The 144,179-nt window shown below is 33.1% G+C and overlaps 2 protein-coding genes across 2 annotated transcripts; one reads left to right on the top strand and one right to left on the bottom strand.

Annotated features, from left to right (window-relative positions):
- Positions 1-36,588: 36,588 nt before the first annotated feature.
- On the bottom strand, positions 36,589-38,306 carry LOC106111767 (mid1-interacting protein 1A). Its single transcript, XM_013293914.1, has 2 exons — positions 37,907-38,306; positions 36,589-37,209 (listed from the first exon to the last, which is right to left on the bottom strand). The coding sequence occupies exons 1-2, from the start codon at positions 37,948-37,950 to the stop codon at positions 36,750-36,752; spliced, it is 504 nt and encodes a 167-aa protein (XP_013149368.1). The 5' UTR covers positions 37,951-38,306; the 3' UTR covers positions 36,589-36,749.
- Positions 38,307-65,430: 27,124 nt separating this feature from the next.
- Positions 65,431-133,885, top strand: LOC106111921. The gene is made up of 6 exons (XM_013294125.1): positions 65,431-65,650; positions 99,508-99,724; positions 124,998-125,186; positions 125,928-126,157; positions 130,111-130,929; positions 131,127-133,885. The coding sequence occupies exons 1-6, from the start codon at positions 65,561-65,563 to the stop codon at positions 131,784-131,786; spliced, it is 2,205 nt and encodes a 734-aa protein (XP_013149579.1). The 5' UTR covers positions 65,431-65,560; the 3' UTR covers positions 131,787-133,885.
- Positions 133,886-144,179: the final 10,294 nt, after the last annotated feature.

The following is a 144,179-nucleotide window of genomic DNA, read 5'->3' as shown; positions in this document are numbered from 1 at the left end:
TCTAAACTTTCGCATTTATAATATTAGTATAAGTACATATATAATATTAGTATATTACATCATTTATTAAGATGATCGTCAGATAATTCTCTAGTAAGAAACTCACAGCCAATCGTGGCACATACACTAAATAAAAATGAATACTTTACACTGTGATTATCTCAATGTCGGTATAAAGAATTTTATATATTACTTGTCGATTACAAGGAGCAAATGTTATTTATTTAGTTAGACACTGGATACATTTTATATGCAGGATTCAAGCATGAATATAAACAAATCAGTTAAATAATGTTCTGCCTTTACTTTTACGTCCCTACTGTAATTTTTTTTCTTTCATAAAAAAATATTCAAAAGTATACATTTTTGGTATATGACTGCTCAAGTTTTGTTTTAAAAAAAATTAAATTCAATGGTAATTATAGAAAAAAAAATTCAACCATTTTTGACCTTACAATACTAATTGTTTTATTTATTTATTCGTTGTTGAAAGCCAATATTAATAATCGCTAATTAATTTATTTGATAACGACCTTTTTGGTAATGTATTCGGAAGTTCCAAATAATGTCAACATGTTTTGTGCGTGTCAAAATTGTATTTAACGAGGATATTTGTTCGTCTCCACTTCTGATATTAGACTCATAATTGTAATAACTACTACGATTCAAAGAAGATTCGATGGGTAAACCAATATTTAATGTTGAAATTTAAAACTTCAAATCACATCTATTGAAGGCAAAGAAGTAAATAAAGATGATTTTTTTTAGAACCATGACTTGTAGAAAACACGAACAACTGTTGGGTCTGCTATGAATTATCTGTACAAAAACTATATACAGGGTGATTCTTAACGGATGAATCAACAGTTTTGTGGAGATAAAGGACCTCAATAGCTATCATATAAACGCAAAGTTTGTTACCCGATTTTCTATAGTTTTAAAGTTATGTAATTTTCAATATTTTTTTTATTTCTGGTGGATCCGTCCGTTAAGAATCACCCTGTACACAAAAGTTTCCATCAACGCAAAGGTTGCATTGGTTTTTTTGTATTGAATATAATAAATAAACCAATAGCTTTCAGTTTATACCATTGTGTTGATTTTATACAGATTTTGGACTGCCCAACCTCGCATCCCGTTACAACTCGTTATGTAAGAGGACAGGCTAGTGACGTAACACGCGACATCGTACGATACAAGTCTGGAACATTCGACTGCACCGAGCGACAATTTAGTGTTGCCATTGTTGGGACACTTCATTGGTTAATAGGGATGTGGGATGTTCTTCCTTTCGTGTGATGTGTCGGCTACGCTCGCTGTTACATTTGACATATTTAAAAGCTGGCATATTTAGATTCTGGATAAGTTACAAATAAGTAATTTAAAGCTTTAAGAGCTGATTATAATATTAGTAACATTTCATTGTCTTCGTTATCATTTCTCTAACTTTGAAAAGGAAAATACTCTTAAGAAAGGCTTTGTTTTTTGTGTATTTTTGTTTAATTCCATTTCGACTGCAGCAAAATGAAAAAGGATTGTCTATATACGTAAAATGAGTTCGTTTATGTCCTTCATTTCAATGCATAAAATTAAAAGAAAAGATAAATTCACAATTTATGATTGTTTTATATTAAGTTAGGTATGATTGTGATTTACAACTCATCATTGAAAATTCATATTAGCCTTGTAAAAACGTGCATTGCAGATGTATTTATGATTGTAGTTTTTACGTATACTATTTATTTTTTCCACGTTCAAATACTCAGTTTATCTTTTTCTTTTATTTATACGTTGTATATTGTTTGTTTAGGCATTTACAAGCCACAAAAAGGTATGAAAAAGACCTTAACTGTAACTAAGGCATTGTGGAAAATCTCACTTTACTCATCAAATTGGTCTTTTTTTGCAATTTGTAATTACATGTTACATGTAAATGTTCATTTACGTTCCTACTTACGTATAACTTCTGACTTTTAATTACAAAAAACAATAATTTGCCAAATTGTAATATTCTATTCAAACGATTTTTTTATCATACGCAACCGGAGGATTCGTGTTTTGGGAACATAATCAGAGTTTGATAATGGGCAAGTAAAAAATTACTGCGTGTTCGGGAATTCCAAACATTGTTATGGTCAATGAATATCGTTGATTAAAACTTATAATTACGGTTTTTTTCACTAGGCGTACATAGGCGAGTTTTTTTTTTTCATTTTTTTGTTACTTTTTATTTGGTGTAAGCATTTTTAATGCGTTCAGTTTCTTCCGTTGGTAGCTCGATTGTTGTTAATTACCGTAACAATAAACTATAACGTATATAATTTTTAATATATGACGCTTCTAAACATCAGTTTGGTGTGGTATTTTAATATTTTTTCTCGCAGTTTAATGTTCAACCAATGTTTTTATGTAGCTAAATGTTTATATTAATTTGAATAGATTTTTTATTAAAGCAGACAGTTTTAATTACTTTTTGCCTAATTCTTAATTCAAAAACCAAACCTTCAAGATAAAACTCAAGCAGTTACACCATATGAAATAATATAAAAATATGAATTTTTGAAATTTAATCAAAAATTTTGTTAAATGCGTAGGTACACGAATGTAGTTTTAATAACAAAAGAATAATTATAAAGTTGCTAAATTGAATACATTTTAAAAGTTAGATGTACTAGGTGTATATTTCTGCGATGTGTTTGTAATTTATTTTTAGTAATAATCAGCTGTAAAGTTAATTTATTTCTAGTAAAAATAAGCGTATTTATGACTAAGTTACAGATTTATTTATTTATTTTTTTATTTATTTACAATAGGAAGCCAACGTATCACATGAAATAAGTTCTGTTTGATGAAGGAAAGTAATTATAACTAAAACACAATATCATGGATACACTTACAGGCTAACACAAAATTATAATAAAAAAAAAAGTTTTACATGACAAAGAATTAAAAACTAAAAACAGATATTTTTACAATACCATAGTGGTCAAAAAATGTAATAAAAATCATGTCAATGACGTCACGAATTCTTACTCGAAAATTTAGTAAGTACATATCTTGAAACAATCATCAACTAGAGACTTAGGAAGTGATTTCGATGTAATTAATCGTAGTGCAATATTTCTAAAATAATCTAACTTGCATAGCAGAATTTTTAACGATATCGATAGTGTATCAAAACGCAATAAGTCTGCGAGTCGATGTTCGCAAGGCTGGGTTACACAACATCCAGTAGCGACAGATTCGCAACAATGGAATCCAATTGTGCGATGAATCAACGACGCCATCTTGTATCTGCATCGAAGTATCTCGAACCGGAAATGGCGGATATAACCAAATTAGATACAATAAAATCCAACAGCCGATAATTCGACCGTGAATCGAATTTTGTCGTTTCTTATAAAATCTATGTACCAATAGATTTTTTGTCCATCATAATAATCTTTATCAAGGCAATGTATAAAATGGGAATTAATGACGTGTTGTTTTTTTTATGAGTTGATATTAAAGCTGTCCTTAAGAATATTGGCATTAACTTATGTGGCCTCAATGATTGTTAAAAATTTACTTAGTCAATATAGATAACATATAAAAATAATAATGTTTAAGGCTTTTTGAGTGTAAATAGTACCATAAGTTTTTTTTTTTCGATAATTCTAAGATTTCGTTTCGTTGATGAATGAAAATATTTTGTAGGAATTAAATTCAATTGCCTGTATTTAACTTTACCTTAAAGGTTTTAATTTCTTTACATATTGAAGGGGACAACGAAACAGCGGAAGGTTTAATTATGTGATCCGACGCCCATTGACATCCGCAAAGTAAGAGGAACTGCAGATGTGCTGCCAGCCTTTAAAATAAATAAACGATCAGTACTCAAAAATATTAAAAACTACGTATATTACTATGACAGTATGAAATATCTGGGTGAAATTCCATGTTACGAACGAGTAAGAGCACTTATGAACCTTGTTCAATACTAATTTATTGTTCGATAAGTTATTAAGTGTTGATAATTATTGATGTTATGTAAACATGATGAACATTATAAGAGTTTCCTCGGGTAATATTCCTATTGTATACAATGAAGTGTGGATAGTGACGTGTTTACTAAGTCTCCATGGATTTTCCTTTTGGTGGGGTTTCTTAACCACTGAATAATTAATAAACTATCTCACAGCAACTTGAAATATACTTGAAGAGTTTATGGCGACGGGAAATCACTAAGTAAACGCGATGATGTTTTCCATATTTTACTTAAATCTTTTTCAAAACTTAATGTTAAAGTGACATAGTCGATGCGCCAGTTTAGTAATAACCTAGTCAACCTAGAGTTGGTCCCTTTTGCATACTTGTATAGCTTTGTGTTGCTAGACCAAGATTCATATTCATCTCGGCTGTGCCCGTGTTACATTATGTTAGTTACACTAGTGCAAGTGATCCAGAGCAGTAGACATTATAGTACTACTATTATTTGAATGCATAGTTACTGGAAACTCGGTATTCTTACTGCGTTGTCCATTCGAATAGTGCTGTTCCGCCTCGTGTGAAAAAGTATTAGTGTGGAAGTTAACTGCGTACACGCCTCCCACTTTGCGGATGGTTTTCTCGTCGGCCTTCGCGTGAGGACGCGCGTACGTCGTTGCGCCAGCACCGACCCTCGCTGCGCATACACCGATACATACAACGTGTCTTTCACAACGAAATTAAATGTTTCGTCTACATACAGTTATTAAAAAAAATCTAGAACTAATATCTTAAAAATTCCTGATAGAAACGAATTAAATGACACTTTACCCTTCAAAATAAGTTTAGGTTACAGGTTATGAAACTGACATACATTTTACAAACATACTATTCTTTAGTCAGGCAATAAAATTACTTTATATAAGTATGTATGTACTTAATAGTAATTAGTAATACTTAATCAGGCTATTCAGGTTTTATGTACGGTATATTACTATAGTCTCTGATGTTTTATTATACATAATTGCAACTTTGTTACAATTTCATAGATTACATGAACAAAACAAACATTGTTTCTTTCTATACAAAGGTATACAGTCAAATCTGTAGTAGAACTTGGAACTTTTGGGTATTATTAATAAGTAATAGACATTACTCTACAAGAACATTGCTCCTTTATCACTTGAAACACAATTCTCACTACAACCATTGAGGTGTCGGCGTACAAATTCGCAGATTCCGTCAGTTGGCAAATAACAATCACTTCTTGTAAAAGGTACTCGCATTAACGGTTCACAAGACTAGAATTTTCCAAATATACTTAGTATAGAATTAAGTAAAGATAGTTTAAATGCCATTTCGATTTTATTCTGTAAAATCGTTGTGCTTTAATCATTTGTTTCATTTTACATGACTGGTTAAACAATAATTAATATCATGCTGGCCGGCAAGAAAGCATTAGAAGAAATTTGTATTTAAAAAGAAAAAGAACTAAATCTTAATGTAGCAGAGAAAAATGTGACGCGAGAGATGTAACGTTTTATTTAAAAAAAATGCAATTTTATTATTTTCTGTATATAGTATGATTTTATCAGTAAATAAAGAAGAATTTAGCAATGGTACTAGTTTTACAATTTATTCACGACTGTTTGTAGCGGAGTTTTTTCTACGGCGACTAATTTGGATTCATCTTGATAATTCGCACGGTAAAGAGAATATCAGAATGTGTGCGTATGTGTGTGTAGATTACATCAAACGAGATCTGGAAAATTCTTGATATTTGTTTCCATTGTCGTATACTATTTCATAGTACGTAGCTATAGCTTATGTAAACTTTTAAGTTTGAGCTAGAACTAAGTTGTGCTACTTAAATCAAGATACCAAATATAACGGAATTTAATATACCGTTAAAATATTAATCCGTTAACTTACTAGGTGCCTATTATTAAATCCTATAAATTACTTTTCATACAAAAAAATTGTCTATCAAATCATTAGAGGAAAGTAAAAAATAAATTACACTATTTATTGTAATGTTTTTTTTTGCCTATCTCAAGACATTGAAATACAACTAAATTATGTATTTATTCAAATAGTTTATTTTCGTTGATAGATATATAAAAATTTCAAATATATTGTAGGGCGTACTTCCGTTTTGCGTAACTAATTAAAACACGGAATTACATCATCAAGATAATTATAAATATATTTAGACTTAATAAAACATTTTATTTGTTTCCTGATCGTAAATGACTCGAGTAAGGACATTCTGTTGTATGTGTAAAATAAATATGTACAATATTTATTTTAAGGTTATTCCAATTAAGTCAATAATTCAAAATATGTAGGCTCTTGGACTCCGTTTGATGAAAAATCTTTCTGTTAGGTATTTCTTGTCCTATTCGTGCCACAAATACTAGAAAAACACAAACAAACGCTTAGACACGATGTAGTTTATTTGACTTGATACAAACGATATATACTACATAACAATATATAACATATTAAAAAAAAACAAAAGTGAGTAGTCTATATGTTCTTCCAGACTAACCACATCTTTACCACATTTCATAAAAATCCGATCAGCCGTTTAGACTTCAAACTCTGACAAACATCCATCCATCTAAACTTTCGCACTTATAATATTAGTAAGTAGTAAGAATAGTAAGATTAGTAAGATATGAGCTAAAACATCTTGATATTTAATGTATTATTAATGATATTGTCTAATCGGGGTTTTACAATAAGTTGACCATTTAAAGTATATACGTCAAAGGAAATGTAATATGTAGACGCCATTTTGGGTTGGGTTTCCACGTAGGTGTGGATAAAGGTTAAATTCGTGTGTTTGTTTGTTTTAATCTTTTTGCATACTACAAGATAAAAAAATTCAAGTGCCTAAAATATTTATACTGATTAATTAAGTCTATCAATGTATTTATTTATTAAGATACAATGGCTGTGCGGTTGTCGATTGTTTCGATTGCCGTTTGTCGCAGGAAATTTAACTGTTTAGTTGCACAACTGAAAATCTAGTAGTGTGTGCACCTCCATATAAGCTTACAAGAATCGAAGTGCGACTAAACCGTTGTGCGATAGTTTAGTCTAAGGTATGCGCGCGCTTTTGAAGTTGCTGTAAAGTTGAATTACAGCTGTCCTATTGGAAATCATTTAGCGGTCGCTAAGATCCCCTTAGTGTAAATAAGTACCCTTAGTGTATAATTGTGTCATATTTTTATTTAATAACATTATTTAATTCGTATACAAGCCACATGCCATAATACTGGTAGATATTTGGTGTGAATACTATGAAAAATAACCTCTGAAGAGATAATCTTTACAGTTTTTGTTCTATTAATGTCATGATGATTTTCTCACAACTGCGTCGTACAATTCGCAACTAGTTAAGATGGCACGTGAATGTAAATTATCTTTAATACTTCCTAGTAGGTTCCCACTGTCTAAGCACTTGTATAAAAAGTATTGTCTCTCTCATTCTCTTTAAAAAAACAGAGATAGCAATGTTAATACATTTGGATTTTACGATTAAAAATTTGCAACATTTATTGTATGTGTGTGTCTGTACACACAGATAGTGGTATTATGCGTATTACATTTGAATGATATTATGGTAAAATATGTTTAAGAGTGGATTTTTTATGTTTTGCACGTGTTTCAAATTGAATAATGCCGTAATATTCACAAAAGATTCGCAGACGTGGGAACGAAAATCTAACAGTAACAAAAGAACGCAAATGTAATCTTTTTGTCATTGATTTAGGTTATTTATTTTTATCAACTATTTAAAATACGTCTTGGCGAGATCGTTAACTTCCTTAGATTTTATATAAGTAATTTTTTTTTATTACATAAGGTGGCAAACGAGCAAGCGGCCACCTGAAACCGCCAAAATGGCGAAGCGACCGCTGCCCATAGACATCCGCAATTGCAGATGCGTTGCCTACCCTTATACGACGGGGGAGGAGACGCACATAAAGAGGATATTTCCCCTTCCTATGCATCTCCTCCACCGTCAAATCCACTTCCTCTTCCCAACCTCTCCTTATAAGAAAAACGTGGTAAAGAGAAAGGGACTTAAATTAGGCCTCCGGCATCACACTCATCAGACGAAACACGGAATTGCTTCCATTTCACGCCTGTCTTCTATGTGGTCGTGGTATTACTCCGGGCGTGCCGGCCCATTCGTGCTAAGATGTTAAAGCGGGCACTACCACTGTTAGTATTCAATATTTAGTTCTATGTTCCTACCTTTTCCTATTGCAATAGTAAATTTTCGTTATGTTTGTACCCGTTTAATGTATTTTTTATCATTGTTGCAAGAACTCTAAAGAGCCCGTCATTTTTATACTTTAAGTTTAATCTACAATTTATATATTGTAAATAAAACTTAACTTCTATTAAATATGTCGTAACAGTTTTTTTTACCTTAATTAAATCTAAAAAGATAAAAAAATATAAATTAACAAATAAATTTTTCAATTACCATAATGTACATCAGAGTACTGTAAAAACTTTACATTAAAAAAAATACAAGCAAAAACCTCATTGTTAACAAAAAATAGGAAAAAGAACTTTATTGTTTTGAATGAAAGCCGAGTGTTGATCTGTCAGGTGAAGGCGGTCATTCACACTGAATGTGGTAGAAAAATCTTTGTTAATTAAAATGTTAAAAACTCAGAAAGAGTTCTCTCAAATATGGATTACATCTAGATAATGACCTAATTTATTTGAAGTTTAGTTAAAGTGACCTCGAATTTTCCGCAGTAAATCGATAAATCCAAAACGAATTTTTCAAATCCTATTCGTAAATTAAATTAGTTATTAGGTGAAATAAATGGTCAATTTATTTTTTATAATGTAATTAATTAGCTAATTTTGAAATCATGTAAATTAATATTCAGTTCTGCTAATAATTTAATTGACAAATGAAATTTATTTCAATGTAATTATCCGCATCTAACGTAAGAACTGGTATTGCGTTGTGACGTAGATGCGTAGTAGAGCAGGAATGGTGATTGCCAAAACCTGCCGCTTGCTTGACCGGCACATGTATATGTATTGTACCATTCAAACATAATCGCAGCTCGTGTTAACTGCGAGCACATGTTGGCGGAGATAGCCTCGCTGTAGACGTCTCATATATCATCATGCATTTTTCGCAGTATCTAGCGGGAAATTACGAGCTTCCATAACATTTGTATAGCACTATACTTAGCATATTTATAGTTATTTATGAGATACACACTGATTTTTTATTCTAATCACGTGTTAAGGTAAACCATTCTTAAATTGCGAACAGTATATAAAAACTATGACGTTCTTTAATAACTAGTTTTAATGACGTCTATACTAAATTAATGACTTGTAAAATAACACGCAATAGAATGTAAAAAAAAATGTTAATTACACCAATGTTTTTAGAAAATTAAAAAGATAACTTCTCTTCAACATTACTGACCTTTGATACAACCACCGCTTCGGTATTACTTGGGTTGCATTGTGAAAACTTGCAAACGATTCGAAGTACTTCCATGAATAATAGTAGGGATATTTTGTTTGAAGTTTTCGGTTACTAAGGAACACTACTCATATAGATGATTTTGCAAAGAATCTTTGTCACGAACATAAGTTTAGGTAAAAATTAGACGTAATATGTCTATTTGCCTCGGCTGTGAGTGTAGCTAACTTTGCGTCACTTACAATTACGTTACTCGAAGCATGATTCAGCATAAATTCATATTGATGTAATGACTGGTATTCGAAAATTTTATGTCCATCATGAGAAATGATTTTATGATCATCGCGTCGTATTGTTTGCATTCGGGTTTATCGGATTAGCATTATCCAACCGTAGTTTTGTTGACATTACGAAATTGTCATAGAAGAATTGTAATATTGGTGAAGAAACAAAAGGAAATAAAAAATTATGAGATAAGAATAATTCTATGATCCTTCTCGCATAATTACGGTTTATAAAGATACTAGCTATTCCCGTGCGGCTTCCGTGTTGGCAGCTTGTAGTTTATGGTCTCTTTCCCACATAAAGGTTATTTTTCAATTTATTTACCCTCTAAGCTTAATAGCGTGAAAATTAAAAAAAAGGGGAAATTGATTTTAAAAATTACTAAACTTCACTATTTTTATATACTTGAATTTAATGTAAAACGTATATCAACAAAAAATCCAAGTTTTTTGCTGGTTTCACCTTCATTGGTTTGGTATAAATATTAGTCTTTGTTGGATAAAAAATACATTTCTCGATCGTTCTAAACAATGCTTTGGAATTCAAACATTTAAGTGTATTTTTAATGTTAATTGATCATTCTATATGTTTTGTATAATGTTACAGATTTGCATAATTTATGTATTTTACATACACGTTCGAGCGTTTAGTACGTCATCCATTTAAGTTCAAAGTCTATAAAAATATACTTGTCACAGTTCGGAGTATACAAATTTGTACTTTGAACTGAACGTTATCAAAATAATGAATTGAAAAGGATAAAAGAACATACTGTAGCACTGACAAAGCTATAAAATCGTCACAAATAATATGATAGAAATTATTTTACAATAATAAACTGGAATAAACGAAGACAATCAGCAGTAAAGGAAACAATAGAAGTTGAAATACACATTTTCATGTCGCTTCCAGAATTATGGACATGATAGTCTTTGTATAAGAGCATAGAATTTCGACAAAACCTTATCGAGACACAAAGGGGGTTAAATAATTCAACAACGCAATAAAATAGTGGGATGAACTCGTTTCGTAAAAATTATGTAAGAATGTGCTGTTATTTGTCAAGTCTAAGCAAGATTGAAGTTATAGCAGCCGGGTAACTGAGGTCAAGTTAATGTTTTCGTCGTTTTGCAATGTTTTTCCAAACTAGTTTTTGATATAAATAGAACAGTTGTACTCGTAATTTGGTGGAAAACTTTAAAGTAGTTTAGTAGGTTATAACTTATAACACTTTGCATTAAAATACTCATGGGTTATAAAAACTAAATCACAAGCTTAGTTCCAGTTAAGTGATTGATCTGGCAGCATGTTTCAAACATTTAAATTAACATATCCTAACGGAAATGTGTCTAAATTGGCTTCCCACATTTCATTTTAGATTGTATGGAAATACATTTCTAATAACAATTTACTATTATTAAGCCATCTACAAACATGCAATTAGAACTGTACGTTTGTAGTGAGCTTAATATTGTGCATTTAGTACAATTATAATTAAAAACATTTTAAAACCCGTCTTTTATAAGTATAGCATTATAATTTGCATGATCACCTGATGCTTGTTTCGTGACGTCAGACACAACTGTTTCATTCATTTTATGTCGGAAAATGATAAAAGTACGATATTTCGCGTAGGAAAGTAAATATTCAGGTAAATCCTTAGCATTCGAGCGGTGTGCATTTCGAGGTCGCTTACACAAGTTTCTATTGCTCAACGTGTGAGTGCCGCGGTCAATATTAATTATATAAGCGACCGGATCGTCAATTCGCATACAAACTTATCAAAAACTAACAATAACCAGCCGCAACTTCGCCCTGGACTTTGGGCAAAAACACTAAAGGTGGGCTTTCATTATAACCCGTCTTGTATAAAACATATCTCCATTCTTTTCTTTCTATTTGAGAAAAAATCAAACAGAAAGACGGGACCCACCTGCTAACACTACATTTTAGGGAAGAAAAGGATTATCAAAATCGGTCCACTAGCGGCGGATTTATGCCGTAACACACATAAAAATACATACAGATGACTTGAATATCTCCTTTTTGGAAATTGGTCAAAAACAGAAATAATAGATTTTTTTTTTAAAAAAGAGTGAGTACTATGATATTTTGTGAAATAACACCATTACGGAACCTTAGTTTTCTGTAAATTGGTCATGTAGGTAAATAATAATACGTAAAAATTTTAAAATATCGTTTTAGTACAATTTTCACTAGTTTTTCATTAATTATTGACCGCCTTAATAAATCTATTTGGCAAACAAACCAACAACGACGTACAAAAAAATTACCCTATTGTTCTTAAGTTTATATAAAGTCTTCAATTGTGTCCAAAGTCACATGTAACTCACTTTGATAATTTGTTTTTAGCTTTTTATATGTGATTTTTTTCAGACACTACGTTGGCGACTTTAAATAATAGGATAATAAGGACTGGTTTTACGATTTAAAGATCCCTGGGCGAGATCTCTACGACGCCTCTGAACAGCTTACATACCTAAATGAAAAAAGGCACGCGTGGCGCCCCTTTATATCACCTATGGCGCCCATTTGAGTCCAGCTCCCTGTATCCCTGTATAGTCGCACCACCTTGCCCTACCCTAACGCCGATACTGAGATTAAATCAAAGTATCTTCAACAAAACTACTCATTCAAGGACAAGCATTACAAAGGAGGTGTGCCAAATGGTACAGACAAGGTAATTATTTTGATTTAGATGAGTCGTGAACAACGGTAAATAAAATATTCATTAGTGAAAAATATATTCACATTTCGACAGGTCCGTTGCTTGCTGGTTCTTGACTGGTAAATAATGTTGCTATGTTTCAGTTATCTTCAAGGTCAGTTTTGCATCGTATGTTAGTTGTGACAGGACGACTAAAAATAAGCTTGTTATCGCACAAAGATAAGCCATTAGCAGACAGACAATCGTCTAGGCAAATGCCGCGAAATATTTCGATGTTCGTTTGTTTTTTGCTAAAAAAAAGTTTAGGAGATGTGAAAGTAAGTAATCCGGTTAAAATATTAGAAGTTCTGTCCTGTATATGTATCATTATATTTACATACGATTACTAAGTAGAAGGATTATGAATCGAATTACGTTATTATTTCCAACAGTTAAATGTTTAACAATATATTCGTCACAATGCTTGTTGAACAGAACTCGATTATTAAGTCAACAGTCACTACTAATTATGAAATTGGGCAGGTTTGTGTGACTAGAATGTTCTAAACATAATCACAGTTCGATGTCTATAATAGTCAGTTCAGAATAAATTCATTTTGAATTTCACATTTAAATATTTGATTCCTTAAAAACTTCCTAGTTTGATTTAACTTCCTTAAAATAACAAAATGTAACATCTATTTATGCCTATATAGTTTATTGTTTATTAATTTGTCCAAGCTGATCGAACACAGAACATTGAACGAACATTTGATGAACATAGCTGTTGAATAACTAATACCTTCGAGAAAATACATTACAAGTGATTGAAACAAATTAAAGTAGTTCTGTAAAGGTGGCAAGAGACAGAAAAACCAGAATTCACAAGCAGTGTCAAGAACCTCATTTTGTATTTGACCTTAGACATAAGCAATCCGTCCCAAAAACCTATCAACGCAGATGGTTCGAGTCGGACATAACCAGTTCGTTGACAAGATTGTATATGTAATTTGTTATACATCACATGTCCATTAACATGTTTCGATACAAAGTTGTTAATAATCTATACATATAATAAAATTGGAGTGTATGTTTGTAATATCGAATGAAAAATTTCCAGATTTCGGGAAGATGATTTTGCGTTGCTGATAACGAAAATCGCATTTAATTTTTTTTTGTCTGTCTGTCGTTTGTTCCGGGTAATGTCCGAAACGGCTGGGCTGGTTTCGACTGGCCTTTCACTAAAAGGTAGCTAACATAGACGGGCATATTATAGGCTACTTTTTTTTTAATTCCGCACCTTCAAAATGGCATAACGTGTGGTCCAAATTTGCGCTAACGAAGCGCGAAAATAATAACACTAATTACATGTATTATGGGATTGATGATAATATATCAGTGACGTGTGTCGGCCAATTCGGCAGTCGGCGTGGCCGTGCGTATAACATGCAACACTCTCATGATTCTTATCAACACTTACAAAGTTCAATTCAGCTATCACTCCCGGTATTGTTTGAATTATCGATTCTTGCATTTGTGGTACATACGACCAACATCAAACATTGGACAAATATGCACCCAATCGGGAATATGGAAATTTTTTACGCGTGTCTTTTATACTAATGTAATAAATAGTAAACACATGCTACTCTGTGGCGTAGGATATCAGAAATTACAGAATATTTTGAATATTTCTTCCTTTTATAAAAAAAAACCCTACACTTACGACGCGCTTTAGGCTATATATTTTCACACTATTAAACTTTGCGGGTAAAAAAAGAAAAAAAACCTACACGTGGGAAACGGACTATAAACTACAAGTTTTATAGTAAAGGTAATTTTGACATTTGCAATTGAGAATTTGACAAATATTCACAACAAAATAAAGTTTTATTATAATTTCATGTGAATGAAGCCGCGCGGGAAAAGCTACTTTAAAAATGAAGCAACTTCGTTGTTGGAAAAAATCTATCTTTTTTACCATTTTTGACCTTAACGCATTCAATTGTGTGCTAACATAGTATTATAATGAATGTAAAAAAGTATTTACATAAAATATAACATAATATATACAATGTGTATACTCGTACATATCATGTTCGGATTTTAAATGTTTTTCCCAGTGGTAAATATAGTAAACGAAGTAAAGTGGTAAATATGGTAATCATAGTATACTATTTGTATATTTACCAAAATCATATAGAATACTTAATAACAGTTAATACGACTTACGAGTTAAGTACGACTAGTAGAGGATATGGTTCTAATCTTCCCTACCTTATCCTTAGGAAAACCCGGTGGTTTTCGTACTCCAAATAACTATCATCCGTCATCTCAGTCATTGATCCTTCTTGATCATGTTACTTTCACGCAATCCATCCATTTCTTTCCATGTCCGGGTCTACCTCTACCGGTGTACCTCCACACTCATAATTAACGTCCTTTTTCTTTTCAGTAGAGGATATGGATAAATATCAAAAACTATTCGGGTGTACTAATCTTTATACCGGGATACTAATCTTTTAATTCTCAACTCAATTTTTTTAAACACTTATTATAGTAACTCCGCTCATGATTGTCAGATTTCATAATTCCTTTTTTAACATATACGGCTTATAACTGAACTACTGAACTAAAAATGAATGAATTTTAATCGGTTTCATATTATATTTACTTGATAATGTACTTCTATGAAAATAAAAGAAATTATCGATTTCCGAATAATCTGTAACTAAGGATGTTATCTTTGATAAAGGAATAGTGAATCATCACATTGCAGCGATACGTGAATCAGCAAAACAAACAAATCATCGACAAAATATTTGTTAATTGTCGTTTTAAACTATTATATTATCCTGTTAACATATTTAGTACGGGTTTGTAAAGCAGAAAAATCTACCGCGATTCGAGGAAATTATAACAGATTTGAAAAATATTCAATTTAATATTTAGTTTGTGACAGACATGCAAAAAATAAATAATGGATTAAAAAGTGGAATAATAACTGTGTAAGGATAAAAGCTTTGAAATAAATGCCAAAACTGTTCATTAAATATATTTGGTGCATAAATACTTAATTACTAAAGTCACTTAAGTTCTAAAAAATCAATCTAGTAAAATCACTTAAGTATAATTAAGTGCTCTGTAGCACTTAATTATACTTAAGTGATTGTAAATTTTAAGGAAGCTTTTCCTTACCAAACTGTCACTTAAATTTAAAAAATCTAATCATAATTTACGTTAGTATATCCTATAACTGTGAACAAGTTTTTACACTCATTAATCACGCGCATAGTAACCGTCAATAGTATAGTTCCTGATTTGATAACTGTAATTATATGGCATAAGGTATCCGACCTCGATCCATCACTGGCGGTGCAAAAAGCCGTTACAGAAGGCGTAATTCGCAAACTCGGAGGCTGTATCGAGGCCGTCAGTGGCCTGACTCGATCACACCATATCGTACTATCGAACGCGCCTTTCTTTTGATAGTGTGTAGTTGTACTTTTGATAACATTTAGTTATATTGCTTTATGCTGTTACCGTTAAAGCTACACACTCAATTAAAAGTAATGTGTACAATGAAACAGTATTTGTGTGTGTTTTTACATGCATATTTTACAAAATCGTGTAAAATTTATAAAATGGCTAGCTTTTGCCCGCGGCGCCGTCCGCGTAGAAATAAAAAAACTCAATAGTGCCTATATTTTCCAGGCTATCCTCTACGTCTGTCCCAAATTTCTTCGAGATCTGTTCAGCCGTTTAGGCTATAAAATCTAACAAACAAACATCCATCCATCTAAACTTTCACATTTATAATATTAGTAAGAAGTAAGATAAGATTAGTAAAATTAATATCAGCGACTAGCTAAGTCTTAAAACCTTAAGGTTACTGCCTTATACTTAGTTGAAGCGATTTATTTCATAGTGTAGGGTAGCAAACAAGGGGCCAGCTGAAATCGCTATAACAGCGAAGTAAATCGCTAGAATCAAAAGTCAAAATAGTTTAAATCCAGATATAATTAAAGATTCTTTTTGTTTGGGCTATAAACGATCATCTCAAGACTGAGGTAACGTTTCGAAGGAATTCGTGATATTTTTTATTGTTAAGTTTTTTTTTAGATAAACAACTTGTTTAAAAAATGTTGTAACTCGTTTTCCACAAATAAATACACTTATTATGTAAGAATTGTTTATCTAAAAAACTACTCACATAATACATTCGTATAAAAGACGCTAATGATTAGGTAACAAAGATAAAAAAACCTTATCTTATTTCCATTAATATTCTATTGTACTCAGAAGTAAAAACTATTGAACTATGAAAACATTGTACAGTCGTAAACAACTACAACTAAACAAAACCTTAGGTACTGATTTTAATTTAAATTACTCGTATGTATTTTTGTTGCTTACACATGCTTATCGAATCTTCCAGATGTTTTCTAAAAAAACAACAAGAAATCGCTATCGCTGAATGTACTATGAGGTACATACGTGTAGTAGGTAGTGTGGATATACTGAAAACAGGCATTTTTTCTGTTATGTAAAAATTTAACTTATTAAAATACAAAGGGATCAATCGTAAGCATAGAACACATTAACAATGCCAATAAACTTTAGCAGTTTGGCGAATTTTATGTTTTTTTTTTCTAATAAATTTGTTATTTATTATTTAAAAAAGACATCTCAAGTAGTGCGAACTTCGCGGGAATTACAAATGAACACATCGGGATAGTAAGGCTTATGTCTAATAATGGATTGATATTTGTACATCCTGATAGTATATCGAATCTATCAAAGATCGTTCTTGAAAAAAATAATTTATGAATGTTGGTAATAAATCAGATATATTCAAGGACATGCGACAGGTGGGAATAGCAAATATACATTTACATAAATGTTACGAACAACTTTGATACTCTTTTGAGCCTTTTTAAAATAATTTTACTGAGTACACTTGTAAAGAACATACAATATCTTTTTAATATTAAACTATTTAAGGTCATTTTGATAATAAATTAAAAGTCAATCTATATGTTTATTGCTTTTAAAAACACCTTAGTTTTCTTGAAGGCCATATATAATATGATTGAGTAATCTTAAATGTAACAAATGATTAGGAAGCATCTTCTTAAAGTGCCATCTTCTTTCGAAGGTCGACGATTATTAAGGCTCTCCGTACTATGAAACTGCAGCTCGGAATAGCGAACGGTGGCTTTTTCCGGCTGGTGTATTAGGAACTATAAATAAGTTTATTACAATGGTCAAACTATGTGAAATTGGATATACAGTATGTAAGCAATGGCTAAACTAATGATGGTATGCATGCAATTGAGATTATACGGTTTAATGTCTAAGGGTTTTAAGTCATTTTTCTACTATATTTGCAAATAAAAATTGAAAAATCAAAAAATGTATTAAAGAAAATGAGGTTTGATGCTATTTTGTGCTTAAGCCATGAACATTCAGCAGTCTCTTTACAGTTTTCCATTGGTATATATATTCCTAGATCGAACGATCAAAATTTTTACTAATTATTAATTTTTATTATATTAAAGTGGGTGGGTGGCTCAGTGGTTTAAGCACTTGACTTGTAATCTACAGGTCTTGGGTTCGAATCCCGCCATGTAACAATGTGGTGTTCCGATTTTTCTAACTTTCATATGTACATAAAAAGAACATCAGGGTTCTTACGGTGAAGGAAAACATCGTGATGGCATCATACCGGCGAAGAAATTTAAAGATATGTGTGAAATCAACTAACACCCCTGGGCCAGCGTGGTTGACTATTGCCTAATCACACACTTAGGGTAGGCTCCGAGCCCCTCGATGGGACGTCTAGTGAGCTGGTGATGATGATGGTGATTCATTTTATTAAAATAGATTTTCAACGACTGTTGGAAAAAGCAATGTTGTAAATATTGGACGTAATTAATTAAAATGATATGAAGTCCGTCTCGTGCGAGGTCTTGACACGTAATTACATGGAGCAATGCCGCGAACTGATCGTACTACGACCTTATCTTAATCGTATTTGAAACAATGTCTTAGACTTTAAACCTTAACTAACACTACACTTATAGCAAACATAAATTTCCGCATTTGTCACTACACATTTTCGAATAGGTCTTTGAAAACCGATTAAAAAAAGTGCAAAATTCAAACGAATGAAATATGGTAATGGCCGCCATGTATGGAATTTGACGTTCTTTTGTTTACATAATTTTGACGTTGGATATACTGGTGCAATCATTATCTTCCTCTTACTAATATTATAAATGTGAAAGTTTAGATGGATGGATGTTTGTTAGAGTTTGTAGCCTAAACGACTGAACAGATTTAGATGAAATTTGGCATAGATGTAGAGTATACCTAATCTGGAAGAATACATTCATTCGCGCGAATGAAGTCGTGGACGAAAGCTAGTTAGCGAGATAAAAAAAAAACAGCCTATGTATTCTTCTAGATTAGGTATCCTCTACATCTATGCCAAATTTCATCTAAATCTGTTCAGTCGTTTAGGCTACAAACTCTAACAAACATCCATCCATCTAAACTTTCACATTTATAATATTAGTAAGAGGAAGATAATGATTGCACGAGTATATCCAACGTCAAAATTATGTAAACAAAAGGACGTCAAATTCCATACATGGCGGCCATTACCATATTTCATTCGTTTGAATTTTGCACTTTTTTTTAATTGTGGTATGAAGAACGACATGTGTACTTCATTACATTACACACTCTGGTATACATACAATAATCAATTGAAACCCTTTAAGGGTCGGCCATTGAACGGTTTTTCTTGTCTCGATAGGTATTGGTTCTGTTTGTCTCTAATGGTAGACATTTTACACTATTTCTATAAAATAAAGATAACAAATACAAACAGACAATGTTATTTCAATTCATGTCATCAAAGAAAATGTGTTTAGTTGCTTCTTTAACACGGGATCAACGATGGATGGGAGATGTAAGATACATTGGTTTTAATACTACGTCATAAGTCATAACAAAAGTGACTCATTTATATTCATATCCGGCTTTTGATATATATTTAGTATCATAGTATTTCTAATCTCTGATAACATGACATAAAATTATAACAGTATCAGTAAATTATAAACACTTAATCAAAGTTGATGACGTCACTAAGGCTATAACCAGTTTTTAATACAAGTTTTTGGCCGTTTAACAAAAGGAGGATAGCTAATAATTATTCAAGAGGTCCTTTAGATCACTACTTAGTTGATCAACGGTTGAACAGACATATAAAAACCGGATATTATGATGACATCGTAGCTTGAATTTACTGCATATCATTATTAAAATATCGAAACACACGTTCTCAACACGTGCCTCAATCATACAAAAGATAAATGAACAGAGAATTCATTTAATTACTTTTATTTCTATAACAAATAATAAAAATTTGTCGTGATGTTGAGATGATTCGGAAGTGACAGATAACCTTTTTGCGCTCGATCACCCGATGTTTTCTATATTTACTCGTAACATGTATACTAGTCATGGTTCACTGATTACATTTTTTACCGTTATGAATAAACATCAAATGACCGCCAGAAAATATTCTTACGTTAAAAAAGCTAGGCATTACCGGAACAAGTTAAGTATAATTTTGGCATATTAACTTCACCGGCTTGCCGTCGACCGACGACAAGGCCGGGGTCTTTCATCAACTCGGACGTTTAAGGCGACACCGTAAATAGACATGTAAAAACCAATCCATCGCAAGTTGTAAAACAATCCACAGATGTTTAATCAACACGTCAATTGACCTCAACTGGGAGTGTAAAATGTAAATAAAGCGGAACTAAAATCAGAAATATTTTGAGGGCAACGTGCGTTTTTCTTATAATAAACCTGTATATGATTATTGATAGATGAGGATATTAGGATGACGAATTATCTTCAATCAAGTAGATATTTGGAGGACAAAATAAGCCGAAAGAAATTTCTAGAATCATAACCTTTTGCGTTCCAAATATGAAATTTAAAAATGACGTATTCGCAAATTTCTAGTGTATGCATTACTATCTATCCAATCTATATACTAATATTATAGGAAAGATTTGTATTTTTGTATGTATTCTATTCACGTAAAAACTAATTGGCCGATTTCAAAAATTCTTTCACCATCAGAAAGGTAATTTATCTGTGAGTAACATAGGCTATATTTTTAATTTCACGCGGGCGAAGTCGCGAGCAACAGCTAGTCTGATTTAAATACATTAGCTTTTACAATTCATTTTTGAGCTTCATCCGTTGGACGTTGGTAGTTAGTAAACATCTTCGATGACATTTTGTGGTATTGGCGTTTGATGTTTGAATACTATGTATTTGACCTGATCGCCTTTTAATTGGAAAATCTTGTGTTTAGAAATGATGTATTCGTTTATAAGTGGTAGTAATATCCTCTATCATTATTCCTGTGTTTTTATACGACGATCACGCGACAAACATCGTGATGGTTTTTATTCCATGGTAGATATAAATATATGCAAAATTATGACAGTAGCTGTACATGAAAGTATAAATATAAATTTCCCCTAAATGTAGTCACGTTAAATCGTGATACTGAAGTGTTTTATTGATTTTCACTGTTTTAATCTTTTGAATATAAAAGATTACATAACCTTTGTATGTTAGACGCAGGTTAAAAAACATTTTTTTGTAATGGATATATTGTTTTTTTTTTCGTTTTTTTTCTAGCAAATAAACTTTAGTGTTCATTAAAAGATTTTTTATTCCCGAAGTAGAAAGTTTATTACAGCACTAATGAGTACTGGACGGGTCCACATCTGTGTCAAATTTCAGCACTATTTGGAAATAGTAACGGTCATCCATCCATCCAAACTTTTTCATTCATAAATTTCATTTACGATATTGCAAAGTATCGTATTAGGAGAGGGAAATCTCAAAAGCAAATAAGACAATCGGAAGTGTTATTTTATTGTTTATGGTTTATCGTTGTTTAATTAAATAATAATCTATCATAAGGATTTTTTATTTACGATAAGTCACGTTACCAAATCTGCTGCAATAAAACTTTAAAAAACAAATGTGCATACTTGACAGTACTACTCTAAGGGCCTGTCCCACAGAGGCTCAGATAGCTTAAAAGTGACGTCACTATCAGATAGAGTACCAAAATTCGATATTTCCTCCAATCCGGTAATAATAACAAAGTAACGGCTCATGCCGAGGCTCCCCGAGGGAGCCCTCGAGCTTAGTTACTCATAAACGAGGTTTAGGCTAAGCGCCATCTGCGCTCGGCCACCTCAAGCCTGGTGAATCCCAAAAAAAAAACGATATTTCCATCACATGTTTTACAAGATGGATTGTTAACAGACAATTTACAATTTGGTGGGACAGGCATCTTAGAAAAGAACTAAGAAGAAAACAAACCTAGCATACGTTGGAATGTCAAGTGAAATAAAAAATCCTTCATAAAGAGACAAAACAAGACATAAATAGCCATATTGAACATACTAACGTAATTGTACATTCTTTTTTGGAATAAACTATTACGACCATGTGGAATGTTCTTTATTACAGAATTAATAATTGTTTTTGTCGATAACATGGGATTTTACCTTATATGTAACATTTTTAAAATTCATACGTCTGTTTTATTTGTTTATGACAACGAACTGACAAAAGTATTCTCCCATTCATAGTTTCGAAGAGATAAAAAGAGAACCTTATCACTCTGGTTGATACTACGAAAAAGACTTTATTCGAAAGCTTTAAGGTTGATATTTGAATGCATTCATCTCGCGGGATCGGGTCCAGTGCCAGTATATATATAGTACAAATGCGGTATGTGGGGATCGCGTGATGTCGTCATTACGTCATACAGAGTTGTAGCAGACACGCGGGTGACGCGTGCGCCGGCGTCTGACCACCTCACACGAGCACGCATATCATCTCCAAGTGCCAATAAGAACAATGTATTTATCACAATTATGACTAATCATTCAATTCATTGTTATTTAATAAATAATACAATAACTTAGATAACTACACCTGCAGTTTCTCAGAACTATACTAAATGCGTATTAAAATTGGAAAGAAAACCAAAGACTTTTTCATAAATTATTATTAAAACCATAAAGGAATAAATAATACACTTGAAAATATTGTCGAATTACTCAACTCATTGGCAACATTTAAATATACAAAACCTTTTATTTACCTATATATTAAATCTTGAATTTGTAAAAAGAGAAGAATTATTCCATGGCTAGTAAAAACAATCCTTAGTATATAAAACAGTGATATTATTATTGTAGTTTCCAATACGTCTCATCGTGCGTGCGTCACATTGTTTTGAGCAATTTTAGATTTTCCGCGTCTTCCTCATATTGCCATATGCTGCTAATACATTTGACTTTATGTATTTTCCAAGAGAATTTGATATCCCGTTGGATGAAAGTGCTTAGAGTAATTTTGATATCAGTTCGTACTTTTCATCGGTTCAAGTCTATCCAGTCTGGGGTAACTAGGCCTTCGAACTTTATATAGCAGAGTTGATGATCAAAAATACTTGTATAACCTACTAGCTTTCGCCCGCGTGTAACGCCGTCCCTGTGGAATGTAAAGAAAAAACAAATGCAAGTAGCCTATGTGTTCTTCCAGACTATGCTCTACATCTATGGCTAATTTCAGCGAGATCCGTTCAACAGTTTAGGCTACAAGCTCTAACAAACAAACATCCATCCATCCATCTAAACTTTCGCATTTATAATATTAGTAAGAGTAAGATTTGTAAGAAGTAAGATTGAAAAAATCTTTATAATTAAAACTATCTATCATAAAAAAGCATTGAAGACAATTAATGAATTCATATATTATTTATACGGTATTGTTATGTGCACGCGTGTGTTGCTAGGGTTGTCAACTTGCAATAAACGTAATTCCAAATAATGGCAGCGAAAGGAAAACAACAGTGACTTAAATTCTCGACTCCATGGCAGATGAAACAATACGATGTCTTAAATTTTTTTTAATATGTTAATACGATTTCGTCGATATCAAACTCGTAGCTTGAAAATGCAGTTTAAAGAATTCGTATCAAAGCGGTTTAGTGGCAACCCTTTTTAATGCCTGATATAATTCAGTTTCACTTTTATCCCTAAAGGCCATTTGGTGTTACTGAACGACCGTGAATACAATTTCGACATAATCACTTGAGCGACATACACAAATAATTAAACTGACCACATACGAGAATAGGTTGAGTATAAAATTAATATTCCTGGTTATACCATTTTTACATAAAGTAATTGCTATTTAAGGAAAAAGTAAAATGTCAGTTTTAACAGATTTTTTAAATGTTTTTTCTATAATTAAATTATTAATTTTGATCAGGATAATGCTAGTTGACATAGACTGTGATCAATATTCAATAGAGACGCAAAAAATATATTTTGAATCCGGTTTATATGAAGCATTTATTACTTACTATCAGTTCTCGGATATTAGGTGAATATTTTATTATCTGCACTTTTATTTCTGGTGGTTAAAAATACTTGAAGTAATTTCTTTGCTACATTTAGTCACAGCGAAAGTCATTAGAACGCATTCCTTGACACTTTCTATTTGGCCCTGCACCAAATGCCAAGTTGTTCTATTATTGATTTTTTTCGAGATACAGTTACCGTTAACTGCAGTAAATGTTAGTAATCTTACTAATATTATAAATGCAAAAAAATTGATAGATGGATGTTTGTTAGAGTTTGTAGCCTAAACAGCTGAACGGACGTCGATGAAATTTGGTTTAGATGTAGAGGATAGTCTGGAAGAACATATAGGCTACTTACTTTTTTTGTTAATTCCAGGCAAACGGATTCAAGGGCCAAAGCTCTTGTTATCATAAGTTTAGTTTTAAGATAATTTGAAAGTTTATTTTTTTTTATAACATTAGGTGGCAAACGAGCAAGCTAAAACCTGAAACCGCCAAAATGGCGAAGCGACCGCTGCCCATAGACATCCGCAATTGCAGATGCGTTGCCTACTCTTATACGACGGAGGAGGAGACGCACATAAAGAGGATATTTCCCCTTCCTATGCATCTCCTCCACCGTCAAATCCACTTCCTCTTCCCAACCTCTCATTATAAGAAAAGGGTGGTAAAAAGAAAGGGACCTAAATTAGGCCTCCGGCACCACACTCATCAGACGAAACACGGAATTGTTTCCATTTCACATCTGTCTTCTGTGTGGTCGTGGTATTACACCGGGCGTGCCGACCCATTCGTGCTAAGATGTTAAAGCGAGCACTACCACTGTTAAAAATTATTAATTATTAAAACGGTTCAATAATTTTAGAATTTACACCAACATTACATTTACAATATCATTGTTTGTGTATTTCAACACGTGTACGGAAATTGTTTATATGATATGTTTAAAAGATTAATCTCTGATTAAAACTAATCTATGGACAAAATAAAAATAGATCAACGCCCTATGGTTACGTAAATAACAGTATTTATAGTAATGATGGTATGCTAACAGGCTAGTTAAAAATAAACATACACAAAATTGGATTCACGATTAATTTGTAGTTTCCTGAAATAATATAACGTATTTAGTGAATATATTAACTTTAAAGACCATTAAACAATTAAGTGATCAGTGGGGACGCACATAAAGTAGATATTTCCCCTTTCTATTCGTTACTTACACTGTTAAAACCACTTTCCATCCTTTCCTTACAAGAAGGTGGGAAGGGAAAAGGAACTAAAATTGGACCTGGTAAGTGTACTCATCAGACGAAACGGAATTGCTTCCCCTTCACGCTAAATTCTATACATCAGTTTGTACTCGTAACGAAAATTCTATGTAATAAGAAGGTTGTTGCAAAAAATTTCCATAGCGTCGGTTGGTCAGTCATTTTTAAAATAAATATTAATTAAAATTAGCGTGAAGGTTAAACCCACGTTAAATAAATAACCATAACAATAGAAAATAGTGATAATCATGTGAATTAAATTAAAATGTCTGACTCCTTTATTCTTGTCTCCGTCGATTTCATTACTAACCTCCATATTTGTGATCACAAATGTATTTTATTTGTCAATACGTTTGCAGTGTCTGTGTCTGTTTGAGGTTCGTTGAACATTTTGGATTAAGGGATTAGAGGCCATAGAGATAAATTCAATACCTAACTTAAAAGTACACGTAGAGGAGACTGTCTGATATTGTCAAAAGCTAAGTCTCAGATACTCTTTACCAATTCACATGGTTCTTTAATAAAGTACTCAAAGCTGTTCCCTCGTTTTTATTCTTTTTTTTATATAAATCAAATGACTTTGATACAGACTATAAATTAAATGCGACTATCAAAGAGTTAAATTATATTTTCATAGCGCAGTAATTGAGTTACCATGTTGACATATATCAACATGAAACGTGTAGATTTGCATTTGTAGTATTGATCCGGCTACACGTGGTAATACCCACGCTTACTGACAAGGCATGGTTACATTATTCATACCACTTAAAGCATATTCGATGTGCATGTGTTTTTGCATATAACGTTTCTAACGTTGGAGACCAATTGGATCCTCGGTCATATCATTTTCAGAATATAACCGCAAATTTCCACTACTGAAACAGTTTTATTGTACATATATGGTTTCTTTGTTTCTTTTTTTTTAAATGTGGGTTCAAGGCCATGTGTTGCAAACGAAATATTACACAGTTTATTGAAAAAACTTTTTTTTTGCAGTCTGAGATAAGACAAAGTAAAACCTTTTATTTGACTTTTTTGCTTTATCATTATTGTATTTTATAAAGTGGTTTCTTGGAATGTTGAATATTTTTTCGAATTCGACTCGTATATGAAAAATATATGTAATTCTGTTCATAAACCGAAATAAACAGTAGATGTCATTATGGAACACTTATAATTTAAAGCTTGTTAAAAGTAATATTAACATTTTACTACTTATTAATAACATCATTAAAATAAATGAACGGTTACGACCAACAATAACTAGTAACAAGGTATTAAGCATGAAAACCAGAGACAATATTTCTTTTTTTATTTTTCTAGTAAAATGTTCTGTCGTTACAGGTTTATTCATTTTAATATTATGGTTTGTTCATATTTAATTCAAGTCGCATGGAAGTTTTAGTCGGCTAGGAAAATTACCGACTGCTTAAGATTATGGCTACGTTTAGAATTTGAGTTACGGTAAACATTATGGTTGGAACTTGTTTGTATGTATATTGCGTTTTTTTCTTACAGCAAATCATATAAGACAAAGTCGAGTGTTGTACAAACTCGTTTGTGTTCAAATCATATTTTAAAATAGAATTAGTGATATTTACTGAAGGTTTTTTTCGCTTTTTATGTAAAGTTTATTGAACTATTAATTCGAATATGTATATAATCTTCCTTTATATTACTCCAAGGCCTGTAACTTAATGTTTTCTGGAAGTGTTAGTAGAAATTATACTTATTTCAATATAGGTTAATTAAAGAATGTTTTTTTTCTATAGCACTTAAATTAGTATAGTAAAGAACTTAATTGTTTATGTCACATACAGTGAAGGAAACATTAAAAGTAATTTCTTAAGAACAGGATATCTCTTCCATTTAATTGCAGTTTTATTTTATTTATCCTGGATGTGAATGTCTCATAAAAAAACACATGCTAAATCTTTAATGAGGTATAGACATCATTAATTTATTATGTTACCAAATTGTAGATATAAAGTTTAACAAAACTTTGAGTAAGCTATCTTCTATAGAATCTAATAATTTACACTCAAATTAAAAAAAAATGTAACATTATTACATTAACATGGTAACAATTTATGACCCGTTTTCCGTTCACAAAGTAATATCATCATTATTATGAAAAGTAGCTTTTAATATTTTTTTAATTAGCAACCATTAATAAAGAGCTATCGTCAACATAATATTCTAGCCGCAAGTACCGCAAAAATTCCATAAACATTTTATCTCTTTGACAGTAATAAGTTTCTTTCATCGAATGATAAATGAGATATATTTTTTTATTTTTTTTTGGTAGTTTAGTTCATAACAAAATACTAGTATATTGTTAAAACAGTAACATACAAAACGGAATGTCACAAAACTATAACTGACAATATTTCATTTTATTACTCAACCAAGAGGAAAATCTGGCAACCCATTTTAGTGCTATTATTTTCCCTTTCAAAGATAATGAGATCGTGTAAGGGCTACCAAATTTCACGCATCGCAAGCTAATTATACCAGGTCGTTGAACTTCGTGGCAAACTAAACATCGACTTATATAACTGTGGCAATTTAATTTGTTCTTACATCGATGTTAGACCAACTTACTATTAAACATAAAAAGTGAATGAAGCAGTTCCATTGTGATCTACAAACTGGCCATCTTATTGTCGTCACCATTTGAGTCCCTTTATCTTTTCTCCACAACTCAGGTCAGCTTTGTCTGTTAGTCTCTTCCACTTCGATCTGTCCTCGAAATCGTTTGACTTGCGTCCGTCTTTCAACGCCTTTCTACCTAGCTTTAAGTTCGCTCTAAGATCTCAAGTCCTATTTTCCTGATTTGTTATAAATGGTGTTCATATAACATTTAGAAAGGTAGTCTGTGAGCCAGATGAGTCGTTTTTTTATTCGTCTAAAAATGCTTATCTTATCTAGTAATATTTCAATAGTGTTAAAAATAAATTGTCTATATAGAAGTGAAATAACTTAAGCGATATAAAAAGTAAATGTATGTACTTTACATAACTTTGTTATCAAATATTTAGCATAAAACGTGAAAAAGAAATAGAACCGAAATAGAATGAAGCAGATAAATTTAACTCCTTTAAAAATAGACATTAGTAGACATAGTCAGATAGCTTGTTTTTAATATGCGTGTAAATTTCGTATTTCACAGCAATACTTTGTACATTCTATGAGAAGAGAATCTTTCTTTCTGTGTCCATTAATATAATCATATTATTCAGCATTTTGTTTTTTATTTACCCCAGAAATATTTACTCATAGTTGGTATCAGTATAGTTTAAAGATTTAAACGTTTAATTCTTAATAACATACATAAAAACATGTTCTTCGAATAGATTAAATCGTCCGAACGCTTCACGAACGATATCATTCCCCGAAATAAAGTATTTTAGTTGACTAAATTTCATTTCCCGCATTCTGTCTCAACGCAGAGATGTTTTTTTATTATTATAAATCAATAATTATGATTAAAAAGCAAAAATTTGTATAGCCAAATATACATGTTATTTTTAAAAGATTATCTCATTGGATAATATTGATTATATCAATTAATAACCCTTTTTTGTATAAAAAATGCATAACAACTTGTAAGAAACATATAGACATAAGCAATTAGATGTTATAAAAAAAAAACATGTATAATTATCTCGTAATAAAGATGTTATAACTAAGAAGGTGAAACGGGAGTTAGTTATGTGCAGTAATATTATATATTTCCTTCAATCCTGCTATGAGCTCATCGACTTTTTGTTTCAGGGCTTCCAAATGACGAACCTCGGTGACCAAAGAGCAAATACATTTTGTCATACTACTCAAGCGAGTGCTGAGAAAATACCTCGAGTGTACGATTTTTAATTTAAATAGTCTTAATCCTAGCATTTATAATGCTTTATCTTTCAATAGAATCTTCCATATTAAGTTGTGAAAAGATCATAAGAGTCAGTCAGATTAACATGTAATAAAATGTGCGACAAGAACAAGAATATATTTAAATAAGTTGCTCGGCATACAGTAGAATAAAGGTCAATAGCAGCTAGCAGCGGCCGAGTTACCTTTGTTGTATCAATCGAGCCGGATCGCGTTGCGCAGTGGAACCGCGCATGCGCCCTGCTACTGCGTCCGCCCGAGATATGTGCTTCTAGAATTTTCGTGAAACCTGACGTCAGATTACGTCACCGTCTGATTGCCCCGGCGATGGAATCCAACGGCATTAACACAACTCTAATCATATTAAGTCAGAGGCCAATAACTGATATACTAACATCGTGTTTACGATTACTTTGCACCATTTACCGCATAATCAACTGAACAGTTTATACCAGTTTTTCGCAGAATCGACCGTGACCTTTTTGAACTTAAAGGTCCAGGCTTTATTAAATCTAGTTCAAAAAGTTATAAAAACAAGTCATTACTTGTTTTTATAATATTTATTACTATATTTACATAGTTATAATTCTATTGTATTATGCGTTAACAAAGAGTGGTGGGCCGCCTACTTTGATTTTAATTACAACTTCGTAATGTTGGACTTGGTCCTTCGAGACGTAACATCCGACGCCTCGTAGTTCAATATCACCTTCAGGTGAAGGCATACATTGATAATAGTATCACGAAAGAACAATACGTTAAACACAAGTGATAATGTACATATGAAGGTTGAAGACTATTGTACATATACACATTAGAGTAACGACTTATGAATGGCGGAAGAAATACAAATCAAGATGGTCCGATATTACTGTTTGCAGCAACGATAACCTGCGCCTCGGCCTTTCTCTCAATGCAGCCCGACCGAGTTTCACTTTCAGTTTTTGTTGTGCATTACAATCTCGGTGGAGATGAAAAGCTTTGTTGGTTTACGACTTGTATCTCACAGATCCATTCAAGCAAAATACCGCTCACGTATTATTTTACATATGTATTCTTACTGAGAAGAAAATGGTTACAGCAAACACAGTATTTTCAACAATATAAATGAATCTTCGATTTTAAGTCGAAGTCCGAATTTTGTCTTGCAGTCTGCATTTGTCTCGTACTTTCTTGTCCTTTAACAACCCAGTGATGAACTATCAAAGAAAATTGTCATCGACCGTAAGAGAAATGTGTTCCTCTTAAATTATATTAAATAAATACTTGTGCGTTTGTTAATAATAGAAATATAATCCCAACCCTTCCTTTACGTATGCTGGCGTCTGTTGTGCAAACACGACTGCAACTGGACGAAGGTCGCGATACGCGGAAATTTTATATGCGCCACCAATTGCTGCTAATTTTTAAAACTCGCAAACGTCTTTCGCTCAGTCACGTGGCCAATTCTTACCAATGTAGTTTATTGTAAACATAGTCAATGTTTTCTTAATATTTTATAGGATAAATGGATATTAATATTAATTACCCTATAATTTGGTTTAAAATATAACCTAAGTGCAATTAACACTGATCCCAAGTGTTAAGGAAGAAGTTACTAATTACAAAAAATTGCTATTGTTTGTGAATTAAATACATATTATAAAATAATACTTTTGAAATGTGCCGCAAGTCTGAATGTTTATAAATATATGTCTCTTGTATTATTTATCAATCAACCTCACTTCTGGATTGCTTCCTCGTGCAAGTAGATGCACTAATGACCGGTGATTTACTTGTATAACGATAATGGTACAATATAAATCAAATGTATGGATCTCAGTTTTCCTTGTACATGTGTGACATGACATTGGGACGTTAGCCTTGTGACCTATTTTGTTAACAGAAATCTCAATAGAATTGAATAGAATTTATTAGTCTACTGATAATTGTTAGCAACTCTGTTGTAGCTGTTACGTCGTTTGCACTTGACTAGGTTAATCAGAGATTTAATACTTCCTAATGGCATTTATTATTTGTGGGTAGTTTGCGAAAAATGTCACATTACAGATTCATAATTACAACGTGTTTCTCAAATAGGTGTGATTTCCGTGACGTTAGAACACGCACCAAAGAAGCCGTAGACAAGGTCATGGAGATTCCGAAACTTAAATGCTGTTACCTATTGTCTAAAATATAATATAATATCAGAAATATGCTCTAAATCTAGTATAGTTAAAACAATTTCAAATTATATCAATATAAAACGTGTTAATCGTATGAAGTGGCTATCGATGTCATATATGTTGACATTTCTTACGCGAATGTATGTGCGCCATTTTGTTTACATTTCCCCCACTGTTGACGCAAAGCACCGGTTCGCGTTAGTCGTTCGAACCTATAACCACTATTAAGTTAGGATACTAGACATATTTCAACATTTTGTTATAATTCAATCGTTTTAAGAAAATATTTGTAGTTATAGAAAATTAATTATTGACAGTTATAGAACTTTTTATTGTACTCTTAAGATGGCGGATCTTACTCGTTACGTTTGGAAAGCTGATGAGTTCATATCTTCCTCGATTACTGAAATACTTAAAAAATATACAGATTGATTCATATTAATCCTACTCCTGTGAATAGGAAGTCAGATTAGAACATCCTGATGCATTCACTACACTGTTATTACAAAGAATAATTGCTGTTAGAAGCTTGCTTATGCGAATTCTTCGATAAAATATTACAGTATAAATAAAATAGCATGTTGATGACTTTATATGTATTATAAGTGAACATAAACGTAACATCGAGAGCGTTATCAATAAGCTAGGCCTCCGGTTATGGATCGCGATCAAGTTCATGATCTCTCGGACCCCCAGCGGCCTGAAAAACATTGCGTCATGTTATCTAACGCAATTAGTGTTTATATTGAACTAAATATATGTAAGGTTTATTTATTGACGTGTAATAAACAAGACCTTATCAAGAAAGTGTTATTAATAATACTTTAATCCGCGCAAATCGCCTTTCAATCGATGATGTTATTATCGGTCACAAGATTGTTACAATAACATCATTTATAATTGTCGTTATGATAAATTATTATTGTCGCTATGACAATAATAATGAATGACATTGAAAAAAATTATGAACCAATTGAGCAGCGCATTTCTTATCTTCTTTTCAATAGCAACATGGAACACGGAGCATCATCCTTTGGAGGTAGGTCAAACACGAAACTTGACTGTCGTCAATTTTAAGTTATTGTTCATCACAAACCAACAAATTCTCACCATTTTGTTACACCTTGTTGCTATGATTGTTATCACATTTTAGTGCTTGGTAAAGGTATACAGGTTGGATTTCAAATACATTCCATCAAAACCATCCCTACAAATAGTAATTAAGCTGAAGAGAACTTCCAAATAACGACCATATTGTGTTGTTTTGTAACTACTCACTATTCTTAATGAAGACTAATTATATTGGACTAATAATAATGCTGCCATCTTAGTATTTGATACGTTTTCCATTGAATTACAGTAAATGTTATTATGTTTCCCACTCCCACTGACGACACCATTATCTTAGGGTGAGTCACTACTGCCCATAATACGGTAACACAATATTATGTGAGGTTAGTTCACTAGCTTTTATAGGTCTTCAGCTATGACATAACTGTTTTAACGAGGCCTTTATGTATATGTAATACTGTGGAATTTAGAAGACGTTACATATATTTTAATACCCAAGTGGATAAGCATATATGCTTCCTAGTTATATAAAAAATAGGTTAATATACTACTTAAATAGCTTGTCAACAGTTTAAAAAGTGATTATCATTCTTCGTTCATGATTCAGTTGTCCAGAGCTAAATACAACCTCTTTGGCTGACAAGTATGAATGTAACCAAAGAGGTTGCATACTGGCCACCAAGACTTTTGCGTGTTTTGTTATTAAAAAAAAAGAAGCATATAACGGGCAAGATGTAATTTATACAGTTTTGCTGAGTAGTAATGTAAATAAGTTAAAATAAAAGTTTTGTATTTTTGGCTGCCGCGCAGTCGGTAACAAGTTCAACAGTTAATTTGAGTTTATCCATCCATATTACATTATCTGAATACCAAATAATCCAATACTTCGGAGTATTCATTAAAATAAATCAATCTGCTTGCTTTTACAACTAATTGTTCTACTTTAAAACATATTTCGGAACGGCTCCCCTAAACCAAGTTAACTGTTTACTTAATCCATCCATTATCAAGTTCCCGTAAGCACCGCGCGGTTGCTTCAAAAATACTGTTTCTTATTTGAAGAGAAACAAAAGAATCGAAGCGTGGAACTCGATTATTAACGAAATGTGTTTTTATGCGATTTCAAAACCCTACACCGATGAAGTTACAGTTGTTGGTGGATCCTTTCGTTACTTAAATATGAATCAAAAATATGCCGAAATAAAATTAGATATCTCTTCTTGTTTTAAAGTATTTTTAACTATTCATCACATTCATCAAATGTTCTATTAACAACAATGTAAGGTTATAAAGTGTTAAATTATAAAACAGCTATCGCCAGCGACTCTACCGTGGACTTAAAAAAAACATAAGTAAGTCTATGTTTCCAGACCATGCTCATTTACCAAATTTCATCGAGATGGATTCAATCGTTTAGTCGATAAACTCTAACAAACATTGAACCATCTAAACTTTCGCATTTATATTCTAAGATTATTTCTTATCATATAGGTACTAGTGTACATTCCATATTACATTAATTAATTAGTAATTGGCGCAATTAATAACCTGTTACTTTGAATAATTAAATTACAAGGTTAATAGATACACTAGAATAAAAAAATAAACGAAATCTTATTACGTTTTTTATTAAAATAATCCACGTGGTATGGATTGATTATGATGGATGGATTATTAGTCACTAGCTGTTCCCGTGCGACGTCATCCGCATGAAATTATGAAAACTTTTTTTGTTGTATTTGTCAAATTATCAATTACAAATGTCAAAATGACATGACATGATGACAACCTTGCTTCCTTGATATTGGCAGCAACTTATGGTCTCTTTCCCACATTAGGGTTTTTATCCAAAATATTTACCCTCTAAGTTTAATGGCGTTAAAATATACAGCCATAAGCGAGACGCAAGTGTAGGGCTTTTTGTTAAAAAGAGAATTATTCAAAAATATCATTTTATCGCTGACATATTAGGCAACAAAAATGTGTGTTTTCACGCTTTATTATAATAATATAGATAGTATAGAAGTATAGATTACAAAATATGTCTTAAAAGATGTGACTAAGTTAAAAAAAACAATAGGTCTCTTTAACTGTGAATGGGCGTCAATACGAGTAAAAGATAACGCTTCCGAGCGAAAGACAAAGATTGTATCAAAATCGATGACCATTTTCGTGACTAGTATTAAACCGGTTTAGGATCTTCAACACAATGTAGATGTCTACTGGCTGAATTAACATCAGGTGCTATAAAGGCTTATAATTCTGGGGTAAACGTAAACTCTTTTCTACAAAATGTAATACCGCATGTTATCCAATCCAACTAGGTAATAAGTAAAGGTAAAGACAGTTGCTTGCAGATTTAAAAATCGATTCCCTCGAGGCCGAACATATCGACGCGGTTACGCAAACATGAGACACTTTATACGAGGCCTTTGGCATTGACTACGAGACAATATTAAAAGTTAAGGCACTAAAGCTTGATACTGGGGGATACTAAATATACAAACAAACCAAATATGCTTACAATATGTCGGCTAACACATCGATAGATAATTTACAATGGCATTTTAGACGAAGTTATCAAATAATGTTATGTATTTTTATTAAAGTCCATATAATCGAAATCAACCACAATGTCTAGGTTATTTTTATTAAAAGAAAAAAACCTCTGCCTATATCAAGTTTTTTTTTACTCATACCGCATCATAAGACGTTAGTATGCACACTGACTATTTTAAACATTCTCTATAAAGTGAAGATTTGTTTGTATAAATATTACTTTTAATTAAAAGTCGATGTTATTTAGAACCTGTATTACTACGGAATTTAAATTGAGAAAGAACTTAAGAACAGTGCTCGGGGAAGCCATTTATATCGCATTATTGAAGAATGACAGTCAATTTATAAAACCTAGTGAAGATTGTTATCAATATTATTAGAAAAGGGCAATCGTCGATAAGGCACGCTGTGCGTTAACTGATATCTTTTACTGTACTATATAGGATGTAGATAGGCCGATAATTCCGTCGCGACTGCGAGTTGCATTTTATTATATTCATATGTAAGTCCCTTTAGAAAGACACTAAAAATAATAATCTCCTGGTCACTTATATCAGACATTTTACAGAATAAAATTTTTGGTTTCCTTCTGCGACTCTTACAACGGACACAATGTTTTATAGTGCTAGTAACAATCAGTTTAGCCAGAAAAATTATTCTATATCAGAATAAATATCTATTACAAAGCATTAGTAGTTTTACTACATTGTTTCTCTTACCAAATAAGAGGTCTGTTTCCTTGATGTACACACACATTCAATCTTGTAGAACACAACTTATTTTTAAAAATATTGTTCTGTGGATTACACAAAAGTTGTACTGCAGTCTTATTAACAGCAATAAACATAAAAAGTAACAAAACAGGATATTATAAAACTTTTATTATTTAATTCATAAAATGTCAATTGACAGTCGGTCTAAAACAACCATTTTGGATAAGTGAACAGCAATATGCTAAACCTTGGACATAAAATCACCAACTTCAGTGTTTTATCAATAAAACAATATAAACATTTGAATTATCATAAAAGATTTTTATCCCACATTCATTTACAACTAACCTACAAATTGTTTTTTTTTAATTACCACAAAACAGTTCAATATGATTGTGTACTTTTAACTTGAATGTTAAAAGGACAGTTCATTGACTAAATTTTAATTTAAGTATAATGCTTTATAATCAGACTATTTTGTCAACAATAGAAGCAATAAGTCATTTACTGGGTTTAAGGTTATATAGGGCAATAAACTCATAAAGCTTTATTTTTTGTAAAATAAATTTTTATATTGCATCATTGTATAAAAGATTAGACAGTTTTAGTAGACATTTTTTACTTATTATGTATATCAAGACTATGGAAAAGAGGTTAAATCGCAAAAGTAAATATTCCATCAAGCACTCAGATTAGATCAATCTTTTTTACAATCTCAACCTGAATTAATTGTCGCAATATATAACTAATAAAATTGGATCATTATTAAATGTCTATACTTTTAAACCTAACAAAGTTAAAAAAAATTAAAGATATCTTAATCATAGCAGACAAGCAGATTGATATAAAAACTGCTTTAAGCAGCAAATGCTACTTTAGATTGAATTTGAATAGTCATTGTGTCAATTGTTAAGTAAAATATTTAAAAATTATGCCAAAACAAAGGTCTTTATTATGTACAAAGTGCTATCTTGTGTTATACTCTGTGTCAACTCGGTGATTGTAGAAATTAAATGAAACGAAGAGTTAATATTGAAAATTAAGTTTATTAAATAACCTCATAACTTACTGAGATTCCCATACACGCCGGGAGCCCTTTAAAGCTATATGTACAATGTGGGCCGCTTAAACTATATATACAAAACGTGCGGGACAGGCTTCAATCACAGGCAGTTGGAATATTTGCTCTAAACTGGTGCGCCCACCTCTTCTTGATAAGTTCGTGTAAGATGTGCAGCAGCAGCTGTGAGCTGACGAAGGGAATGACGGAGTCCTCGTAGATGCCTGCGGCAGGCAGCTGCAGCGCGAACAGCTGACTCCCTCTCGTCTTCTCCTTCTATGCCAGAATCTCCAGCAGCACTAGAAGTGTCACTTTCGTTGTCACTTAAGTCGGACACTCGCCTTGCCCTGTCACCCTGCTCCTCAACATCACCAGCCCACAACAATTCAGTCTTCAAGTCATTCAACATGGCGAACATGCTGAAAGGGTCATCATCACCTTCCTGTGGCAGATTCATCAAGCGGCTGGGTACCAGCACGGTCTCATCCATGGTGTTAACCATTTTCACAAACTTTTCCATATCATTCAAAATGCTCTGCTTGGAGAATTCGGTATTATCATTGCGGGCAATTTTCCGCAAGGTATTTCTGTAACAACAAGAGAAAACATTATGCTCTTGATACTGCATTAGGAAATATTGCAAATGTTTCTCATTCTCGGTTTAAGATTTGAACATAGAAACTTACATTCATATACCATGACCCCGCTTTTTAAGGTTATAGTTTTATATTGCTTTTAAAACATTTTCAGTCTTTTAACTATTAGTCACAGCATACAATTTACGGAAACGATATCTTCAAAGTAAGAAACGTTTCGGTAAAAAAAATCAATACTCGTCCACACCTAGTTTTTAAACTGTGTATGTGGGTCATCTATGTCAGTTTAAAGGCAATTTGGTGAACAATTTAGTTATTTAAACGGATAGAATACTGAAAGGTCACAATGCTTCGAAATATACAGGTTACCCTCAATTCGGGATTTGATTAACCCAATTATGTAATACAGTTACGGCCGATTATAATTATGGCTCCTGGTGTTAAAACTTTATAGACGGTATTGAGATACTCTACGACATGCAAACGTATTGCATCATTGGAAATAAAACCGACGCTACCATGTCAATGTGAAAGGAATGTCGAATTTTGTCAAAATGGCCAAAATAGATTTTTTCTACTAATCGTTACATTCAAGCTTATTTTAAAATCAATATGAATTCACAGTAAAAAAATGTTAGGACAGGATCCGTGGCATTAAGGTTATTGAGTAAATCAACACTTTCCGTACCTGCTGCTTTCCAATTTAGAAGAAATGTCGGTGTTGAAAGACATCTTGTGTAATTTAATGATTTTAATATCACTGAACACACACGCTTTAAGTTTCACAAATAATTTTCGTTATTATATTGGAATGGAGAAGACGCGAACTGAATTTAAACGAATTCACCAAGCACGAACAACTGCACACGACGGAGTGATTTGACGTTTTGCTGGAAGTGGGGGCGTCCTCGCGTTTTATATGACTCGATCGTACGATGCGGGGGAAGCGTACAATGAATAAGTATTATCGCTATATCGTGGAATGTTTATGTATTTAAATAGCTTTATTGATTGCTCGTAAACTATATCATTATTCTAACTTATATCACAAATTTTATGCAAAAACACCACTAATTTAAACGAATAAACGATGAAAGTAGCTTACATTCGAATATTAGGGCGACGGCTAGGCGCGTCCCACCGAAGTCACACCATATATAGACGCTGTGATTGGCTTATTTAAATCTGCACTTTTTTTTCATTGGATGTTTGGTAAAACCAGATGCGCGCGCTATTTGAAATAAATGTTGCCAAGTTTGTAGAAGATTCTAAAGTAGAAATTACTTACAATTATTGAAACGAATTGAAACGTTACGGACACGTAAAAATTAATAAAAATAACGAAGCAAATTATGATACACACGGTGATCCGGCAGCATCACGAATTACTTTTTTTGCGTTTTTAATCTTTCATACATCTAAATATGTTGTTTTTAATATTAAAGATAGATAAGCCTGATATGTATGTGATAACGTTTTTAAATTACTTTCTTCATTTCAAAGGCCAAAGGCCAACCGAATAAGTTTATTGTATTCAAATGCTTACCTACTTGTCCATATTATTCTTTTAGTATAAATACATATAATTAATTAATAATGCAAGACTATGATAAATAAAAGCGAATTTATAACACAATAGGTGAAATGTGTTCACCCACATTTTTGTTACGATGAAGGTAGTAACGTTTGAATCCACTATGGTAACACTGTAGCCAGAAATATTCAACAACAGATGAGATCCCAATCCAGATTCCCGATGGAAGGATCCTCCAAGTCCAAAACTAAGACATACTTTCGTTGTGTGAAGTATAAGTTACTAATTATTTAGGATTTCAATAAGAAATTATACATTTTTAATTTAATTTATTTCAAAGAGGGATGTTGTTTGGGGATCATAATTACTGCAAAGTTTACGTAGTATCTTTATCGGATTTATTTGGAAATTTCATATTAACGCTTACGACGTCGCATGTCGACTAGTAATCTTCTTTAGATCAATTATTTTTAACTCACTATGACTCTTAATAAATTGAATTAAAAACCCAAAAACTGACGTGCATGTGTGCGTATGTAATGAAGACGCAAATGGATTCCTTGGCCCATGTAGTTGATGGATGAAAGTAGGAAGTGCAAAGGTAATCAGTTAAAAAAGTTTTTACTATGTATTACTAAACTTATCTGACGTCATTAAACGTAAAGCTTGTCGTACGAGCATGTTTCCAAAACATTCTCATGATTGACGCAACATCAATATAGCAAATAGAAAACATGTCGTAGGAAATTTTTAAGCGTTCTCTCTAGTGCAACCTTCTGTACTATTACATTATTGCAATTAGAAATAGAACAATACATAATTTTATATACAATGTAAACTACATGTTTTTTTACGCGCGAGTTAAAAACGAGGCGTAAAACCATGCGCTACAATTATTATTAGTTTGATTTTGAAGTAATCCGAACACTTTAGGTGTATGATTTACCTTCCTAAGCCTGTACCACACCTCATTATTATAATATTATACCTACAATTGGCTGCAATATCAAATAACTTGAATTTGTTTTTATCACATTTCCGTTCATAGGTATAGTGGTTTGCAAATATGTTGGTGCCTTGGAACATCGTATATTTTCACAGATAACAATTTAAGGTGAATCTGGGGCTACAATGATTAATACGGCCATTGAAAACCCACTGTACTATAGTTGTATGATATAACGCCGCAATAATATTTTTTTTAACTTAACTGTAACGTCGTTCTAACAAATCGTACAACTATAGTACAGTGGGTTTTCAATGGCCGAATTAATCCCTGTAGCCCCAGATACGCCTTAAATTGTGATCTGTGGAGATACACGATGTTCTAAATCTTAGGGCCATTTCTATTTTAAAGGTCATTCAAAGTCAACAAAATGTTTGTTGTTTTTAAATAAATCATAACATTATTAAGACATGCGGTTTCGGTATGAAACATTACTGACACTTACGAGAAATAGTTTAATTATGAACATTAAATTCAATAATGAATTACCTAATAAATATGATGGATGAGGTTTATCCTGGCGGGAAACAAACCACACGACTGACGTGTGCCCGCGAATCCTAAACGTCGAAAAACTAACAGAGGAAAATACGCGTACATCATTTATTGTTTGCTAAAGATATTTTTACAATTAGTGGATCGAATAAGATGTTATTTTCCACTTCTGTGCAAATTGGATTGTGAAAAAAGCTGCCTAAATCGTATTGTATTAAATGCCGATTTTTAATAATTTGGAGGAGGCATATTAATCGCTATGATATGTTTTATTAGTGTCCAGTACCCATCTTCGACCATTACCTAGTGCATGGTTAACTTAATTCATACCAGTATATCGACAATGGCTGCATTAGTTTAGATTTCGATATGTTAGACTCTGCCTTAGGATATCTACAGAATTATATTCAAAAGAAAAAAAATATTTCATTACAGTTTTTCTCTCAAAGAAATATATTTTGCAAGCAAATAAAGCAACCAAATCGAATAAGCAGAGCTTTATAGAAATGTGTTTTATTGGTTATGTTTTCCGCACGTCATACATGTTCACATTTGTATATTAATTGCCTGATATGACGTAGATCGACGCATCAAGCGCGTAAACATTAAGAAATAGAAAACTCTGTTTGCATACTATTTTGCCTATATCTACTATATAAGAAATAGCTATTTTGGTGTCATAAATACTATAAATATTATGATTACGTTTATGGTCCGATAGGAGATAATCGATATTCAAGAACATCTGAAATACATAGGTAATTACGGATATGTCACTGGGAGACCAACATTTGATCATTTAAAATTGCGGGGAAAAGGCAAGAAGGTGAAATCCTAATTTAATTGGATCGTAATTAACGATAACTAGCTTTGTGTAAGTTTTTTTTTTATCTTGTCAGAATTTATTTTCTATGTTTTGTTCCATATAGTGACATCTATGGGAGATTTAAGATTTAATTTATTAAATTTTATTTGCCGCCACCTAGTATCGTAAAACGAAAACACCATAAACGTGAAGGGACAAATTATATCATTCTTGTGCCAGATGGCGTTGTTGTCCTATTGTTGGATATTTGAATTCCGTAACTTTTGCGTTGTGATAGATGGCGCTTTCATTGTATTAGATAATATTTGTAGCAATCGAGCTTTTATCGAACGTTGTCTTTTTTGACCGACTTCCCAAAAGAAGGAGGTACTCAATTTGTCTGTATGTTTTTTTTTATATAAAAGTTTGCTTGTGCGTACATTTCTATTACAATTAGATGTATTAATATTAAGAATTACTTTAAACTATTGAAAATGAAGATAGGCACTATTTATGTAGAAATTTCATTTAATAACTATGGTACCGTATCTTTTTTTAATTTTCAGTACGATTTAATTTTTAATAGACAGGTATGGTTTGTTGTTTTTCGACGTAGACTTTTGGGTGATATATTTGTAATTACAAGCAGACTTTTAGTTGGGATAGTTCGTAGGTAGATCCCTACCTGTTTATATATACTCTTATTGCAACATTTCATTAAATATCAGATTAATGTTTTCCATGAAAAAGTAACCGTCAGACTTCCTCTTCAACTTTTAATAACATTAGTAGGATTTTCAAATTGTATATGAGCAAATTTATTTAATTAGAAGCGTGTTTAACATCAAATGGCTTTGGTCTGTGGCGGTGGCCGAGTGAGTTGCTAAGCTGTCGGCAATTAAAATGATTGGGATTATATCGGCATTACTAGTGGCCGTCGCCGTCAAAGTTTGCCGTCCGCGTCGAGTGTGCACTCTACGGCTTGCGGCCGCTAATCAAATTAAGCCTGGGATACCACAGACAAAATAGTATGGAAACAGCTGTTGTCGACAATCAATATTTTATATCATCTTGCTATCAAAAATTGCAAATACATTTGTTTGTATGTGGTTCTCTAAATAATTTTGTATTTTCATTTAATGTTATTTGTTCTTGGCATCACTAATAGGTCCAGCCCTCTATGAAACTTTAATTGATTTCAAAAAGGAAGAGGTACTTAATAAGTTTGTATGTTTTTTTTAATTACACTATCATCGTTTTAATAAAATTCTCAGCTGAACCAGTCTTTCTGACTTGGTGTGAGATATTTGTGAAAAAGAAACGCTTCTGTTTTATTTATTCAACAATGTTTAACAATAATAAAATTAAAATCTTACTCCATGTTATGATAGCGCTAGGATATTCAAGCGATTTCAGTACGGCGGGATATGAACGAGTGCGCAAACAAAAGCGGTCCGTTTGCGCGCTTTGATTCGCACAAGTGCCACTCGCAAAAATATATTTCAGTTTAATTAGTCTGCGCAAATATCATTACTGATACGTGGACGCTGATATGCTTAGTTCGCTACATTCGCATGTATAACAGATGCCGGCAAAAACAAGGGCTAAATTTTTATTTTCATTGACAGACTTTTTCGATTCTGCGGAAGGAAAAATTGATTTTATTCCGTGATAGAACATTTTAATGTTTTATTGTGTATTTTAACTAAATTATGGATTTAAAACCAAAAAATAAGTACTTGGGTCAATTGAGTTTAGGAAAACCAATTTAATACTGAAAGTAACTTAAGATAGCAACTTGCTTAAAAAAGTATCTTGATTGCACAAATGATACATAATCGTTTTTGTGTTAATAAGAATGGAATTAGTACGAAAAAATGTTTTCTCCCAGATATCGTAATGGTTCATCAAAATCAAAATCAAATTAAAGCCAAGTATTAAAATATTATTATAAAGGTCTTATCTTATGTTTTCGATTATTATCAAAACGAATTAAAACGAACAATAATAGAGTAAATTAATTATTCGAGGCCGCGCAAACGACGGCCGTCGAGGGCACTTATATAACGTGGTTCTGTAAGACGGGGCGTTAAATTTCGTAAAACCAGCTAAAATGGAATCGCCTCTCCGAGAAAAAGGGGTTTGCGTTTTAATGCTCGGAGACAATAATGTGGGATTCATTGCTTGATATAAATTGAGAATAAAAATAAGACGGGTTCGAGGACTGAGCCTTTTGAATTTAGAATTCTGTTTTATTATACTACAATAATAAAATTGGTTTTGCGAACCTGGATCCCCGATCAATGTTAACTTTTATTTTTATTTAATTATTTACAAATTGATGAAAGCAAAATGTCTATGTTCGTTTACAAAACAAATGAAAGAAGCTTTTAGTTTCAAGTGGTTTTTAATAAAGTTTGAACTACCAGAGTGGGGTCAGGAAAATGACAGTTAAATCGGACTTGATTGAACAATTAAAGTTATGTAGGTAACTATTCAGATAAGATAATATTAAGAAGTGATGACTATGTTTTGAATTTAAATAAAAAAGAAAAGAGAGCACAAGCGTAGCCGCCCCAGCCAGCGTCTGTTGACACAGCTAAGTACCCGCGCGACACTCCGCTTCATTTGCATTTCTCGTAATCTTCGTTATGAATAAAGAAAAATTCTCGTTGATGTTTTAAAGCGTTCCTCGGGGCTTAAACGGCGGTCCGTCTAATGAAGACAGTCGGTGGGATTAGGCGCCGCCCGCGCCCGCGCCCGCCGCCTATACTTTCGCGACATTACACTTTTAATTTGAACGAATCTTATTATTTTCTTTTGTTGATTTAAGCCCCGGCGCCGGGAGACGGGTCGAGACGTGACCTGCAGTGGAAAAATGCGATTGCCATCTAAAGCCAACCGTTTAAATGAACGAGATTGGAGCTTAAAAAGTATAATGGACGAGGGGGCTGCGGGGCGCGGGTGGGAGCGGGCGCGGGGGCGCAAGATGGCCGATTTGCGATTGAGATGAGACACCCCCCCTGCCCCCCATTCCCCGCACCCGGCCCACTAGCGCCACCCAACCACCCGCCAAGATCAACCAATATAATTAAGTCGTGTTCTATATATACTATTTGCTAAGTACATATTACTCGTCGAGTTTTCTTTTTAAAGGTAGATTATTAGATGTTTCTTTCTTAAGTTGATTCCAAATTAACTGACATATCCAATGAAACGACTATGGAAAAATACAAATGTTCTCTGTCTATTTCTGCAACAGAAGCAACGTAAAGCAAACCCATAACGATTTCTTGCAAATGAAGGGACCAACTTTGTTGGAAACATGAATATGTTTCTGGAAAGTTTCTCAGCGATAATCCAAAACGAAACTCGATTATTTATCTATTAAAGTTGGTGCAAAACCTGAAAATAATTTGATATTGTGCATAAATTGCATGGGGTTACCTATCACGACATAACTATTATCTTCTAGTACAATAGAAAACAAAATGACTGCGAAAGTCATGTTACCAACCAAATTTTAGCATTAGGTATTATTTTAATCACATACCTATGTATGTATAAATTTTCTTTACTTACAAAGCGTTCTTACTTGCATGTAAAGCTTGCTTTGAATAAATAATTATCGGATGAAAATCGCCTTACTGTTCCATTGAAACAAAGTTGAAATTACCTTGTGTGCAGTGAACACGACGTAAGTGTAAGGCTTAGTCCAGGGAGATCGCCGACGCCCCCGATGACAAAGTTGATCTGGTCACGTAATGAAAAATGACAAAACTCCTCCTTGTCGCAATGCAGCTATACTAAGTGCATGATTTGTCATATCTGAATTTAAACTACTCTATGACTCAACTATTTTTACATGAGGTATGCTTTAACTTTAACTATATTAAGATACTAGCTTACGGAGGCACCGTCGACGCGAAAGTAAAAAAAAATAGTAAGTAGCCTATGTGTTCTTCCAGACTGTTGTTCAACATGTGTGCCAAATTTCATCGAGTTCCGTTCAGAAGTTGAGACTACAATCTGTAACAAACAGCCATCCATACAAACTTTCGTATTTATAGTTTTAGTAAGACACATATGCCTTTCAGATTTTATGAATGAGTATTCGAGGTTAATAGTTTATTCTATGTGGTTTACAGAGTTAAATTCCGACAAATCTCAAAAAACTAAACAATAAAATCGTTTTACTTTTATCCCTCATCTAAGAATCCGCGGTTTAGCCTCTTATTGAAAACAAAACAAAATGATAGCCATAAAGCCTTCCTTTGAAGAGCTCTAGAATAAGGAAAAGTTGAGAGGTATTGACTAGGGGGCGCGACCGCAACCCCACCGGGGGTCCAAAAAATATCGCATAAATGAGCCCAAGGGCCGTCTTCTCAGCCGCGAAATTTCGGCATACTTTCAAACCTATAATCCCTCATAATCACCTTTACAAAGCAAAGATTAAAAACGATTCGCGCCCCTGCGCCCGCGCCCCGTCCGCGCCCCGCACACGCCCCGCCCGCGTCTTCTCCACGCTTTTATATGCGCGATAGAAGAAAGTAAGATTAAATCATTATTTTTCTTAAGCTCCTCTCGTTTTTTCTCCACTCTAGTGGAAGTTTTTTTACGCTTGGACTTTTGATGCGGACGATCAAAGAGCCGTGTTCAGATTTACATAACATTCTTAAATAAATTGCGGCAAGATTGGGGTGCGCTAATTTAAAGGGACTCTCCTACTGTACAAACTTACAAAAATAAAGACACTTAATGTATTACTAATTTATTCTGTGATATCTAAATACGTGTTTGTTACCACAAGTTGGAATCGATTTTAATATGGAAATGTTTTTTTCTCTAACTTTGTTTTTAAGGTTTGATCTTATAAATTCTGAAGATTATGAATAATTTTGTCAAATTCTTTTAGATCTTTATATGTTCATATAGTGTTAATTAAATGTTTCAAAATGTTGAGAATATTATAAAGACTTTGTAAATACCTAGATAACGATGTACCGTGTTAATTAACTTATTCTACTTTGACATATTTTGCTAAGAAAAAATGTTTTGTTTATTCCACTTCAAAACGTAGGTAAAATGTTTTTATAATGATTACACAAAAATGTTTAAAAGACACTCGTATTAGTACTTACTTGCTCATCAACTTTTGCATACTAATGTACAAGGAAAACATATTATTATGATTATATGTTCTAATTGTTACTTACCAAACATGTGAGTGGTTATATTTAATAAAAAGTATACCAGCATCACCTGTTTAACTTAGGTAACGCAACATCAATGTTTGTCGAGGCGTACAACTTATCTTACTTAAGCCGAACTTGGTATTTAGTTAAATCTAAGGCGAGGCGGCGCTAAGTTGTAGTTGTTTGCACGCGCTCCATAAGTGGCTGTTTGATTGTTTTAGGCGAAGGTGGCTCTGAGCCCGTATGAAATATGTCGCTACTTACTGCGGGTGAGCCAAGTTTACACGGCCGCGAGCTTAAGTTTTACAACTTAGGTATGCGTCGCCGAGCTTTTCACCTGTTATAGTTTACTTCCGAAACATGCATGCTTTCGGATCGAGCTTTTATTAATACTATGCTAATATGCTTTAAAATATTCAATACGCAATTCGGTGTTCACATTTTGTTTAACTATTTGATATTTTTGTATGATTGGTAAACACTTTTATATAAAATTTCCTTTCATGATTCTAGGTTATACAGAAATCAGAAATATTTAAGTGATACTATGAGCATTCTGTAGAAATTTTAGCACGATACGCAAAAATACAAAACGAATCTTATGGTTGCTTTCGAACGCAACTAGAGTTTGTGCATTTTAATTTATAAGGTTAGAGGCCGCCGCTCGGTCGACAATAAGCAAACAGGAGACAAAGTCGGGGCTCGGGATGTTTAACTCAATTTTTGTGCCTCGATCGAGCTAATTGGGAGAGACGCAGCGGAATGTCGTCACAAAAGAAGCACTTAAACGAACAACGCCACTCGGCCGGCTCAAAATAAACTTATCTCCGTCGGGCAAGGGTTGAAATCATTTGGAAGGAAGGCTGCGTAATTGCCAGGTGGGCGCCGTCGCCACGAGGGTTGACGGTTGATTCAATCAAGCGCCAATGCTCCGCTAATAATGTTACTTATTGAGTTTTTGAACGCGGCCGGATGCTCGCGACGGCGCCTACGTCTGCTACTCCGGCACACTAGGTTTGCCTCGCGGTGTTTCCGTGCCTACGGGACATGCTAACCACGCTTAGTTACATATAATCTTTAGACATTACTTTAACAAAAATCTAAAATTTTGTTACAAATAAATGAAAGTGTATAAAATTGTGATCATTTACTTATGTTATTTATGATGGGTTTCATTACCTTGCGAAACATTAGACTTAGTTTGATTTATGTTTCAACGGAGTCAAACTCAATTTACAGATGCATTTCATGAGTTTATTCAACCAAAAACACTAGCGAATGGATAAACGTAGGGTGGAAACCGGCCATTAAAATGTTTTTAAATATGTTAAACTTGGTGGGCAGTATACTTTTTATAATATTGCTCTCCTTAGTAATCATAATGTAAACGCAATAATTTCATTTCTAAACGGAACTAAACACCTTTTGTATGAAAATCCTGAGTTGCACAAAGAGCTAGCCTGTCACGAAGTCGGCGAGGACAGTCGATAGCCGCTGGACTTCAGATGACAGCTTTTGTTCGAGTTGCAACAAACTCAATACTATGCTGATATGTATTTATGTACTAGACTCGTACTCTATTGTAAGTAAATAGTTTATACTATCGGGTTTATGTTGACTATAAGTGGAACTGAGCGTCTTAACCTGCAGAGAATGTTGATGTTTAAAAATACGTAATGTAACGTAACGACATAATCTATTAGACATTTTGATGTGGTGCACAAAATAATTAAAAGAAAGTACAATAAGCGGCAACATTTTTCAGTGTAGTAATTACCATTGTCGCGGCCCTTGAAGGGAAAGTCCAGATGAAAGTGAGGGCTTAGGAAGCCCTTTGAAAGAAGTCATCCGCGCTTGATTGATGGCACCGCACTGATTTAATATGTTAATTCTACTTCAGTTATAACGACTCTTAATGAATGCGAAAAATAACCTTAAAAGTAAGAAGATTAACTGTATTGATTTATGGCACTTTCTTTGTAACTTTTTAAATGTTTACATCATTAACATGAAAAGCAAACTTAATTTTTATAAATATAAAAACAACGAAATGATTAAAATGAACACTTGAAGAAAATCATAGTATGATTTTAAGTAAGTTACAATACAGTTTCTAAAAGACAATACAACTTGAAATTATTTCCTTGGAATTTAATCCGTAATATTAAAGTCGAAGGAAAATACTAGCAGAGTAAATACCATTTAAGCTTTAAAATTTTCCATTAAGAGTGATGTCGGCCGTTCATTTATGTAGTTTTAATTCCGCCATTCCTTAGCTCGCAGTCGGGATCTTATTTCATTAGCCGGCCGCGAGCCGCGCTGCCGCAGCCCGCGCCCGCACCCGCTAGCGCCCTCTCACGACCGACTGCCATTTAGCTTCAAAGCTACGGAATCGTATATGGTGTGCTTACACTGATAAGATACAGCGTTTTAATATCTTCTAAATCACACTACAATATATCGCGGAGACAATAATGTTAGGAATGTATATTACTTTTTATCAGGTCTATCAAAGTTTAGTCTACTAGAAATACTAAGTCTAGGTTTATACATTGGCATTAAAACTCGATTTCTATTAAAGAAAATCTTAATTTTATGTATTTATTGAGCATAATCAAGCATTTGTTGATTAAATAAATATATCATGACTTTGATATGTTTATTTTCAATGTGTCTTCATGTCGTCTAGTTTACTATGATCGCAATGCAATAACAGCAACATCGTAAATACGATAGAAATGTACAGTTCATACTAGATACTTAGTCTGTTTTACTTTGTCGTTCAAGAAAATATAATTTGTACACAAAATTTAATTCCTTGTCAATTCAATAAAGATACAAACGAATACTTTGACTGTTGTATTTTCATATAAAAAAAAATCGACATTTTACTTGTACAAATCTGAAATGTTCATGTTATTAGATAAACGAAAGTTTTAAAAAGCCTAAGTTATATTATCATGTTTGAAATGAGAAACAATTTGTAGTGAATATAAATGGTCGTTTTAAAATCAGTTCCTTTGGACGCAATCCTGCGATTCAAAGATTTCGTTGTGGAAATTTACGATGGCCTGAGACGGGGGCATTTCGTTTTGTTTACTTATGGGCGAGTAATTCGTTGAATCCGTATAATTACCAGCATTAAGATGATTCCGCTTCCCTCCAACGAGAGAACTTAAATATTTTAAGTACGTAATGTTAAAACATTCAAATGTCCGCTGCGGGCTGCGGAGGACGACCGACTTTTAAACTCGGCATAAATTTTACGTTGGGAAATAATTATAGCGGAGATTGTAGCGAGGTTCGATTCTATTTGCAGATTTGAGATTTTTATCAATTTAGATATTATTACTATTTATTTCTACCCAACTACCGAAACTCTTGTAGAAAAAAAAAATTGCTATCGCTGTTTTTTGTAAAGATGTGAAGACTATATTTTTAGGTATTATAAACAACACGGTAAAGTTTTTTAAAATTTAAATCTCACGAGAAACTGAATACAAACAATATTTTAGGTTAGTTCGGAGAAATCATCCATATACCGAAACATTTTCTTAACATATGATGATATCTAAACAAATCGTTTGTTGTTAATTCAGAAACAAGAACAGTTTCTGTTTAGTACATAAATGTTATTAATAGTTAAATATAGAAAAAAATCTTAATATAGGCAATACTGAGCAAACGCAAAGAGCATGGAATGATCTGGAATTGCTGCCATCAAAGGAAATAATCTGTTCTCGGGATGCATTAAAAAATAAATATCGTCGTTAGCAAATCATTAGCCGGTACATTTTTCCTCAGAAAGATCGCTCGGTTTCCTATCAATCGAGTGCAAACAGCCGCCCCACTGCCAGTATCCCCTTCTACTTAATGTACACTTTCAAAGATATTGCAAAGTAATGAATCACATTGAAAAACGTTGGAAAATCTAATCATTACTAGATCACTACACAAACATCAAGTTAGCTTCAATATTTTTATTTCCAAATTAAAATTTAATATCGAAACAGAAAAGAAATAGTATTCTTTGTATAAAAATTAATCGATTACTTCACTATTTTTAAATCTAACAACACGTCTAAGTATAATAATATAATGCTATTTGTGTTCCTACTTTATAAAAAAGCAAATCATTACTTACACTCTGAATCGGTACAAAAATATCCAAGCGAAACGATGCCAACATAAGCCCTCAATTTATACAAGTAAATGTTAAGTAAAACACGAAGTACTCCGCGTGTATACTTCGTTTCATATCCACAAATTATTGAAAGCTCGCATCTGCGTCCCTCGCCGCTTTCAAAAATAATAAAGTTCCGTTTAAACGCCATTCGTATGTGAGATACAACAAATGAGCCGTAATAAAATGTATTAGACTGAATGTATTGCAAATAGAAAGCGTTCCTTGAATACCGCACGCGTGGAAAATATCTGCAATTTCTCCGTGCTAAAGATAATGCCTTAGTGCGTTGTTAAATTTGTTTTTCCTTTCATTTCTTTCAGATGACATGAAAAACTGTACACTAATGTACAGAATATCTATAATTATATTTTAATTTAAATAACGACTGTTTACTTTTTTTTTAAATCGAAAAATAATGAAATAAATTTACGCTATCGCGTTCTAGTTACCAATTTTTTCTATATTGATATTTAAGTAAATGTTATCTTAATGAATTACAAGATAAAAGAAAATAGACTATGCTCCACGTCTATGCCAAATTTCATTGCGATCCGTTCCATCGTTTAGGATGCAAAATCACACACATCCGTTCATGTAAACTTTCGCATTTATAATATTAGTAAGGTTGTCTTTAACATATATTCAAGTTTTAATATATTCCAAAGTGGTAGACGCCACTTAACGTTTTTTACAAACCGTGCTCATGTATCTGGAGATTTGGAGGTAAACAGCCGTTGAACCACTACAGTTACTTAGATAAGTAGTCAGCTTAAATCGTTTTAAACGATCGGAATTATGTCGGAGACATACTTAACATATATTAATTTAAAAATTACATGCTGATAACCTATATTAAATTAGCATATTAATACCACATCTGTATTAGTAAGTGCCACATGCCGTGAAAATATCTTTCAATTAATTAACGTGGTCTCATTAGCCCTATCGTTGCCTTAATTATTTTGATATTGGGCACGATGTTGAGAGAAATTCCCGTTCAAATCCCCTCACTACACGTGGTAATAAATTAACATACTGGATAAGTAAAGTGGATTTGTCTGCCCAATGCCCATGTTTCTTTTAGTTGATAAATTCATGGGAGACGTAACAAATCTTGTTATAGATATATATAAGACTAGCTTTCGCCCGTGACTCCGTTCGCGTGAAATTAAAACCCATAAGTGAAGCCTACATGTTCTTCCAGACTATGCTCTACATCTACGCTAAATTTCATCAAGACCTGTTTAGCTATTTAGGCTACAAACCATAACAAATATCAATAAATATTGATTGTAAGATGTTTAAAAAGTCAATCAGTGGATAGTATAATAGAGAAATTAAACCTCGTATGTTAGCATAATTGGGCGCTCAGAATAGGGTCCTTATTCGGCTGATGAATCATTCATATTCTTTTTCGGCCAGACATATTCTATAACCTTGACTATGGACAGTGTGGAATAAATTACACTGCATGTCTTGTACAACTCTGTAGTACTTGCTCAATATTTCATTGTAATTCTGCTAACCTTTTTCTTCTTCATTTATCTATCAACTTACAACTGCTATTTTTTTATCTACTAATCATAACGTTTCTTAATTCGTGTTACAACATCCATCCATCTTCACATTTGAACTTTATCGTCCATCCCTTTACTGCACAATACTTAAAGTAAAATCATACACTTTGAAGAAAAATATATCAATTTAAGTACAGACACTAACTAAAATCTAACGAACCGATTTCCCCTTTGAAAATGCTAGCCTTTAAGATTATGTATGTTTTCGATATCGCCTAATGCGGTACGATTGAAGAATTGTACAGATAAGCGGGTTTATAGAATACCTTTTAATTCCCGTCTAAAAGAAACCTGTTGTATTGATATTTTAAATATTGAATCAGAAAGTAGTATTCTCTAATGCATATTGCTAATATCGTGTCATCCGCAAATTAACTTAAAGATAACCTAAAAATATATACTTGATTTTAAAAATATGTCTATGTTACTATTTTTTTACACACATCTAAAGGCAATCATTGGCCTGACATTAACTTAATCCCTAAATAAAATAAAGATTTTATTTACCTGAGACAATTTGGGAACATATAAAAATAATAAGTAGCCTAAAACTAATAAGTTTAATATTATTTTCTTTATTAGCAATTTTAAGTTTACAGTCCATTATACGAATAACATCATTAAATATATTAAATAAAAAAGAACTTACCGGCCATTTTATTTTAGTATTTATCACATTATTGCACTTAAACGTACATGTCTCACAATATACCCACATTTTGCCTGTTTGAAAAACTGCACTAAATTTTAAACAGAAACCTTATGGCACATCCCTATGAATTACACAAAAACTTTTTCTATTCAGAAAGAAAATACACTAAATAAAAAAAAAAATTAATAGTCATTTCGCTTTTGAAAACTTTTACATTATAATAGCTGATGTGTTTGGTCTTTAACGCGTAAACGTGGACTGATTGGTGCGTTGGTTTACATTAAAATTCTATGATGATGTTGGGAACACATTAAGTGTTGAAGCTGGCGTAGGTCTTTGAAGCTAGAAGTCGTTCTACCGGTCTAATTCATACGAAACGAAATTTTAATTCTGTTATTGCATCAACAAGAATTTGTTGAATAGTTTCAGGTGATCTACGCCCATTGACGACTGGCACAATTCTTTGTTTCGATTGGGTTTTAATCGAAATTATTATAATTTTGCATGAATTTGTTATGTTAGAGAACTACAATATTCCAAAAATATAATGTTATTTGTTAAAATCAGTAATTTAAATGCGTTCTCTGGCCATCTTCTTTCTTACAGTAAAATATTTTTTTATAAAGAGAATATTAATTTACTGATGTTACGTATATGTCGGTTTTTTGGGTAGATATATATAAAAGTATTACAGGTTCCGAGACTTTCCCATTTTGTATAGAATTTATCACTTAGTAAGAAACCAAAGGAACCACAGGAGTTCAACTTCTTTTCCAAATTGTATTTGCCGATTTCCTTTCATATATAATTATTGGTTAATCTTAAGAAACCATACTTAGTTTCCGTAATTTGTTAGTTGTTTAGTCATGTTAGTGTTAATAATAATTAGAAAACTAACATATAATCATAGCTCATTTTACGCGTTTTGAATTATACAAAGTTATATATTTCAAACGCCTATAAGTGAATGAAAGGTACCTTCTATGTTATCAGAGGAATTAACGACGTTAGATGTAATGGAGTCATTCCGTCGGCTGTTTTGCATTTATTTGTTATTATTTTAAATTCAATTAATTAAGGTTTAAAACCTGGTGCTATAAAAGAGAAATTTATGTGATTACTAGTAGTTTTTCTCTACACAGCTAAGTTGTGAACGCTATAAAGATACATGGTACATGGGACAAACAGCAAAGTTACGGTAACGAGTTAAAAGTTTAGAGTAATCTTAGATAGTTATAGTTATTTCAATAGATCAATTTGCCTATAAGCGACATTTTTTCAAATTTAAATTGCTATAAAATTTAGTTTAAATTTGTAAGTGGCGAGATAGTAATAAAAAAATATAGTTGATAATCGAAGTTAAGTTAGTGCATAATTCGATGTGCTGTATTAAATTTTATTACGATAAAGTATTTAATTATCTGAAAAAAGATCATATAAAACTATTAATTCTCGTTAACATTTAAATTGATTTTACTTTATTGCGTTTCCCTACGTTATAAACCAATTGATTACGTACTTATATTTACAATTTTCATGGATATATTTTGTTTGATAGTCGAATTTATTGACTGTGAGTAGTCACTCCTATAGGTTAGGTAAACATTTGTTTAGCCGACAATGTGACTTATGGAAAACTGTTTAGAAAAGTCAGTTATAATTTCTTATTTCCATTGAATTCGAATAAACGATTTACATTTTTATAAATTTGATGAAATGCTGCAATACAATTGACAAATTTACTTCATCAATTCTAGCCGTTGATTATAATAACTATTGCATTAATTCATATAGTTATGAAACTTTTAAATACTTCTACGAAATAAGTTTTTGATCCGACATTAAAAAATCAAAGTAGGTATAAAATTCGGGACATAAAAGATATTCTGTAAATAACTTTATAATGTCTAATCTGTAAACAAAATACTTATCTTAAACCACAATATTATCTTTTTATGATTTGGATCGAACCTTTGTGAACGTTTGACTTTGTGAGGTTAAGGACAGGTATAATATTCACAAAATAAAGGTATTTACATTTTTAAACATACATATGTACTACAAAAAGAAAATACACAACTAGGCAGGTTATATCTATATTTATACTATTATAATAAAGCGTAAACAGACACTTCTTTGTTGCCTAAGATCTCAGCAATTACAACATATTTTTGAACAATTCTTCTTTTAACAAAAAACCCTCATGTCTTGCTTTAGGCTATATATTTTTACGCCATTAAACTTAGTGGGTAAATATTTTGGATAAAAACCCTAATGTGGGAAAGGACCATAAGTTGCTGCCAACATCAAGGAAACAAGATTGTCAAGGTTTGTCATGTCATGTCATGTTCACATTTGCTAGTGATAATTTGACCGATGTAAACAATAAAATAAAATTTTCATAATTTCATGCGGATGAAGCCGCACCGGAGCAGCTAGTAATTAATATTTAGTAAAACATAATACAACGAATCAAATCTTTAGAACATCTATTGCTTTTACAATGGACTATTATATTTTACTTTGATCTTTTCTACACTAGGATCAGTGGCGGCTTATCGAATCACCAAAATTTAAAAAACCAACACAAAACGTGCAATATTTTTTTTATTGGATAAAATTACGATAAAAGAATTTAAGCTACAACATAAAACAGCTGAAATCTTATTTTGTATACTTCATTACTAGCTTTCGCCCTCGACTCCGTCCGCGTGATATAAAAAAAAACAAAAGTGACTAGCCTATGTTCTTCCAGACTATCATCTGTACCAAATTTCATCAAAATCTATTTAGCTGTTTAGGCTACAAACACTAAAAAAACATCCATCCATCCAAACATTCTCATTTATACTATTAAGTATGATATATTACTTAGAAGGAACGCATTGAACATGAACCACGAACCACCGACTAGCTAATCTATTATCTAGAACTTCGAGGATTACATTAAATGTGAAAATAGGCGACTTACATATGACTATGAAATATTTATAACTCTGTGTCATTTACTATAAACTACTAACTTTTACAACAACTACCATTAAACTTCATTCTAATCTAATTTTCATCTTTAAAAAGCTCCTATTGATTAGTTATTTTATTACATTTACATTATGTAAATTAAAATTAAATACAGAATAATTAGTTTCTGTTGCGTTACACAACACAGTGGGCCGTCTACGTTTATAATTATAAACAAAAATGAACTTAACTTCGGTGAAATCTGTACTAATATTATAAAGAGGAAAGATTTCTATATTTTTATGAGTTGAAATAACTCAATAACTACTAAGCCGATTTAAAAAATTCTTTCACCGTTAGGAAGGTAATTTATCTGAGAGTAATATAGGCTATATATTTATTATTATTTTTTAATTTCACGCAGACAAAGTCGCGAGCAACAACTAGTATGTCATAATAATCGTCAAATATGTAAGTGTTATTCTATTAAAATGTTATGCAATACTACTTACCATTCTACACAAGCGCGCACATCTTTGACTAGACTATAGCAGAACATTTTAGTAGCGCTTTGATTCCTATGAGCTTGTATGGAGGTGCAGACATGACTTGATTTTTAGTTGGGCAACTGAACAGAACAAGGCTGCGAAATAATTGACAATCGTTGTGCGATAGTTTAGTCAAAGGGGTGCCGACTCTTACTATAAATCCTATAATTTCAACAAACTTTCATCTTAATAATCTTCAATTCGAGGAATGGATTCCACCGGTACTCTCCTTAACGGGAGCACTGCCGGGCCCCAAATCTTCGTTCTTTTTAACTAGCTGTTCCCGTGCGGCTTCATCCGCATTCATGAAAATTTTATTTCATTGTTTACATTTGTTAAATTATCAATAGCAAATGTCAAAATGACATGACATAACAAACCTTAGCAATCTTTCTTAAAGTTGGCAGCAACTTATGGTCTCTTTCCAACATAAGGGTTTTTATCCAAAATATTTACCCCCTAAGTTTATTGTCGTGAAAATATATAGCCTAAAGCGTGACGTAAGTGTAGGGCTTTTTATTAAAAAAAGAGTTATTCAAAAATTGCTGTAATTGCTGACATCTTAGGCAACAAAGAAGTGTGTACGCTTTATTATAATATAGGATAGGATAGAAAAATGTTTATTTTAATATTTCTCTGTTATTGGACAAATGGTATTTTATTTTATAGCACTTTCTGCTATAGTTATTTAATCCTAATTTGCTAAAAAGTAAACATACAAAAATTTTAATATGTAACATTCGCGCGGTGAGCCGAGTGACCGCGTATATTTATTTAAGTCAAGGTAAGGTTTGAAGGATCAAGAGGGACGACGCCCGCTCTGGTCAAATAGCAAGTCATATTACTATAGAGTTAACAATTTTCAGACATGCCTTATAAATTGAAAATCACGTATTAACACAACATTATATGTTAATTTTATATGTTGTTCATCTTTTTAAAGGTAATCTTTATTTAATAATAATTAATGTTCATTAATGTTGTCACTTTTGTTATTTTTTAAATTAAATAAATTGTTTCTATGACTTAATGGCTTTTACTTGAATTAATTTAAGTATCAATAAGGTTTGCTGATTATTAAAAATATTTCTATATAAGGTTTCTAAAAAACATTTTTTCATTAAGAGTTTTATCTTTTTTTTATTAAGTTTTAAGCTCAATTCTCATAAAAAAAAAAAAAAAATTTGTAGTCTGACAGGAGGTTTTAGATATTTTAGGCATCACACTATATTTAGTAACTACTTAAAATCTCTTAGTTTAAACTACGTTGAACTTATCTTAATTAAATTCGAGATAATGTTTTAAATGAGGTAAATAATTCCGAGACATCAATTTTTATTTTACGACGGTTTCAAAAATACCTACATATTTAATATCCTAAGTAAGTATAGAGGTTATGTGTATTTTAAGTTCGTACCTGAAGTAAAATTGGACAAATAAAAATTTAAAATTTGTGTTAATCCTAAACAGATAACTAAGACTTTAAATTTGAGACACGTATTGATTTTAAAAACATTCTAGAGTTTAATAGTTTCTTGTTCTTTTTTTGAATTTCAGGATTTTATTTCGTTTTTATATTAAGCCAGCACCATTCGTTTTATAGAAGCAAGTCTAATAGATTTTAAATTCTATGAAAGGTTACCTGTGTGCAGGTATTCACGCAGGGCGAATTTCCCGGAATCTAGCGATGATCCGGCGCATTCAACCATCACCGTAGCATCTCCATTAAACCCTTTAAATAGGAATTTCTTCGTTAACTACATAGAATAAGGTTCAAAGTTACACTGAGATTCAGTTAGCACGTGAGGCGTTTTGGACTTAGATGTTGTCATAGTTGCCTCGATAAGATTGATCGAGTGAGGTAAGACGACCAGATAATCTGGACGATTGTTGTAAAAAAATCCGTGACTTGTCAAATTCGACGCATTCTGATGGCGGCTTTAAGATCGACCGTCGATTCTGAGATTGATCTCGGATGCGTTACGATAGCCAACAGTATTTTTTTGCTGTTGAAAATATTGTAACCTAAAAATAATTAAATGTTCTAACATGTAAACAACCTTTAATGCACAAAACTTGTAGTATACTTATGTACACGAGAAAAATATTATCACATCATACTAAACTAATAAATGGGAAAGTGTATATGGATGGATTGTTAGAGTTTGTAGTCTAATGTGCTAAACGGATCTCGATGGAATTTGGCATAAATATAGAGTACCCATAGTCTGGAAGTACACATAGGCTACATAGTTACATTTGGTTTTTAAATTCTGTGCGGACATCGCGGGCGAAATCTTGTAACTAATAAAATAATCGTTGTAAAACTTCACATTTGTGTTTATAATTCTTTAATGGATATGTTCTGTTCTCGGCAGTTGTGCACGTTGCGAGCTAAAAGGCAGCCTTTCTGAATAGATGGTACTTGTACTAGAAAACAGTTACAATATTGAAATGTACCAAAATTGTTCACGGTCCAAACCAAAAAGATATTTAAACGAGAGGTTTGTTTACTAAAACTGTTCAATGAAAATGCTGTCTCAGATTTTCTAAAGAGAATTTATACTTTTAAAACATCACATAAGTTAACATTAAAATAAAAAATGTATGATTTTTATGTAAAAGTGAGTGGCCTATGTGTTCTTCCAGACTATCCTCTACATCTATTCCAAATTTGAATCGAAATCCGTTCAGTTGTTAAGGCTACAAGTCTAACAAACATCCATCCAACTATCCATCCATTTAAAATTTCGCATTTATAATATTAGTAAGAAGTAAGATTACAAAATGCACTCAACGACGAATTTTTGTTCCACAAAAAGATTGAACCTGAGTAGTTAGATTAAAAAGCAATTTAAGTTCGAAAGTAAACTTAAACAACCTATTTTAAATAAGATTTTAGAAACAGTCTAAGTTAGGAGATAATTCAAGTCGTATAGTGACCAAGTTTTTATTTAAAGATATCAATAGTAATGCCTATGAGATCTTCCAAAGTGTAACCTACATCTGTGCCAAATTTCAACAAGATCTGTTAAGCCGTGTGAAGGTAAATAGTTTCAAACATCCATCCATCTTATCATATTTACAACGATAGTATCATAGATAGACCAGTAATAAACGACCAATTAAATAAAGCCTTATTAATACTATAGTCTAAGTAACTACCTATAAATGTCAAGTAAAAATACCATAGAAGTCTCTTGGATCTATTAAAACGGTCTAGCATGTCGCGAGAATTAATCTTCCATCGTATTACTTTGTCGAGATAACAAATTCGTATCAGAGGGGGCTCCCCCCTCCCTGTGGCCTCCTCAGCCCTCCCCCCGCCTACTCAGGTGGCATTGTCTCAGGTCTTTACGTAGTCGACTACAGTCAGCCATCGTGAGTACAGCGTACATTACTCGTTTACTCTGCTAATAATATTATTTTATAATAATAGACTGGTTTTTTGTATTTATTTCTTGATAAAATTTAGTTGATATTCAAGATAAATTAATTATGTAGTTTTATAGACAAAATGCAGTCGCTAGTTGGATTCAAGGTCGTTGGAATTAATATAAAATAGAGACGGTCGCTAATAAATGTAGGTCGTACCGCGAGGTCGCGATTCACCTCTTGCGAATTACATCTTTTTTTATGAAGAATAAGATATAGTTAGTTAATTATTAAATAATATAAAAATCAATATTGTAGCTAGTTCAATAATTGGAAATACACATTATTCTTTTAATTGTTTTAAACTAAAGCTATATTTCGTAAATTCGTGTATTAATGTATACATCTGCTTTTTATTGGTCTCTATGTATAGGTGATGTAATGTCTGGCTTGTACACTGATTGGAAGTGATTGCTTTTTAAGATTGACTGGATTGGAACTGGCAAACAATTTTGATACGTAATGAAATGACGTAGTAGTACTTTGGATTCGATATAACTAAATTTCTTGGTTACGACAGTAAATTTAATTGTTACATGCGATATTTGGAATTGGGTAAATACTTGATGTTTGTCAAGTTGGTACATTAGCAATGCTTTATATTTATAAATTGGAGTAAAGGACTATTCGTATGCAAAACCCTGAATCGCTTAACCGTTAATTGAAGGATATCTGCTTGCAGCCGGCTGTAACTGGTTACTGGCTTATTGGTGGTACCTGTTCGGTTATCAGTGTGGCTCGGATGAGCGTGACACGTCTGTTGGAGATAGCGGCTAGCGGCACAGTGATCACGGTGAGCGGCCGAGGCGCCCGCGATCGACCGGTGGGCGTGGTTAGACTCCGCCCGCCGCACCGCGCCTAATCTACCGGATAACGGATAAACCTAAACCCGGCCAACACCCGCATTGGAGGAGGTTTTAGCAAACGTTAACGCCTAGTCTTGCCATTGGTATCTTGGATATAGGCGGATTAGGATATGTGCTCGCAATGTTCAAGCAAATCACATATTTCAGCTGGAAATAATATCGCCTATGTACCTTCGAATCAGAAGGTCGTATTGTGCCAATCTTCCAGTCATTTTCTTTCTAACAATTGCCAATACAATTAAGGCATTTTACAATACTGTTCCCTAAATGAGCTAGATAGACCTGTACCCTGTGTATCCTTTAAGTGAACTTATAATTAATAGGAACTTATAAAATGATATGTGAAACATTTATACAAATAACTTACTTGATAACTAACTTGATCAATCTAATTGAACTAAAGTAATCTTAACGTCGATTTTCATTGTATGAAATAATTAGTGATTCAATACCAAATTATTCAGCTATCAAAATCTTTAGAAAATTATGTATATTTAGTCTTAAAGTTAGTACGAAAAAAGCTATCACAGATGCTTTCGTAGGACATCTTTTAAAGGTATGTTTCCAGATAATTAAAATGTACTTGGCATAGTAACAAGATATTTCTCGATTACCACACTTTTTGCTGTTTACCTTACTAATCTTGTGAATGTATACTCTTAAACTTTTTGTAACAAACTGGTGACAACAAATATAGTCAATTTAGCATAATATAGTTATTTTAAGCAATGCCTGACGAGTTTATCCTTTAAGAACATCGCGGTTAACTCGTATGCAAGTTTTTCTACATTCCTCACCTTTTACGGCTACGTAATGAACCTATTGGATAGTGTATTAAGTATGAAAGTAGCAGCTTAACTAGAACATAAAAAGTTTTATGCATGTTATCGACAGTAAGGAAGATTTAATGTCCGTTACAGTCGTTTAATAAACATTAAATCTATTAAGGCATCGCTTAAGTATTTATTATATGTAACAAGGCTTTCAAACAATACGAGTATTCACAACTATAATTTAGTTATTATAAAGAGAAGGGTTTTTTTTTGTATTAATGTATGTAATGAATTAAATCAAAAACTATTAAATTGTTTACAAATTTTCTTTTGGTATTATAAAACTGCATTATCACTAAGTAACATGGACTACATATGACAAGATTAATATAGCCTAAGTTATTTCACTCATTGTACACACGTAAAAGGAATAAGGTTTAATTTGCCTTCTAAATTTTTTCAACGGCAGACTTTATAAGAATCTACTCGATTCTGTAGAATCTGTATCCACGTAGTGGTAATTAAGTATCCGTTTTATACCACTTTCCTAAAAACGAGATAATTCTTAAACAACTGTCAAAAAAACAAAACACGATACGTGAGTGAATCGAGTTCAGATCCGAACACCGCTTAAGGGCCCTTAGAAGGAAACAAATTTAATTTACATTCAATTAACTGTAAACTAACTCTTAGTCCACTGACATAAAGATCAATATCCAATGAATAATTTTAGATTAGCTGCAATATACGTTAGTAAACACACATGCTCGTCTAAACTAGAAACCGGGAGCTGCTAAAAAGATAAAAGACTATTCAGGCGTTAATAGCGGACAGTTACTGACGTATCCATCGTGTTTGTTCAAGCAATTTAGCGGCTCTTATTTTACAATCGTGACTCAATATTATGGGAAATTTGATTGTCAGTTTCCGATACCGATATGGTTGCTTATGAAATGATTTTGTACGTAGTGGTTACGTATATGGTGTGAATAATGGAAGATTTGGATGTACGCTTAACATGATTTAGGCGTTTTGATTGTATTTTAACAAAGGAATATTTCTGACCGTTTAATAGCATAGTATTGTGTTATCTTCTTACTTAAACATGTGTCCTCTATTAAGAGTATCGTATCAACTTTTATTGCATTAATTATTTTTAATTTTTTAAATTTTATATTCAAACCTGCTCCCTCCTTTCATTACGAAATATTCTTTACCTTTTAAAAAACAATAAACTTGTTAAAGATATTGATTTAACATTTTACAATAAATTGTTTACGTAAGAGTGGGGGTCAATCTAAGATATTTAAAGACATCTAGAAATACCACATGTAGTCTAAGTCATTTTAAATCTACAAAGCTATATGCTCGCAAAATATTGACAAATTTGAAACCGATTTAGACATGAAAAAGTTCAATATAACTTTGATATTTTTAGCACGAAACGTCACAGAACAAATAAGAAGGTGTTAAACTATCAGATATGTTACGTAGCTAAGTTATTTACGTTCCTTATTCTTAAAAACAATTACTCTTTTAGTGTACATTATTCACACTTGGTAGTTACGCACAGTTACTTATTTGAGTATATTTTTGTGACGAATATGCGTATAACACATTTAACTTGTATGATTTAAATAAATTAAATAAAAAAGACAATCTTCAATGTCCGATTAAAATATAAATATATGAAACTAGGTGTTGCTCGCAACTTCGTTCGCGTGAAATCAACAATTATAATAAAAAACATAGCCTTTGTTATACACAGATAAATTATCTTTGTAACGGTGTTAGAATTTTTAAAATCAGCTTATTAGTTTTTGAGTTATTTCGATACATACAAAAATACAAATCTTTCTTCCTCATAATATTAGTATAGATGTAGGACTTTTTTTCACGTTGGTTGTTCGATCTTATATTTGGGCAATGTGTATGCATATAGAAAGTTCTGTATTAAAAAACAACATAGGCTTTCTGGTGCATTAATTAAATGAATATCTATACAAAACATTCCTCTTTTCGATGTTAAGATAAACAGAAAAGCGCACTGTTGTAAAGTTAATCGTTAGCTATTGGATTACTTGTATCTCTTTATTCTTTAAAAAGATTACAGAATAACTAAACAGGTTCTTTTATAAAATCCATCGTAAAGTTATTCTTAACTACGGGTTTTCATTGAGCGGTGTTACTTGTTTATGTTCTATTGAAGCTTTCTATTGTTTTATCTGAGTCGGGGAGACAAAAGAATCGGTGCAAACAAAGGTTCGGATCGCTACCTATATTGATATTGCCCTACTTACGTTAAATGTTTTTATCTTTGTAACAGATCTCTCTTCCCTACTTAACGGTGCCGCTTCGAGTTATTATATTTTGATAATCTTCAGGGAAACATGACGGGTGTTGTAAAAGTTATTGTGTTTCGAGATGTATTTTGAGTCGTTATTTTTGAAATTTCAACATTCTATAATGTTTACTTAAATATATTTATGCAGTTTGTTAAGATGAGATTTATTAATAAACGTTTATTATATGTAGGAACATAATAATAGAATCTGGGATAAATAAGAAATTTATTAAAATTAAATGTCTTTTTACTTAAAAACTGCAAGTTCCTTAGTTTTTAACTCCTAGCATTTGTTAGTAGCAAAGTTTTAATACTTTAAATCTAAACATTATAACAATTTATTGAACATTGCCGATCAAAATTTAAAAGGCGGGTTATAAAAGTTTAAAAAAAAATCATAAATTTTATTAGAAACCAAAAGGAATGTTCTGGAATTTTTCACATTTTTAACTTACACAAAATAAACTACTAACTCACTCGATTCTTCAAATAATTAAACTTTTGATATAAAAAGGTTTTCTTATACTGTAACGATGTTGCAATACAAATAAGCGTTAAGATTAAATCATACTAATATTATAAATGCGAAAGTTTTGATGGATGGATGTTTGTTAGAGTTTGTAGCCTTAAAGGTTGAACGGATTTCGTTGAAACGTAGCATATATGTAGATGATAGTCTTGAATAACACATAGGCTACTTGCATTTTTTAAAATTACGCTTGGTCGTAGTCACGGGCGAAAGCTAGTTAATAAATAAACTTGTCTCAACATCTGTACCGTGACAGATGGCATATCTCCGTCTCGTTGATATTAACTATCTCTTACATAACCTGATTAAATTGCTGTATTTGTATGTAAAGAAAACAGTCTGTGTGTGATTATAAAAGACTACGGAACGAATTCACGAATGCGCAAATATGGAAAATTTCTGGTTATTTAATTTTTAAGTCTGTTGCTTTGAATTTTCAGATTTAATGTCAGTCATTAAAAAAGCTTATAAGTAATATGGTTACTTAACGTATTAAAAAATCAAATAAAAAAATGATAATATCTGTAAAAACTTTATTAAGCGACTTGTCATATTAAACTGTGTCGTTATTAGTAATTACGCAGCAAACACAAAGCTTCTGAAAATTATGAAAAATTAGAAAGAAGCGGAAGGCGAGGCGGTAACATCGCTTAAACGGCCACGTACAAAATTATAGGAAGCCGTGACAATTTTTTTCCTATATCCCGGAGCAGTCGGGAAGCTGCTGTGATTTATTTAATGAATAAAAATGCCTCCTCAGCGGGTACTCTACGCCTCGCCCATTTGCCACTCTATTGCAATTAGCTGATTTGATAGCCTTTTTTTTTAAATAAGGCGAAATTACGCCCACGCTAATGTTCAATTAAAAGTAAAATCTATAGACCTATAAATCTAGTTCTTTGAGTAATCCCGTTAATTAGTTTGTAAACCGTGCTCTACATGTCAGTACAAAGGGATATAACAGTAAGTCTGTTAGTCTCACTAGAAGATACGAGTGTAAATGAAGCCGAGTGACGTCGAATTACGTAGCGCTCAATACGGCGCGTAATCGTATAACAAGATAACGCCTCGCATCCATCATCCGTACAACAAATTAAGCATTCGCATACTGCATAGAGCACTGCGAATTACAAGTGTAAATAAATCTAAAGGCCGCCCAACCACCACCGTGGGCCGGGCTTTGGATGAAACGAAAAAAAAAACCACCGAAACTCGTTAAAATAGCGGCTTAAAAAAGAAAAGCGCTGAAACGGTAAGGCTCGGCCGGTATCGGTTTTTCTCGACGCGGGCGGTTCGCTGGGCGGGGCCGAGCGGAGTCAGTACCGCGCCGCCGGCCGGCCGAAGCGAACGTGTCTGCGGTTGTTGTATCGCCCGCACCGGGCGCATGTTTCAGTGAAATTTCGTTATGCCGATGTCGTCGTGAATCTGTAACAAAAATGGACTTTCAGAGTGCTATGGAGACATTCGCCGAGGCATGGGCAGCTGCCAATACTGTCAAATCTGAGGCCCCGAGTGACTTATCGCAGGTTAGTTTTTTACATTTACTTATATTTTTTACCGCTCTTGTTTGAATAAAGTAATAAAAACAAAAAGTAAATCATAATTATGTGAAACTAAAATTGTATTTTAATAATTGTTCATAACAAATGAATAAACGTTAATTTATTTTTGAACTACATTTTTTTAAATGACAGAAGTTCTGAAAACAAACTGCGCATAAACTGCACGAATTAATTCTGTCAGGATCCTTGTGATTTTGTAAGACAATACACGCCTAATTGGTTCACCTAGACAATAAGCGGCCAAGTTCATCTTGATAACGTTGATTTGCATAAAAATAATGACACGTATACTTGCATAAAAATAATTTCAATACTAACAATAGTTAGTGATATTTCAGCAAGGACACATCGATACGACGCAATTCAATATCGTTTACAATCAGACTGAAAGCTTTATACATAAAATGTCTACTAATTTACGTAATTTTAAAGGTCTAACTTTGTTACAAATAATTAACTTACATGATAAGTTACATTTAGAGGAAACAATGTAAAATGTGAAATATTTGAATTTATGCAAACTTATAACATATCCTCCAACTATAATCTTAACTGAATAATATGCTACAAGTTTAAAGTTGTTTGGATATATAAATCTGTTTTATTGTTTTAAAAGTTTATTATGAAATAACTAAAAACCTTATTAGCCTGTGTGTTCTAACAAATATGTCCTAAATCTTTATGACATTTTAGCAAAGATCCGTTGAACCGTATTAGAGTAACTAATATCCATCCTTCTTAATTTTTATATTTCTAGTATTAATAAGAAGGAATTAAGATGTGATTTTTTCAAAGATACCGTTATTATATTCCGCATAATATTTGCACCTAGAAACATTTCAACAAAAGTAGTTAGTTTTATAGTAATGCAGAGATTAATTGGTTTGGAATGTCTATTATACAAAACAATTAACTAATTTTATGTAATTCTTTGTCAACCGCTAATTGTGATTTACAAATTCAAGTATTTCATGTAAAAAAATAAAGTATTGTTACAAACGGAAACCAATTTGTCCAGCGTGCTTTATGATATAAAATTTTATAGCTTTATTTAACCTTGAAATTTTAATACAAATTACGGTGGCGATGTTTTCATGTATCCATATAAAAGATTTGTTATCGGAAATGAAGTAGCTTTTAATTTTTCTTCATTATATTATTTGTTATTTTCAAATGTCAATGCAGTTAATGTACATATTTGTTATTTTTGATTTCTGATGTTCAATAAAATAGAAACATTGAATATTTATGACAGGTTTTCGAGGTCAATATTTCGGTATATTTTTAAACAAACACATTTAGAATGTGTCATAATTTTAAAAATAGATACATCGGGGAGAATTCTAGATCTGTATTATTTGTATTGATTTTTTTAAAGTTGACTTTAAAATTTTAATATGCTTAAATAATTTTAAACATAAACCTGAAGTAATTAGGGTATTAGAAATGTACCGTCATAATAATATGTTTCAGAACTGATTGACTGGTTTAAACTTATGTCAAATTTAAAAACATTAAAAGATAATTGATAACTTTAATTGAATGTAGGTTTTTTAATGGATTTTACTTCGTTACGTTATAAATAAGAGGACAGTATTGAGTTTTCAACAATGTACTTAACACCCACGGCATGAAATTGATGTTTTTCATAAGTTGCATGAGCAATGTTTATGAAATTAGATTATCTTACTAATATTATAAAAGCAAACGTTTAAATGGATGGATGGGTATTTTTTAAAGTTTGTAGCTTAAACTGCTGAACGGATTTCGATGAAATTTGGCATTGACGTAGAGGATAATCTGGGAGAACACATAGGCTACTCGATTTTGTTTTTAAACTCCATGCGGACGGGGAGGCGGGCGAAAGCTAGTTTAAAATAAGTAATCTTGTTCAATGTGGTAGTGGTCTAAAATATGATAGAAACAGTGATAAACATGCTAAGCGATAAAATCTAATAAATAAGTATTATTCAATGTTGTGTAAATGTAAAAATAAGATGTTATAAAACAAACGCTATATAAATTAGAGTTATTATTAGTCAAATGTTACTGAAATTAATGATGAGTGCAGTTTAGATTTCCGGTAATATTAGTATTACGAAATATGACATTTAGTAATGCGGAATGCAAATCTAATATTAATTATTATGAAATTCCATTGAAGTATTTAAGAGAGCGGAACGTGTCTTATTAATGGTTTCAAATAGCATTAAACCATGGCTAATATAGTCGTTTCTTAATCACTGTCATTAAATCGAAATTAGTGCATTCAACGCCATAATTGGTATTAAGGTCCGGTGTTCAAACAAAATGGAATAAAAAACATAATGAGGTGCGAAAACTGATCTGCAATCTAAATAGAATGATCTGCGTTATCTGTACGGGGATGCCGATATTTTATAACGCGTTTGATTACGATATATCTTAAACTTTTTTTTATTTTTTTTAAGTACAATTTGTAGCTCAGTGGTTAAATTTGGAATTGGAATTCCATCGTTTTGAAACAATGGAACAATCTTAATCTTTTATTGTAAATTATGCTAAAGGTTCTGAGTGTCAATAAGGAAGAAAAGTTAGGTTAGTCACCACAGCCAGATGGGTAGAGATAACGGTTTACTATAGGCACTCTACTAGCATAGGTTTGATTATGGTTCATGGATTTACTTATAGACGCTTCTTGTTGAAAAAAACAAATTTAGTTTTAGTTGAACTCCGTCGTAATTGTAACTACAAAAGTAAGTTACCTATATTTGTTAACTTAATCACAATGATTGTAAAAATAAACTAATTGTAGATGTAAATTGAATGAATCGAATCGATTGCAAGTTTCTTTGGAGCAATGTCGCAATGCCCAATCGAGGTTCGGTTCAGAAAAACCACAGGCGCTTAGAAACCCCCTTCAATCATGCTTCTTATGAAATTTTACGTGGTTATATTATTGATTGTATTTTAAACTATGTAACTAACATTAATAAAATTGGAATTTCCACTACAATTTTGCACATTTTAAGTCAATATGTTACAATTATATAAAAAAAAATCTGAAATCCTAGCATTGTTTATATGCATGTTGTTTCAATAGAGAAGATATTACGAAATCTATTTTATCTGTATTACAAAAATATTAAAATTAGGGGTTTCCTAATTTTTATAGAAATTTTATTGGTTCCGGTGAACATCTTGCTTCTACATTTCTTCTTTAACTTATGAATTATCCAGAAACAATTCAGGTGAGCCTCCGTTCAAAACTTTGGCAATTAATAATTTGGATAACAAGTTAATTCTGTCGTAATATAAAGTGTTTAATCAATTACATATTCAAATATAAAGCGTTTTTTCTTCCCTCGTCAGATTTCCTGATAAAACCTACATTACATGAAAGAGCACTTTTTAAACATGTTGTAATTGGGTTGCGTAATCAATAATTTAAAATAATTTCATGTAATTTAGGTTTTACCAGGAAATCTGATGAGGGAAGGTTATCATTAGTGTTGTATCCCTAATATAATAGTAAAGAATGTGTGGACAAGCTGCGTGTTTAGAATCTCTCAGTGAATTTCCACAGCGCTACTTATCTTGATACATGTCAGTATGTTAAATAGAACAATAAATACTTATGTCTTTCAAATCACAATCAATTTGAATAGGCCAAGATATAATAACTGGCGACAGATAAACAGTAGGTAAATATGGGTTTATCTTCAACTAACTGCAATCTCGACATCTACGTCCTTTAAATTAATGTTTAAACTATAAAACAAATTATGGAAAACCCTTACATTTGTTATCTGTTTACGATTTAATAAAATGTAACTCTAGTTTTGAAATAAACATCTAAAAACATCTCAATTTAATTTTCACTCGTTTGTAGTTATGCAGTTTTAAAATCTATATGTTATATAAATTTTTAAATGCTGTAGCTTTCGTATGAGTTCTGAATCATTCCATTTAGCAATATTTTGTAACAATCCCTGTATGTATAAAGATGTTATCAGTAATTCGTTTCCAATCATTGACTCCATCATCATCAACAATAACCGTTGCCTGCCCACTGCAGGACATAGGCCCACTACAATGCCTTGATTCCATATCACAAGAATTAATTACAAGAATAATAAAAGTTTCTTCGTATTTACCAAAAAAGGAAAAATGTTAATATTTTTTTCAACATTAGATGCTTTGAGCTTTTGAGGTTTTCTAAAATTACAAGCAAGAAAACTTTGACACTCAGCCTAATAACAATGAAGGAATAACGACGATAATCGATCAAGAATAATTCGATTTTGACGTCCACTAATACTATCGATATCGATAGCGGTGTTTATAAATATACGGCTGTGAGCTAATCCATTATCTCGGATTATTGTTTCCCGCGATAACTTTGTATTACCTTTTACTGATATGCGCGGTGCGGCTGCCGGCCGGAACGGAAAACACTGCGCGTTATACTATGCAATACGAAATCGTAATACAATAGTCGCCACAAATATTTACCTGTCTGAAGTTAGGCAATAAGTACATGCAGCACCTCGGAACTGACGTGAGATGAGACTGTGAGACACTATCTCGCTTTGTCTCTAATCTATAGTATATGTGTATCTCGCTCTTTTCCTGTATAGCATAGCATTCCTTCTGTAGTCAACATCAGCCTTCTAAATATTTGTGGCACGTGTAAAGAATGTGGGCCAGCAGCACTCAGTGATGACATTTGGAAAATTATAGCAGTCATCGATTTACTTTTTGTTTTAAGAATTTAGGTGATTTTTATCGCTTTTTTATGCTGCTTTGAATATCGATCTATCGGATATCTAATAAAATTAGGCAATATTTATTAGTGTTAGTAAACCGGCTTAAGTGAATGCTAATGATAATATTTTCGTTTCAAACGGCAAGAAAATGCAAAAGATTCTAATGGAATAATAATAAATTTGAAAACCTATCGAACTTAAAGAAATGTTCCAGTTTTCAGAAGTTTTTACGGTAAAATAATAAGAATGTTTACTTTTCCTTTAACCAGAAATGTAAGAATCCAGTCATCATTGAATATAAATATACTTTGAGTGGAGTATATCTATAAGACACAGATGTTCAAAGCAACTTTTGTAACTTGGTACATGATAGAGTTGTTTATTTATGCAGGAATTAAGTTTCCATTAGTCTCTAAGTTAAAAATATTAAGGCTTCAATATATTCAATTAGGTTTGGATGTACTCTATATTAACACTTTCATCACGACAACAAAGTAGAAACACAGATACCGTTATCGTATATGGACTTCGTCATCTTATAAAGCGCAGAAATCAGTACAAAAAAGCATTATACCCAAATTACATCTTCAGATAGGTAGATAGAAAGTGGCGCGTGCCGCGTCCACTGTGCCCGCCACAAAAACTGTTTGGAGCCGTAAAGTGGATTGATAAATCCGTGCAATTACACACGTCCGGGGCGTGGCTAGTGAAATATTCCATGGTTCAATTTGCGCTGGCCGCTGCTGCCGCCGCCGAGGTGATTGGATTCAAACCTTATTACTCGCCACGCGACTGTTTTCTTTGTGATGTTATAATCGAACCTTAACTGACGTGGATCATTTTTTTCTGGGATTTCGAGCATCATCCTGTTTTTTGTGTTTCGGCTCGGAATGACGTACGCTCTTGCTTTTATTGTTCGAACGTTGATTAACTCGGTGATATTAGCTGCGTTTTTCATCTCGCAACCGATGCGACATAGGCGACTTTTTCGCCAACTTCAATTTGCGATACGTAAAAAAGATGTGAAACGTAAAGAGGTACAATTAATCGAGTCGGTGTGCACGGTGAGGTTAATTCTTGTCGTCGGGGAGTGAGTTTTTGTGTTGTGGCCGGGGGCGAGCGAGTGGCCACTGGCCGGTAGCAGTGGCCGGTGGCCGGTGGCCAACGCGCGATCCGCGGCCAGCACGCGCCGCCGTCGTAATGGGCTCCATCTCGCGGATAAAGCGGCGACACCGTTACCTTTCTCAAATCACGTACACTATTGTAATATCCAATCGCTGAGAAATGAGATTGCGGCTAACAAGTTATTTACATTGACGTTTTAATGTGTAGCCCGATCGAAAAAACTATTTAAAAACGTAATTATAAAATGGTGTCTGTAATAGCCGGCGTACGCGCCGGCATGCCGCCTTTGTGACGCAGCTAAACCCCTAAGATTAATTTTGGCGGCACAATGAACCAGTTTATAGCCTGACAATGCATGCTTCAATAAATATAGCTTGCGATATTGCCTTTGTCAATCCTCGCGCTGCTAAGGCAGCAACCTGCCGGCTGGAACTGCTCCCGGCCTGGGAAGATAGGATCTTTATTGCGTCTCGTTTTTGGAAGAAAAATGATTAATTTAAGGTATCGGAGCGGACGGATAAGTAGTGGAGATTGACGGTGTGTCGGGGTCTGTGACCGGGCGCGGGGCGCGCGGGGTCTCGAGCGGGGCGCGGGGCCGGCGACGGTCGAAAAGCCGCGAGGCCGCATTGCGCGGACGCGACCAAAAACTAACCATAATTTACTGGCTACTTGCCGGACGACCGACGACACGCGCGCAGCTTTTTTTACATCACCCCCGATCCTGTTACAAACCAAATTTCTCACGAAGAGCTACTTAAAAAAATTGCCCGGAATAAATTAGGTTTGAAAGATTTCTACCGTAGGTGTCGTACCAGTGATGAGATTTGGTCCGCAATTTGCAGTGCCATTGTCTATATATAATTCGATTTATCGAAACTTGAACTCGGCGTTGCGATATCGCCGGTGCAGTATACCCGTGTGGTGTTTTTACTGCGCGGTTCAAGATAAGGAGCTGCTGCGAGTACGAGACCGCATTCGCGCGCTTTTTGCGAGATCGCGGGTGGGCAGGACGATCTGGGTGTTCAGTTAACACGGACCAGGATCGAAACTTACTTAGTATGCCATTTTTTGGGCAGTTCCTTGAAATGTCATTAAATAAGGATTCATATTACTTTAGTCTGAATGCTTCTTGGTTAAGGATATATGTGTATTGTTGTTTTAAAGTTTTACTGTTTTTTATTTGAAGTATGAAAGTGTCTACTTTTACTTTTTAGTGTAAGCAGTATTTCTATGGTATATTAAAACGACCTTACGTAAAAAAAAATAAATTGTAATGTCTATCATTAACTGAAATGGGTAGCTATTAATAGTATTAAAAGATGACATCTTTTATTGACGGAGTAGTGCTGAACACTAAAAATATGTTATACTCTTGCTTGTCTCTTTCTAGAGTAAAAGTGAACAGCATTAAATATGCATCGATTCTTGAAAATCCAAATGTACGTACACAAAATGCTCGCCTTTCTCCGAGGCGTCGCGCAATCTAGCGATTACCTGCTTTTTGCCCCCCTCATTATGCAGATTCTGGCGAAAAAAGGAATAAATTTAATAACGCATTCGTGAGCATGCGTTATCGAACGCACTCGCGATAATCTGTGCGCGCGCCGCGCCGGCCGCGCAATTATTGGCGGGAACGTAGCCGCTTCCCGCTTCCAGGGCACATTCAAATTTTAATTTAACTTTCTCGATCTCCAACCATTTCACAATCATTTCCACTTGTAATGTACCTTTTTCATTACTTAATCCTAACGAAATCAATTCTTATTAAGTTTCAACGTGACTTAAAAGTTATTTATCTTTCATTGTGGTGTTTTTTTTTCGTTCATTACAACGCTTATTTGCGAGTCTTTCATCGTTGAAATTGATGTATCTAATTTCCTACGACATACTTTTTTGTGTCAACATTGTTCACCGCGCGGACTACATTAAGTTTTCGCAATATTTTAATCAAATGCTATCGTGAATGAACAAATTGATAGTCGTGCTTGATTCTAGTTTTTTTTTAGCAAGGGCGTTGCTGTGCTGTTAAATGTAATATAGAAAAGTGTTGTACCCTTTTTGTCGTAAACAATTTATATAGCTTTTAATTTTGGTATTAAGAGGGGACTTCGATACGATAGTAAATGTATATCTTAAGATTTGTGGTAGCCTAATCTTCGCACCTGAGTGCAATAAATAATGAACAAGCTAAGTAGGTACAGCCCCACCCTAATGCTTAGAGCAAACTGCATAAACCTTGGTTAATTAAATCTTAAGACAACATTGTTAGCGACTAGAAAATTTGCGTGTTATTCATGTTCAATACGATATTTTCGAAGGTAAAGAAAAAGATATATACAGTATGTGTTTTTTTCGTAAGAAATGTTAACTTATGTTAAAAAAACTAGTGATCTTGATTACGTATGTATTTTGGTCCGTGTAATTTGACACTTAATTTGAAAAATAAAAATCCATTAATTTACAATATACAATAAATATTTATATCATGTATAAATAATATTAACAAAATTATCATATCTGTGAGTACTCACGCTGTTTATTAACATAGAAGATTTAATTTAGATTTCTTCGTAATAAATATTGCAAAGTAAGTAGTTGAAAATTAGTATTTTTTTATTATTCCCGAATATATTTGGTCGTAAGTGTGATAGCGAGGTGATATCGAGGCCGGAGGTGCCGAGGTGTCCATGCGGTGGATCAGGTCGGGCTCGGCCAAAAACTGGCCCCGCGCCTTAGCCTTGAATGGCTTAGCCCCTGGTCAGGACCAAATAGCTGACGTGGCGGCATCAACCGCGCCCTGCATACGCAATGCGATACAACAAGAACAGCGAATCCATGGAGTATAGAAATATTTTTTTCCAAATCTTTTAATGTAACTTTGGCTTTTGAATGTCTTGATTCTTGCATTGCACACATAGTGTTCCCTATATTTTTTTTTAAAGAAAATTTATGGAATAACAATTTGTGCCAGTGTGTGTGCAGTTTAAACCTATATTAAGAATCTCGATTACAACTCTTCAGTAAACGAAATGTAATTCTTTCCATTTCTCATGTTATTATTTCAAGTTGTATAATAAATGCTAATTTCATAACATTGCTAAGAGTCTAAACGAATGCAAATATATTTTATAGATTAATAATGAAACACATATCTACGCTAGATTTCTAAGATAAGACATAGTTTTGCTTAAAAACACGTAATATTGGTACTAATAAGTATAATCTTGTCTTTGTATTAAATTATGTAAAATAAAGCACAGATAGAGAGAATTAATAAATAATTTATAAACAGACGTTTTTTTTTTGGTAGCATTTTGTACACACGCCATTTTTGTGAATAAAATTTACATTTTGAATTCGAAGTGGAAAAAACCCGAAAGCTGTTACATTTCTTATCAGTTCTTTTAGCGTGGACGATAAACAAGAAAATAAATTTCTACTCTTAGAATAGTGAGATGAATATTTTAATTACAATGAAAGGATTTTTAACGGACATATTTTCGTTTTGTTTTGACCATCGAGCGAGATTTGCAAGATACAAGATACAATGTTACAAAACTTCGCAGGTTTATTAATTTATTTTCCTAGAAATAGTAAAATACTGTCGTTCAGAATGAAATAATAAAAAAATAAGTTTTAGTCGTAAGTCGACTCCATGTATTTCTTGATCTCGGTAATGGAGTATTTCGTATTTGCTTCATTTTTATTTTTTGCCGGGCCGATTACGCGAACGCGATCTCCTCATCATTCCCGGCGAAATTCGGGAGCGTCTCAGCCATCCAGCCTCCAGATATTAATTATTGATTGACGATAAAGCATGCGTAAATATTGTTTGCCGGCTATGATCATAAACTCGCTTTTTGCGTGCTCTTAAAATAAAGCTGTATTACTTAGCTTCATACCAGAAGTTTAAAGTTTTCTTTTAAATTGAATTCTTAAGTGTCAAGTTATATAAAATCTGTCATAATAAGAGGTGTTAATTTTTACGTAATAAGATTTTGGTTTTAGATTTCCAGAAATAAAACTGCAAATCACTTATATGCATAATGACAAGACAAATATTTATCATCCGAAAATAAACGATTTGCATTTTAATATTTAATTTAAAAACTTTTAAAAAGTATTTACATATGGTTCAAGGGGGCCGCATAAGAGTTTTACTAAAAAAAGATAATAAATCAAATATGTAAATAGATTAATGTATTGCCTAAGGCATTTTAAACCGCGAAGCTTTTATCTCTATAAAAATCTAAGTTGAGAAACGAATGACGAAAAAATATGAAAGGAGAAATTTAGCGAGATAGCAGTCCCCATACACGACACTAATAAAAGAACAATGGGCCTGTTAATTACTAAAAAATCCGCGGCTCTCACAGCGGCCCGCGTCAGCTGTCGTCTGCGCCGGCGCAGCCTGAAGAGCTCATACAAAACAGCTTCATCACCCTACTATTTAATCCATGCTAAGCGAACTCTACGCAACAACAAACGCTGCGGACTTTAGACAAACTATATAGCTTGTAATATAAAAGCGTAAAAGGAATACTTACTGGTTTTTTACGGTTTCCTTTTAATCTAAACTTGCTTTGGACGTTTAAAATAACGATGGTTTATTTTCATATTATTGCGTTTCTTTTTACTAAACTTTACTTTAATAACCGATGCAGTTAAAATGTCCCAGGTCCGTTGCTTTCGCTGCGTCGACCAAGTGCTTGTATTGTGCCTAAAACAAAGGGTCCTGTAGCACCACTTGAGCTTAATTTTGGAGTGCGAGTTAGTATTTGAATTGGTTTTAATCGTGGGATAAACAATGGGGAGAGCGCATTCGTGCATGGCGACACGCCCTGCGCATGTGTGCGTCCCTTGCTGCACTCAATTTCGTAGAATTAACTTGTATTATTATAGATTTTAAACTACTGCATGCGTATCGAATGCGTCCACATAGCGGCCGAGTCCGTGACGAGGCGGATAAATTCGATTATCCGTTGACTAGTCCAGTTACGCAGTCTATGACTTTGACTTCTTGAAATACATTGCCTAGTATTTACGCTTTACGTGGAATCAAATAAACAAATCTAATTTACATTCAACGGATGAGTAGCATTAAGCTTACAAACTTGCATTTCTGTTACTGTACTTTAACTGATCGACTTAAGCGAATTTTGGTGTAACTTTATGTAGAGTTCGAATTATTCATTTACTAATTTCGATTTATTTAAATTCTGACACGAGGCTGGGTTTTTGCATTTTCTTTTATAAGAAGTGACCGCTTACACTTATTTATTATGATTTGGTTATTGTAATATTTGAAGAGCCTAGTTTACAATATGAAATTCAAGTAATATTTTACTTGCAAATTTGTTCATAAAACTTATGTAGTTCTCACAATAACATTGTTGTGTTATCGTCTACGGTTTTACTTCGGTCAACTCTTTGCTTTGCATTCTATGCATTTTTATACACTTCATCAAGTTTTTCCTAATAAAAAATAGGTAGAATCGTACATTTCTAACAGTACTCGAGTTCATTCGCATTGTAAGGTGAAGCGTTAGATTATCGTTTGAATACGCGATAATAAAAAAAAGGCTACGACGATTGCATATCGAGTTGTATGTAAATTGTGTACGAACGAGTTATTGTGAGGGTGGGGGCGAGTGATGCGAAACGCGTGAACGAAGGCAGCGACTCCCGCGCAGGGAAATGACGGAAACGCACACACATACTACGTCACATACGCACAAACACATGCAAACTTCGGCACGTTAATGTGGTGAAGTAGATACTAGTAATCCATTGTTAAACACATGAATATGCAAATAAATATTTATACGCTACTGACGTTTGTGCGCAAGTGCTGCCGTTTTACTTTTTTTGTCCCCGTTTACGGGAAAGGTGCAAAGCCCTTGCGGACTTTAAAACTGTAGCATGACAGCAATTTAATACATAATGTAATAGGCATTAAAAATTCGTATAAAACCATTTTAAAAATGAAAAGACAAACAAACATGTCTGTATCGTATTTGTAAATAAAAAAGCTCATTGTTCAAAGCTGCGTGAAATAGAGTACAATTAATAGACGTAAAAAGTATGTGTTTAATGATTTCGTTTTAATTTCTAGAAATTTTACCTTAACATCGATGTTCAACGTTGTCGTAGGAGCCATCTCTATTCGCTCGATGGCGTTAACGTAGTTTCATGCGAACGTGTAAATAACGTTACGATCTATGAACACGTTGAGCGATAAGCTTCAAAAATATTAGTGATGCGAATAAAAAGAATCGTACAGGTAATTACCGTATTGCGTTAGAAATCGTACACGGCTGTGCACGCATCGAAATTAAGTAATTAATACAACGGCGGCCGTATCGACCGACCATCTTAGCGATACTTGTCAGACGTGTAACGATGGAAGCTCTTTTGAAAACAGAGGGCTTATCACGAATATTTATGAGAACGTTTTTGTAACGTCATCAACAAAGTTTTTAGATTTGTGCAGTCGTAAAGTACACGAACAAACCTGATACAAATTGTCGATAACGTTACGAATGCATTCTCGCAATTGTCACTCAAACATTCATGATAGGCCCTCAGTAGGAGGCAATAATCACTTAGGCTAGGTTCCCGAAAGTCGTGTCCAACTGTTATTAAACTAACAATCCTGTGAATTACGAAAAGGTAAAAGAGTCAATCTGTTTTGAGTGGAATTAACAAAAAATTAAATGATTTTTAGTGAATTGATTATTAGTTTTTAACAGTGCAGTAAAAAAGTCGCTAAATATACAGCACTCACTTTTCTTTCATTCGTCATTGAAAATTGAAAGGGTCAGGAGTTTAAAGAGATGGGATCTTTGTTATTAAAGTACTAATTTATAAGCAGTATTTCGCGGCGCCGTCGCACGCACTCGTTTATCGATCTATCAGCGGATGGGTCGACGATTGGCATCGGTTGCGCTAACCGCCGCAACGCTGTACCATGATAAAAAAATTACTCAATTACAATAATAGTCCTCCCAGTATGGGATGGCAATGGTGTATGCAAATTATCTGAGTAATTAATAAGGAAATTGTTTCCAATGTGTTTGCATACTAACGTATGAAAAACAATGTAAGATGGATAAGTCTACAAATAGGGGGATGTAAATCGTTTTGTGTAATTTTATGGTTTTGTTTTCACGACTTTTACTTTCATAAGTTTTTACAAATCTGTAATATTACAAAAATAGATTTTTATTTTTGTACGTAACGAATAAACACAAAATCTACTGGACAAGTTATAAAAACTATTTTGCCATTACAAAGATACATTTATACTGATTTATATTAATCTGTAATAATACCAGTTTTTTTTTTTAATTTCGCTCGTTTTTCGAGAAAGACGTAAAAAAAGGTAGTATAAATAGTATTTATTTAATTGACAATTATTTATTTTTCCTCCTTGTGTTTAATATAATACATTAAGATAAAAGGAACGGCTAGTTTTTTTTTTAAATAGTTTACGTACGGATGTGTTTTATCCAAATCTATAATAAGATATCCGCTTTAGATGTTATCTTATAAAATGACGCAAATCGTTAAATCTGAATAGCTTTAAAGCTTGATATGGTCTTTTAAATTCTTAGACCGCTACGCATTTTAAGTGCTTTGTTTGTCAAAGTTCTTTATAAAGAAGCTTAAGGTACTCAAAGCTTGGGAAGGGAAGGGTTCTTTTAGAAAGTTATCTCAAACTTCATCTAAGTGAAATAAATTAGGATTAATTGATCCTTACGTGAATTTGTATACAATTGTTTTTTTAATGGACATAAAAATATTTTTGTAATGTTAAAGTGTAAAAAGTAATTATTATAAGTCGATATGATAATAATAATGATGATATGATAATTAGATGATGTGTGTATTTCGCTTACAAAGATTATTCGTTGATTTAAGTCCGATAAAGGCCGGATCTTGACATTTATAGCTCTATGGACGGCACGGACTATTTTAATCTTTATTAGTTGACATTTGTATAATTTAATGATTTAACCAATCCTTTATGATAGTAGTCATTGTCAATAAATTTAGTAGTAGTACTTTTTAAGAAATTGTAAATATTTTATGCCCAGAGTAGTGACGTCATTAAAATAGACTATAGAACAGTTTTAACACTTGGAGATTAAAATTGGAGAGGTAGTCAAATTTCGCATTAATTTGTCAAACACTTAATTGAAGATGTTTTGTCATTTTTTTAATTAATGTGATCCTCATGAAATTAATGATTTTTCATATTATTAGTGTAACTAACACTTAGTAAGACGTACATAGTCAATACTTACATAAGCAGTAACTTACGTATCTACTAACTAACAAAGCATCACTAAGGTTACTCTCTGAATAAACAACTCCGAGAGTGTCAGATTAAAATGTTACCTAATTTACATACCAATATATATTTTTCTCTATGTGACGGATACGAAGTCGTTATTTTTGGAAGATGTGTCTACCTACTGGTAAATTATGTGTAAATCTATTATGGGTACTTAATTTTATCGCTGGCTTAATTATAAAAACGTGGATTATTAAAAAATAAAATTCAAGGACAGATTTTAATATATATAGATTTAAATCGATGAAAAAAACATTTTATGAATAGAGCTTAACTTTTGAACTGAACTTTTAAATCATATATCTTTTAAATTTAAACTAAAAAGGTGCTTTTTTACATAAGATATATAAGTAGGAGAATTAATAACAAAACTATTTTTTAAAGTTTTAATGCTTTATTGTTTCACAGAATTTGACACACACAAGATAAAAGCTTTTATTATATGACATACGTATATAGTATCAAAGTATCAAACTTAACTGATATCAATCAGAAATTTGAACATCTAACTCGCTACCAGATTATTTTTATATTCAAAATTATGGTATCTCAAAAAATTTTGAATAGAAACGATACTTAATTCGGAGTTACGTAAACTGTCACATAACAGATAAAATCGTATATTGACTTAATTAAATTTTGCATATAATGTAGTTTTCATACACCGAACGCCAAATCACAGCCAATTTAAGACCAATAAACAATTTTTTTGCTTATTTTATCTTATCTATTGTTTTTGGTTATGCGATTTTATCAAACACTCCTGCTACTGGGTTTTAGTTAATTTGTCTGAATTGGAATATTAATTGTGATACGAGAAATATGAGATTAATACTAGGTTTAATATGAAGTGCGTTTATTAAATTAAGGGTGAGGGGTGGGGTTAGGTATCTGTAACCCGATGGCGGTTAGGGGCTCTCAGGTGTGACGCGGCGGAAGCGTACTATCATTAACTACCCACATGTAGGTGCGTGTTTTGAGCACGCACCCCCACACTGCCGTCGCTTTGTTTACGCAAAATGTCCTCGTGTGCGTAAATTTTATGCAAGGGGACGGACTGTGTCATTTTATTTCCGAATTTATTTTCTTTTAACGTACAATTTATGATCTTTGAATTACTTTTCTACTATGGATTGTCTTAATGCATTTTCAAAAATCGATTGCCTACGAGGTCGTTATACTATTGGTAGTATATTTTATGTTTTAAGTAGTAAATTAACATATATATGCAGTATTAACCGACGCGATTATAATCTATGTTGTAGAAATTTGATAAGCTCTAAAATCAAAATAAGAATTTCATAAAATACAAAATCCATTAGCATTTTTGAAAAAGTATTATCGCTGATAAAAAGTTGCTTTTCTAAAATTTTATATTGCATATTTTTAAAATATTTACATTAAAATCTAATACAGGTTCATTATACCCGTTAACGCCACCGTAACACGCACGAAACCGGCACACAAGCATTTGATATATTTTTTTAATTTCCTCAATAAAATTTTTGATTTTGAATTTGTCGTGGCATTAGCTGTCCTGATCTGTATTTTTTATAGATAAAAATTAATTAGCTATATATATTTAAATACGGTTAGAGATAAACGGAGAATTAATGTAAAACCAGTGCTAAAGTATACTAATTTAATTTGAATCGTGCCGTAGCGTCGCCTAGAGCAGCTGTGTACAATTTTCGCGCCTATGTTTATATTTTTTTTTATCACTGATTTAATCTTTATGATACAACCTTATTAAAAATAAGAGGGCTACTAAGAATCATCCAAACCAAAATATATTATAAAACAAGAAAAAAAAATATCAATAAAATGCGTTTTTATTTGTGTAAATTATTAAACTATGGATACCCGTTAATAGCTGCGTTTACTTTTTATCTGATTAAACAGTGACGTAAAATTTATTTATTATACAGGGTGTTTCAAGAAAGAAAAAACTAGTATTATATCTACATAAAACTAGGTAACTTATTTTATTGTAATTTATTTAATTCGGGCTTTAGTCCAGCCCTGTGCTCGCATACCCGTGCTCCCGGCGACACGCATGGCTTAACGCCGGGTGGACAATAAAATTTAAACGTTTAAAAACAAAAAAACAACTTCTGATCAATTGTAATCCCTATTTTGGATAAAAGATATTTTACATTAACCGTTCTGCCAAATCTATACTATTATAATAAAGCGTAAACACACACTTATTTGTTGCTTAAGATGTCAGCAATTGCAGCATGTTTTTGAATAATTATTTTTTTAATAGAAAGCCCTACAAACGTGACGCGTTTTAGGTTATATATTTTTACGACATTAAACTTAGGGGGTAAATATTTTGGATAAAAACCCTAATGTGGGAAAGAGACCATAAGTTGCTGCCAACATCAAGAAAGCAAACTTGCCATAGTTAGGTAATTGGCATTTTGACATTTGCAATTGATAATTTGACAAATGTAAACAATGAAATATAATTTTCATCATTTCATGTGGATAAAGCCGCACAGGAACAGCTAGTAACTAATAAAATTTCATCATTAGCTAACATTCGATTGAGAAATAGCAAGATTTAATTGCTCGAGTATACTTTAAACCGTTTTGTGGGATTGACTGATTACTAAAGTGATTGATGACGATAATAAACTGGGATGCTATTAAACTATGAAATGGGACCGTGATTAAGCATCTTAGGAATTAACAGACGAAAGTGTTGATATCAGAAATTGTTTAAACATGTTAAAAAAGTAATAAAACTCGTAACCTGTATGACGCACGACTTTACATTATATTGGGTTGTAAATCAATCATTTGCTGTAAAAGCTACTTTTATTTTATAAAGATTTTTCAGCTATTAAAATAAGATCATAGTATGTACCAGTATGATCAGCAGGTTTGATTTTTACATCGTTACTTTAAAAAAGTAATATAAGTATTGTATCAATAAATACAATTTTCTTTTTTACGATTTGATTTTCTTTTATGTTCAATGTGCGTACCTCAGATGTGATAATTCGTTGAATAATTCACGTCCATCACCTCAAAGTGTGTATAGCTATATTTAATTGAGTTATTACTTAAAGCTATAAGATGTTCTTCATAAACCAGCTGGTACCAATTATCCAGTATTTTCTAAACTTACAAAGGGATTTTGGGACACAGTTATAATCAAACTTTATGGTGGCTTGTTATAATCGATTCACGGGATCCTGCGACGTAAAGGAATGTGTAACTACATACTACTTGTAAAGACATTCTCTCAGCTATCACCGAGCTCCCATTAGTTTTGAATATTACAAAACAACAGTCGCTAAAAATCAATTATTCCGATGCATTATATTGAGTGATTGAACTAGATCATTATTTAAATTTGAATTTGTTTTATTCCAAAATAATCAAAAATTGTAAGCAATTTACAAAATCTGACCATTTGATTGTTCAACATTATCTTGGATGACAAATTATTATGAAATAAATTAACATGTTATAAATATTTACATCATGATATACTAGTGTTTTCTTTGGTCTAACACTAAAAAAAGTCATTTAATTTATGTATATTCTAGATACTATATTATCTTACTAAAAATGCGAATTTTCCTTTTTTTTCTATTACTACTACACTGTAGGATTTATTATACTTTAAAATTTAATAACTGTATAGAAAAGGATTATTTTATGTAAATATTTTGCATTTGTCGGTAAATCACAAGGTTACTGTTGTAAAAAGCTCTAATAATGTCTATTGTCTCGTTGGATCGTTGGATCGGAAATCCTTTCAACGGTCGCCCTTAATAAGTCGTATACTCTGACATCATGGGATCACGGATAGCATAAGTGCCTATATTTAGAATCTGTGCGACTGATTAATGTATGTTTTAGAGGCGCGAATGTCAGCTATGGCTTAGGCGACTCGCGCCACTAATTGACACTGTAACCCCGGTCCCCCGGCCTACAATCACCGCTAGCTCTGTACATACTAATTTGAGTAAAACGCAGTTCTTGAAATGCTTTAACTTTATGATTAGTTTTTAGATGTTTTGTGTGTTGTGTGTGCAATTATTTTATTTCTAAAAGCATTGCTTAAATGCCTTAACTATACGAGAAGTTATTAGGTGTTTTGCATTTTTTTGTCCGATCCATTGGAATCTTTAATTGTCTAACCGCTAGAAGAGTCAGTTGACAACGTAATCTTCTTGGGTTTGTAAGATATAATTGAAATTTACTTGTTTTTTTGTTGATTTTTTTTTAATTAACTGATCACTAGTTCCACGTTTTGATTCTAATCAAACCCCGAACAGTTCAAAGTTACCAAATGCATATATTCTGTAGTATATGATCCGGTTGTTCTTGCTTTGAGTACCTAAAGTTTGTTATTTAAAACTACTTTTATTTGAATACGTGAAACAATGAATGAAGTATTAATTATATAGGGACTGTTGACTGCCGAGGGCCCGCTACTGGGCAAATAGTCGCACGCGTAATAGTACACTATCGAATACAAATTCTTCTATTTTCGGGTAAGGCTGATATCACAATGGAGATTGACCACAGACATGTATAAACATGATAGTAACCTCTACATATCAATAAGCATATGATTTATATGTTTACTGTAAAATAATAATATTAAAACTATTGTGGATGTTAGATAGGAAGGATATAAATATTGGTTTAACAAATATAATGAGCACCGAATTTTACCTTTGCAACTAAAATATTAAATCCGAATTCTTATAACTTTTTAAAGTTAGCAGACCCTAACTGCAGTTTAAAGTATAGAAGCTAGTACGGTTTAGCCTTCTATTTCGTTACAAACAACGTAAGTGTGGTACAAGCCTTAGAACAATAGATTACTCGGCATCGTCGACCGATTGTCCAGCTATCGCGGCGGCGCAGCGGATGCGATAGTGGTAATATTGGTTTGTATCGCTCAGATAGATTCCACTGCTATCACCCTTGCATGGGAATTGTCATACACGGGTTAATTACATTCAAATTTAAGCTTTTCTAAAATATAACAAGGTTTAAATTCCCATGAACTTATGGACTAAAAAAGACAGAATTGAGACTTGTTGCTAAAATTACAAATGAATTTTTCGAAGAAAAAACTTCCTTATTACTTAAAATAGCACACTTTTTGTAAGAATGTATGTCGTTTTGATTTGACAGCTACTTTTTGAGAAAAGGAAATGAAACTGTTTAGCAACTTTAAGAAACTAGTTTTCTAATGAATGATGTTTGAAAACAAGGTGGGAAATATCTTTTTAATTGGTAACATAACTTCAAACTCTACATCACACACACACATTTTCACAGCTTGTTATTTTAAATTTTCAAAAAGTATAATAAAATAATAGCAACATTTTAATAATTGCTCTTATGGGTATATTTATTCTACATCTTAGAACTGATCAAGCCAAAAATCTTTGATCTTACTTACATTAGAAATTTTTTTTTTAAAGTTTTTTAAGCTAGCGCTTGACCACGATCCATATTAATATGCATACAATAAAATAATTAATTACGATTGCTAACTCCAATAATCCAATCGAGGAAATTTAAAAATACATTTATGCCGTTCGATTTTTAAAAAGGTAGATTCGCTTTTATTTATTCTAAAGATTTTATTGACTAGATCAATCAATGTTATAGTCAAGATAATAAAAAATGTAGTCTTGACCTGAGCACAGATAACCTAACCTTACTCGCGTTAAAGCAATATGGCAATTAAGTAAGCAGATTTTTCTGTTTTCAAGTAATATACCCGAATGGTAGAACCATTTCATTAAATATTAGTAACAATAGATATCTTAAATACAATTTGTGGCAATTGATTGTTTTTAAATTTTAAAGTTTTCATAATGACGTTCAAATTCTATCTTTGTCTTGAACTTTTATTTATTAGTTGCATTTTAACTATTTGTCTATATCTTTACTAATGATATAAGGAGAAAAGTTTTTTTTTTTGTATTTTATATGCATTGAAATAACTAAAGAATTGCTGGGCCGATTTTAAAAATTCTTTCACCGTCAGTAAAGTAATTTATCTGTGAGTATTATAGGCTATATTTTTTATTATTTTTAAATTTCTCGTGAGCGAAGTCACTAGCAACAGCTAGTTGATTACAAATTGAATACTTTTAAATTTAATCGTGCGTCACTTGTCCAATGGAAGTAATGCGTGCGAGCGTCGCAGTGCAGGAACAAAGCTGGCTCATATCAAAGCTCGTAGTAAAGTTCAACGCACAAAGTGCATAATCGTAGTAATCGCCGGCCGGAGCCAAATGTCATCGACCCACTTATCTCATCCGCCATCCCTTTTACAATTACAACAACAAATGAGTAAGAGCTGTGCACCGATAGCATCGATACCGATGCAGAGGAATAAAATCCTGTGTGAACGAACTCTAATCTGTGTTTTGTGGCAGCTTCCAGACCCGGAGAGATGTAAGACACATTTCCATTAACGCGACTAGCCCACAACACAAATGCAACTATGTACTGTTCTGTTAGAAACAGCAATAGTGTTCGGATTTTTCTGTCAGTCGCACAGCTAGTCGCTTAGAGAAAAAGGGTTTTAAACCCGCTCCCGCTCACGCATAGATCGAATCAGAAGCGAAAGTGAAATCGACACAACGTTTTTTCATCTCTGGACTGAATCGAGTTTATACGAATATAAATAACAATAATAGCGTTGTGTTTGCGATATTACAATTATTAATAATGTTTCTATCATTTTATGTTTAAGATTTACCGGTTTGATGTTTGTTTCTTTTTCATTATTCAATATTTGATCTAGAAGTTTGAGTCATGATAACGTGTAATACTACTAGAGATGGGATTTTACCCGAAAAAAACCCTAACGTGGGAAAAAATAGGGAAAAAAACCGGGAAAATTCCCGAATGGTAACATCTAGGTAATGTGTATATCAAATAGTACGTGCTATTATTACTAGTTAGAGCTAATCTTATTTTGTTTTTTTTTACATAATTTAATAAAACGAAATTAAATAAAAAGTAACCTTTATTACTACAAAAACATATCTGTATAGATTTTTTTGAATATAACGTGATTTAGTAGCGAAAATTAATCATTAAAAAGTTTTTTTTTAATTCCCTCGCCAAGTTCTAAAACGCAACGCAACCTGTAAGGGAATTTAATAATTACGTAATAATAACCGATTACTGGTAAGATCTTTTTACATTATGCAATATCGAAAAATGCAGAACTTATTTAAAAGAATTGTTTAATATTTTATAAATGTTATATTAATGAATTAATAAATAAAAATTAAACAGATAGGTATGTAAATTTCGTGTTGATATTTGTCTATATCAGATTCGCTAATTGGTTATTTTAGATAATAAATGAGATTGAGGTATTTGAGTTCCATTAAGTTTTTATATTATTGATTAATATATCTGCAATATTACAAATTTCATGCTTTATTCTAAGTGGTAAACTGGATTTTTTAAATATTGCACTTTCAATATTATTATTTGTTTATATACTACTAGCTGTTGCTCGCGACTTCGTGCGCGTGAAATTAAAAATTATAAACAGCCTATGTTACTGACAGATAAATTACCTTTCTAATATTGAAGGAATTTTTGAAATCATCATAGTAGTTTTTGAGTTATTTCAATACATACAAAAAACAAATATTTCTTTTTTATAAAATTAGTATTGGTCATGTTTTAACCATATTAAAGTACCATCCATATAAAAAAAATCCTATTGGTACTCAAGTATAATCAATAAATTACTGAATGAACATAACATAAAAAACACAAAACATAATATACTACAATTCATTCCTAAGTACGCAAATTGAATCATTTATGGACGATTTCAAATTGTTTCAAGACTCCTTAAAGTTTTTAATCTTTTATACTCTGTTGTAAATACTAACTTTACACATTATACCTTTTGTAATGATAATTTATGATATTGAAAAGTTAGTTTTTTTATCTAATATTGTTTGAACACAGGTAGACATCCTTTCCGAAGCGTCCTTGGTGGATACCGTTAAACTGTTGATCCTATTCCCAGTTGCATTGTTCGGTAAGATTTAACTGACGTAATGGGATAAACAAAAGCCGTCCACCGGCCAGATTTCTCATTCATCGCCATAAATGTCATAAAACTCAGGTAAGCTACCTCACTTACAAGAAAGATCCAACTAATTGCCTTAACAGAATCCCCTCTGTTTCGACTTTCCGACACATTTGGAGTATGAAACAAAAACTGCTTTTGTGAGAATTTGGCTTTAAGGCTCAAAGCAACGAATTATTCTTCACTAATTGTCGGTAAAGTTAAGTATTATTAAGCTATTTGTACTTTTTTAAATATTATTAAACATTAAAGTATCACTACTTAAAATTATATGCATAAATTAATATTTTCGTCGGCTGCAGCAGACTAAAAGTTTTTTTTAAGTTAGGGCCTTGACCGTGAAAGGATGGCCGTCGTTACCAAGTCAAGCATTCAACTTGTATGCACTTTACTTAGAAACTGAACTGTCGAATAATAAGTGCATTGTGTGTCCGTATACGTATGACGCGGATTAGTGAGGGGAATACCTAATGTCGATAATTGGCACGAGCAATTTTTTTTCTTTTTCAATTTATTCAAAGTCGGTAGCAACACTAACTTCGAGCTTAATTAATGACAATTATCGATGTCTAAAGATCGATGGTAAATAGTGTTGTAAGGTAATGTATTCTTATTTAACTCAAGGTTTATGTTATCTTTTTCTTTGTAAATTAACGTTTGCCAAAATGTGGTAAAAGAACGACTTCGTTTGTAGATGTATCGTGTAAGATTAAGCTCGAATTTGAAGAATATCTCCGGGGGCTATTGATGCGGCCGATAACGGTCTATGTAAGACAGGCACAATCGAAGGTCCTGATCGAGGTCAACGACTTCATGTGAGCATATCGAGACATCGACAGCGGCGGCGGGCGGCGCGCGCCACGCACTTCCGACGCGACGGATTTGCCGGAATCGGCGCGGGCGCATCAAAAGAGCTTGCAAAATTCGGACGGAGGCGCGCGCGTGAATCCATTTGAATATTATTTTTCGGAACCGACATGGGAATGGGTCTCGCAGACCGGCAGCGGACACGGTGCTATCGCTCCCCACGTACTGCGCTGCAAGAACGACAACAAAAAGACATCAGATATTTTTATGAGGCATAATCTCTGCATTATGAGACCAACGGAGATTTTTCATCGGCATTACGCTTCCATATTGAATTCATTTTGTTCTCTCTTAAAATTATTAATTACACATGCTCTTCACTGGGTCTTCGTAAAAACCTACAATTTAATTACGAAAAAATGTCGCTTATAATTGCAAGATTTTTTCTGAATGGATTCACTGTATCCGAATTTCGTCGAGTCGGGGCCCCACACGGACTTTCTCGCTACCTACATCTCACGTTTTTGAGTAGCCGTAATATTTAAATTGCCGACATAGCTCCCGCGGGCATACCGCGCATGGGAATGCGCGCCGGCGGTCGTCAAAACCCGCTTTTACCGAATGCGATGTGCATTGTCCAAACGCGTCGGACCTAACGTATCCTTCCCTGTCTAACTCGGGTGCGCAATTCGCAAAGACAAAGAGGCGAGGTTGGAAAGTCTGGCTACTTTTACTGAGCGCATTATTACATCGACGAACGCATCCCGCCTAAAATTTTGCATGGATGTGTCGCGCATGCGAAAATATAGTCTGCGGCGCGGTGGCGGCGCAGGGGCACGTCCGCGACATTACCTGCCGATGCATATTAATCGAGGAGGAAGTTTTGTCAACAATATCTAATGTGCTCCGCGCTCGCGGCCCCATTGATAGCTTTTTTGTGTCTCTGCGCTTCAAAAGTTCCCTAGCGGTGCGCCAGTCGGCTCCTTATTAAATATTGCAATATTGCATAATTTATGATACATGTTTCTAGGAAAGCATCAACAAAACAATTGCGATTATTCACCGTCGCCGGCTTCCGATATCTGGACGTTGTTTGCAAACCGTTTAACTAGGTTATTGCAGTCGATAGCGTTGCACTTGACAATTGTTTCGAGATTATCGTACTCTGAATATTTTAATCGAAGCTTGGAAGATTTAAACAGCTATGTATCTCAAGTGGGCGGTATCGCGCGATAAGGTTTTATAAAATCCGTGAAATGATAATGTTATTGCAGATAATCTAATACCAAGTGCGATATCATTTAGATACGTGATATTGAATAATCATTTGTTTTTATTAATTGCAATAGTTCATTATTTTGTTTTTATTCAAACTATGTAATGTAATATGAAATTACATAAAGTATACAAAGGCAATTTTAGTCCCTTACTCTATCATCATCATCCACTTGCCCTTATCCCTTATGGAGGGTCGGCACAGTATGTGCTGCTCTTCCATACATCTCTATCGGCCGTCATATCTGAATCCACTCCTTTCTTAAGCATATCCTCTTTCATAGTCCCTTACTCTATGCGTATCAATATTTAACCATCAAGAAGTCCAACTAAAATGTGCCCTAGTAAAATTTCAGTGAAGATAACGAATCAAAATATCGATTTTATACGTAATGTCAAACGTAACACTTTGATTAACGTTGCCGTCCTAAAAGTCGGGATAAAAATGCATATAAATTTTAAATAAAAAATACGTATTTCACAATTGTCAGTGTATAATTGTAAAATATTGTCGCTGGATTGGTCGACGATCAAAAAGATCACTATAACTCGGGTTAAGGTTATCTTAAATCATAATATTATTTCATCATTATACCATCCAAATCTGGAGGTCAAACTATACTTTATAAAACTTATATCGATAATTATCCGACGTCTTAACATAAATAAGTGAACTGGACTCTTTTATCTCCCACTTTATATCCACAAAAAGATATTAATTGCCAGTTTATCTGTTTTAAAGAAGTTTATGTTATTTTATAAGAAGTGATAATATTGATAATAAAATAAAATGTATGTAAACAGAGTTTATTTTGGCTGTCGATGAAATAAACAAAACATTTAACTGTTAACTGTCACAAAACTAGTTAAAGTCCACGTCGAATGTACAAAAAATACTGAAACTTTATTTCGTTGCGAAGCTATTTATAATTACATTTATTAGAACACAAATCTACCCCACGGGAACCTTTCCGTGGTTAAAATGTAACCTATGTAATATTCCTGAGTAAATCTATTTCTGTGCAAAATTTCCTTTCCTTCAGCCGTTTCTAAATTTCATGTTCATCAAACATTATATATACTGTTAAATTATACTCTTTCATTTATTAACTACTAGTTTTCGTCCGCGCCTCTGTGCACGCGGAATTAAAAAAATGAATAGTATATGTGTTTTTCTAGACTATCCTCTACATCTATGCCAAATTTCATCGAGATCCGTTCAGCAGTTTAGGTTATAAACATCCATCTAAACGTTCGCATTTATAATTTTAGTAAGATATGCTTGCTTTACACAGAAATTCAATTTTGAATTTCTGTGTAAAGCAAGCATATCTTTACATTTAAATTCGAATTTATTTGATTCATGCGTGTGTAATTTCGAAAAAAATAAATAAAGAATGCAGTCAGCGCGCTCGATAGCGCACGTTTAGATTATCCGGTTGCCGAGATACGGATAAGGTGGCGATGATAATGACTTAATTAGGCATCGTGTTATCGCGTTGAGCCGCGGATTACGCAGATTACGGCGTACAGATTTATTATTTATCGCATTTCATTGTCGGAATCATCGCTACAAAGTGATCATTTTGATAACGTGCTATTTTAAATCACGGCGAACGCAACGTGGACTATCGCGTTTCGGAAACGATAACGCGACCGTTACAGTTTCTAGTTTTAAGTACCGTTAATATTTCGAACTAAAACTAGTTTTTAATATTACGTTTTGTAATATAACAGCTGAGTAATCTTGAATACGTAATTTACTAGCTATGCTATGTGATTTCACGAGCCGCGTGCGGTTCTATGTTGTCTATGATCCGTCTGGTGTTTGCCACGCCTGAAATTGTTTTTTTGATCATCCTTAGTGTTTTCTTAGATTAGCACAAACAAAATATCTAATTTTGTCGATAATTAGAATTTTAAGTATATTTCCAAGGTTTTTTTTTATAATTTAATCTTCAGTTGGACAGTTCTTGTAATTTCAATAACAATTTAAACAATAATTACTGTTTATCGTAATCGGATATGTTCCCGTATAATTTCATGTTTCGCTTTTTTAAATACCGTAACACGCTATCGTCTGCGCTAATTTAACTCTACTACTTTTTCCTTGTGTTACATTACTTGGGTTGATTTTAGCGCAACGTTTTCACGTTTTTTATAATAAAAGCAAGGGAATTTAGTTCGTCATATTATCTGATCATAAATTCGCACGCATGAATTTCTAACAATCGTTGCTTGCACGCACTGTCTGCTCAGTTTTTTTTTGTTTGCCTTTCATCAACATTTATTAATACCACATAGAATGAAATTTACGTTTATTACTGTATGCATATAAGCATACTGTTTTTATCTGTAACATGTACTTTTGAATGTATTATTATTATCAATGTTCATCTTTCATTTAATTATAGACATGTCTTGTTTTGTACAGTTGTCCGTAAATGTGTGCAAAATTGTGTTTTTTCCTTGCACATTTCATAAATTGTTATGTATGCTTGTACTACTATAAATTTATCATAAAATTTTTGAGATTTTTAGATCACTCTGTATAAAACTTTACCGTAAGTATCAGAGATGAAAGCGCCGCAGCCTCTATGTCTGGCGTACTCACACGTTAGCGAAAGCCGAACAAATTAACTTAGCACCGGGAGGCCTCACCATTGCCTTCCAATTTGTGGGCCGTTCGACAATATGCCCTCCTGTGTTTATCCAATCCAAAAACAGTGCAAATGACACTAATTACGCCTCTGTGGCGAGCCCGTGCTAATAGATTGCTCATACCGCGCTAAATTCGACTAAACCACATTTGAGAGCTTCGAGTTTTTAGACACGATTGTGAAATGTGTACGTTAACAAATAGATGAATTTGAAGTAGAAGATTTTAGATGTTTCCGCCAATTATTTATGGTAAAATAGTTCCACACTATATCGCAGTCTTTACAATTTGTTGAAGTTGATTCTAGTTCACATGACACATATCTCGAACACAAATTAAAAAGTAACGCATTGAAAATTGTATTACATTGTGTCTCTTATCTATTTTTGACTTTATTGTAATTAAGAAGTATGAATTATTATGCAAGAGAATTGTCCTCGAACTTTCTCTGTACTTAACAACATGTGACATCATCGTAACATTGTAAATGCGCATGTAAATCACAGAAAAACATAAAACGATATCGATATAGGTAGCAAGATATCGCTTGATATCCATCGCGATATCATACGATAAAGAATTTTACCTCAAGTTCGTAGCAGATAAGTTTAATAGACACTCGTTGAAACGATTAGAAATATATTATAAGAGATAATACGTTTGTTAACCACGAACACTGTTCAACGAGATATCTGTAACCAGAAATAGACAATCAGCTACTGGTGTTTACGCGACGTGTTGTTTATATCAAGTATTGATATGTCACTTTGGTAAACCAATTTTATTTTTATACGAATTAAAATAATTGATATTTTAGTTAGTCAAATTTTATATAACATATTGAAATTGAATTTTGTCATGTTAATAGGTACATATAATTTTGTTTATTTGATTATTTTTTGTTGGGCGTCGTTTTTTACTTAAACATTGAGATTTCGCATTGTTTCAGGAAAGGATGCGATGATAAAGTTAATATTTTTATAAGATTTTCGCAATCCTATATAAGAACTCTATACATATTTATATAGCCAACCATTCTTATGATTATGTTAAATTCGTAATACATTTACTGCAATTGTCTGTTAACAAGAAACAGTTATATATACTGGCTATGTTATATTGTGGTCAGATAACACCCATTTCCGTAGGCAATATTTATTCACAATATCTGGACTGTGGGAATTAGGGTAACCAATTAATTATAAAGTAAAGTAAATATTTATCTCAACTAGACATCATTATTAACAATGTTCATTGAACTATAGATTTGAATACTTTGGTGTGTATAGAATTAACAGTGGCAAAGCAAAATTGGGTAATAATTAAATAAATGCTATTTTTTAATCATTTTCTAATAATAAAGAAATGTACAGAATGTAACAGTTTAAAAATTGATATCTTATGTTTTAATTGGTTTATTTTTATTGGAATTATTTTACTTTAAAATTACTACATGAAGTCTTAGATTACATTTCTGGGAATTACAACAATTACAGATACACGTATATCTATACTAGTGTTATAAAGTGGAATGTTTTGTATTTATATGTTTTTGTATTCTCGTATGTATTGAAATAAATCACCAAATTTCTTCACCATTAAAAATCTTTATTATCGCTGAGTAGGCTTTTTTACTTTTAATTTCATGTGGACGAAGTCGCAAGCAACAGCAAATCTAAAACGTCACGACGACGAGCGTAGATCGGAATCTTATAAAGCCTTGATTCTACGTAGCTAAACAAACGTAGGATAAGACATGCTCCCGCTGTCTGTACGGATTAGTGTTGTGCTTACACCGACTCCCGGCTGCAGGCGAGGTGGCTAGAGTAAACAAATGCTACACTACGTATACTTGGCAGTTCTACGTACAAAGATTCAAGTTGTTTTGATTGCTATTTTCGATTTTATTAATTGCTTAGAATATCTTAATTTTTGAAATAAATAAAGATTAAAAAAATGTAAACTGGAATCTGAAATTGATGTAATTGATAATTTTTTTTTCTTAAAATCGATTTTTATATTACATTATACATACATACTCATAATATTAAATTTGAAACAAACTATAAACATGTATTCATTTAAAAGCTTCGTTTGTTAAAATAATCTCAGAAAGTTATAAAAGCTTATCAGCTGACCATCGCCTCTCTTGCGACAAATGTTATTAGTCAGAGCCTCCTATGTCCCTTATCTATATATCACATCAATATCTTAATTTTAAACATTTTAAAATCTCATTTATTTAAAATTCCACTGGCACTGTTAAAACTATTGCCTATAAAATAGATGAAAAGATCTGATAGTTCATATCGCTTAGATAAAATCAATCAGTGTTTAAGATAAGCTAAGATAAAAACGTACATCTTAATTTTTAAGTCTTGAATAATCTTAGAAATCACATAACGGGATTCAACGCCCTTACATAATACATGCGACGTGATTATAATCTGTATAGATTAATTAACCTTAATGTAATACTTTATTAATATAGAAAATATCTGAGAAAATAAATAGTGCGTGGTAGCAACACGATTTTTTTATCTGTCTATCTTTTAATTTACGGAACGTGTCACACGGAAACATATGTTTCTTAAATATATAAATCATCATGTGTTTTAATTAAGAATTTAAAATATAACATTATATTTGTATGTTGTGACATTAGTTAAATACAACATTTAAAGCTAATATATTAATTTTAATATGTTAAAACTCAACACTAAATAAATCTTAATAATTTAACATATGACCGTAATCGTAATCCACAATACATATGAACCCTTACATAACCTCTTATAATAATGCGAAGTAAAACAAAAAAGCGTATAAAATAAATAAATGTATGCTACTTGTTGCTTGCGACTTCGGCCGCGTAAAATAATAAAAAATATATACCTCACTGATAAAGTAGCTATTTAATAGTGAAAGAATTTTTGAAATCGGCTCAGTAGTTTTTGAGTTATTTCAATACATACAAAAATACAAATCTTTCCTCTTTATAATATTAGTACAGAGTACAGATTATGAGTACTATTTAATGAATAAATGTTACAATGGAAATGGAAACTAGGACAATAACAGCAAGATCCTTTATCGAGTCATATAAGATCGTAAATTGAATATTAAATAGACAGCAAAAGTTTCAGATATGCGAGCACGTTAACACGGTCGGTTTGCACTTTCATGGCGCCCCTCTCTTCATTCACCTAACGCGTGTACCGCTTTTATAATTCTGCATCGGCTCTCGGAACCTTCTGCATTCGACTCCTGGGAATGTCCCGTTCTGTTTCTTAGAATAAACGCATGTATTATCTTTTTCAAGTTCATATGCGATACGATTTGATGTATGCTTTATGTATAATAATATTTAATTTCATCAAAGACAATACGTAGTTTTCAAATAATGTTACTACTCAGTAAAGACTATTCTTAGCGAAAAAATATTTGATTTAAGTTAAGAAAATAATCTTGAGTCTACAAATTACAATAGTAGATAACGAAAACATCTGTCTGTTTTAAAAATTGCGTTAAAGTTTTTTATTTAATAGTTTGTGTGGCGTCGTTTCTTATGGAAAAACCTGCGCTCGCGTTCTTAACACGTTGACAGCTGGAGAATTAAAAGATAAGCCCACATGATATACAAATACGAGACGTTTCTAAATGCTATCTCGTACAAATAACTGGGACATAAATTAATCGGGGCTCAGTGTGATATACAAAACATGTAATGCTATAGTAAATGTTGCTATCGCATAGTTTCGGCGCTTGTTTGAGCCTCCGTATTCATCTGATAATAAGTTACATTTACTTCATTCTTTTTTAATACATTTAACACTGACGGAGTTCTTAATAACGTGATTACAATAAAATTCGGAAATGTATGATTTATTCATTAAAGTTACATTAAAGTAATATAGTTTTTCTTTCTAGAAAATACAGTGGCTTTTAAACTTAGTTCGCGGGGAATTAAAAAAAAGCTAGTGTGATCTACATCTTTGGCTAACTACATAGGGATCTGTTGAGCCGATCTGGTAATACCTACTATAAAATAAATGGAAATATATACTTTTGCATTTATACGATTTGAAATACGATTGACATTGTATCTTACGCCCGACAGGGGCGCTGCAAAAAAACAAAAATTTCATCTACCATGTTACGAATAGTTTCTGACAGATTTTCGTGCTTGACTGCTATAGAAAAAGATGATACAAAGCGTTAATATGTAAAACCACGAATTAGAATTTTAAAAAACATCATTCGAGATCGCATATGATAGCACAAATTAAATGATTAATTGGAGATGTGCGCGAGACGACACGTACACATTTTAACTGTGTTGATAATAATATATTGAATATTAATATTTAAATACGAACATACATAACATGATTACATATTCGTCTAGTTCCCACATTCTTATTATCAAATACAAATATTTATTTCCGGATGTATATTGTTTTTATCATGTTCAAGGGAAATGTCGATTTATCTATATACTATGAGTGTACATTTTAAATATTCATAGACATTTAACACACTAGTTATTATGAATAGTAATCTATTTACTATCGAAATAAAAACATAGTTCGTACAAGTAAATTGTAATTTTTTAAATTTTCTTCCAACTGCAGTGACTGTTAAAATAGTAGGAAATTCTATCTCTATTCACTTTAATTGATACTGGACACAACTACGATATGCGGGGGGACTGCTGCGCCCCCTAGTGTACGGTAAAAGATAAATACAACATGAAATATGCAAAAAAACTACTCCAAATGAGAGCATATTAATGGTAGCTGCGCCTATGATGATTTGTAAGCCAGTTTCAATTTAAAATTAATACGCATATTTATGTAAATCACACTTCAGATAGTTTTAAGGCAAACAAATCATCGATTAAAGCTAAGAAACCGTTGGTTGTTGGATGCAAACCATTCTCGGGCCATGGCACGAATCGCTTCATATAAATTGTAAGTTCGGCGAACATATCCATTGTAATTGTCGTCCGCTAGCCGTGATTGCAGCAAGAGTTAACACGTAATACATTACAGTTTGTGTCACAACACAATCAGGCTCGGCCGAGGACGAATCAGGCGGCGAGGAGCGTAATCTGGGTTAACAGGGGTCAAACGGCATCACAAATTCCAATACGATATTAGACCTATCTGTGGCGCGAATCGACCGCCGTTCTACGTGCGTTATTGCCTTCCTTGTTGATCATACTTGTTGATCTAGCACTCGGGGCAACTGTGGAACTGTTTTCTAACGCGCAATAATAAAGTCAATGAAGAATAATTATTCTAACCACTTCTACAATCTCGATTTTTTAAAAGATATACATTTATAGTCACTGAAGTTGATTGATGGTAATTCACATCTTGGTGTCGAGGAATTAAAGTTTTCTTAAGAAAAATGTGAACTAATTTTGTAATAAATATGTAACTGTATTGATGCATATTGTTCATACATCACAATTATGGATAATAAAATTTTAACCATCAAATTAATTTAGCACGACAGTCAAATAATTGAAAAGAGTAAGTAAACGTTGGCGGTGCTCGTTGAAATGAGCGCTTTTAAAATGCCATGTTTGTACATGGTTAACCTTATTAAGCGGCTGGACAGAGATTCTCCATTATGTGGTCAAATCGTCATCCAGCAACAATATTCAATGAATGTAATCAGAGCGGCTCATCAACGGTTCGTATCGACTGACGCAACGGACAACGTGTCCAATTTGAATCTCGATTCGCTTTAAGTGGTACGACTTTTCTTAGATTATATACAACGTGCGCTCTATGGATACTACTTTTTGATTTGAAACGTTTGATTTACGGCCAAACTCAACATTTATTCCTTCGATCAAGGTCGATTCCTAGATTATTCTAATTACTATCTAGGAAACGTATCTCATGTCGTTTGCAATCTTAACTCAACGCAAGAAATGGTTAAAGCAAATTGTCTTTTATGGCACAGGAAATAAAATTTGAAAGTTACTTGCCGTAGACTCTTATCGTGTCGTGTCGTCTTAGTTAAGGAAAAGAAAAGTGGAAACATGTAGAGCGTGTATCTTCATTATAGAGGTCTGACAAAACAGAAGAACCTATGGAATTTTTAATATCTTGTAGATACTGCGAGATCAAAGCCCCATCTAGTCGTTCTTTTTAAGCAATATCTTTCAATATCCAAAAATAGTATATTACATCTACAATCGTGACAAACTTGTAATACAATGATATTGATTTTAAAATAGTGAGGCCAAAGACTCAAACGTTTCAATGTCTTTACTAAATGTGTTAATCAATATGAAATATAACTATTATTTCTTAAAAAAGGGAATGACTAAGTAATTTTGCATTTAAGTCTTTTGTATGAATTAGTAACAAATTGCAATTTATCGACCATGATTTAAAATTAAGATCTCAGTCTAAGGACTTGGTTGAAATTTACACAAATTTACACAACTATCTACGTAACGGAAACAGAAGTGTAATATATTGTGTTAAATGTAGGTAGCTTTGTATAACCTACCGTCAGTTGATTTATAATAAATCAGTCACCAACCAAACGTCGTTTCATTAATACGCATACAGCACAAGAAGAACATTAAACGCCAACTTATAATAGGAGATTCTTGTTTGGACTGTATTTAAATAGTGTACATCTGTAGTGTCATCTGTACAATTGCTGTCTAATGATGATAATTCTAAACCTTGTTTTTTTTATCAGAATTTGTCATCGGATCTACGTCGCAGCAAGACTCCGCCGCGACGGTCGCCGGAGGAGCGTGCGGTTCCACGGCCGCCGTCCGCGCCTGCGGCCCACGAGCGTGGTCCACACACGCCGCACACACCGCACACGCCACACACGCCGCACACGCCATACACTCCGCATCTATCACCCAAGAAAGAAGCATTCAATAACCTACTAAATAAAGGAATATCAGGTAAGTTTTTTCAATTGGTAATTGTTTGCGATCATTTCCACTGACGAAACTTTGAACCGAGGCTGAGAAATTAGACATATTTAAAACTTTGTACGGTTATCTTATTGCGTATACCTTGTGTGCATTAAGTGACCGATGCTTTTTTTATCTATGAAGCTGACGATGTTTTTTTATCAGATTTTTCTAGATTTTTTATAATCGTTGTTTTTTTGATCGCAACTTTCGAAATCATAGTATGAATTATTCATTTTTTCTTTCTTAAAGATTTAATAAAACGGAAATTCGAAAAAGAAATCCAAAAGATTAAATTAATTGATCATTAACACAAAATAGAAAGTCAAAAAAAATTTCTATTCCAAAAAAATAGATTTGTATGCATTTTGAATTTTGAAGATTTCTATTTTAATATTTAAAACTTTTAGTTATCAAAATCAAACTTTCTAGACATGTTACAGTTAAGTAATATACATTTTAAATGTACATTTAATAGCCTTTTTTCCATTTAAATTTTAAACAAGTAGCTTTCGAAGTACAAAAATTAGATTTGACAAATGTTATGGTAATTAAATCAAAATAGGTAGTTAATAGGCATGTAGCAAAGTTTTCCGTGTATTTATGAAGCTAATAAAAAAACATAATATATAAAAACTCGTTAAACAAAGTGAATGGAACAAAATCTGTTATTTAAAAGCGACATTTCTTTTCGAGCTTTTTCTCATAAAACATGTGTTAATATCAGGCAAATACGATTTATGACGTTTTTATATTAATTATATGTGATTTTATAATATTACGTCATCATTCTTTTTCTGGTCATAGACATTAAGAAAGTCGAAATAATAGTGTTGTGAATTCTGGATGGGAATTTTCAGACATATTTATCGATATTAAAGTGATTAGATTTCGAGTGTAAATATCGATAACATAATATAAAGGCGAGCAAATGTAAAAAAAAACTATCCTTCGAGATGTAGAATTAAAACTTTAAACGCCTTTGTAATTTGGTTTAGATTTTATGTAACTTCATTATTTGATCTAAAAAATTCCATCGCAGATTCAAATCTATGAATTAGGTTAAGATTTAATGATTATCTCCGTGACTGCTGTTTGAATAATTTTGCCATAAAAATATGTTAATTACAAATCGAAAACTCGTGCGGACCATTTTTTTTTAATTTACAAACATTCTACTTCTAACTCTTAAAGTATTTGTACAGCTTTTACACGTTATTAAACGCTCACGACAATATTAATGGGATAGGCAGTGACAAACTAACTTTCCTTACTTGTTAATACCTTTGTTTCTTAATCAGCATGTTGTCACAAAAACATTTTGTCACCCTTTTTAGCGATAGCAAACACTAATATTATAAATGCGAAAGTTTAGATGAATGGATGTCTGTTGGATTTAGATGAAATTTGGTACAGATGTAGAGGATAGTTTGGAAGAACATATAGGCTACTCAGTTTTGTTTTTTTAATTCCACTGCAACGGAGTCGCGGGCAAAAGCTAGTTCTATTTTTAAAACCATCGGACATTAATATAAACATCAAAATTGTTTATTATTTCAAATCGCTAACAAAGATGGCTTGTATAGAGTTCAAATACAGAAGCTCAGTGATGATACAGGGTGTTTATTCCCGGTCACGCGCCGGCCGGAGCACCCTTTGTGTAGGCGCACAGCTCATCTGTGCGTTAATCTGATGCCTCAATTAATTCACTGATATTGAAGTGACGTAATGAACGTAACTAATATTGATAGACAATAACGACTTGCATACATATTATTTTTAGGTAAAAATCGGAAACACGGTATTACTTTCAGACCTTGCACAATAAGTAGTTAAAAAAATGAAAAGCGCAACCACTCTATAACGTTTATGTCCATGTTGATATTTAATTTTAAAGAATAAAAACTATAAAACGATTCGAACACATCGGTTACGTATAAAACATTGGCCTCTTATTCCACATCGTTCCACTCCCCCTTTATAATTTTCCATTCAGTCTACGCTATGAATCATAATCTCTAAATCTCCGTTTGTCTTGTCCTTGTCTGTACCATACGATTATTCTATGTTTTATCTCACTCTAGTTCTTTTACCCCTTAAATCTAATCCGGTACATCCCGTCTGTCCGTACAGAGAGCTTCCAACGTAATCCCTCCCTGTATACACACACAATGAGAAGAATATCCATTTAAAAATCTTAAATACTATGCATTTAATTAATAAATTTAACAACATCTCATTCTTAAATATTATAAAGGTCAACAAAATGTTAAATCGAAATCGGATTAAGATTGATATGAAATATTAGTAATAATTCATGGATTCAGTATCTTCATTAAATTGCTGCGAATAATTTATTTTATTATCTATGTGTGCGATTTATAGGTTAGATGGAAACTGTGAGTTACGTTGATGTGAACTCGGTTAGTCGATTTTACACAAAAATGCAATAAAGATAGGTAATAAGAAGTTGATAAGCGCCGTCAAAGACGGTGGCTAAAGCCTAATACCTCTAATCGGGCGTTGTAAATCATTATTAATTCGAAGTCGACCCGCGCTGTCGATCCGCGCCGATTAACGATTGCACAATGCGAGGCGGATTATGCCCCTGTCGGAGATATATCTTTTGTCAATTCCTACCTGTGTAGCGTCAACATAACAATCACAACACACAATTTATTTTTATAAAAACTTCAACAATACTTTATTCAGATCGGTAGAGCAATTAATTACTAATTCTATTTTTCTTATTCACAAATCGAATAATTTTTGCATTCATACATAAGTAGAATCGTAAGATTAACATGTCGTAAAATTCTGTCCATATGTCATTACAAAATTATTCGGTGATTTAATAAATTAAAAAAAAAATAGATCGTATTTACATTCTGTATAGATAAGATTTTAACATATTTATAAAACAATTAGCATATAGACAATTTATCTCTTTCTTTACAGATATAGACTGAAATAAAATAAAAATTTAAATGTAAGCGTTATTATGTGCTGACGTTGCTTTATACGAATAAGCCGGTTTTATAAAGATAAGCCGATTTATATTTTTTATTCGTTGGAATTATTTTTATTCTTTTTATGTAAAGCATATGTGCTTACGAAGCGATAATTCTTGTTGCCAAAAACGGTAGTTTATAAATATTAAAGATAATGTCTTGTGTTAAAGAAAACTTAATGTTTTCCTGCTTAATTTCATGGAAATATAGTTAAGTTAGCATCTTGTAATTAGGTTAATATTTTTCATACTCATGCTTACAGAGTGAAACTTCCATGAAACCTATAAATAAGTTTTATCAAAAGCCAGAGGGGTCGTGTTCTAATAAAAAATCTATTATTCTCGATTCTTAAAAGAAACTATCGGTTTCATGCGTCTTCTTTCTGGCGGAATTAAAAAAATCTGGTATTATATGTTACAGATACTGTAGCTTTATAATAGCAAAAGGTTTTTTTTAAATCGGCCTCGTGATATTAAATTCAGTCCAAGACATAGAAAAATACGAATCTTTCCTCCTTATAACCTGAAGTCATAGATAGACTTTATTTATCACCTATAGATAGATGAAATGATAAAAACAACTTAAAAATAGTCTATCCAGGTAATAAAAGTGTTTAAGAATATTCGAATTTAAGAATCAAGTACCAGGAGTACATATTCGTGTGTGCTACGTATCGTGTAGTTCGGCTTTATCTCCCGGCGACACGAGCTTGATCCGGCCCGGGATGATCCGGATAATCGCGCCGTCCCCCTTCAATATATCTACAACGTTTGTTACTACGTCATACATGAATTCATACTTTAGTCCTCTTTGGATTTATAAAAATTTTCACTTTAATTCAAAGATATAATAAGCTGTAAGACAATGTCCTGGATTTAAACGTGCCGATTAAATAAACGAACTTTGACGTAGGCAAGGGACGGGTTAGTCAGTAGAACCTAATTACAAACTAAAGAGTCAATTACTTATTCTAGAAACTAATGTTTAAAACAGGAAGGCTTGAAATAATTTTAACCACTGAATTGTGAATTTTTTACTTATAAATGAAATAAATAAATTTTGTTTTATAGGAGAATGTAGTCAAAAAACTCTTTGTATGCCAAATCCATGATATTCTCTACTTTGGAATACAATCCTGATACGATGGTCGTCTAATCCGGCTTATGACTGATCCCAGTTCTACTGTATACACGTCCACACATAGGAACATAATCTTATATCATTGTGCTAATTTTTAAAAATGATATTAAAAATATGTGTGTGAATATAATGTGATATGTTGACTACTAATGATAAACGTGTGGAGATTTTCTATGTATCTGAAAAAAAAAAAATGTTAAAACCAACGTAATAGGAAACAACAACGAATGTGTTGACAAGATCTTTCAAGTGTCTGCAAATTTTTTTAAAGTTTTTATAAGGGGGATATATAAAGTGCATTGCCTGTCTTTACTGATGCTCTATTTCATTAGTAATTCATAAAACAGATCTATTAGAACAAACACAACAACCGTATAGGGTACCGCTCTATCGCTACACGTAAACCTGTCCAAATTCAAACATTGTGTTCAGCCAAAATGAATCATATCACATAGTTATAAAGTTTATTTCAGTGTTGTTTCAATTCGTAGTTATCGATACCAAATTTGACAACCTTTTAAAATATTTGCGTGTTAGTCTAATATGGTAAGTCCAACAACAATTAATTAAATATTGATGTCACGCGTCGCCTTCATTTTTATTTCAGACAGACCGCGGGGTGACCCTTTAATATTTATAACGTCGTAATTAACACTGGCCACTTTTTAAACTTGAATAAAGATTTGAATGTATTTAAAAATGTTAAAAACCTGAACTCCTTATTAATATTAACTTCCGTTTAGATTTTTGTATAGTTTACAATTTAAATGAATAAAATTCTTTATTAAGACAAATTTTTATTACATGAAAAATCATATTTCATCGCTAGGCATTATTATATATTTTTTCATATTTTAATAATTTATTAATTCACTTTTGAATAAACTGGTTCAAACTTAATTATTTTTTCAATATTTTATTGAACTTCTGCGACATGTTTAAAATATTTTTTTTATGTAAACCGTACCTTTGCCGATAGATTACGGTTCATAAATGTCTTTTCCATTTATAACGTTAATTAATTAGTTTGTCATTTTTGTTTATTATTACGTAATTAATGAGAATATGGATTTTATATTAATATTCTAATTGATATTCAATATTTTGAAAACCTGCTCTTTGAATGTACAAAAAATATCACATTGATATTATATTTGAGGCTAAACGTTGATTTGTGTATTTGAACAAAAAAAATATAATTATTTTTTTGAAAGATAGATAAAAAAACAAATACTCTCATATTTATAACACTGTTATCGTATGATTTAAGAAACATTTTTATTTTTGGAGTTTTTTTTTTACTAAAGGTTATTAAGTTACTGACCGGTACGTAAATGAAAATTACATTTCATCTAAATGTGTGATTCTAATGCGTCATACAAGATAACATAAATCCCCGGTAAGTTATTCAATTTAATCCGGATCCGAGTAAACCCGTCGGAGATGTATCCCGGCCGCTGGGCAGCCGCTGCCATCTAATCTCAGCTCATCCGGATCAAGCACTGCTAAGCTATATATACGTAGTGCGCTTTACTTAGCTCCACATACCTGAAGCTCTGCTCTTTGTTAGCGGCTACTATTACCATGATGTGAACCGGTTTTTGCCGGTTCTAACTGATTATGACTGGTGTTTTTTGAATTTCTTTTCGGTTATTATTCTCTACTGTGACGTAACTCAGATCAACTACCACATTTCATTTGATAAGGGAATCCCTGTGGATGGATTTTGTTTAAACAAATTTTAATTAATCGACCTTTAGTGTGACAGTATGAGTTAGAGTCAGACCTAGAAAGAGATTTGTGGATTGAAAGGTGACATGAAGAAGGGTGTGATGACTGAGATAACGGATGATAGAGTTATTTGGATGACTGGATGACAAAAACCGAATACGCCGATTCTACGGGTATAGAATAAGGTAGGGGTGACGATGACGATGAGTGCGAATTCTTTGTTAATTTCAAAAGCTTTAAGCTTTGTAGATTATTGGACAATCAATGATTACTAAATATTATTCTGTATTTTATTTATGGATGTAGTTATACATATTTTAATTTGTGTTAACGCCTTGTCTTTTCAAGTTTAAGTTTTCGAAACGAGGAAATCCTTAATATGATCATAATCAATCATTTAAGTTTTTTATAAGCAAGATAGAACCCAGTTTTGGTTTTTAATCACGACGTTTTTAACTTACTATATCAAAGGGGCCCCATCGTATTAAGGTTATTTAAATAATTTAATCGGCCTCGAGCCAATGTCACCGGTAAAGTTTATGGATTTTTTTAAAACGTTTGTGTTTTTTTTAAACATAGATAACGCTCTTAATATACTAGTTTTTTATTGGTGTTTTGATATCTTTTTTAAAAAGGCTTATAACCTCAATGTGGAAGTTATCGGTTCCATTTTGACTTTTATTTTGCAACGGTTTTATGTTAAAGTAATCTCTCCATAATATTCGTCTACTGTACATGTACTGTAATTGTTATTTTTAAATTATTTATCGTTTCCTTACCTGTTGTGGAGAATAAACTAATTTGTAATATAAAAATGAAATAGACTAATAAAAGCTACAATTTATTACTTACTAATTATAAAATTTCTAACTGCTAAAATTCAATGATTTTCAAAGACCTTGATAACCAGGGTTTAGTCTTAATACGGCTTTACCACACTTGATAAAATCGTGTATCTCAAATCGCATATATTTGTCATAATTCAGCTTAATGTCTGTTTAATTTAACATTTTAATTTGATGAATACGAATAGGTTTTTTAAGTCCGGTTTCCAAAATATCGCTTAAGTAAGGGCAGACGTAATACGATAGGCATGTTAACACGCGTCATTAGCATTAGATTATCGTTAGAAAAAATCAAATGATATATACAAAAAGACATCTACATTAATCTATACGATTTATATATGTCAACTGTATAATCGTTTACATTTACTTTAACCTTTTAACGCCAATAAAGTATGCGTTTGCGTAAATGCGTCAAGCTTTTCAGGCGCGTGTGTGTGTGTGAGTGTTTTTTAAAATATTTTTTTAGTAACACTAGTTTCATAGAGCTTAGCACACAGTGCAGTAGGAAAGTGCAGTACTGCTATTGCTTCAACGCGATTACAGTCTAAATTCTCTAAAGAGTACTGTTCTGTCTCAACGACTGTGTGTAACTAGCATAACTACCTTTATAATCCCTTACGAATCACAACTACGTGCGCATTCATTTGTGTCGTTGTGTGCGTTTAATCCGGCGGCAACAACATAGAGGCAATCAGCTGAGCCGCGATCAATCGATAAAGAATCGAGTCATGTGGACAAACAGGCGTCTCGTACGTGAGGCGGATGATCCAAACCATTTGTCAGGATTAGGCTTAGCGGAAGTGCGCGGTTTCCACTTGACTGTAAGAACACTACCTCATACCCCAGGGAATCGGTCATCTATCTAACCGGCTTACAGCGCATTATTTATTCTGAGGTTATCGAACGATTGCTATCAGATTTAGGTTTTTTTAAAGAAGCACTAAACTGATAATAAAATTAGTAGATAAATTTTTATTACAAAGAATTGTCAAAGAAAATTTCGCCATTTGGATATTGGACAAGTTCGTAAAACTTGAACCGGTTATTGTCAGATAAAATTATTTTAAATGGACACGAGCGTTGGGTTACAAATTTGTATATCACGCACGTGCTATTCAATTGACTTTACTACTAGCAGATAAACTGATTCCGATGAATAAATAATTTATCACCTGCCAGTTCTAACAAGTTTACGCCAAATGCTATTGATTTTACCCAATTTATTCAAAGAACTTTTGTTCACAAGAAGTACTGTAACTATTTTAACACGGTATTGTGTTTATCACTTATTTTTCGAGTCCTCGAGGTATTTAAGTACTTAATTAAAACATTTAATTACATTAAAACTTGTAGAAGTTTCGAGAAGATTTTTATAAAATCAATGTTTCCTTTTGTTTGGCCATCGTAAAAACCATTGAAAGGAAGTCGAAGGCCGCGCTCCCTTGTCTAAGCGAAGGGCCCCCGTCTGTCTAGGCTTACGGACCGCGCCCTTAACAAAATCTTAATCCCTACAAAGGGTTACGTATATTATCTTATTATACTCGCAAGAAATAAACCTTTAATTCGCGCTGCCTCCTTTATAAAATATGGCTGCCAGTTTCCTGTTGGTATTAATCCTAGTCGATTGCTTCCTTTTATAACAATATGCTGTTTTTATGATATCTTGTACATTGTAAAGATTACGTTTACGAAGTTAAAAATGGTCCTTACCTTAATTTTTATTCAAACAACGTTATAATAGCCATTTATCTCACGCAGTGTTATTAATTTATTTGCACTAAAATTAGTTTCAAATAAAGTCAATATCCAAATAAGTCACTAATTTTAAATATCGCTTTATGTTGTTTTTACAAAAACATTTGACATTGCGACATTCTCCGACCAGTCGTGGTTGTATATTAACATAGTTTTTATGTATAATTATGTCTTGAAGCAATCTCAATGATACATTTGGAGACTGATCACGACAGCTGGCCGCGCGGCTCGGCCTGTCGCCGTAATCTGGTGACGTGTTGCAGTCATATAAATTTAGCTTCAATCGTCCATTCAAAGCCCGTTAATCGCAGATACAGTATGGGCGCACCTTTAATGTATGACCGCTAAATAGGGCTGTGTTTGAATAAATTTATAGATACTAGTTTTAAAACTTACTAATATAACCCTTTGATATTATATGAACGAAGTAATAATAGAACGATCGTGAAAAATACGTTTTGATTTTTTTAATGTAATATACGAAAATAAATTTAAAAAGAGAGTCACGAAATACTCGAGTAGGCTTGTCTCCAAACGTGGACACCCCCGGATGGAATCCCGGACGGCACGTACCAATTGTTTTTATAAAAATTTAATATGAATAATTTTGGTTTGTCTGAATCTATAAACGGTCTGGTAAAATGCCGTTCAGTAATTTAAGCCATATGTTTTTTTACAAAATGTCGGATTTTATACGTGCTTAATTAAGGTTGACGCATTAAAAATTGTGTAACCTTTATAAAAAATATCTCGCAGAAAAATAACTTGAGTTAATTTTCACGTTTTGACAACCCTAAATCCTAAATCCGTACAACATCCACACATCGGACTACGACCGTTGCCGGTTGCCGGTGTATCTCTAGAGATCTGATAAGATTCAAATAAGGGATTAGAAAAGGACGGAGCGAGGATTTGCGAACAAGAGCGGCGGGTGTGAGCGGGACGGACAACGGGATTATCTCTGGACAGAGCGCCAAGTGGCCGTGCGGGTAATACGTGTACTGCATACATATACTATGTTATATGTAGACAAGATTACGGCTTACCATTTGTCATATTAAATATGCACATCATTTTTATTAATACGCTATAAATTAGGATTATATTGCAAAGCGTTGGTCGTTTAAATTGTGATTATAACAAAACGTTAATACCATGCAGTATGCCTTCTAATTAATATTATAAGGACTTAATCAAGTAGATTCAGACACTATTTTTAATGTGTACAGTTCGATTTAAATTACAGTATGCCAATTATCAATATTTATTGACTTAGTTATAAAATTGTACGATAAATTATGCATTTTCAATTTGAAGGTTAGAGAAATACGTTTTTGAGATTTCAAAATCAGATTGCAAAACTTGAATACGATTAGCAAACTCGTTATTGATAATCTATTAAAAATATTACAATTTCTAAAAGGAAATTAAAGTAAATTTTTCATAAATCATTTTTATTTGTATTAATATTATACTAAAACACATAATTCATTATAATTAATCGGCTGACTTCGTTAGGGTAACCATCATCGGTGCGCTTCTAGGACCCAATCAGGACTGGGTTTACACTTTTTATTTTATTTTTACATTCCACTGAACTAATCCCTCGGCTTATCTTCAGTCTGCAGTAGAGAGCTACTAACAATTGCTAATCGTTCTAATACAAGCTCTATTGTAACTCTGTAAGATATAATTTAGACTGTTCATATTAACGGAGGGTTGGTAATTTGATAGTCAATAAAGTTCGGTACAAGAGTGAAACCGCGACCTACCGTAGTGCGAGTGACATTGAAAATTTTGAGGTCTTTTGACTTACAAAAATTAAAAATATAAAAGTTTAGATGGATGGCCGGATGTTTGTACGAGTTTATAGCTTAAACTGCTGAACGGATCTCGATGAAATTTGGCACAGATGTAGAGGATAATTTGGAAGAGTACATAGGCTACTTACTTTTGTTTTTTTTTTAAATTCCACGCGGACGGCCGAAAACGATTTCATTTTCTTAGTTTTCTGGCAACATCACTTAACTTTTTTTTATAAATTTCTATCTTTTATAATAGAGTAACATAGACTAGGTTCTCTTGCCAGAAGAGATATTTGTTTTTTCAATCGAGTTTTGCAAACACGTACACATATAAGAGATTAATCAGAAGTAAAGTAAATATATTAAGATATCTTGATACTGTATATTGAAAGGAACAACATAGTAATTGGTCGTTGGTTCTCCGTCCCCAAATGTTTGGCTTTTGTTTATCACGCATGATGGACGCTTTTGATGTATCGACACACGACTTATCCAATAAGGTTAATGCGTTCCCTTTGATTGTCGGGAATTCATCTTTTTTGCCTTTATATTAGTATATTTGGATAACTTACGAAATAAATACTGTTCCTTGTAATATGTGACCAATTATAATGAAATAATACGGTTTACTAAATCACTTGTCTATTATGTAAAGTTGTCTGTAACAAATTTATTAGTATGCAACTTTAATGACTACAATAAAAAATAGATTGTAGATTTTCCTTGCTAGACATGAATGTATTCAGAAGGTTAAAAATTTATATGAATACATTATTTTAGTTAGATTTTTTAATTTGCATTTATTTGTAGTGGGCACTTATCGGTTCCGCTCGTGCGATTTCAATAGAGTATAATCTTGCCCTAATGAATCTCCAATCCGGATTACCGAGGGCTCGTATAATGGTCGGACGACGGCGGTTACAAACGAACCCCGGTTTAGCTTAGAAAAACTTTTATCCCTGTAAACGTTGCGTATACACGACAGAAGCCGTTAGACTCACGCGCTAATACCGATTCAAAGTCCACTCTAGTCATACTATAAAATAATTTTGTAATGTAAATTAGATATAGTAATCATTGAAACATCGCGCTTTGAAATTAGATAGCCATGACTTTTATTTATCAGCTGTCTGAGCAAAAATGTCTTCTAAACATTCCTCGACGAGGATTTAATTAAGTAATACTGACAAAATGGAAATGAACGACCGACGTCCGGTTTACTCGCCGATAAGCAAACTTTCAAGGTCGACCAACGACGACCTGAGAGCTAGACCTTAACGTGTTCGATTCCGTCCAATAAATCGCAAGGGCCGTACGACACTGGGCTAATCCCATTGGCAGGCATTAGAGAGGCTTTGTACGGACAGATCGCGCTCGCACGTCGAAATTACCTAGCAATTGGTAACCGAGCCGAATTGCCTCCCGGCTCAGCCTAAATCGGCTGCAGACACTTTTATTGCTCGGCGAAATCCCGCTGACCCGGCCTCGAGCCGATCCCGGCCTCCGCTTTATCCCGGCCCCGCTTAATCCCGGATTTGACGTCGAATAATCCGAACCCGTGTCGGATATCGCGTCGACACAGTCGCTCCCCACACGGCGCGCTTGCATCCTCTTGTTTTGATTTCGTATTTTATGGCGTGCCTCCATCGACCCCGTATTCAACTATACGATAACAATATCTTAATACCTTTAGATGATTTTCTCTTATATTTAGTCGCCACTCATATTTGCGATAAAGTAATGAAATAATTTATTTTCATTACGGCCGAATAAATCTGTATGACAAAAGTAATCCATAACTTTCATGAAGAGTCGGGATTATGGCTCTCGAAATGCGCTCTCGGATATTTGCTCTCAATGATATAAAATTGTATGCAAAAAATGAGCAAATTAATTTGTGTTTTTCATCGGACGGTGCGTTATGCGAAAAATTGAAAGGCCGAGTGCAAATGAAACTGATCGCGACGTATTATTTCATTGTGTCCGAGTCTCATTCATAAATACGTGGGATATATCATAATGAAAGAATATAATTTGGAAAGTACAAAGCAAATGGATCTTTTATTTCGTATTTGTAGTTATATTTAAAAAGATAAACCACTCCTATAATATTAATTAATGTCGAACAAAGCGAGCAACGCATTTAATTATAAATAGTTTCAAATGGAAATGGATTCATTTAAAAGCTATGATAGTTTCAAAATATAACTATACTCGCATTGGATTCAGCGAAATGCGTAATTATGTTCCGCGTTTAGAAGGTAAAATTATATTTGACGCAAAGTGAACAGTCGCCTATTTCAATTTTAATGAGGATTATAGTTTCTAGTGCATTTAGAGCATTTCGCGCGGTAAAATTAATTACTAGATGGAGTCTATCTGGCGCATCTAAACAGCGCGTCCTATTGCAAAGCCTAACGTTCGCACGCAATTTCGATTATCCTTAATCCTTCTCGTTCCTGCAACGCATTATTGTCCCTAATGACTGCTTTCATGTTGTTTGAGTCATTCTTATGCTTTAAAAATGCAATCCGTTAGAAATGTGTTTTGATTCAATAAAGATGGTAAACAATTGTCCCAAAAATAGAAACAAATGAAATGCAGCTTCGAACAGGTTTCATTTCAGTACGCTATTTGCATATAATTTAGCAGTACGATAAAATGCAACATCACGTTACGTATATTTGGTATCACATTCGGTGCGTTCACATTTGTATCCTAATTCACTAATGACCCTCTACGGTCGCAACTAACATTAGGACAATTTAGGCGATAATGCCGCTAAGTCCACGCGCGGCCAGTGGAATTACTGCGCGATGTTAATTAGTCGCGTAGTGTGCCCGCGCCCTAACACTAGGCTTTTAACTTTTCAAACGCGTTCATTAAGTGCTCGCCGATTATTTGGCGGCTATTTCGACGCGCATTGATCGAGAATTGTACGGTATTAGCGTTTCCAGCAATGCGCTAATAATTCTTTATCCTCTTAATTATTTAATGCTTTACTGGACCGCTAACGAGTAATAATGCTAATCCTTGTTAATGCGCTACGGTAATCACCTTTTTTGGTCAAATGAACATAGATTGATGCACGTATCGCTTGATGGATAAACCGCAATTGTACAATATCCGCATCTGAATAACTCTTAAATAATTTATAATATTGTTTAAATACGATGCATCGAGTAGTATTCGCCAATAATAAGCGCTTGTAAATTAAGCGAAAATTAAAAACGGCTCAACTCACGCTTTTATCCTCCGGTGACGGCACCGACTAGTTTCAGACCCTTCGGGGGTCCTTCTTGAAGAAGTTTTTAATTTTCGCTTAAAGTAATGTCTCGCGATAGTTCATACAATTGCTTGCAAATTGTAAAACATTGATTTTAAGTCTTATTTTCCTCAGGATCTAAAGAATTAAATAACAGAAACTACAAAAAAATCTATATATGTATGTGTGTTTTGTACAACGCAAAGTTTTGTTGTGAATGAAAATTAATTTAAACTCGGTGAACGTACGAAACGAAAGTTGTGTGCAAAATTAGTCTCTAATCTGATACATCAGTCGTAAGCTTTCGGCACAATCGAGTTAACGGCCTCGATTAGTTAGCTGAGGTAACTTTTGCGAGCTTCAATGTGTGGGGACACGGTAAGGTTGTACTAACCTAAATGTTCATACTTTGATTTAGGACGTTTTAAATTTTTCTTAATTCTTTTTACATTTATAGACGTTAAGTTGCCGCCCTTAGTGTATACCTCTCAGTTTAAATCTACACTAGAGAGATCTCTCAGAGCTCAATTAACGACTGTGAACGTGACAGTAGCATATAGACTTGTTATGTAATATTTATAATGAAATCGGTCACAGCGGTCAAGCAACGAGTTGAATGTATGAATAAAGGGTTGTTAGTTAGCATAGTGGTGAGGTAGAGGAAGCCCCACGGTAACCAACGCGAGGCGTCTTCGTCCCGTCTTGTCTCACCGCGCCGCCCGTGCCGGATCGCCGCGGGATTAGGCCGGCTTTACCCCGCAATACACACACACCCCTACATCAGTATACACTATACTTTTTAGTCCATTCACCGGTAAATAACATGAAACAAATTGTCTATTTTTTTTTAAATCGTTAGATGAATTCAAATGTATGTGCGTTTACATGATTTGGTCGGTAAGATCATAAACTGATACATTAATGTTAGGCATTAGATTAATGATGATTACTGAAAAGTAAGGCATGTTTAGCTAAGAGCAATAACAATGTGTACTTTCTTTAGCTAACACCGGGGCTATGATAAGGTCTCTAAGGTCCGACAGGCTGTGCGCCGCCGCCGCAGGATTTAGTAAACCGTCCACCGCACATCGGCGCAGATTAATTATTTATGGCCGCCCCCGCTGTCCGCTGCCTGCTCCCCGCTGTCCGCCCGGAGGGTAGCTTTAGCTCCCAGACTGTCTCCGATTCCTCTCTCATGCAAACTACTTCGTCTTAATGCCGAATTGGCGGACAAACTTAAATATTTACAAATGTCGACTACGCGCCAGATATTAAGGTCGCTTTTGCTTTGTCTGAATAATTAAGGAGTCCTTTGTCCTCATCGTCCGGCGTAAACACTGGGCCCCGGCGATGACCACCTCGATGCGGCGGCTTTGACGTAAATCCACGTCGCATCTTTACTACGGTGATCTACTAAGCCTCGCTCCCGACTAATGAATACCTACAAGATCATCGCTTTCATAACACAGTTCTGAGCTAAATACGTACCGCTCCGGCTCACCCCTGTGATACGTATCGAGTTATACGTACATGTCGTTTTAATCCTTAAGACGTAGCAAAGCACGTAATATGTAGAAACCTTCTTAACCTAACAGGATTATCGTGCGGAGGCAAGCATTTCAGGGACGGATCACTCCGCCATCGGCGCGGCTAAGGCACAGATTTTATTACACAAATGAGATTAATACTCGAACACGCACACGGTGACGTCACAGGTCGCAATGTAGGCAGGCTTCGCTCGTTGCGATCGCGCCCGCCGCGTCGTTGCTCAATGAGCGGGGACGAATCAAAGTCGAATGAATTTGATACGTCTCAGGCGCGCGGCTGTGCGGCGCCTCGTTGACATCTTCTCTAGCTATTGTAGCTATTGCAACGATGTCAATTAAAATGGAAACGAGCGGGGCGTCTTCGAAAAGACCATTTGTAACGCGGAGACAATCGCATCCCGCGGCGAAAACTGACAAACGATGGCGTTGTGATAGCGTACGTCTAAACCGAAGCCTTTTGAACTTCTTTGAGGCGGGAGTCGATAAGCGTGTCGGTGGGGAGTATTGTGCGGGGCTTGTTACAATGGCACGTTCGTTTCGCGAGTTTTCACCTACTGGTTAGTGGGTAAATGTGTTAGCGATCGACAAGGGGAAAGACAAAAGCCATCGAATAAGACGAGGAGAGTCACAGAGCGCGTTGCCACAACAACTGGCGAGATAATGATGCTACGCCACACGGTGTATCTTCGCGAATAACAAAGAATAAGAATTACGCAACAACTTGATGACAGTAAACGTTTTGTTTAACAAAATTCTAGCTTTATTTATTTGAATACGTCAAGGCTTTCTCGGAATATTTTGTATAAGTCTATTCTCTGTTGGATCCTTTTTTTTAATTTACCTTAAAGAATTGTTATCAAGCTTGAATTATAGTCATTTTTTCTATAGATATACAATATTTACTCACACTGCATTTTTAAGGTGTTAATAAATTTGTTGAAAATGATACATAAATTAATGGAAGTATATGCTTGTTTGTGGATAGCACACCTAATTTTTGGTTTTTTATTTTTTTCTTATCTATTAACAAATCACAGTCACAAATGTGGAATTAGAAGCGATATCGACACATTCATTTGGCCGGAACCGATCGGGAGGACAACTTCACCATAAAACTTTACGATGTTGATTTTCGATACTTAATTTATAATCTTGTTCTTTTAGACTTAACGAGTTCATTATTGAAACGTTAAGTGTAAAAAACCAATATTGAAATAGCAATGAAAATCAAGTAAATTATACAAGTCGAGTAGCTTATTTTAATTTATAATAATTATGCATCTATATAATTATAAACGCAGTAGCAAAAACAGAAGCTTCATCTAAAATTGATATAAGATTTTGTTCAAAAATGACTTTGAAATATGAGGTTTCTGAATGCTGCAGTTATTTTTTTTAAATTCCTTAATACCAATTGGATGTAAATATTATCTCGAACATATTTATGTTATCGAAAAACACAAATTAGTTTTTCGATAGAATAGAAACTCAGTGGAAAATATAGAATCTCTTTTTCGTTCCTTGCAAAATTGTATTATAATTTTTATATGATTTTCAACGTGTATTGACAATGTAAACACTAGTTTCTGTAATACAATACTGTATTACATCAAGTGGGTCAACGTTTACGCGAGGGAGACGTTTCCTAATTAAAACCTTAAACGCGGTCTTTGACAGGCGTAACGCCTTAACAATCAGTGTTCGTGTTATCTCAAGCCAAGTTCTATGGTCGGAGGGAACGTCGGTTTCCATTGCCTTAGCAATTTGATACTATGAATCGAACCGTAGGATCTGCGAAATCATAATCTATGCGTCCCTTTCATTTACCTCCAAGAAGTTGTGACAACAATATGTTTTAAGGAGTTATTTGTTGATTGTCAACGTTTTAGTTTAATTGGAGTACAGCTTTTAGTTCTACTTTTTATCTTACTTAATTATAATATTACGACTTTTATGAAGATTAAATAACTGATTTATTAATTCCGTGTATAGCTTATTATACCTTTTTCTGTTTTTATATTAATTATTAATTTATATGCATATCTGTTAGTGCGGAGTTTTTCAAACGTCTCAATCGCTTGTTTGTACAGTTCCATCGCCCGTAAGATATGTTAATATTAAAAAATGACATGTTTGTAAATCTATAACTCATGTTTATTATCTTACTAATTTTATGAATGCGAAATCTTAGATCCATGGACGTATGTATATACATAAGTTTCCGGATGGCTCAACGAATTTCGCCGATTTGGTATTATATGTAGAACAAAGTCGGGAAAAGGACTAGGCTACTTTTTTGAGAAGTGGGATACAGCTAGTGATTCATCAACTATGTGTGATATGGAAATAATTTTCATCTTTGTTAACAATAATTGACACTCACAGATTTGTCAATTAGTCACTAAGGAAGTCTATAAGGGTAGATTTAATTAGAGAATTACTTTAAAAGACTTTGACTGTGACGTTTAGTCTTGAAAGCTTTCAAATGCTAGTTTTCAAACTTTATACAACTAAGCTTCCATATGGAGGTGATGCATTAAAATATTCGTAAAATAACAAAGTTAATGTTTAAACTGCAGAGGTTGCTAGGAATAGAGCCTTATTGTAAAGTTAAATCTCGGACTTAAGGTGGGGTATAAACGCGCAGGGGTTTAAGGCGGGTAAGCCTCGTCGTTGCAAAGACCCGGTGTCGGGTTACTTTCCTAGACGCTCCGTGGTCAGTCGCTATACGTGCACAGATCTATGGATTAAAACATTTATTGTTTACTAGATTTTGTCCGCGACTCTGTTCACTTGGAAGAAAAAAAAATGTCGTCTATGTGTTCTTTCAGACTATCCTCTACATCAATGCCAAATTTCATCGAGGTCCGTTCAGCAGTTTAGGCTACAAACATCCTTCCATCTGTACGTTCACGTTAACAATATCATGCAAGATTATACAACCAGGCACAAGTTGTTCGATAATTAGTTAATAATGGCGATGAAGTTTTTAAATTTTTATCAGTGCAACTTATTTAAAACAATTCTAAACCCAGGTTTCCACTCTCAAAAAGACCGTAAAAAATCGTGTTTCTATTTCCGTTTTTTGCAAATAAAATTGATGACAAAGTCAATGGACATCTACAATTACTTTGTTACGTACTGCGTGTCTAGAAAGCCATAGAATGTTATTTTTATAATAAAAAAAGAAGTAATTGTGTATGTAATATTACACAATATTTACAAGTTCTGGCTTAATAACTAGAGATTTGAATCACTTATCTCGCTTAATGTTATCTCTTAATATAATGTGAATGTCAAGGCCGATTACTGTAATCGTAAATAAACTTTAGACATTATTTTCGTAAATATCTCTAGTGTCCAAGAGAATTTTTAATATATCAATAAAATTAATATTAGCTTGATTTTGTTTTATTATGTCTGGACGGCGACTATGAAAAATGATTGCTCAAAAATTGCATCGTTGACATTGTAAAGACATTAAGAACGTGGACCTTTGACTAAACTATCGCACGACTGTGGTGTCGATTGTCGATTGTTTCGCAGCCCATTCAACTGTTTGCACAACTAAAAATTGATTACTACGCGCACCTCCATATAAGCTCATGTGATTCAAAGCGAAACTAAGCAGTTGTCCGATAGTTTAGTTAAAGGTGAGTACAGTCTCTAAAATAGTATGAAACGGATAAGAAAAAGAAAAATGCTTATTGTTATGGCCAAAACATGCAAAATTATAAATGCCTAAATAATTGCGAATCCTACAGAATAACATATAGAAAATGCATATTCTATGATACAGGGTGTTTGGAAATTGATCCGTCAGAGTTTGACGCAAATAATTGTGACCATTTTGTAAAATCGTTAAATTCTAAGGGTGTGCCATAAACAAGAAACTGAATTACAATTATTAAATATTTTTCTAATGTTTTGGAGTCATTTTGTTATAAATAGATTTTAATACCTAGATTCCTCTGATTAACATTTAATCAAGATCGTATTAAAGATAAGATTATAATCTAAGGAAATTTGATACAAAATAGAGAATATTTAATTCAGTATAATCTAAATAAATTAAAACAAACTTTTGTGTGTTTCTCTGGCTTTTCTATACAACTACAAGAATTGGAGCAACGATTTAATAATAGTTGATACTTCAATAAATAAAAATCTTTCAGTACAAGTTTTTTGAAATATCTTGAATTGCCGGGTTTATATTATAGCTACAATATTTTTCGCTAAATACTTAAATTTCAATCCTAAGATAAGCCATACATTTGTACATATTATGTATAAAAACAAACTTCTTTGTGACGTAAGAAGTCCGCAATTACAGCATTTTTTTGACTAATTTCCTTTTTAATAAAAAGCCCTACACTTACGTCACGTTAGGCTGTACATTTTTACGCTATTAAACTTAGGGTGTAAATAAATTGGAAAAAAACCTTCATGTGGGATAGGGACCATGAACTACAAGCTGCCAACATTAAGGAAGCAAGGTTATGGTAACAGTATTTTTGACATTTGGAATTGTAAATTTGACAAATGTAAACAATAAAATAATTTTATAATGCTATGCGGATGAAGCCGCACGGGAACAGCTAGTTTTACATAACCTCGATTAATTAATATTAAATATTGTATCTGTATAGAGTTGCATTACTTAAACACATGTGTATTGTTTAGACGAGTATTAGCGTGTCTGGCCGATGGTCAGGTGAAAGTTTGGGGGTGTGCTGTAAGGGGATTACTATCGAGCTTACGTTTTAGCCTCCATACGCCTCGTCACCGCTACCTCAGATATATTTTAGTCCATTCTCAATCCAATTTTGTAATTTTCTAGTTTTGTATACAGACATTAAACTTTTTTAAATATTTTTTTTTATATTTCATGCATATTGCATACATCATCAGCTTAATACATAAGACTGAAGATCGTTCCTTTAGATAGAGTTGTATGGACCTTAATTACGGCAGGACGGTTAAAGAGTTTACGTTATTTTCTTTTTAACTAGCTTTTGATAGCGTAGCTGACACCGTCCGCGTGGAATTAAAACATAAATAGCCTATGTGTTCTCCCAGACTATCCTATGTATATATGCCGTTTTAGCTACAAACACTAACAAACAATCGCATTCATAATATTAACTAGTAAGAGTATTATTTTAGTCTATCAATCTATCCGCAACTCTGCGATTTTTCGTGTAAACTCTAAAACGGTTGGACTGCTTATGACGGTATTTTTAATGGAACACAGCTGGTGTTTGCAGGAGTAACTTAGGTGTTTAAACTCCACTTTAATAGAGTTCCGAGTCACAGGTAGAATCAAATAAACATCGTTATACAGCAGGTCCACCTAACATGAAAATTATGATTGAAACAAAAATGAGTTGCCAATTCAAGTCTAGATAGGACATTGCACAAGGTCGTTGTAATTATAAAATAAATGAACGTTACAAAACAATCGTCTCAAGACAGATGAATAATTTGTTATGATTTATTTAACAGCTTATACTTTTAATCTATGTTAATATCATCCTTGAACTTTTATGCATTTTAAATCTGCAATAAACTATATCAAATAGCAATATTAACGACCCATTAGAAATCGTATTATTAAATGTTATGTTAACGATATAAAAAAGTATCACGCTGTGTTTCTATTACTGTCAAAAAGAATGACAGTACTGAATACAGAAATTATATCGTTTATATAAAATGTATTCAAATATATACAAGTTGCTTTTAAAAATCGTTGTGCTAATCTCTCTAAAATCTAATTTATTTATAATAAAAGCAATATTTAACTGTAGTAATGTTAATTTTAGGCAAAATATTGCGTCAAAAAAGTTGCGTCAAACTTTTCGAAGCGGCTCATCAAATTATTTTCACACTCAATTTACTTTTAGAGCAAATACAAATTTGGAAGCGTTAATTTATAACGCTAAGTGGTAATTAAAATATAAAATATTAAGCTTAAATAATAGGGAGAAAGACTGCCGTTTGCTATAATAGATGGCGTTATGGTCGAATGCTGAAGTACAATTTCCGTCTTTCACTCAAAACACTCAAAAATAACTGTAGTCAAACAAAGATGTCTAGCCCATTAATGGAGTATTACAGAAGATTCCATTTACTTTATAACTACGTAGTGATTCATTAGAGTTAGGTTAAATTTCAGAGGAGTTCAATTCAAATTACTCAAGAAACACTATTTTAAACTGATTAAATGTAGCTAGGAAACCGGCAATACGAGAAGCGCTGTTATCGATTGATTCTGTCTTAAAACTTACATTGAAATTGAAAATGGTAAACTAATGCATTAAAATGGGCTTCACTGGCCGAAGATCTAGGTTAGGTCTAGGCGAGTAGGACGTCCGTAGTAGTGGTCCTATTCGAAGTGATTATTTCTATTTTAGATTTTTCGATTCTCTATGAGTATAAACCAGAAAGTATTAAAATTGAATGTGGATGGGTACAAAGGTAGAAGACCGAAGAAAGTATGGATGGATTGTGTGAAAGAGGACATGCTTAAGAAAGGAGTGGATTTAGATATGATAGCTGATAGAGATGTATGGAAGAGCACATAGTATGCCGACCCTCCGTAAGGGATAAGGGCAAGTTGATGATGATGAGGCAGCCGCTCGCCTTCATCTCCCCCGTTCTATTCCTACTCAAGAAGACGCAGTTGTCTAAAGTGTTGCATGCATTTGACAATTTTTCATTAGAATTTACTTTTAAAAAATACTTTTCTTTACATTCTACATTTTTTCCATGCTATTTTTATCTAGTTGGTCAGATCCTATTAATCTTTTCGACATCAGCATTAACTATATGCGTCTTTAATTAATTTGCCAAATCTTAATATTTGTGCCTTAAAAAGTGTAACATTCGTGATAACGATTAACATTTTCATTAAAAACTTAATTTCTTATGCAGTTTCTGATTATCTATTAATACACGTCAACGGATATGTTTTTTAATGTTATTTATTGGGATTTTACAGCATCAATTATACTTTATTCAATCGTAAGAAAGTAATTTAAAATAAAATCCTAATTTTATCTAGACTATTATAATAAAGCGTAAACACACACTTCTGTAGCCTAAGATATCAGCAATTACAGCATATTTTTGAATAATCCTTTTTTTAATAAAAACCCCTATACTTACGTCACGCTTTAAGGTATATATTTTTACGCCATTAAACTTAGGGGGTAAATATTTTGGATAAAACCCCTAATGTGGGAAAGAGACCAAAGTTGCTGCCAACATCAAGGAAACAAGATTACCAAGCTTTGTCATGTCAGTTTGACATTTGCATTTGATAAATTGACAAATGTAAATAATAAAATAAAATTTTCATAATTTCATGCGGATGAAGCCGCATGGGAACACCTAGTGTTTAATATTAAATGAATCTAGATAACATACGAGTATGTTATCACTAAAATTAAATGTTTTAAAACATTTTTAACTTAAATATGATGACTTGTAACATTAACATAAAAATTGAATAATAAATAAATCGTTTAGTATTTTTCAATTGGTACGAATCAAACGTTGGTAGCTTACGGCTAACTTAGCGGACATTTTTGCATACACATATGTACATGAGTGCTGGATTTATACGATTAGTACAACACGACACGACACGACACGGTATTTGCGAGGTTTCAGCATCCGTCACGATAGACCGACTTATCCGATCTAAATAGATCACGCCTCACGAAAGCCTTGCATCAACACGCAAATCCAAAGGCCGTTTTTACCATCATACTAATGTTTTCTGATCAAATCATACCAAATACGAGTATAGTTCAATTTAAAAACATACTGGAATAAAGAATTCACGGTAAACTAAAATTAATGTTCAATCATATCTTACTTCATGGCAATATTATAAATGCGAAAGTTTCGATGGATATATGGATGTTTGTAAGAGTTTGTAGTCTAAACGGCTGAACGGATTTCGATTAAATTTGGTGTAGAGAATAGTCTGGAAGAGCACACAGGCTACTACTTTTATTTTTTTTATTCCACGAGGACAATTTATTAAATTTTTTTATTCAACGATACAGGGACCTTTGAGATATAAAAATCTACATAAAAATATTTAACTATATTGCTTTACATTATGTTACATAATGTTTGTTCAATGAAAGGTCAGAGTGCAGAAAAACATGATCGACACGCGAGCTAATCTGTAATTTTATGTAAATATTTTTGTAAGCCAAATTTATATTTTATCTCCCATCCGTTACGGATTTAGGAAAATTCCATTTACTAATTCCGAAAATTTTAGATATGCGTTTTAATCTTTTTTAATTTTTTACTCAAAACTTAAAAGCTCAAAAACCTTATTACAAATAAATATGCTAAGAACAACAATAAAATCAAATGTTCTTAGTGTTTTTCAACAAATTAAACACAAAATTCTTGTGCATCAACTCTTTAATGTTACGTTAAAACGTCAGTCCGGGGCGCGTTGATCACGTCACTAGGGGGCGTCTCCTTCGCTCATTTAATTCTTGTTAGTCTAAAGTTTTAATTCGCACTACTTATAGGTTCCGAGCTCCTTGACATCGACGTGAAATCCTTTGTTAAGGACTGAACTCTTTTCAAGTACGCTTAGGTCGGCTAAGCCTCAACTGCGCCGTGCAAGCTCCGCGCCCGCTCTCGCTTCCGCCCTCGCACCCGCTTAAGATCCTAATTGATATTTTATGTTACAGTAATGAACGCTGCGCTTAACCTCGTACTTGAGTAAGCTACGCTAAGAAAGCAGTCACTTCTAATAGTGTAGCATCCGATGCAAGTTTTTAAATAAAAAAACATATTAGTTTTTAGTTGCTGGAAGATTATTGTCAAAAAATTTAGCTCTGTTTTAAAAAGAAACAAAAACAGTTTTATCCCTTTACTCTACTGGAATTTAGAATCGTAATATTTCATAGAATTAATACAAGAAATTAATAAAGTCCGCCTTTATAGTAGCAGGATTTAATTGACCGGAGTGGCGGGCGAGCGCACACCGCCAAATCTCGTCTAATCTATGCTTAACTGTAGACTATAGGTGTTAACCCTGAAACTACCCGAACCACCCTCGAAAACGCCCAACGAAGAAAACTATCCAAACTTACTTTAAACGATTATACTCGTTCGAAAATTCCGGTTATTTTGTACGTTAAGCCAGTAGGGCCGCAGAGTAGCGTGCCAGTATTATTAAACGATTATTGTGCCGCAAAATTTATAATTTTGAATACGGTGAGCCGGTATTCTGTTGAACCCGCTACCCGGATAGTATTATGTAAATTCAATAACAGCGAGTGGAACCGAAAGCTTTGTATTGTTTACAATTGATAGCTTATAACAATAATATCACCATACTATAGATAGTTATCGTAATTATTGAAATGAAAATTCGCCAGCGTAGTAAGTAGATAGGCTTTAATTTTTTATACGATAAGCCTAGTATTTGTCGTTTTAATATAACCTAAGTATTCAGAAAAGTATTACTAAACTACAAAACAATTACTCAAATTATTTATTAAAAAAAGACAAACATTAATTGCAACTGCTTTTAAAATAGGTATATAATTAAGAAAAGACTAAAAAATTCTGGCATCGCTTTGCTCATCAAAATAAAAAAAAGTATAGGAAAATGGCGTGAACTATTTAATATCGGCCTAAAGAAGCGTCTACAAAGAAGGTCGGTAAAAGCGTGGACCGGTACAAAGCAGGCTCTGGCCGCCAGACATGGAACAAGGATTAATTATTATTTTAAACATTTCACTCGGTTTTTTGCCGCGTCCGCGAGCAAGTCAAAAGCATTGCTTTCTCGCTTGAAAAGTTGCTAAATAATTAAGAAGCTTTCTTAACGACAGCGTTTCGACGTTCTACGTTAAGTAGCACTTTTATTTTAAAAGCGGACAAGAAGTTTTTCATAATGGTCTTTACATTCTTCCCGGTCCATTTGGTAGATGCTTCTCAAAGTATTTCTATTGAAAACAAAATATAACTGATTCAACGCTCAGTTATCAAATTACATTGATATTTTTAAATATCTGTTCGTCTACAAAAGTACTGAAGTGTTAACTGTACATTGTAATATTAAGGCATGATTACAAGAGGCTCGAATCAACTATATTATTAATTTTTTATTCAGGTAAAACATTACCGGTGCACTGCGTGGTGGAAGCGGTATCGTCATTGGAGGAGGGAACGTGGCGCCGCCGCGCAATTGTGGAGACGGACAGCTACGTCATCATCCCCGCCGCCACCGCCTTCCACGAGCTCGTGCCCGCTGCCATGATGAGGCTAGGATATCCGCATGAACTCGCCGCCTCCGCTAAAGGTACGTTAATATAGGTTTTATATAAAAGGAAAGAAAATAAATATGCATGTAACAAATCAGCTGTTGTCTTACATGGGTTAAGATTTAGAAGATCAGAACTGGAAATTAATGGTAAAGAGACGAAAATTAGAGCATTTCATTCAACAGACAAAATGTAAAAGCGCTTTTCCTACATACGTCTATCTTCTTTTAAAGTCTTAGTAGCCAAAGATGTAAAGGTGTGTTGATAGTCGGTGGATACATATATACATTGAATAAAGAATTGCCTAGAATTTCGTATTAAGATAAGTTTTATCTCATTCATAACCTTTGGATGATTGCGTTCGAGTGCATTCTTATCAAAAAAAATGACATCGTGCGTAATTATGTAGAATGCAAATGACTGGCACTTACTGTGTTCCAAAACATTTTTGTTTCTTTATCTGTAATCAGTCTTTAAATCTATAAACAAATGTGAGGAACAATTAATTTTTCAGAATGTTTTCTCCATTGAGAAACATCTACTTTCAGAGAAAACCCTAATGGATCTTATTTGTGTGTGTGGCCCGATTTGGGTAAGACTGCAACCAAGGGATTGAGGTGGTCTGCAATTCTGATTTATAGCGCTACAAAACAATAGTATTCCAAAACTAATTATAGCATTTTCATCTGTTGAAGTGTAGTGTCATTCGATTTATAATACTTATAAGTTTATTGGTTGTTTTTTAGACACGCCATTACATTGTTCTTTCATTGTTTTAGGTTCAGTGGTGATAAACAACTGGAAGCCGCTTTCCTTCGAGAAGATCTCTGATGGTCCTCTGGTGACTGTCGGCGAAGTGTTAGGCGAGTTGACAACGGTCGCCACGCTGCGGATCCAACTCCTTAGGCCAAGGCTCACACCACTCCAGGACATCAAAGATAAACTCCTGAGGCTGCTGCTGGTGCAAAGCAGGCCTTTGTTGATTTCCACAGGATGCCCATTAGATGAGGTACTTTTATTTAATATTGTCATTTGTAAAAGACATTACCTGTCTTTATATTATACGTCCTTGTTGTTGCATTGATCAGCATTATTTATAATAGAAGAAAGGGTTATCTAGCCAATTTCTTAGTTCTTAGTATACCTGATGTTAAATTTTCTATTTAATTATTCCAGTAAACACTTGATGTCGTTGTTAAATATGCGTATTTATATACATAGGTATATTGAATATCTTACTATGTCAGTTATTAGGGAAATTAGATTACAAATAATTGGTTCATCTTGTACGTGGGCGTTGACCAGCTATAAATATTGCAGCTTAACAAGCTTATAATTATTATATGTGCAACTAAATACTTAATATGAAGCCATACATTTTGTATTTAAACTCTTTAATCTTTAATGATTACTTGCAATGAGATCTTTGGGATTTATTAACAACTAACTTTCGCCCGCGACCTCGTCCACGTGGAATAAAAAAAAGTAAAAGTGAGTATGTGTCCTCCCGACTATCCTCTACATCTATAACAAAATTCGTCGAAATCCGTTCAGCAATTTAGGCTACAAACTCTAATAAACAAACATCCATACATGTAAACCTTTACATTTACAATATTAGTATGATATTTGACGTAACGTTAATAAGTTGATAAAATTTGAATTGTAAACTAATAGCATACAAAACTTTTGTTTAACACATCCATTTGGATTTAAAATATTAAACTACGTTATTAAAATAATATTTATACAATTACACTTCAATATTTCTACAAAATAAAATACTTCAGTCAAATCCAGTTTTTGACAATACTTGTAATTAAAATAGAACTAGATAACTGTTAGTAAAATTATCCTAAGGTACTGCACGAGTTTCTATAAGCGTCTGTCATTTCAATATTTGTCAAAGGGAGTTCGTGTATTAAAACCGTACAATTTGATGTCGGGCGACAGCAGTTCGCTACACTGAGCTAAACCGCCGTTCACAATATACCCACGACGATGTAATGTTCTTTAATGCTTGATTGTTGTAACCCCGGCCGCTCCCCTCGTACTAAACCCAACCCCCCACCTTATTATCGTCGAACTTATTGTTTCCCATAAGCTCGCAGCTCATTGAAACAGAACGCTCATAATTTTTTTGAGTGTCGAGTGCTATTGAAATTTTGTATAGCAATTAGGTATGTTATTTTAGAACCTCTTTAAGTAATCTTTTAAACGTTATTTTATATTTTATGTATTTGAAATACGATTTCTTTAGACTAAACACTTATGAGTAGTTTTTTAGTTTCTAAATACTTATATTAAAGCAATTGAAATACTTGTTTCTTATTTTTCTGTTAGTAACTAAAACTTTATATTTAAGTTAAACAAAGGCTACTCATTTTTGTTTTTTTTTTTAATTTCACGTAAACGGAGTAGCGTGCGAAAGCTAGTATTGTTATAAGACGTTAAAATATTATCCAAATAATTAACAAACGAACGATTAAGACCCCTTGACATCCCATTAACATGGAATCTTTTGAATAAATTCATCTTTAAAGCGTTCGGCGAAACGTCAAATTAATGAGAACATCTCACAACAAGGTCGGATTTGAAGAACTCGCGATGGAGACAGATTATCAAACTCTCACTTAAGTAGCTGTGCTCGTGTATTTCGTAGGTCGTTATAATTTGCGAGGTTACGCTTAAGTCCCTACTAATAAGGATCATCAGTTAGGGAAGAATTAGGAGTGGAATTTGTTTTGTTGTTCGCGCCACGCTTCGACACAGTGTCACACATTGCTACACAGATTTGTTCTTTTGTACACGATTATAATCTTCGATTTATTTTAAGAAGTAGTTGCAACTTAGTTTACGCAATTGTGATTGACTAACTATATTATCTTTCATAGTTCACAATATACATTTTAATGTATTTTCTGTAGTTTCTCTATCCGTTAAGTGTATAAGGCTTTTTGTTTGAGTTGTGGAATTCAAATGCCTTCGACAGACAGGCACAAATTCGGCGAGGCGATGAACACCTGCCTCATACGCGAGATCTCCATACATAATAAATTTAATTGAATCTCAGACTCATCCGCGCCCCGCGCCTTATTATAATTTCCTAAATATACACCTTGTAGCGAACGGGTTAGAGCGAAGGGCCCTCGTCTTGCCGACTACGAGAGTGAAAGAGGGTTAAAAGGAGTTTTAGATGTACCGACGCTTTTGATCTTATTAATACCATAAAATAATGCTTTATAATCTTATTAAAGGCGAGGTTAGCGCTCGTGCGCCCTCCCGTGGCTTTAACGCCAGAACGCAAACGCCCGGATTTCTGTTTCGAGTTTTGCCAAATATCCGAAACACGTGTAAATGGGGCTTTTACATTTAATTAATATTTTATAGGTTTACTATAGATTTCCTACATTGAGTAAAATCAATTTGTACTCTGTAAATTTGTATCAATGACGTTAATTATTAGAGAAAACATTAAGAAGCATTCCTGACTTTTAGACTCACAACACGTAGGTTAGACGGTTCTAGTTTCCAGTTGCATGTACATTATTCTCTATTACTGAAAGATAATATACAAAGGGTTAAGTTATTTATGAATTTATGAACAAAGGTAAAAGTCAAAGGAAGTTTGTAGCAAATGAACCGAACCAACTTCAGACCGGAGAAGATAATCAAACACTTCCAAGTCAAAAGTTTGGAGCTAAACGTCAGATGAACGATGCTGGCGTTAGGGTAATTTATTATGCCAATTGGAGCTTGTGAAATGTTCCTTTAAACTTCTAAATATCAAAGTAAATATTGTGGACAAAAGTGTCATAAGAATTATTACAATTTATTAAACATTAATTCCATCGAGCGAGCGTAAAGTAGCGTATGTACACACGACAAGAACAATATCTGATAACGGTAAGCCTATTGTATTCAAAGTCGTCCTTTCCAGTGCCGAGAATGATTTCAATCACACACCGAATTACGTACTTAGGCGGATTACACGTGACAAAGTTATCAGGCAGAGGCGCCAGCTCTTGTAAATCTTGCTCGCGGCTGAAGGAGACAATATCTCAGAACAAATATGACCGCACTATTTAAAAACATAAAACAAAGAACGGATTAACGTATCACTCCGGCTGGGCGCTAACGCCTCGCGCTTGACATGATTTATAGGCACAATCTGGATGTGTTACGCGCACAATTATTTACTCGAGTTTGATTTGGCAACGCGCAACGCAAACTGGAGGGAGTGACAGCTCGCTTGACGACGTAATCGCTGCCATTGTAGTGTTTAATCTAGCGATACAAACAGATCTTACTTGCATAACCACCGAGCTAAACAAACACGACGCCGGCGCATAATCTGACAACTTCTTTTATGATTGACTACTCGCTGATTAATATCACATCAAACAAGCACCTTGTCACTTAATGCTGATTAAATAATTGTGAAATTCATAGCTATCACAACAGAGTCGTCTCTTAGCAAATGTTTATCTCGAGCGCGGAGATGCCAGGGATGTTTTCTAAACGAGTTACCGATGCGATACCTTTTAGTTGAACTACTTAGGCCGCGGCCGCTGCCGGTACTTTGTCGAAGGTGCAATGGGAGGGCGCTAATTGTTAAGACGCCCTTCCCGCTCATTGTTTTAGAGCAGGCCATGATTGAAGTTTCGGCGGCGCGGGGCAGGAGTGATGCGCACTAACCACCGAGTAAACAGCCCGAGGCGTCAGTACCGCGATCGCTCGGCATGACACATACATTAACAGCCGGCCCAATATTTTCATAATCTAATGGCGATGTTCTGTGAAACAATGCTCGCTGTGTATTCAAACAATTACCTCTGTATCTTTTGCTGGTTAGACTGGCCTCCTTAAAACTGTCTAAAAATGTTTGCGGTTACCTTTTGTTTATATTTGCTCTTCAATCTAATGGCGGTCGAAGGTTTTAAAAGTTGTTTTCTGTTGCAGGTCACATTAGCTCAGATTTGTAGAGGGCAAGATCGAACGCCGGGGCCTCACAATTTCCACGAGCCATCTGAGGACATGCGAAGAAAGTTCGAATCTTGGTGGAGCGCCCAAGTTTCGCCACGGCCGCCGCCTTTTAGTCCACGACATTATTCATCACCGGTGCCCAAAAATCGTTCGCCTACTCTGACCGCTATACCAGATCATTTGCATCCGGCGCTACAGACGGTCCAGAATCAATATCCAACACAGAAAACTAGGATGAGGACCAGCTTCGACCCTGAACTGGAATTGCCGAAGTTGCAACGTTGGTTTTCTGAAAATCAGCACCCAAGCCGGCAACAGATACAACAATATGTAAGAGAATTAAACAACTTAGAATCAAGACGAGGTCGCAAACCTTTAGATGTGAATAATGTGGTGTATTGGTTTAAAAATGCAAGAGCTGCACAAAAACGTGCTGAACTACGCAACATTGGAGGTATTGGTTGTCATCTCGGTGTAAATGGCTTCAATAGTAGGAGTCATAGTCCATCCAATGGATCATTGATGGCGAGTAATGACAATTATGCGATGCAAGATCGCAATTCAATGAAGAGTCCTATGCAAATGTCGGGCAGTCCCGGCAGATATCCGATGTCTATAATGTCTGAGGACAATTTATCGAATGCGGGATCCGATTTAGAAGACGACGGAGGGGATTTGAATCCAGATGATAGGCCTGAAAGTCCTGATGCTCCCCTTTCTCTTATAACTACAAAGAAGAATAATAATGACGAAGAGATGTCAAAACAATCACCGAAGCCTCCAGATATTATAAAGGTAATTAGGCCATTTTTTTGTACGATTTGCTAAAGTTTATAAAAACAATTTAGTTAAGCACCCAATTCTCTATTTTAATTTGGTGACAAAAACTAGTAGGTTAAGTTAAATAAATTTTATTTCCCGCAAACAGTGCTAAATTCTCTTACATGCCTTGTAAATAAAAAAGCAGATATCTAAATAATTTTATTTTTCAGGTCCATGATATCAAACAAGAGCTGCGTGACTTGGCCAGATCTGATCAAACGAATTCACCTCAACAATCACCTGACAAGAACAGCGACAGCTCTCACAATAACAATAACAACGTTAAAGAAGAAAACGGTATCACTGACGAGCAAGACGTGGCTTCCGATGATGACGTTGTTCAAGAGCGACACTATCGTCCATCAACACCGCACCTTGATCGCTTACCCTTCCCTATGGTACCAAATCATCCGATGTTTGGTCATGGTATTATGTATATGAGCCAGTACATGAGTGGTTTCCCTGGCGTCGGTCCAGTACCCGGTGAAGGCGCAAGCGGCTTGAATCTCGCTCTCGCCGGTGCTTCTGACGAAAGACGCAAACGTAACCGCACTTTTATAGACCCTGTCTCCGAAGTCCCGGTTCTCGAACAATGGTTTTCAATGAACACCCATCCATCACACAATCTCATATTAAAATACACAGAAGAACTGAATAGGATGCCGTACAGGCAGAAATTTCCTCGACTGGAATCAAAGAATGTGCAGTTTTGGTTCAAAAATCGACGAGCTAAATGCAAGAGGCTTAAGATGTCGCTGTACGAACCGTCGTCCCCAAGCCACTACTCGCATCCCGGTCATCATGCTATCGCCGAACGAAAGATGGTGTGAACTTTTAGTAATATTCGCTGTGACTATTTGAACCGCTAGTGGAAACATCTTAACAGTAGTAGTATTTCAGAACGATAAAACGTTTACATTTTTCAGAGTAACGTAGAATAGGAGCCATTGAGGTTGTATGCGTCTATTCTATCAACTATTAATATGCCATAGATTTTTAAGTGGAACTATAGTCATAATTATGAATCAAATATGACGCAACCGTTTATCATACAGCTTTTCGCTTTAGGATCTTTGAAAAGTTTTAACACACGACGTTCTGTAGTTTAGCTTATATTTGGGATAACATGTTAATGGCACAAAACGCCTACAAGTAAATTTCATGAGTGATCTTGGAGTTGTATTAACGCTTGTGATTAGAATCACATGATTTCGTTTCTAATTTCAGCGTGTATTACGAAAGACTGAATTCGAATCGTTTATGGTGTGTAGTGCCATGTTAGTATTAAATGCGTCAGTTCCACTGTACAGATCGTATTATTAAATTCTTTATATACCGTAATAATTCAATTATAAACTTGGAAGTGAATCGATGTAAATAATTAGTTGGAAAGATTTTAAATTTCAAATTGCTTAGACGAACGAAATATCGCTGCTTATCTTTCTGAACTTCTGTAGCACGATCTTTTCGTATTTAAAACATCTATAAATGAATCTCAGCTGAAAAATACTTTCGGTTTGTAAATAAATAATTTAGTATTAGATTTATTTATTAAATATTACATTAGTGTTATACAAAATTGTTAGCTAATACTCGTATGAATGGATTCTCACCAAACGTTCCATTTCTATTATTCGTAGTGTAATTTAGAAACCGTATCTGTAGAGTAAACTTTTAGAACGGTATTAAATGTTATAATATGTAATTAATGAGTCATTTATCATAGATATACGTAATGTTAAATTGCACATAAAGTAGAGCAAATATTGTAGAGTAAAATTATTTCAACTACGTCATTTAAGACTAAAGCTTGGAAAACTTCGATGTTAATAGACTCATCTTGAGATAATTTTAATATCTCAGGTCACATGTTACGCACATTCCTTTATTCGTAATATATTTTAATACTTCCTCAATCCAAAGATTGGTTAGTGTTATAGAATTTTATCTTTATAATTATTTTGATTACCAAAATTGCGTAGTTCCCATATCAAAGATATCGTCTCAATGTTTAATAGATTTTAATGTTTTATTTCTGTTAGGGATACTTGTATTGAAAAGTTATCTCGACAAATATCAATTGTAAAATGCATCTTTATATTAATGTTTGTATGAAAATGTTGGTAATGCAATAATGTTTTCTATGTTTATTATTTAAGTGGTAATGTGTATTTGTTCCTATTCATTTATCTTTAAAAATTATTGGAATTTTATTGTATTACATTAATTTATTTTGGTAGTATCGGTTAATCTATTTGCTGGTTTAAACGGATAATTTTAAGATTTTCATCAATGATACAAATACAATGTATTTCCATTGTTTTGCATATATCAATATTTTTAACACATGCATGAATTTTAGATACGTAAACAGCAATGGAGGATACACTATGTCTAAATGTCGCACGGGGCGACGCCTCACAAGATGGTCATGTAACAGTATTTACGCATTTAATATTCGAGGCTGTAACACATTTAACTTGGAATATTGTTTTGTAGTTTTAGAATTACCACAGACGATAGGCCCGATCTCACATCTCTATAAAATGGTAACCAATTAGACACACGAGAACAGTAGATTGTCACATTTTAACGCGATGAAATGTACAGTCAGCTTTACAAATGTGTACATGTTTATGCAGCTAACTGTACTGATAGTTTCTATAGGTGTGAAAAAGGGCCTATTTTATTGTGAATTGTATCGTTCATCGCTAGATATTCCCCATACATTGTTTTGTTATCTCCATGTTATGCTTGTTTTGTGAAGCTGTGATGATATTTCCAAATAATGTAAATATTTTTATTAATTGTTTAATTAAGGGTTTCTATTGTAATTCGTCACTAGGCTCTACGAACAATTAAGCATTAATTTGCTTAGATAATGGAAAATAATTGGCTAAATGTTTATTCCATTCAATTATAAACGAAAAATTAAATGAATATTATCTACAATTCAAATTGGCTTTCCTTTTAGTTTTAAATTACCTTATCCATTTTTACCAGCTGATTAACTAGGCTAGGTCTAGGCGGAGGCTAGTATTAATAATCAAATTAGTTTTTTTTAATCTATATAACATTTCTAGAATCTGTTGCCTCTTACTAGCGACGCCTATTAATCTAAGTATAAATATATCTACCAAAGCTTATCTTTAAATTATCAGAGAATAGAATCCAGACTTAAAATATACTATTAAATCTGTGTCTACAAAGACGAAAATGCAATATAGATACAGGATAAGGTCTAGAACATAGTAAAGAGAGGAAGCGACTGACGGGCGTCGGTGTGGACCCTAATCACCTGTCAAAATGCAAGTCTTCACAAACGAGATACCAAATATCTGCAGACGTCTTTGTGACTTCGATCTTCACTAGCATTTAATGCTAAGAGATGTTTCTGCGACGGAAATACAAACTACGAAGATAAATCAATGTTGCCTACTGTTTTTTTAATTAAACTACGTCCTTTAAATAGTTAGCGACGATATATTACTACATGAATGTTAAAAAACTCAGTTTTTATTTTACTGATGTAATAAAATGGACTGATTTTAAATTATTTCACTATTAAAAACTACAGTATCACTGAGTAACAAACGCTACATTTATCATTAGAATGAAAAATAATTAAGGCAAGATAAAAAGGCATGAAAACCATCTTTATATGTGATCCTTTAATTCTTAATCTATACAAATATTAAAAAAAGGAAAGATTTTTATTTTTGTATGTATTGAAATAACTCAAAAACTACTGGACCGATTTTAAAAATTCTTTCACCATTAGAAAGCTACTTTATTATTTATAACATAGGCTATATTTTTAAATTCAAGTAGGCGAAGTCGCGAGGAAAAGCTAGTAAGTGATAAACACGTAATTAAAAAAAAACACATATCAAAAAAACCTATTGCTTATTCATGTTAATTGATTTCATTTATTCTATCATGAATTAATAAAAAACGCAAACGTTTGTCCATAAATACTTGATACAATGAATAGATGTATCATCGCAAATATAAAAGAATGCAATGAAGACAAAGGTACAAAAACGTTTGAGAACGATATACCTAATATGGATTAAGCCAATTAAAGAGAGATTTGTGCTTCGCTTCGCAGAACATTTTGTTTGATTCGAGAAGACTTGCCTGCGATTCTTATCCCGATGTCTGCTCCTCAGTGTCATTTCGCTAATTATAATGTTATTAAAAATAATGCGAAACGTTTTAATTAATACGTAAGCTTAATTTTTTTAACTTAAGTACTTAACTAAAAAAAAAACTAAAGTTTTTGATGATGATCAATACATATAATTACTGGAAGCATATTTTATTTAAGACTGTAAATATAATATTTTTTATTTGTCATATGTTTTTAATAAAAAAGTGACTTATTGTAAGTCGAAATAAGAATCAATTTTACTTAGTATTCGAATTTGTTTCCGAAATCTTTGCTCAGTGTAAATTAACAGGCGCATTAAAAAGATATTCCATACTGCGGTTATTGCTTTCGTTTTTAACATCATTACGATGTTACAAATTTTACAAGCATGAAAAAGTATTTAATGTCTAATATCGTTGAAACCATTAAGGTTTTAATCTAAACAAACTGCGGCGCCGCAGCGAGTGGAGCCAGGCATTTATGTTAGTTAACCGTGGATTATAACATGCCATGTTATGTTGTAATTTATTACTCACTTAGTTACAGCTGTGAAGTTGTGAGAAATTTTCTTATGTATGGAAATGGAGTATATTTGAAGTTTAAGATTTGGCCTATATATGGACCTTTCCATGAAAACTCAGCGCTTCTAATGTGTTTAAAGATACGGCAATTCTTTGTGACAGTGACTTTGGTGCCCCTAACGGGTTTTTACAAATTGTTGTTATTGAAACATTGTTATGTGATCTTAAATAACAAAATAATCAAATAATTATACGAAAAATACGAAAGTTGCGTATAATATTCACCAATCTATCTATACTAAAGTGTAAACACACATTTCTTTGTGGCGTAAGATGTCAGCAATCACAGCATGCTTTTGGATAATTCTTTTTTTTATAAAAAGCCCTACACTTAAGACACGCTTTAGGCTATCTATTTTAACGTCATTAAATTTAGGAAGCAAAAAAATTGGAAATACCGTTCATGTGGGAAAGAGACCTTAAACTACCAGCTGCCAACATTAAAGAAGCAAGGTTATAACGGTAACGTCAATTTTGACATTTGCATTTGAGAATTTGACAAACGTAAAGAATAATATAAAGTTTTGTATAATTTCGGATAAAGCCGCACGGGAACAGCTAGTTTAAGATAAATATCGGAGTAATACACTTATAAGTCGTTGATTTATTCGTGAAAATTTTTAAACAGTCACTTCATATAAAAACGTTCACAAAACATCATCTCCAACGTTTGTGGTACAAATTAACAATCAACAACAAAATGTTTAAAGGAATAACAAGAAAGGGAACAAGCTGTACTGAGACAGACTCCTTGGCTCACGACAATAAAACTCTTAAGCCCATTGCCTAGCAAGGAAGATTTACTCCAGCAACTTAATACACCGTAATATCGCTGAGTTAAGTTTATTCCACAACAGGCTTATGCGAGTGGAAAGCTATAAAGTCGCAAAGAAAGCATTCTAAGAACTATACTAAGTAAGTTAAAAACCTGAAAAACAACAAAAAGTGCAATGTAAATAGTTGTGATCAAATATTAAATTTTTAACAACTAATCGCGGACTTTATGTTCATTGAGATGTGTTTTTTACAGCTGTAAACCATGTCATACACTACTAGAGCCTATAGTAAGTAAATCAATTAATAATCTTACTTTTTACGCAATTAAAACATATTAAAGCCATCTTTAACTGATTATCACTAGGTATGTGTAAGTGGTGACTATTTTATAACTGTCGGATTGTATAGTATAGCGTTCGCTTTCTCTGTGTTACGGGTCTGATTGGCCTATCTTGCGGGCCGCGCCTGCCGTCCGAGCCTTAGTTATGATATAACAAGGAGGCAGCTAAGCCGTGGCTTACGGTAGATTTTATTAATTGACATGACATTTTTTGGCCCTTGATGGAAAATTGAGGATAAGGAATGTCTTGAGACACAAAGCTGCAAATATCTAAATTACGCAAAACTGTTGTTTACTAAAAATGTACCTTCATTTATTAAGTTTAAGGTAATATTTTATATTTATATTTATGCTAGGATAGTGGAAAAACAACTCAATGTTGTAATGACAAAAAGAAACAAAGTAATGTTATAAATATATATCAAACATAAAGAATTCGCAAAATTTAACATTTTTAATTTGCACATGTACATACATGTAACCTTTATTCTGAATAGGTTAACTTTATTCAATATTATTTGTTTATTTTACATACCTTTTATTGTATTATAATATGTATTTATAAAAGAAAAGAAAAAAAAACTCATCACAAAATTTCTTATAAATTTTCACGTCGGTTTAACAGTGGAAATATTGATAAGTCGCATAAAAAAATTCTATCTAAAATAGCGAGGCTTAAGCCATCTTCTTTAATAACTGAGACGATCCCACGAGTCATAACTCAAAGTTGATCCTCACATTGACTTAAGATGAACCTCCCCGGATGTATGCTCTCATTTGCGAGACGAAGCTCCCTAATAACCGTACCTATTTGATTTTTCTGCCACAGACTAAATTAATACGACGACTTTGATATGACGAAAAAACATTTACATTAATGATAGATAACATTCGATTACTTTTATAACCAGTGATAAGCTTATAGTTAAACAATTTTTACATTTAAAACAATTATTGTTTCAATTATATCGAGAAACTTACATCGTGTAAATGGGCTTTTAATCAACTGACTCTTTTCTTACGTACAAGGATTTATGTCTCTAAAACCTTAACAAAACGCGATTAAATTCTGCAACTTTTTAAGGCACAATCTTCCTTATGGGAGTAGTTTTTAGAATGTAACCTATATTCCACATACAATGTAAATAAACGATAAATTTTTACAACAGAAAAAGGAAATAAAGCAATATCAGTCTATGTAGGCTGCTAGAGGGACGCGCGGGCGGCCGCGGTCGGTGTAATCTCAAATCTCCCGTCGCCAATTTATTTTCATTAGCGATCATCCTCGGTTAATTTTATTCCCTACTTACCCCGCCAAGGATCGGGAGATTTCGGGAACAACAACTATGGAAAGAGCTTCTGTTATTAAAGTGATTGTTTAACATTTCTCCAAAGTTTTTAATTGAATTAATTGCTTATTTAACGACAATCTTTAATATCAATATGTATATATTGTAATACACATAAATAAGAGATTAGAAGTCTATATAAAGATAATTTTGTCCAAAAATAATTAAACAATGGTACTCTACAAACTTTCAAATGAGAAAAAACATTTCATCCTTCTTTTTTATAGTTTGTCTCTATACTAATTGTGCCACTTCCTCTCCGCCACAATGTCTGCGAGCTGCTTAATTCATTTCCATGGGATAATATTATTTTTTTACTCCCTCTCGCGTTTTGTGATGTCGATATCTCTACTTACTTTTTATTCATTGCTACGGCCGCCAATCGGGACGAGCTATTCAATTATTATCCATTTCTTTTAGTTATTATTGAATGATACGGAGCCAATCAACTTAATCGCTGCCTCATTATATTTAGACTTCTGCGTGTTAACTTACTTATAGGAGTAAGATGATTTTTAAGATAGTTTGGGCCTCAACTTGTATCTTAATAAATTTGAGAAAGATTTCTTGAGATTCGTGAATTTCAATTAGACAAATATGAGTATTACGCGTTGCTAGAATAGTTACTGATTAAATCAAACTAAAATAATTTCCAAACTATAGTTTTCTTCCTACAACATTTTAATCAGTGAGATATACTCTTACAAGCTCGTATTAAAATCTCATTGGTTAGTAACACGAGTGGTTTAAAATACAATAGTGACAGTATCAGAGAGTCCGCCGCTCGTTGTTTTATTCTCATCTAAATCTGTGCTCGAATTAATTTGTCGCGCCGCGCGAAATTAACGCATGAGTAACGCCGCACACGCCCTGACATCTCGCTAAATCGCACTTATGCATCTCCCTACATGGAACTTCATAGAGCTGTAATCACTTGTTCAAAAATTTATTAAAAAAGATCTTTATAACAATACTAAAATGTGGCTAAGTTCTGAATGTCTTCACAAATTTACTACTCCATCTATCGTCGAAAAACCTGACAGAGATAATCAGTTAACTAATTATCATGACGTTCGACGGGTCACATTTTTAAATCATGAGATAGTACACATTACTTTCAATTGGAAACTTTAAGTTAACGTTAAAGTTTTACCATATTTTTTTTACATTTGATCATGTAGACAACACAGGTGTAATTGTTTTTAAAACTTGTGTAGAATAAGTCATTTCAACAACAGCTCTATTAAGATATTATTCAAATTTCCATCGCGCTGTGTTTGCACCGGCCTCAGGTGAAAAGATCCCACGCTCACCCGCCGCGCCGTCTGCAGCGATAGCTTCACATACCTTCACTGTATTTACTAATATTGCTGACATATAGCTAAACTCTATATAATCTTTGCATTTTTATGTAATAACTGATAATTTGTACAGAATACGCTACAAAATAAGACCAGGACCAACTTGTAAACTTTTTAAACATCAAATTGACACAGGATTGAAAGCAAGTCGTAATAAACATGTCTATATTATATTAGATGCGGAAAAAAATCTTACTCATATTATAAACGAGAAAGTTTAGATGGATAGATGTTTGTTAAAGTTTGTAGCCTGAACGGCTGAACGAATTTCGATGAAATTTAGCATAGAGATAGAGGATCGTGTGGAAGAACACATGGGCTGCTCGATTTTGATTCATTTATTTCCACTCGGACGGAGTGGCGGGCGAAAGCTAGTAACAGATAAATAAAGGAACAATTTAGAATTCACTAAGTATTTCTTTGTAAACATTTTACAGCGATTATTTAACGATCGCTTAAGACAAAGCAAGTTAATTTTTAATGACTGCTCATCAAAATTTGCTTGATTACGTCCCAAAGGGGCAGCGGACCAAATGACTCAGGGCGGGAACTAATCAGCCGTTTTAGGAGGACACTTACTCCGGCGATAAAGACGTCCCACGTCGAGAGACAACTTCAGGAAATTAGCTCTTTTAAAAACCTCCCCCTTAACATTTTTGTCAGCGAGGTGTCAACCGTAACGCGATTATCAGACTAGGGACTGTCTAAAGCTGTCCACAATTACGTTGATAATTTTTCGTTTTGTTTTCTTAATTAAATTACTCTTATACGGATGAATATAATGATAACGGATCTGTTTGTCTTTTAAACAGACTTGTATTGCAAAAGACAATGATTTCTTCACAAGAATTGGATATTTCGTTCCCGACATGATAATAACATTAGACATTTTTAAACAAAATTGCACTACCATGTGGCTAAAATGGTTAACTAACAATATCGACTACCTACTCATAATATCGACTGGCGAGCGTTTATAAAAGCTCGGATTATCCGCTTTCAATCTATATCGGATACAAGTAGGCTTTAGCAAAATGTCGGATAAACTCGTTTACATTAGTTACACCTTTGAACGGTTCAGAATTTTACATACTAACGTCATCTTTTCATTCGTTTTAAATTAACATCGTATCTTTTGTTTTAATTTAATTTATAACCTGCCACACTAGCCATTACATGAGTCCTAAGGGAGTACCTTCTTATAGGTTATGCACTAAGGGAAATCGCATAACCACTTTGAGTGAAACAATAAGGGCGTGTACTATCAAATTGTGAATTGTCTGATAACAATCCATTGTGTAAAATATATGATGGAAATATCGAATTTTGTTACCTTATCTGACAGTGACGTTACTTAAACCTATCTGAGCCTCTATCAGCCAGAGGTGGGACAGGCCCTTGGTCTCAATAATCTTGTCGTTATACTACTTCATAATTATTTACCACCATACAATAGTAATTCAAAAAATGATCACTATTTCTACAAACGCTACATACATATAAATACAATACAATAATAATCAAAATCGTACCGGAAACTGAAAAAAATAATGTGTACTCAAGAAAAGGAAGCGCACAGTGAAGCCAGCTAACGCGCGGTTTATGCTTCAGATAAGGAGACCGCAAATGGATTCAAATGCATCTTCATATCGCAGCGCAAATCTAAATTGTTGCCACAACACATAAAAACAAACATTTGTCATCGATTCCTGAGTTCAGTACATCAATGGAACTTGAGATTTGTGATTTCCACTACATTTTAAAAGATAAAACACGAAAAAATGCAAAGAAAGATTTGTAATTTATAAATTCTATTTAATCTATACTAATATTATAAAGAGGAAAGATTTGTATTTTTTGATTTTTGTACGTATTGAAATAACTTAAAAACTAATGGGCCGATTTAAAAAATTCTTTCACCATTAAATTGCTACGTTATCAGTCAATAACATAGGGTATGGTTTTTACTGTTTTAATTTCACGTGGATTAAGTCACGAGCAATAGCTAGTTATTCATATTTTTTTAAAGTTCAATAATATATGGGAAGAATAGATTATATTATACCAAATTGACCTTACCGATTAATAGACGTACCAATACTTACTGAAATATTTATTTAAGTAGTCTAAAAGATTGTTAGTCTGTTGGGTAAACATATTTCGCAACTAAGTTGTAAAGTGCTACGTCTAACACAGAAAATTCAATAAAAAGCTAAAAGCCAATCTTATCTCGGCGAGAGGAAATTAAGAAACAGCGACGGGCATCTGACACGAACGCTCTTTGGAGATCTGTCCGTAGTGATGTGCTTCCTTAACTATCGATATCGAAATGTGCAATATAAAGAGTTAAAGTTTTTATATTTATATTATTCTTCGAAGTTAAAATTAAGTGAATTATTTAGTAAGTAACAATTAAAATGGCAATTCCTCATACACTTTTAAATGGTAATTGTACAATTGTGGTATTTCAAATCGTTATATCATCGCTGTTTTCTTAAATGTAAATAAATAAGGACATAATTCTATTAAAAGTTTATTTCTAAATTGAAAAATGCAATACCATAATGTCGCATCACTAAATGTTTTTAAAACATAGAGTGTTGAATGCGATAGACACGACATCGGGTTTCGTCGTCGAACCTCAGAAATAACTCGAGTGACGCCGCGCCGGTGCTGGGGCGGGGGGCGGGAGCGGGGGCGGCGGCGGAAACGCAGCCTTATCTCTTGCGGAATACCCGCTTGTTCCATTTTTAAACAACTCACTTCTTTATTTGTATTTATTTCCCCTCCCCCGCGGCCCCCGACCGCGCCTCCTTCCTTGCCAGTTGCCACATGAATAGAGACGTCGACTTAATGGGACTTTCAGTTCCTAAGTCATCACGATTTTTTTAACAATATAAAAGCGCAGATAAGTAAGGAGGTCGACGGTATGGATAATAAACGGAGAAAATATGCGTGTTCGCTTCAGAGATATTTAAAGGAGAATTGTGATGTTGCGTCGTAAACACGTAAACTTTTTGGGAACTTTCTCAATACGTTTCATGCAAAAAAATTTGCATTCACGGGTACGAAATGGTGATAATTTATTTTCTTTTATAATCATAAAACTCTATTATAATTAGTTAAATAAAATAAGATCCAAGAATGAATCTGTAGATAATGTTATTATTCACTTCGATAAAGATAGGCGGGCAGTGTACGTCTTCGGGGTACAGTTTATCCGTTATCAGGGGCACAATGCATTACCACCGGCAGTAATATCATTGCGGGGGCTATTCAACATTTTTATTATTGCCTTACTATTGTCTTATGGCGCGACGCTCGCAGATAACGGCCGAGACACACAGCTCTGCAGCATGGAAAACTTTACGAAGAAACACATTCAAGTTTCAAAGTAGTAATAAATGTTGTAGTGCAAAAAATTGCCCATTTTTGTTATGTTGATCACGAAATGATAACTTACAACAACGAGATGACTATAAAGAAGGCCTCAAACCTCGGTCGCACATTCTTTGAATGTTTCATTCTAGTGTAATAGACTGCTATTATTCAGGAAGTACTTTGTTATTATAATTTTTTATTTCTTTAAATAATGTTATCCAATCCTTCCATTCTATTAAAAAGAAGACACAGCTTTGAAATTGGAACATCACAGTTAAATTTGTTACGTACACATCTAGTTGGTTTCAAGTTGGACGCATGTTGGGTTAAAGTTGTACAAGCAAATGCTGTCAATCCTATGCAGCTGTGTGTGCGGCGTGGTGGGCCGCGACCGAGATACGTTGCAGATTTATGCCGGTAATGTTTGTTGTTTCACCTTCCCCGCGAGTAACACCGCACCGCTGAGATTTATGAATAACCGCCGTTTGTTTAAGCGGATGATTGGTTGCGATAAAGTGGAGTCTTGACAAATTCCTATGAATTGTATCTCATTTTTTGTTCTCTTGTTTTCTTACTAAGTTTGCTGCCTGAATTAACTCAGCCTTTCATGACTTTATGGTGTTAAATAAATAGGTAATAAGTAGAATTGAATGTCAAGTGCTTAGAGATAACTTATTTTTGATAAACGTTATGACTTTTTCGCTATGTTTACAGACGTCAAATTATAACAGAATAAAAAATAATTATTTTTTTGTATTTTCATTTTAAAAAATATACCTTTTAATATGTAACTAACTTCATTTCTTAAGTATTGATAGAAAAACTGATAATTCCCTACCAAATGTTTAAGAGTCGAATACAAAATGGAAAAAGATCTCAACCGCAGAATGCATCTAGTTCAAGTAAATATTCATTGTTATCATACCTATTTCCAATTATGCAAATACCTACGCAATCCCGCGCTTCCTGCTTACGAGATACCATTAATCATTATCTAAATTAATTTCGTACGTTTAACAAAATCTCCTCTTAGTTTCTTAAAGTCACAATAAAGAGGATCGCAGCGCGGTGGCCATAATTCATCTGAACGTAAGATTACTGATCTTTAATCCCCTCTCCTTGCTTCTCTTAAAGTTAAGATTTATGACCGAAGGAATTATGCCGGGCCCCCGCGAAATAAGCCTGCAGTCAATGAAAAAAGTTTGCATATGAGATACAGGATAAGTAAATGAAAACGAGGGGTGAAGGATATCAAAAATATTTTTAATCATTAAAAACGCT

The sequence above is a fragment of the Papilio polytes genome, unplaced genomic scaffold, assembly GCF_000836215.1.
Source record: "Papilio polytes unplaced genomic scaffold, Ppol_1.0 DF824146.1, whole genome shotgun sequence".
NCBI lineage: Eukaryota > Metazoa > Arthropoda > Insecta > Lepidoptera > Papilionidae > Papilio > Papilio polytes.
This window is presented reverse-complemented; position numbering and strand designations above follow the sequence as displayed.

Coding starts and splice junctions, on each gene's coding strand:
- LOC106111767 (XM_013293914.1), bottom strand. CDS start 37,950: ATGTCTTTCAACACCGACATTTCTTCTAAATTGGAAAGCAGCAG. Junction 37,210..37,906: donor TCTAAATTGGAAAGCAGCAG/GTACGGAAAGTG, acceptor TTGTTGTTACAG/AAATACCTTGCGGAAAATTG.
- LOC106111921 (XM_013294125.1), top strand. CDS start 65,561: ATGGACTTTCAGAGTGCTATGGAGACATTCGCCGAGGCATGGGCAGCT. Junction 65,651..99,507: donor CCCCGAGTGACTTATCGCAG/GTTAGTTTTTTA, acceptor TTTTTTTATCAG/AATTTGTCATCGGATCTACG. Junction 126,158..130,110: donor CAGGATGCCCATTAGATGAG/GTACTTTTATTT, acceptor TTTCTGTTGCAG/GTCACATTAGCTCAGATTTG.